The sequence below is a fragment of the Mesocricetus auratus genome, unplaced genomic scaffold (genome assembly GCF_017639785.1).
Source record: "Mesocricetus auratus isolate SY011 unplaced genomic scaffold, BCM_Maur_2.0 Super-Scaffold_100026, whole genome shotgun sequence".
NCBI lineage: Eukaryota > Metazoa > Chordata > Mammalia > Rodentia > Cricetidae > Mesocricetus > Mesocricetus auratus.
In genome coordinates, this window is record NW_024429207.1 from 24,223,855 (window position 1) to 24,365,421 (window position 141,567).

At 48.5% G+C, this 141,567-nt stretch overlaps 4 protein-coding genes and 1 pseudogene across 7 annotated transcripts in view; 3 read left to right on the top strand and 2 right to left on the bottom strand.

Moving 5' to 3' along the window:
* The first annotated feature begins 7,275 nt into the window (after positions 1-7,275).
* On the top strand, positions 7,276-45,835 carry Rab11fip1 (RAB11 family interacting protein 1). 3 transcript variants are annotated; one of them, XM_040731758.1, is made up of 6 exons: positions 7,276-7,726; positions 24,876-25,318; positions 26,446-27,211; positions 28,250-30,013; positions 30,863-30,971; positions 43,347-45,835. In XM_040731758.1, exons 1-6 carry the CDS (start codon positions 7,353-7,355, stop codon positions 43,563-43,565), a joined length of 3,675 nt encoding a protein of 1,224 aa, XP_040587692.1. In that variant the 5' UTR covers positions 7,276-7,352; the 3' UTR covers positions 43,566-45,835. The 3 variants fall into 3 exon arrangements, with proteins under 3 accessions (XP_040587692.1, XP_040587694.1, XP_040587693.1); XM_040731759.1 differs by lacking the exon at positions 7,276-7,726 and adding an exon at positions 7,816-7,968; XM_040731760.1 differs by lacking the exon at positions 28,250-30,013 and having other exon boundaries at positions 7,281-7,726.
* A 9,350-nt stretch (positions 45,836-55,185) lies between these two features.
* Brf2 (BRF2 RNA polymerase III transcription initiation factor subunit) lies at positions 55,186-60,825 on the top strand. The gene is made up of 4 exons (XM_005066584.4): positions 55,186-55,448; positions 56,282-56,341; positions 58,432-58,753; positions 60,020-60,825. The coding sequence occupies exons 1-4, from the start codon at positions 55,295-55,297 to the stop codon at positions 60,732-60,734; spliced, it is 1,251 nt and encodes a 416-aa protein (XP_005066641.1). The 5' UTR covers positions 55,186-55,294; the 3' UTR covers positions 60,735-60,825.
* A 372-nt stretch (positions 60,826-61,197) lies between these two features.
* Adgra2 (adhesion G protein-coupled receptor A2) lies at positions 61,198-103,432 on the bottom strand. Of its 2 annotated transcripts, XM_040731740.1 has the most exons (20): positions 103,064-103,201; positions 88,455-88,526; positions 83,900-83,945; positions 75,909-75,980; positions 75,551-75,622; positions 75,240-75,311; positions 74,673-74,836; positions 74,034-74,247; positions 73,088-73,252; positions 72,337-72,535; positions 71,469-71,618; positions 71,182-71,343; positions 70,184-70,411; positions 69,790-70,006; positions 67,883-68,082; positions 66,464-66,591; positions 65,219-65,342; positions 64,612-64,757; positions 64,095-64,184; positions 61,198-63,883 (listed from the first exon to the last, which is right to left on the bottom strand). In XM_040731740.1, the coding sequence occupies exons 2-20, from the start codon at positions 88,489-88,491 to the stop codon at positions 62,611-62,613; spliced, it is 3,759 nt and encodes a 1,252-aa protein (XP_040587674.1). In that variant the 5' UTR covers positions 88,492-88,526; positions 103,064-103,201; the 3' UTR covers positions 61,198-62,610. The 2 variants fall into 2 exon arrangements, with proteins under 2 accessions (XP_040587674.1, XP_005066640.1); XM_005066583.3 differs by lacking the exon at positions 83,900-83,945 and having other exon boundaries at positions 103,064-103,432.
* Positions 103,433-138,886: 35,454 nt separating this feature from the next.
* The window catches only part of Plpbp (pyridoxal phosphate binding protein), a 14,113-nt gene continuing 11,432 nt past the window's right edge, over positions 138,887-141,567 (bottom strand). The window contains exon 8 of the mRNA XM_005066582.4: positions 138,887-140,203. Coding sequence (XP_005066639.1) covers positions 140,072-140,203 — 132 coding nt within the window. The 3' untranslated portion in view covers positions 138,887-140,071. The remainder of the gene's footprint in view (positions 140,204-141,567) is intronic.
* On the top strand, positions 140,203-141,129 carry LOC106020841 (annotated as a pseudogene).

Genomic DNA, 141,567 nt, shown 5'->3' on the forward strand with positions numbered 1-141,567 from the left:
TAGCTCTTAGTGACAAACATATATTTAGCCCATGACCTAGCAATTCCAATTTTGGGTGTGAGTATTTACCTATATATATGCACCTAGTCATAGGAGGATGTACAGCAGTTTTATTTCTAAAAAAATCCTGTATTAGTTTCCTTTGGCTGCTACAAAAATATACTGTAAGCTCAGGAACTTAAAAACGAAGAAATGTATTCTCTCCCTGGTCTTCTGGGGGTTAGCACTCTAAAGTCAGGCAGGGTATCAGTAGTGCTGAGCTCACTCTAGGGACTCCGGACAAGGTTTCATTCCTTGTCTCTTTCAGTTTCCAGTTTGTAGATACATATGCCAGTTTTCTGTTACTGTAACAAAAGACCTGAGACTATTAACTTAAATGGAGGACAGGCTGGCTTATTTTGGCTCATAGTTTTAGATGTTTCTTAATTGGTTAGTCCATTGCTTTGGGACCAATAGTAAAGTAGCTCAGTATGGTGGGAATGTGAGGCAAAGGAAATCCTCATCTCAAAATGAGATGCAAAAGAGAGAAAGCAGGCCGGGCGTTGGTGGCGCATGCCTTTAATCCCAGCACTCGGGAGGCAGAGGCAGGCGGATCTCTGTGAGTTCGAGACCAGCCTGGACTACCAAGCGAGTTCCAGGACAGCCTCCAAAGCCACAGAGAAACCCTGTCTCGAAAAACCAAAAAAAAAAAAAAAAAAAGAGAGAGAGAGAGAGAGAGAAAGCAGAGGAGGGTGGGACCCTGGTGGTCCCTCCAGGGTCTGCCCTCCTACAATGTCCCATTAAACCTTACCTCTTAGAGGTAACACAACCTCCCACTAGCTACTGCGCTGGGGACTAAGATGTTAGCACATAAGCTTTGGGGGGATGTTATGAGGATAAGCCCGAGACAGAGCACCAAAGAAAGGACTCTGCCAAACCTAACTTTGGTGAAGTAATAAATGAGCTGATTGGTGTTTCACTATGGGAGCATGGCCAGGGGTCACTTAGAGGAGTAAGAATGACTCAAAGGCAACCGGCTCACAAAAATCCACTCTGCTCAGGACAGCTGCATCCCAGGAGCTCCACAGGACCCTCTCCTCTCCCCCAGCACCTAGTTACTGCTTTAATAACCTTGGCAACCGGCCTTGTGGATCTTGGAGCTTCTTGAGCCTCACAAGCCTTGCTGACTCTCATAAGCCTCCTTCCAGGAGAGAGTGCTTCAGTTGGGAGGAAATAAAATACACAACAGGAGACCTTCCAGATCCAAACCTCAGCAGTCGATTGCTGGCATCTCGGCCTCTTTCTCCTGGCCTCTCCTTTCTGTCTGTGCAGTCTCCCTCCTCTTCACTCCTGTGCTCCACCCTCCACCCTTCATGTTGGAGAAGGAAGATTCTACACATGCTAGGCAAGCCTCTACTATTGCATTACAGCCCCTGACCTACACCCTTCTCCCCAGTGTAAAGAGAAATTCTTCTCCAGAGATCTTGATTGTTCTAGAAGACTTTAACTGATAAGGGCTTGCTGCCACTTGAAGTTGGAGGTATTTGAAAGAATGTCATTCCAGGAATAATGCACATACATCCTAGCATGGTTAAGAGGGTAGGATTGCCCCAAAGTGGACTCATATAAAGGACTATTAGGCTGAGTGTAATCCTCAGGTTAAAAGTTACCATACTTGTCCAGGCAGAGGCAAGTGGATCTCTGTGAGTTCCAGGTCAGCCTAGTCTACAGAGTGAGTTCTAGAACAGCCAAGGCTACACAGAGAAACCCTGTCTCGAGAAAAAAAAAAGTTAACATACTTGTACCATGTATAGTGGAATCAAAATGGAAGCAGAGTCAACAGGAGATAAGACAATCCACACCTGACCCTTGGCCAGTTCTGCCTTGTAGAGGACTATGCCCAGGAGTTCTGCCTTGCAGAGGACTGTGCCTAGGGGTTCTGCCTTGCAGAGGACTATGCCCAGGGGTTCTGCTTGTAAAGGACTATGCCCAGGGGTTCCAGCAGTTGGAATAATAAATGCTAGTGGCTGATGTTGAAAGGCTGGAAAGGGAGTGAGCACCTGAAAGATGGCTTTTAATGGGACAATTCAAAGTTATCTGAAAAACTTCTGCCTTCCCTGTATGTCATAAATGGCCCTAGAAAAGTCAAGTGGGGCTTGCAGCCAGAAATACAGAATACTTTCTCATCTGCAACCCAATGCTTTATTTCTGATATATACACCACTTTAATTTTATAACAAGAACAAAAAACTAAAGATTGAATAAAAAAAAGTGTACAGGGCAATGCTGTGGTGGTTGCTGAGATACAATGGCTGACTTTGGAAGCATTCGAGCGTGCTGATATCTTTCTTGCACAAATAAAGCCTGTCTGGGGGTCAGAGAAAGGAGCTTGCTACTAGCTAACCATAGAGGTCTGGAGGTCTGTACAGACAGGCAGACAGGAAGTGACGTAGCTGGGCATTTATATCTTTTCTACTTAGCTGTCTTCAACTCACAAGAAATTGGAAGGCCTAGCTAGCTAGAAATGGTGATGCAGAGGGAGATTCCTACTTTCTGTGGAAAGAATAAAACGGTATTCAATCAAAGTGCCAAGAGAGACTAGGAGACAGGAGATGCAGGGACGTCTTTGCCATAATGGGTAGAAGTGGGGGCACATTTGTCCTATGGTCTTGGAGTTGTAGAGGGATCCAGAACTTTCTCTGAAAGGTCTTGACAGCAACCTTCATGTTATCTGTGCCATAGCCTTGTTAAACAAAGGCAACAGCATCAAGTTTGGAGAAAAAAAAAAAGACCTATGGGCACTATCTCTGTCTTGCCAGTTTTTTTTTTTTAACTTCAATTTTTTCAGGCGTTTGTTTCTTCTTGGCAGTACTGTGCAATACTTCATGAATATCACACAAGGGCTCTACCACTAAGCCACTCAGGGCAATGGAAAAAGACCCTGATGTTGGAGACTTATACTTCCTCATCCCTCAATGAGTCAGCCAGAGACTGTTGTTCCTTCCTTGTGGTAGTTTGCTTTCAATTGCTGTGATAAACACCATGCCTAAAAGCCACTGGGGGGCTGGAGGGTTGATTTCCATTTTACAGCTTATAGACAATCACCAAGGCCTTATACAACCCAGGCCTGCCTGCCCAGGGGTGGCACCATCCACAGCGGGCTGGGCCTCTTACATCAATCATTAATCAAGAAAATTCTTTACAGACGTGCCCATAGACCAGTCCCATGGAGGCGGTTTCTCAACTGAGAGTCCCTCTTCCCAGATATATCTAGGTTTTTGTCAACTTGACAAAAAACAAACCGGCTTCAATCCCAGAACTCAGGAGGCACAGGCAGGCAGATCTCTGTGAGTTTGAGGCTAGCCTGGTCTAAAGAGAGAGATCCAGGACAGCCAGGCAGTCAGGGCTACACAGTGAAACCCTGTCTCCAAAACCAAAATAAAAAAAACCAACCAGCACACTCCCCAAACCTTCACAACAGAAGGCAGGCAGTCACAGCCAACCTAGGGGGCAGGTGCCATGGCAGGTGGACACAAGAGGCCAGACAGCTATTTACCAAGAGCTGGGTGAATGAATCACTGTGTGTGGACGTTTGTCACCACCACGCCCTGGAATCTTCGGCAAAGAATGAGAACAGGCAGCCATTATTACCAGACTCTCCCGGCCCCTCCTCTGGACTGCCACGCCAGCCACCTAAACTTCCCAAGGATCTTTTTTTGTTTGTTTGTTTGTTTTTGTTAAACCTTCTTGAGGTAGCGACTGGCAATTGGGAGGGCCGTGACAGTGTCCCTTTGCTTGAATAGCTCTCCTCTCCTCCCCCAACACGGATGAGGAAGCTGCAGCTGGCCACTACAAACACTGCAAATCTACATTCCTGATCAGAACTACCTGCCCATCCTGGTCACTGCCTGTGGAGCAGCCCAGGAGCCTTCCTCCTGCTGGCTGTGCATCACTGCTATTTACTGCAGGAGGGCAGCTGCTGCCCTGCCTGTCCAGTCTAACCTGCCAGGCACCTTGTCTGTGTGCTCAGGGCTGACTGAAGTGCTCTTCCTCTTTCGGGGCAGAGTGGGAGGAAGAACAGTTCTCTCTGTCTCCACCCCAGCCGCGGCAGGTATTTACAAACATTCCCAGTGGCCCCGTAAGGTTGCTGGCCTGCCTTTAGGATAGCCAGCTGCCCAGGAGTGGTAGTGTACTTGATGGGCATCCAGAGCCCCCTCGTCTGTCAGCCTTGTTTGTCATAGCCCTTGTCACAGCACCTGGGTATCCCTAGTCAGGTTACAGTGCTGTCAAAATGGGAGCAGACATAGTCTCACTCAGTCACTGAGTCTTGGGGACAGTGTGCTGAGACCCCAAGAATGAGAAGAAAACAACCACCTCGTAGGTCCACAACTGGCTAAGAAACGCCCTATCCCCTCTTTATTGACAAATGTCAGATTCCCTCCCTGACTAAGCCTAGTCCCAGGCAATTCCATTGATGCCGGCTCTGGGAGTCCACTGTCAGAGAAAATGGGCCTTACTTACTGGGTGCTGGCGGTGAAGTGCCACCGCCCTCCCCCAACCTGCCATCCCTGCTTAGTCAGTCTCTGTGGGACAGAAACCCAGACACACAAGGTCACAAAAGCTCATGTTGTCAACTTTCCCACTCCACCGCCCTCTCTTTACCCCTTCCATGAGGGAAGAGATGCTGTCCCCTGCTCACGCCGAGAGACTGCCCAGCTCTGGCTTAATCCTTGCTCTGTTCCTTGTGGAAGCAGCACACACACACACACACACACACACACACACACACACACACACACACACACACGTCTGTAATCTCAGCCCTCAGGACAAAGAGAAGTTTGAGGTCAGCCTGCTGTATGTGCAGATACCCTGTTTTTCTTAATAAAAAAAAGTAAATAATATAGTAAAAATAAATATTTAAAATTATTTTTATTTTATGTGTGTGGGTGTTTTGCTTGCATGTATGTCTGTGTACCGCATACATGCCTGGTCCCTGTAGAGGCCAGAAGAGCCTATCAGATCCTCTTGAACTAGAGATAGTTTTGAGTCGCCGTGTAGGTGCTGGGACTCAAACCTGGGTCATCTGGAAGAAGCAAGAAATGCTCCTGGCCGGGCGGTGGTGGCGCACCCCTTTAATCCCAGCACTCCGAAGGCAGAGGCAGGCGGATCTCTGTGAGTTCGAGGCCAGGCTGGACCGACAGCCTCCAAACAATACAGAGAAACCCTGTCTTGTAAAGCCAAAAAAAAAAAAAAAAAAAAAAAAGAAGTACTCCCGACTGTTAAGCTATCTCTCTAGCCCCAGTAATTCTGGAGGATATCAGAGCTGAAAACTTCCTCCCAGAGCCAGTTTTGGATGGCAGATCTAGACTTTGTCCAGCTGGAGGACGCTGAAGAAGCAGGAGAGCCGACTGAGTGGAGACAGCAAGGATGGGCAAGATGCCAGCAGACGGCACAGGGCAAAGAGGGTCTCCAGGGGGACACGGATGCCGGAAAATAGCTGTCGCCTGCATGTTCTCCGTCACAGCTGTCTGGCAACTGGGCATGGTTTAAGGATGCTGCCACGGCTCACAGCCCTCCCCAGGCTGGCTCCCCGGGTCTTACAGTGGTTGTTGATAATCCGCATGTCCTGGCCACCTTGGCCATCTTCTTTTCTTTTTCTTTTTCTTTCTTTTTTTTTTTTTTTTTTTTTGGTTTTTCGAGACAGGGTTTCTCTGTAACTTTGGAGGCTGTCCTGGAACTCACTCTGTAGACCAGGCTGGCCTCGAACTCACAGAGATCCGCCTGCCTCTGCCTTCGGAGTGCTGGGATTAAAGGCGTGCGCCACCAACGCCCAGTTTGGCCATCTTATTTTCTAAGACACCACCACCATCACTCCCCCCCCCCCGCCCCCGCCACGCCTAAAGACTGAGAAACAGGGCAGCTGAATAATCCACTTGCATCAAGTCAAACTTTGGAGAAATCTTTGTGAAGCAGTGGGTAGTATTTAGATAGATGGGGGGGGAGGGGCAGCAAGGGCAGATAAAAGACTGTGGAAGCAGCCCTTGCCTGGAGGGAGAGAAACTGTCTGGGCTGCAGGTTCGTTTATCCGGAAGTCAAGGAAAGCATAGGGGTGGGACCCAAGGAGGCATGACTTCAAGTCTCTAAGTGAGAGAGCAATGCAGCACCGCAGGGCTTCCCGACGTAAGGGGAGCAATTGAAGGGTCACGCGACGGAATCCAGTGGAGGGGAGGGAAACCTGGAGACCTTGGTCGACCTGGTGTCCTGAGAATGTGGTAGGACGGAGGGAGGTGCAGTAAATTGTAGCATGGAAACCAAGACACCAGAGTTCAGTTCCCAGCTTTAATGCAGGACCTCGGATGTGCCGCATCTTTTTCCTGAACCTTTCCTTAATCGCTAAAACCTAAAAGCCTTCCAGTTTGAAGACTTGCCACAGGAGGCCCCTGCCTTTGAAGGATGATGTCCTGAATTACACAGGGAAGTCACCAATCTACTAGACACTGGGAACAAGACAGTAGATGGGTGGGAGGTCAGAGATGGAGCCCAGTGGCATCGCAAGAGGATCAGTGGGAAGAAATGGGGAACCGAAGGGATTAGTTTGGCAATCCCATTTCCAGTTCCCCTTCTTGCTCTTCCTAACCCAACCTCACCTTATTTGGTGAGGGCAGGTACCACCGGCCGGCTCATCACTTACCCTCCCGTTCTCTGTTCCCTTTTGCAGGCCCAAATAACATCCTTACACTGTCCCTGGTGTCTGCCTTCCCTTAGAGCAGTACCCAGGGGACCAGAGCAAGAGGAGCAGTGCTTGTGGTTGGTCTTGGTCGTCTTACTTATCCTGAGCAGTTACCAATTTCGGAACTCCCCCCCCCCCCCGCCCCGTGGACGCAACTGTGCTGAAAACTTCAATGTATCACTTTCTTTACAGCAGTTCAAGGGATGACTGTTGCCTTGTTTCACACAGGAGGAAACTGAGGCAAAGTTTTAAGTAATCTACACAAGGTCACACAGCTGTGGTTTGCCGGTGCAGGTTTAGAAATTACGCATGATTTCCAAGCCAGGGCTTCTGTCTAGCTCCTGTCGCCTCCTAGGGACTCAGGTAGCTGAGGACCTCTTGTTGCATCGTTAAGTCTCTGATCCAAAAGCTTCAGTAAGCGCGAGTCCACGTGACCTTTAGGTCCCCGCCTTCTCCTGGCCCCTCCCGGGTCTCTGTCTCCGAAAGGCCCGCCCCACAGGCAGGTGGCGCGCGGACTCGGGGGCGTGGCGGGGGCGTGGCCGGAAGCCTTAAAGCGGCCCGGGAGCCGGGTGGGCGGTCCAGATCGAGGGCAGCGGCTACCTTCTGAATCCCCAGCCAGCCGGGTACGGCGTCGGCCACCATGTCCCTGGCGGCCTCAGCGGGCCGGGGCCTGGGGACCATGTGGTCCCCCACACATGTCCAGGTGACGGTGCTACAGGCGCGGGGCCTGCGGGCCAAGGGTCCCGGGGGCACGAGCGACGCGTACGCGGTGATCCAGGTGGGCAAGGAGAAGTACGCCACGTCGGTGTCCGAGCGCAGTCTGGGCGCGCCCGTGTGGCGCGAGGAGGCCACCTTCGAGCTGCCGCCACTGCTGTCCTCGGGGGCCTCGCCCGCCGCCGCCACCCTGCAGCTCACCGTCCTGCACCGCGCTCTGCTCGGTCTCGATAAGTTCCTGGGCCGCGCCGAGGTGGACCTGCGGGAGCTGCACCGGGACCAGAACCGCAGGAAGAAGCAGTGAGTGGGCGCGGGGCGTCTAGGGGAGGAAGGGCTCTCGGGCAGCGCTGCTCCTGGGGTGCGAGCGTAACAGTCACCGCGCGATGGCTTCGTTCTAACCCAGCGTCTCGTCCGGCTGTCACGTCCCAGCTCGGTGTAGGGGCTTTTGGGAGGCGGGAGAGGTTTTGAATCCTCGGGGCGCCTCGGAACGCACGGCACACACAGCACTAGATGAATATTTGATGAATGGAAACAATATGCGGGTAAGAGAATTCCTATTAGGTTGGGTACTGTGTGCTTGATGTGCGCTTTAACTTGGGTGGAAGGGCCCTCTGGGTATTTTGTTAAGCTTGACGCTTTGAGCTGAGAACCCTTGGGGCAGGGAGCAGAGAAAACTAATTGGAGTGAAAGCCCCAACACCCCAGAACTGGAGGATTGCTGGGCGGAAAAAGACTCCAACCTGGTGATTGCTGATTCAAATTCCCACCTGAAGACGCCCCCTCAGAAGTTTGGTGTTTTGCCCCGAATTAATGTCAGGCGATGGTTCCAAGATCAGTAGAAGTGAGCATTGTGACTCTTTGGAGTTTGGTAAATTCTCTCTGGTCCTAATTCCTGGTGGTGGCTACTCACTAGCCCACCTGTTGCTCCTCAGTCGAAAGTTCTGACAGGGCACCCCAATTCTGCAGGGAAAGCTGTGCAAACGCCAGTTCACCTTAAAGTCATAACAGATTCCTTTGTTCTTGTTCACCGGTTCTGGAAAGGGCCGCTTAACCAATAGAACACATTTGATTGTGTTCATCTCAAAGAAAGCTTAGACTTGCTTAGCTGGTTACTTTGCTTGACCTTAGAGATGCCAGTCATGCTACCATGTAAACCCCAGTTTATGAAACATGCCGGTTCGGTCCCTGTACTTTAGATATACAGAGTGTTTTAACTTTTCCCTGGGGTGGGGCAGGAGGAGCCAGAACAACTGTAGTTCCCAGGCTAGGGTGGTTCAGTTTCAGCCTGCACGTGTGCAATTGAGTGAGACACCTGATTCGCTTTTGTGGCCACAGGTGAATAGGCGTTTCTGAACTCAAATAAAAAAGGAGGCCCTTGATGTGAGGTTGGATGGGGTAGCCTGAAACAGCCACTTACCAGCCAAGCCATACCTACGTAGCAGAAACCAAAGCCCTCCTTTTTTCCATCTTGATTAAATAAATGGCACTTGAGGGGCTTGGGTTGTTGGCTCTCGGGTCTTCTTCATATTGTCCCATTCCAAGATGAATGTTCACGTCTCTGTTCAGTATCTGTTTCTTAAGTGACTATTTCATATCCTTGCAAGATAGAGTGTATCCCCTGCCAGAGTCCTGGGTCTGATGTCTACTCGATCCTGACTCCCAGGTGGGTTGCTGTAGCTCAGTTTCAACTATTTACAAAAGCAGCTTGCTGCTGCCCTTAATTGATGTTTGCAAAGGGTTCTGCTTCCTGCTTGAGGGCAGCCAGTGAGAGGTTCAAAAGGTCCTGCACTGCAGTGTGAGAGATGACAACCTCCTTGAGCTCCCTTTCATTGTCTCTATCATTTTTCCTCATTTTCTTGAAGGTAATCCTAAACTTAAAGGCTGTTCCTGTTTCTGTCACATGAGCGGGTTACCACTTAGTCACAATATTGACTATCAGGGAAATTGTGCTTACTTAGTGGGTTTTTATAACTGCCATAGACTGTCTTTGACTCTTCAATTAGGTGATATTGCAAAGTTTCCATCTACCTCTTTCTGGGACTTTCCTAGCTTCTGGGGGAACCCCGTTAACATAAGCCTGTCTGATGCCCTGATGTAACTCCAAGGTGCCCCAGGTAGCAGAGAATTGAAGATTAAGATTTAGCCTGAGAGTTGTCAGTTTTAACAGAAAGAAAGAGGTTTGGCTAGAAAATCTATTTGAACTAGTTATTAATGGTTTGATTATACCTTATATGTTAAAAATCAGAAATAAAACCAACAACTAAAATCTTGGTCTGCTCGATCTCTGGTGTGTGTGTGTGTGTGTGTGTGTGTGTGTGGCAAAACAGTTATTGAATAGAAGGTGGTTTCTTTGTTTGGTTTCAGACACTGAGATTTGAGGTCCATTATGTTAAGAGCCAACTTACTAATTGCTCTCTTGATAGACCCCTTTATAGCAATTTTGGAGTCAAGAGAATATGCTCTTTTTCCCCCAAAACAGGGTTTCTCTGTAGCTTTGGAGTCTGTCCTGGAACTAGCTCTTGTAGACCAGGCTGGCCTCGAACTCACAGAGATCCGCCTGCCTCTGCCTCCCAAGTGCTGGGATTAAAGGCGTGTGCCACCAACGCCCGGCGATAACACACACCTTTAAAGTACCAAGTAGTCTACTATATAGGGCAGCCTAATATGCAGGCAGGATGCATTTTAGTAGCAAGGAATGTATGGCCTTCAGTTGGGAAAAGCAGAAAGGAATTGATTTTACTCTTGCATCTGTTAAGGACCTGAGGCTTCAGTGGGTGTTGGTTAAATAGGAGCCAGATAAGTGTTGTGACAATAGCAGACCCCAGTCAGAAGAACATCAGGCAAACAGCATACAGGACCCTCCTCCCAGCTTCTAGTCTCCTGTGGTTGATTGGTTTAAAACAAAAACAGACAAACAAACCTTCCTGAGGCGCTACAAGCAACAAAATTTGGGAAATAGTCTCTTAGAGTAGATTTATTCCACCTGGGAGCTGGATAGGCAAGTAGGAGGGCCATTATGCAAGTAAACACCATAAAATTTGGGAAATAATCTCTTAGAGTAGATTTATTCCACCTGGGAGCTGGGTAGGCAAGTAGGGGGGCCATTATGCGAGTAAACACCATAAAATTTAGTATTGCAGTAATCTTCAAGGTGTTAAAAGCCAGGGAAGGAATGGTGGAGACTCCGCTTCCTGTATCAGTTGAGACTCCAATGGCTGCCTATGAAAGCATTTGGATAGCTTTGTAGAGGTTAGATGGTTTGAAAAGTTCTAAAAGATAGGAGGATGGTAAAATAAGTTACCCATGGAAAGTTTTGGACTATTAAAAATGAGAGTTGAGGAGTTGTTTTTCTGAGAGACTTACATGTAGAGAAATGGCTTAGCTGACCATCGGGGTCTTGAACTCACAAGTAAGCAGTTGGTGGTGTGCTTTAGGCTTCTTATGCACGTTTAAATTGTTTTATAGCAGGGTGGAAAATTTAAGCAATATTGTTACTGGTTACACGCCCCCCCCCCTTCTTTCTTGTAATTTCCCTTACAGATAACGTAGGGCCTTCCTGGCATCTCTCAGGCAGTGTGGGGCCCCTCCCTCTCCAGTGTAGAAACCAGAGCTCCTGGCTCTCTGAACATCTTGGGATAAGCACCCCTCCCTCTTCTTGGCTTTGGGATGAGATGACCACAGGAGAGGAGTATATCAAAGGTGTCACTAGGTGATGATGGCATTACTTATGATTTCACTTGTCAGACGTTCAGTAAGAATAGAGGAGGCTCTACCTGTTCCCCGCCGCTTCTCATCTCTAAAGTATATCTGTTCTTTTAATAGATGCCTTTTCCCCCCTGGCACTAGGAATTGAACCCAGGGCCTGATGTATGCCGAGCAGGCGCTCTGAGCCACTGAACTCTATTCCCAACCCTCCAAAGTACTTTGTGTGTGTTGTGCTTGTGTGCACAGCACATGTATGTGAGTGTGCATGTGTGTGCGTAAGGGTCCATGTAGAGGCCAGAGGCTGACATCAGGTGATCTCCTCAGCATTGCCCTCTACCTCATGTATAAGGCAGGCTCTCCCACTTGAACACAGTGTCTAGCTAGCCAACTTGCTCTGGGGATCACCTGTGCCTGTCTCAGATTGTGGGCCACCACACCTACCTGACATTAATGTGGATGTTTACTTGGATCCTCAGGGTTGTGAGGCAAGTGTTTTTACCTGTTAAGTCAAATCCCCATCCCCCTCCACCTTAGTATTTGAGGCGAGGTTTCTGGATCTCATTGATTTGCCTGAACTGGCTAGCCAATAAGCAGCAAGGTTCTACCTCTCTGTAGTTGGCCCAATGCTGGGGTTGTAGACGCTAGCTGCTGTGCCTGGCTTTTACGTCGTGTGGGTATCCAAACTTGGGCCCTTATGCTTGCCTGAAGGCCCTTTACCAACTGAGCCATAAGCACTTTTTAGGACTGCTGTATGCCGGATGTTGGGTTTAAAGTGCTAGAGAGGATGGTGCTTGCTTTCTGGAAGTTCGGAGCCTTGTTGGGAAGTAGATCGTAAACAGGAACACAAGAAAGAAATAACATATTGTGCTCAGTTGTGGAGAAGAACAAGCTATCAGAAAAAAAAAAAAAAAGATTGGTTCTGGAGAGATGCCTGGAGGTTGAGAGCATTGGCTGCTCTTTCAGAGAACTTGGGTTTGATTCCCTGCACGCATATGGTGGCTCACAACTGCCAGTAACTCCAGTTCCAGGGTTTCTGACACCCTCTTCCAGCCTCTAGGGACCCTGCCTGCAGATGATGAGCAGGTGTTTGTGCAAGCAAAAAACAAAACAAAAAACCCCGCACACATAAAATCAAAATAAAAAATATGTCTTAGAAAAAATATGTATTAAAAAATGACCAGTGCTCGAGAGATGGTTCAGCAGGACCTGAGTTCCATTCCCAGCACCCACGTGGCAGCTCACAACTTCTGTAACTCGAGTTACAGAAGGGATCTGATGCCCTCTGTCTTCCCCTCCAAGGACACTGCATGGACATAGCGCATGGACATGCACACAGGCAAAACACCCATACACATAAAATAAATAAGAGGAAATTATCTTTTTTTTTTTTTGGTTTTTCGAGACAGGGTTTCTCTGTGGCTTTGGAGGCTGTCCTGGAACTCGCTTGGTAGTCCAGGCTGGTCTCGAACTTACAGAGATTCGCCTGCCTCTGCCTCCCGAGTGCTGGGATTAAAGGCGTGCGCCACCAACGCCAGGCTGAGGAAATTATCTTTTAAAAAAAAGATCGATAAGAGGATGCTATAAAGGAGACTGGGAAGCAGGACGTGATGGCACCTGTCATCTCAGTTACCAGGGAGGGAGAGCCAGGAATATTGCCTGAGCCCGAGAACTCAAGGCTGTATGGCAAGAGCGTATCTCATAAAATAATAATAGTGAGAACTCAAGGATAGCCTGGGCTGTATGGCAAGAGCCTATCTCATAATAAGTAAGCTTTTGTTTTATGCATATGGTGCTGGGCATGTGCTGCACTACTTAACTATATCCCTAACTATGCATGTCAATGAGTCAGCTGGCCTCTGAGACAGGCATCTGAAGAATAAAGAGAGATTCCAGGGGCCTGTGCAAAGGCCCTGAGGCAGGAGCACCCAGGAAGCTGGAGGATTGGTTTTGTAGGGTAAGACCGAAAGAGAAAGGAATAGCTTAATTTGAGCAGGAAGCCACCAAGTGTTCAAAGCAGGATGGTGTGATCCAATTTGAACATGGCCTAGTCTGGAATCCCACAGATGAAATGGGAGGCCTTTGCAGTAATTAAAGCGGTGTGATGGTGATCGTTATGGAGACAGGAAGTAGTGGGTCCTTTGAGAAATATTTTATAGGTTTAATTGCTCTGCCTCCTGGTAGGGGCTGTGGGGGAGGAAGTGATAAGATTGAACAAGCAGTAAAATAAAGGGAGCTACGTGTTGAAAGTGAACCAGGAAATAGTTCTGCTTTCTTACCCCAGCAATCACCCCGAGACCAGGGTGAGGTCACCATGACAAAGACAACTTTGGGCAGTGCCCCTTGTGAGTTGAGTCTTCTGTTGAAACGAATGACTCGGGCATGCCACTGAAAGCAGGGTGTGGATGTGTGTGTACAAATGCCGACTGTTTCAGTGCAGACCGAGTACTCGGCTGGTAATTGTGGATGGTGTAACCTCATTGGTGTGCTCTGTGCAGTTGATGATGTCACAGTTTCAAGGAAAGCCTAATGTAACATGACAACAGAGAGAGAGCAGCCTGGTACCAAAACCTAAGACTCGAGTAAGCCAATCATCTACTTCACATCCGAGACGGCGAGTGTTGAAAAGCCTTGGGTCTTTCCATTTTGCTAAATTCCATTCTATTCAAAGACCTTTACGGTGTCTCTGTAGCTACCATCCGAGGAAGGGTTTTATAGGTAGTATTTGATAGGTCATTTGAATTGCAGCTATTAACTTTGAAATGTAATAATTACATTATAAGCAGTACGTGTACTCGTTAAAATGCTATCGACTCCAACATGTAGCTGCTGAGCTATCCATTAAAACACTCTGTCCTGGGAAATGCTGCATCTCCCTTTCTCCTCTTCTAGGAGGGACAGCTAGCTCTGGGTTTGCTCCATGGGGATTAGGGTGCTCAGGACTGAGGAGTCATTTGATCTTTACGTCTCAGAGCAATTCCCAGCCAGACCTTTGGTTCTGGGTCTAGTGCAGGCCTCTAAACACCAGGACCTTTGAACTTCAGCAAAACCAATACCCAAGCCTTGTACTGGCAACTGGGTCTTTGTCCTCACAAGGTGCCCTGAGTCAGACGGGGTAGGGAGGGGCATAGGAAACCATGCCTGAGGTGCCTGCTTTCACCTGACCGCTCCTGTCATGTTTATTGTGTGATCAGGGACTTGGTCATTGTTGAGAGTCAGTGAGTGGCTCTCTGAGTGAATAGCTGAGATTCCTGCATGGTAATGGTAGTTGGCATTCAAGGTTTTGATTTGTTTGGCTAGTTGGTTGGCTTGTTTGAACCACGCAGTCCAGTCTGGCCTCCAGCCTCCAGCCTCCAGCCTCCAGCCTCTGCCTCCTAAGCACTAGAATTACCGGAGTGCACTTTCACACCGGGCCCAGGGAGCCTCCTTTCCTGAAGGGATATGTTGATGATGAGGTAAAGAAAAACCCAGGGTCTGAGTGTCCAGTGTATCCCTGGGGGACCTGAGGAATGCGCCCTGGGAAGAAGAAAGGCAGCTGTAATGGTCTTCCCCGAATGCTGGCCTTTGAGCTACCCGAAGGAAAGGCATTTACAAGTGACACCACAGAAGTATTGCTGGAGCGGCTACTACACACTCATTTTTTTTTCATATGTGATCAAGGACATAGCTAACCTCCAGAAGACTCAGAGCTTCCAGAAAGCCTGGTGTAAAACGTCCTGGTGTTATGACCGAGAACGCTTGAGGTGAAGGGCAGCCGCAGCAGACTGAGTCCTGGGGTGTTTGTTCACGGCTGTGACTGCTCAGAGCACGGGTCTCTCGTGGTCAGTGAGTGTGACCTGTGCCCTTCACCAGCACGGAGCTTTCCACTTTTACTAATCATTTGTTATTAAGATGCGGTTTTAGAATAAAATGCTTTGGGTATGTTTTCTTCCTGCTTTGAACCGACGGTGATTACAAGATAAATCACAGGTTCTCTGCTCCCTTGCCAGGAGCTCATAGAGGGGTGTACATTCATCTGTGTACGGGGCGGGGGCAGTGGACGGAATGTTCTTTGATGTTAGTCACTGAAGTTTGTTTTCTTTTGTCTTGGCCAAGGCATGGGGGGGAGCATCAGGCTATGCACTTTCTTTTCCCATCCTTAAGCTCTCTTTTTGGGGAGGGATATCACTCACTGTCGTGATAAATTCCTTTGGCAGGCCACGGGTGATTCATTCATTGGTCACGGTTATGTAGTCTAGGCAAGAGCTGAGGTTCTAGGTCCCATCACACAGTAGTACCGTTTGTGGCATTCTTAGGTAGGATCAACTTTATAAGTAGATCACTTAGGCTTATGTGTTGAAAAATGAGGTTTTTTTTTTTTCCAAGACGGGGTCTCTCTGTGTCCCCTGGCTGTCCTTGAACTGGCTCTGTAGACCAGGCTGGCCTCAAACTAGGAGGTCCGCCTGCCTCTGCCTCCCTAGTGCTGGGATTAAAGGTGTGTGCCACCACTACCTGACTGAGTTAAATTTTGTAATCCTTAGAAAATATTTTCATAAGGGTACTTAGATAAGGGTGCCCAGTGGCATTGCTAACTTACCTCAGGAGCCTCTGTCTGCTTCCCATACACCCGCTGGTGTAAAAGCCATAAAGCCCTCCATGATGATTTTTACATTTCCCCAACAAGTTCCAGAACATTTACTTTGATCATGACATTTTAAAAGTCATCCATTAAAAGAACAGCTCTTGGAAATTATATAATATCAATTGTGTAGGCGAATGTTTTCCTACATCTTAAAATGCAAATTCATTGATACTTAGTAACGTTAGGTGGGCGTGTTTGAGTATTTGCTAACATAGTTAGAACGGTTTGTCCTCCATTTCCATGTCGGGAACCTTGTGACTCGGTCAACTGTAGGGTACTCAGGTGGTGGGATGTCATGTAGCCATCAGAATTGGTGGTATGATGATTATAAGGCGTGTGCCATGTGCTACAAATGGCCTGTGTGTTCTGATTCCGGCTAAGTAGTAATTATAGCTACAACTTACAGCAGGCCTTGTTCTAGAGACTTAACATGTATTAAGTCCTCTAAAGTTTATGACATCCTTCTGAGACAGGTACCCTCAACCTTGTCTCAGAGGGGGAGCTGGAGTCAGAGAAGGCTTAGGCAGGTTGCCCCAGATCTCTGTTTGGAGCTGTTACCTGGACAGGAAAAAAACATAAAGGGGGTGTATGATATGGTGGTCGTTGGGTCAGCATGGGATTGGGTGCACCTTTAAAAACATACTTGCTTTTTCTTTTTCTTGTAACATGTCTTACTTCTGTATGGGAGTGACTTTTGATTTTGTTTCTGTTTGTTTGTTTGTTTGTTTGAGACAGGATTTTGCTTTGTAGCTCAGGCTGACCTAAAACTCAAATCCTCCTGCCTCAAGCCTAAGTGCTGGATTCCAAGTGAACTCCACCATGCCCTGTTGTCTTGATGACTTTCTTAAAGAATTTCTAAAGACCAGACAATATAACTAAGTACCGAAAGCATTTTTCCACCCTTCCCCTGTGTGTGTGTGTGTGTGTGTGTGTGTGTGTGTGTGTGTGTGTGTGTGTGTGTGTATGTGCCAGTGCATATATGAAGTTCAGAAGACAACGTGAGTCATTTTGCTTCTCTCCTTCTATCACGTGAGTCCCAGGGACCTAACTCTGGTCGTCAGGGCCAGCCAGAGTCTCTTATCTGCTAAGCCATCTCCATCCAGATAGTTCTTCACCTGCCGCCCATGTGTTTTTTCTTCATGTGTCTCTTACCAGCTCTTAGGTCTGTTTTCGTGGCTCCGAATAAAGAGGTGGGAGTTAGAGCAATAGCAGGAACCGTCCTCCTCTCTCAGGATGCACTGGTTCTGCCAGCGACTGCCAGTGGGCAGAAGGAAGGGTTTGGGAGTGGAAGGTTAGCCAATGGCTACTTCTGCAATCAGAGTTAGGCCCTGTTGTCACCTACCCACCTCATTCCACAGCAAAACTTGCTGAACTGCATAGCTGCTGTAGAGTGCACACCGACAGCATGATGTGATACAGATCATCTCTGTCCCTGCTGCTCCGCACTGATACCATGTTCTCCAGGGCAGCAGTGCTTTGAACCTCAGCAGCCCACTGTGTGGCATTCTGCCCTATTCCCAGTGCCCAGGGAAGACAATTCTTGAGTTGCTTCATAAGCACTCTCCATCTGGGAAAAGACTGTCCTGTTTCCAGATACTCTTAGGATGCTCTTCTGGTCCTCCCTCCTCCCCGATGCTGGGTTTCCATGGGGATGGTGATGGTTTGTGTGCTACAGCCCGTAACTGAGATTTAGCCTGGAAAGGGGAGTGTGTAGTTCTGCTGACCCTGAAGTCTAACCTAGACCCAGAGACCTTGAAATGAACTCTGACGTCTAGAGTGGTAGAGCTGCTGGTGTTTCCCTCCACTGGACCCTTCTAGGGTAAAAAGTAGATGCTGCATCTATTAGTTTTCCAGGACAGATGCTTGTTTGAGATGAGTTTGAACTTTAGTAGGAGAGTCTTTTTATGTGGAATATTTTTGCATGCTTCACAGTGAGGAAGTTTCCAGCAGTGGCCCCCATGTTTAAAGTTAGGAATTGGCAGCAGGAGCAGTAGTGAGGTTCAGTGGGTAAAGGGACTTACTTGCTGTCAAACCCTTCCGTACTTGGGAGCCACTCCTGACCCCTGCTAGGTGTCACCATGGCACGGTTGCTACCGTACATACAGTGTGTGCACACATCCAAATAAACAAGTAACAAATGTCATTTTCAGATTAAAAACAAAAGGAAATAGAAGGCAGGCAGTCCCTGTCCCCGTAGCTGATGCTTTGTGGTGTGTGGTGCCCGTTCTCCTCCCCGACGGAGAGGCAAGCCGTGGGCCTCTTCACCACTGTAACTGCAGTGCAAAGCTGACAGATGTGTTTGCATAGGACCTCGAAGAGCGTGAATTCTCTACGTGTGGCCGCCTTCTGCAATGTGAAAAGCATGTTCGCTCCGCCGGCCACATAATGTTGCTTCTGAGGTGTTCCTGGCAGTTCTGAACCCACCAGTGGGAGCTGTAGGGATGTGATGGGAGGAGCCGCGTTTCCCTCATCTGTGGAGGAAGATCCTGTCTTCCTCAGCATTCCCTAGTTCACCCTCCCTTCTCCCTCCTCCCTGTCCCCCAACAAGAACAGGCTTTGTCTCACTGTGTACCCAAGACTGGTCTCTCATGATCCTCCTGCCTCCGTCTCCCAAGTGCCAGGATTATCAGTATTATCTCCTTTAAGACACCTCTGTATATATCTAGGAAACATAAACAATATTTGATAGATTTTTTAGCTGTTACATTATCTGGGAGCCCTCACACACTCCACCCCAACCCCAGAAAAGAAGCCCTACCTAAACACCACAAGGTAGATTATTTGGATAACACTTTTTTTTTTTCCACTTGGGAGAATACAGAACTGGTCATTGTTTCTAGGAGAGCATGGGGAAGGATTGGCACAAGTAAGGGACCAAGTTTCTTGTTCTCTGGCATCTCATGTGATCAGAATGCTTATGCTAACCTGTTGTCACTAGAAAATGTTACCTACAAGGGCACCCAGCCCAGGATGGAGCCCCTGCCTCTTATACACAAGACCCTAGGGTTTCATTTTTTGGTAGGTGAAAGAACTTTTCATATCGTGGACTTTAAAATAAAACTTGTTGCGTGGGATTATGGCTTTCCTGCTGCACTCTGCCCTTTGGACAGAAAAAAAGAGCCCAGCCCTGATGGAAAGATAATGGAAGCTCCCTGGCTCCGTGTGAAAGGTAATGCCGATCACCTACGCTGCAACCCTGCAACTGTAGGCTGGGTGGCCATGCTGGGTCACAGATTATTTACCAACTGCTTCTCTGGGTGGGCAGGAATGAAGTGAACTAAAGGCAAAAAACAACAGACAAAACCACCGAAAAATGGTGTTGAAGCCCACAGCCATAATCCGATTTGGGATTCCAGAGGGTGAGTCATTCGTGAGCTTTGTTAATGGAGTTTTCAGGCTCAAAGCCTGGGCTCTGGCAGATCAAAGGCTTGCTTGCCCACCTGCCCCAGTGAGCCACGGAAGAGACAAGTAATACTGGGAAAGGGGGGTTATTCAACACGGCCGGCCGCGGCCCCGAGTCTGACTGGGCTTAAATACAGCGCTAACGGTCCGCATAATTAAGCAGTCCTATCTTGGTGTGACTCCCCCGCCTCCCATCGTCCAGCAACATTACCTGACTCCGATGTATCCTGTTAAGTAGTCATATGATAAGTTGCCAGAACTGTGTGAAATCTCTTCCTGCGAGAGAGTTTCCTCCTCTAGCCAGCAGTGCGACTCTCCTGAGGAAATTTTAGTATTTGGGACACAGTATCTCTTTAGAATATCTTGTCTGACCACGAGAACGCAACCCGCAGAGTCAACTAAACAGGGCCCATAGGGGCTCACAGAGACTGAACCAGCAGCAATCAGGGCGCCTGCATGTGTCTGACCTGGGTCCTCCGCATGTGGGCTGTGGTTTCTGTGGTCTTTGAAACTCCTAACTGTGTGTTGGTAGGGGCGAGGCAGGGGGGTGGGGGTATCTCTCACTCTTTTGTGTGCCCCTTAGGACCATTTCCTCATTGGGTTGCCTTGTCCGACTTTGGTATGAGGATTTGTGCCTGGCTTATTGTGATTTATTATGCTGTGTTCAGCTGATGTCGCTGGGATGCCTGCAGTCTCTCTCCCCACTCCCTCTCCCCCCTCCCTCCGTCTTTAAATGGAAAAGGATGAGTGGATCTAGAGGAGCGGGAAAGTTGGGGGGGGGCGACTGGAAGGAATAGAGGAAGCGAAACTGTGATCAGGCTGTAATGTATATAAAGAGTTTTTTAAAAACAATAAAAAGAATGTCTTCTCTGCTGTCAGGCGATTTCACTGTGGCTTCTGCTTGGGCTGATGACAAGCATGTCGGGATTGTATTGGCAGAAGCATTTCTTTCCCTGCCGTAGTCGGAACATTCTAGATGGCATTTGTTGGGAGCTTGCTCTGCCTGTGATTCCGACCCTGCTTCTCATGCTCCCTCGAGACTCTGGAGCTTCCTCAGTTGCCGGCTGGTTGAATTCAGGTTTGCTTATGAAAACAAAGCAGCAAGAACAGTTGGTGTTGCTCACACGGGTGCAGAGGTTTGGAAAGGCAGTCCCACTCCAGTGCTTGGGCGGCGGGTAATAATAGGTGGGAGCATCCTGGGGTTGGCTACAAGGTTGCTTAGAATAAACACTTTGGCCGGTATAACCTTTAGGAAGGCAAGCCGGCCGCCGGGAATGGTCAGGTGGCATGCTCTGAAGGTCTTGAACGCGTTTGCCTGCCTCGGAAGACTGGTGGAGAAGCCCTAGCCCCAACCCCTTCTCCCTGCATGGCCCTGATGCCTGCAGCCCCTGCTATGGTCAGCAGTCAGCTGTACTTTACGTTCAGCTTTCAGCCACTTCTCCTTTTCAGGTGCCTACGAGTAATATTACAAAAGCCAGACACCTTTCATCACCAAGGCAACCACGCTTACCACGTGACTATCAGGGAAGGAAAAACACAACTAATCCTCTCAACCTCTTGACAAATATGCAAAGTATTCCAGGCCAGGCCCTGCCCTAGACGATGTAGGAGGCTTGCTGGGAGAATCAAGTTAGACCCGCATCTTCCAGCTACGGCTGTGCTCCCCCTGACCGCTGCTTCACATTTGTAGCTCTAAAACTGTGAAAGAGTTCTCTTTGCCAGTCCTGGCTGGCATCTGGCTTCACCTTGCTGGGTCTTGGCTGTGTTTCTTGATGCCGCTCAAGTCCTTCCTGGCAGTTTTGTGGATTGGATCTTCGGTGGTCATCTTACAGGTTCTGACAGATGGCAGATCGTGTTGGAGTTTTCCCCTCTCCTTTTATTTTAGGATATCTAGGTTGAAGGTGTATGGACTGGGCTTAGCACACACACACACACACACACACACACACACACACACACACTACAAAGGGGAGGGGATGTTTTAAACCCCCCTCAGAAAGAATTTGAAAATGAATCAGGACAATCATCTTAAAGTGAGCCTCAGGAAGAGGAACTTGGAATACGGGGAATCCTTCCTAAGGTCTGCAACGGCCCTGGAATCGGAGCAGTTTCTAAGCGTCGTCTCCTTCACCTGTAAAGTGCCCACCGTGCCCTCCTGTGGGGCTCCAGTGAGGCTCCGGCACACGTGATGAAGGCAGGGCATGCTGCAAATGCAGTTGGAGGGTTAGGGTTCAGCTTTCCTGTGTACAGAGTGAGCCAAAGATGGAGGGTGGGTCGCCTTTGCTGGGGGAGGGGAATTGACCTTTGCTGAGCTGCTGTTGGAGGTGAGAGGAAGTTATGCTCATTTGGACAAAACCATCATTTCCTTAAAGTCTAGGCCCTAGGCTTTTAAGTAGGTCACTGAAAAAAAAAAAAAGGAAGTTAGTTCTTCATTTGCGAGATGGCCTGTGGGTGACTCTCTGGAGGCTGGGTATTTGGAATTGGTTGTCCCATAATGCACCTGCAATGAATTGGGCTCCCAGTTCACCAGAGATCAGGTTTCCAGATGAAACATGAATGCCAAGGAGATCCCCCTTTCTGAAGTTTGCAGTCTAAGTCTGGTACCCCATTGTTTGCCATATCTTGAAGTAGCTTGCAAAGGGCCATGTAGAACACTTGAGGGATGTTTGAAATATTCTTTTCTGATGGCTAAGTCACATGTTAATGCTTCCTGGCCAGGTTTTCATTATTTCAAATTGTGACAAAGTGCAGAATTGAGCAATTTCTTAATGAACCAGGGGATTGAACCCAAGGCATCTCATAATGCCAGGCAAGTATTCCACCATTGACTACATTCCCAGACTAAAATGTACCATTTTAACCACCTCAAGTGTGCAGCTGTGTATCCATTCACATCCATCTCCAGAAACTTTTCATTTTTTCCAGGTTAAACCAGAGTTTAGTGCTCGTCAGGCATTGCTTCCCTGTTCTGCCTATTCCCAGCCCCCTCAACCACCATTCTGCTTTCTATCTCAATGAATTTCCCAGCTCTGGGTCCCTCATGTGAATGGAATCATAATTTAGTGTTTGTCATTTGTAGCTTTTTTGAAAATCCTCTTTTTCTTCTTGAAACAGAATTTTGTATGTTCTTTTTCTCCCTGTCAGGCTTTATTCCTTTCTATAAGCGTAAATTAAAAAAAAAAAAAAACGTTTGTTGGTGTTTTGCCTGCATGTGTATCTGTGTACCATGTGCGTGCAATTCCTGTGGAGGCAGAAGAGGGTGCTGAATCTCCTGGAACTGGAGTTATAGATGGTTGTGAGCCACCATATGGATGCTGGGAATTGAACCAGGATTCTCGGGAAGAGCAGCCAGTGCGCTTAACTGCTGTGCCGTCTGATATTTATATGTAAATTTGTACAATAACTTAACTGTCCTTACTGAAGGAAAATATGACATTGGAACTAATTTTGATATAATTCTTTTCTTTATTTTGAGGTGGGGTCTTGCTTTTTTTGAGGAGAGATTTGAGTATTATTCTGTCTTTTTCTTATTGGAAATAATTTTTTCATGCTATATATTCTGATAAAGGTTTCCCTTCCCCCAACTTCTCCCAGATCTTCCTACCCACCCAACTCCTTGCCTTCTTTCTCTCTTTAGAAAACAAACAGGCAAATAAAACAAACATACCAGACTTTTTTTTTTGTTTCATTTCTTTTGTTTTTCAAGACAGGGTCTCTCTTTGTGGATAAGGCTGGTTTTGAACTCAAGAGATCCACCTGCCTCTGCCTCCCAAATGCTGGCATTAGAGGAGTGTACCACCACTGACTGGCTTAACATATCAGAATTTTTAAAAAAAGAAAAGAAAAAGAAACACAGAAAGCAAAATCCATAGACACACAAAATCCAAAATCATAATATACAAGCAAAAGATCAATAAGGTTAAAAATGTCTGAACAAAGCAATATGAGACAAAAAAAATCTGCAAATGTATTGAATTCATTTGATTTGGCTATCTACTGCTGGGCCTGCCCTTAAGTGTGGTTTGTCTACCCATGGAAACTCCATTGCAGAAAATTAATTTTCATTTGCCAGTGTTTGTCAGCTGGAGGCTTTTGGGTTAGGGATGGGGGCACGTGTCCACTTCTCCCTTTCATCCGTGGGAGCCATCTGGCTTGAACCTCTGCATGCCCTGTGCACGCTGCTACAGTCCCTGTGGCTCATATGTGCCCCAGTCCCATTGTGTCTAGAAAGTCTACCGTCCTTGGTGTCCTCCATTCCCTCTGGCTCCTACAGTCTCTCCACTTCCTCTTCCACCGAATTCCCTGAGCCCAGGGTGGGGGGTGGGGGTGGAGAGGGATTTGATGGCGATATCCCACTTAAGACTTAATGTCCCAAGGTCTCTCACTCTCTGCATATTGTCCAGTTGTGGGTCTCTGTTAGTCCCTGTCTTTTTTATTTTCTGAGATAGGGTCTCATTATGTAGCCCTGGTAGCCTCAAACTCACAGAGATCTGTCTACCTTTGCCTCCCAGCTTCTGGGATTAAAGGCATGCGCCACCACACCTGACTAAGGTAGTGTTGTTAAAACGTTTAGGTTTATCCAGTAAGGAGACACAGACCGCGACTCAACGATCCCACGTGGAGTTTATTGGTGGACGGGGAGGGAAAAGGGGAGCAGAGAGAGAGAGATGAGAGAGAGAGAGAGAGAGAGAGAGAGAGAGAGAGAGAGAGAGAGAGAGAGAGAGAGAGAGAGAGAGAGAGAGAGAGAGAGTAAGAGCAAGAGCAAAAGAGTAAGAGAGAGTAAGAGAGGAAGAGGAGTAAGAGAGAGTAAACGGGCAGGGGTCAGTCCCTTAAAGGGGTCCTTTGCACCTGCCTGGTTCTCACGGAACTCTGGGCTGGCCAGAGTGTTGCCTGAGCGCATCCTGCCAAGTAACAGGGCAGGCCAGAGTAATGCCTGAACCTTTCATTCCCACCTTTATTTATGATTAAAAAGAGATGGGGGTGTTAGACGTGGCAGGTTCGGGATCAAGGACGTTGAGTTCTTAAGACTGCTTCCTGCTGACCTTGGGGCGTCGATCATCTTTGGGGGAACCTGAGAAAGTTGGGGTGTTGCCATGCTGGTTGTTCTATTGTAGTCCAGGGCGTATGGGACTCTCTGTAGTCCAGGCTGTAAGGGACTGTCTGGCGCCTCTGTAGATCTGGCAAGATGTTAGCAGAGTAGAGAACAAAGTTAGGTTTAAAATTTTCTTTTTTAGGTCCTGGCATTTGTAGGGAAGATTGTAAGATGAGGGAGGGGTTCCCGAGGGGTCCCAAGATGAGGGAAGGGAGTTCCAGGACCAGGGAGAGGTTGAATAATATTTGGAGTGAATCTGACCTGTTTGGATGGGTTCAATTTGGCTTTCTGGAACTGACAAGAATCCTTTGAGTTTGTGAAAACATAAGTATTAGACATACCCTTGTCTAGCATATGGACCAAAAAAAAAAAGTTCAGGGCTAGGCTAGGGATATAGCTTGAGGTAAGAACACTTGCCTGTTCGATGGCATGGTTCCATCCCTTGCACTACAAAACCGAATAAATAAAAGCAAAGTTCTGTATTGTTCCCCACCCGCTCACTCCTCATTGAGACAGTGTAGAAGAGCGTTCGTGTGAGAGCTGAGAGCAGCAGAGAGGAAATCACTGGTGACGTCAGGAGCCCCTTGGAGCTGCTTCCATGCAAAGGTAACCTCTCATCTTTTCCTCCTCTAGATGGTACACCTTGAAGTCCAAACCAGGAAAGAAGGACAAAGAGCGGGGAGAGATTGAGGTCGACATCCAGTTCATGAGAAACAACATGACCGCCAGCATGTTTGACCTCTCCATGAAAGATAAGTCTCGGAATCCATTTGGAAAACTGAAAGACAAGATCAAAGGGAAGAATAAGGATGGCGAGTCGGACACCGCTTCAGCCATTGTCCCCAGCACGACACCCTCAGTGGACAGCGACGAGGAGTCTTTCTCAAAAGACAAGAAAAAGAAATCAAAGATCAAGACTTTGTTTTCCAAGTCGAATTTGCAGAAGACGCCGCTCTCCCAGTCCATGTCTGTCCTGCCTACTTCCAAGCTGGACAAAGTGCTGCTTCGTCCCGGCGACTTGCAGTCCCGGTGGGACGATGATGACAACGAGGATGAGTCCTCCTCCGCCTCGGATGGTGAGTTCCTGTCTGCTAACTCATCTGCTTCCCTAACCTTCGCTCTGAGAAGGAAGAGGCGGGTCTTTGGGTTTTAGTTACCACAGCGATGCTGGTGACGACGTTCAGTGAGGCTTTGTTTCTCAAGAGAATACAAATGTCTTCTCCAAGGGTTTTGGAGCTCACAGAATAAGTGGGTTTGAGGGGGTTTTGCGGCTGTTTGGTTTTTTTCACAGTCCTGGGATCTGGCCCAGGGCCTTGAGTATGCTGGGCAAATGCTCTCACACTGGCCATACCCCTAGCACCTGCTGTATGTAATAGAGTGAGACTATAGGACCGTGTTGTAATAGGCCCATGTCGTATGTCTGACACTTCATTAATTCTTCAGACGTCAGCTGAGTTTCTATCACGTGCCTAACTTCCCATGTGGTACATCCCTGGCAGAAGCTAAGTAGTCCAGTCTCCTCGACTCAAATTTTGTATTTTGAACTTCAGCTTCAGTTACTGAATCCCTTTTACTAGCCAGATTTTGTTACTCTGTGGAGAACATAGCCTTTTCCACTGGTTTAACACAGAATTGCTTAACTTCGGCATCGATGACTGTTTGGATTGATAATTCTTCTTGTGGGGAACCATCTTGTGTGCAGGAGGATGCTTAGGCAACAGTAGCACCTTCCTATCGGTTACCACGATTGAAGATGTATGCAGATGCTGATAGATTGACAGATGCCCCTGCCCATTGCAACTACTTATTATACCAACCCCACCTCTGCGCCTCCCCTCTTCCTGTCTTTGTGATGCTGAGGATGAAAATGACGGCATCGTACGTGCTAATCAAGAACTACGTCACTGAGCTTTGCCTCAGATCCCTCACTCATGTAATTTCTCTTTTTATTTGTTTGATTTTGTTCCTAGAGATTGCACCCCAGTGCCTGGAGTACGAAAGACAAACGCTTTAACTCGGAGTTGTATCCTCAGCTTCATTTTTTAATTTAGTGTGTCTGAAGGTCAGAGGCTAGCTGGTGGGCGTGGGTTCTCTTTTGACCATGTGGGGATTTAACTGAGGTCACCAGCTTTGCAGTAAACACCTCTACTCCCTGAACCATCTCTCCAGAACTTATCCCTTGTGTTGTTTATTTTCTTCCCAGTCATGTCCCACAAGCGAACACCCAGCGCAGACCATACACAACTGAACCAGACCAAGAAAGAGGGGCTGTCCTTCCTCGGGGGCCTCCGGTCCAAGACTGACTCCCTTTCGAGATCTAACTTGTGCATCAACGGGAACCATGTTTACATGGAGCAGCCAGAGGCCAAGAGTGAGATCAAGGACAGCAGCCCTTCGAATTCCCCGTCCCCGCAGGCCTTCAGGAGGAAGCATGTGTTCTCTTCCACGGAGAACCTGGCTGCCCGATCTCCTAAGGAGCCAGGGGAAGGAGGTAGCGTGACCGCTGACAGGCGACTGTCCGACTCTTCCAGCAAGGATTCTGTGAAGTCCATGTCTTTGCCGTCCTACCGACCCCTGACCAGTGGGGACAGTAGAGAGAGCATGTCTCCAGCAAACACGGAGGCTACAAAAGACAGCAAGAAGCAGGAGAACAAGAAATCCTCTTTGCTCTCTCTGGTGACAGGAAAGAAAGATGTGGCGAAAGGCGGTGAAGGCGAGCCTCTTCCCACTGTCTCAGAGAAAGAGAAGGAGAGGCAAAGCGAGGGCACGGAAACCCAGCTGAGGGAGGAAGACCTTGGCCGCAGGTCTGAGAGAGATGTTGCACCTGTTACCTCACAGTGGGGCAACTCCCTGAATCCCTTTGAAGATGTTCAGATCTCAAACCCAGAAGCAGACCTGGAGTCTAAGTCTGAGCCGAAGCCACCAGTTCCCGCTCCAAGGGCTCCCCAGACCAAAGCTGTAAAACCTCGGTAAGTCCTAGTCTTTTTCATGTGGGGCCTTTCTCTGCCACTACCTGGTATTGAGCAGTTTCCACTAGAGCAAATCTGGTCAGTTTCAGGATGTGTGTGCAAAGGTCTGCTAGTCTTAAGTCTTCTGAACCAGTCACCTCTGCTGGCCTGGCTTGCCTGGCGCTGAGGACAGAGGTGTTTCCCAGCCTAAAGCCACACACAGCTCAGCCGTGCGTGGGTGGGGGTTGTTTTTCTCAGTGAGCTAACCAGAGACTCCAGTGAAAGGAGACAGTCTGTGGCCAATTCTGAGCATATGACCTGGTTGTGTCGGGTACATGGGCAGAACCGTGTCTAAGTTTTCAGGGCGCTGCCAGTGGAGACGGTTGCCTCTCCTGGCACTTGGCGTCAGCTTACTGATGTGAGAGACCCTTGGTCTACCCTTTAGTGTACCCGTGACCATTCTGTGTTTCCTCTGTGCCTGATCACGAGAGCCTGCCTCAACCTGAAGGAGCTGCTTTTCTGAGCGACTCCCACGTTGACATTTCTCTGGTGTGGGGCGGAAAGACAAACTTTTGGAGATTGTGCACACAGGTTTTTTTTTTTTTCCCTCCAAAATCCATACTTGTTGTTGCCTTTTGTTATGCCTTTTTTATTTTCCGTTCTGAACTTTTTAGGTGCATTTTGCCCAGTCAGTGCTCGTGACTTTCAGTATATCACTGAAAGGAACTGTAGGCTGTTTCTTGCTCCCACTGAAACTTTCCATTCGCATTGCAACAAATGTGTAACAGGTGTGCTTAGTGCCCGACAGTGTGTCCTTCAGTGGGGAGAGCACACATCAGCGGTGTAGTATTTAATTAGCATGTATGAGGCCCTGGCTTTGAGTCCCCAGCACTAAAGAAACAAAAGTGATCCATTTGTATGTCAAGAATTGCTGTTCCCTTGACTTTGTAGATCCTGTCCCCAGGTGTAAAAAAAACTGTCCCTCTTTGATGACAATTTTTATGTTTCTTGTAATGCATCTGCAACTGACCTGCAGATTTTATTTTGTCCTTTTTGCAGACTGGAAGTACCTCCAAAGGCCCAGCCCAAAGCCAGGCTTCCCTTCCCTGACTCTGCTCTGGCTCCTACTCTTCCTCCTATCTTTTCTGATGTGATGGGTGACTCCGAGACACAATCCTCTGAAAGTCCTTCTGCCTCCTCCTCTTTCTCCTCTCCCCTGGCAGCTCCCATCTCCACATCTACTCCAGTTGAACACTGGCCCCCCACAGGCAGAGGGGAGGCCGATCCTGAAGAGCCGCCTCTGCTCCTCAGAGCGGACTCTCAGAGGGAGAGCTTAACACCAGCTCCAAACACTGGTTCTTCTGCCTTGGGTTCACCTTACAAACACCTTACCATCCCAGCACCGAAAGGGGCTGAAGAGTCTTCAGGGGGCGAGACCAGGGAGACAGGCGCAGGGAAGGAAGCCGGCAGGGATGAGTCAGGGCAGCCTGAAGAACTTGTGACAGTTCCTTTCCCCCAGCAACACCATGTCCCCTCACCTGAAGAGGCCCAGGAAGAACCCCCTGTGCTTTCCCTCAGCAGTGGCAGAATTGCAAACCCCGCTGAGAAGTCCCCCACAGGGGGAAACACAGACTCTGAGCATCCGTCTAGGTCTTTTGTGGAGAATGATCACAACGGTGGAGTGACTTCTACAGCCAGAGAAGCAGCGCCCCTTGTTCAAGAGGAAGAGGCAGCCTCCCTGTTTGACAGCGCAGCCCAGAAACACAAAGGGATGAATCCGAATGCCAGTGGAGGTCAAAAGAGAGTCAGGAAGCGTGTGTCCTTTTCTGAACAGCTCGTTGTAGAAGAAGAAACAGAAAAACCCACTGGGCTTGAGGAAGAGCAGCAGCTGACACGGGAAGGACCTGTTGCTGCAAGCATGCCCGATGAAGAGTCTCCAGAGTGTCCCCACACAGAAGGCACAGGAGAGGATCCTGTGACAACAGCAGCTCAGTCCATCCCTTCTGAAAGTGACAGTTTCTCTGAAGACCCCACAAGTGAAGTCAGCCCAGGAAGAGGTGGTGCCAGGCTCTGGATGGTTGAGGAGAATGATGGCCTCGTGACACGGTATCAGAGCAAGGCCAGTGATCACGAAGGCCTGCTGTCTGACCCCCTGAGTGACCTTCCTTCTGCCTCTGATGGGAAACCTCCTGTCATGGCTGATCTGAGCTTTTCTCTTCCTTCCATTCCCGAAGTGGCTTCGGACGACGAAAGAGTAGATGAATCTGGAGATGGAGGGAAGGCAGCCGAGCCAGAAGCGGGAATTCCTCCTAGGAATGTGTCGCCTTCTGGTGTGGAGAAAGCAGAGGGACCCAGTGGCAGGGCACATGGGTCAGTGCTCGTGGAGAATCTTCACGACTTCAGGCCAGAGGTTCCCGCAGTGGCTCCTTCCCAGCACACGGCAGCATCGGGAACTCCTAAGTCACACGCTGGCAAGAGCTCAAGAGTGAATAAACGGTCCCCTGGCCCTGGTAGTGTCGAGGAAGAGGAACGGAAGGGAGGTGGGAGGCCAGGTTCGCCTCTCCACACGTCCCAGGGCTCCCCGGGGCCCAGCCCCTCACCCTCTGCAACCTTTTCTGCTGCACACTCTTTGCCTGGCTCTCCACATTCCGACACTCCCCATACCAGTGTAGCAGACTCTCCAAAAAAAACAACAGAAGGCTCAGCCGCTAAAGTTGAAAATTTTGGCAAGAAGAAGCCACTTCTACAAGCCTGGGTCACGCCCTCAGAGATACATCCAGCCTCAGCTCAGCCAAATGCTGGAGTTGGGGCGGCCAAGCACAGGTGAGAGATGATGGGGAAACGTGTCTTTGTGCATGGGAAAGATGTCCTCTCTTTGCTTTCACCTGCAGAGACTATGCCTCCAAACTGAATGGATGTCCCAGTGTCAGAATTGGCCCGCTTCGCTCGCTGGCCAGGCTTGGCAGGGACTCAAGATCCAGCCGTGTCCGTAGCAAAGACATAGGAGTCTCCAAAGATAGCTTAGGAATGCTTCTACAGTGTGACAAAGCTCTAGCTATGGAAATATGGGACACTTGGGTCTCCAGAGTCTCAGAAGCCAGATGAGACCACATGGTAGAACAAAGCAATATTGAAAACTTCCTCTGAGAACTGCTCCAAGAGCAGATCGCGTGATGTGCACCCTCCCTTACTGTAGGAGCCAGAAGGTTCTGCAGAGCCCCTTAGTGGAGTCCTAGTCTGTAGCTGCCCACACAGATGAGAAACTTTCTTTCTTCCTTTCTTCTTTATTCATTTTAATAAATTGAAAACTTTTTTTTTTTTGCAGTGCTGGGGATGGAACCTGAGGCCTTGTACATCCTGAGCGAGGACTATGTCACAGAGCTATGTCCCGTCCTGAGACACTGTCTGTCCTTGTGTCTATAAGCAGACTGGGGGACTTAACGTCTGGTGGGGCCCTCCTCACCCCCCAAGCCAGGGATGAGCTTTGCTGGTTGTGTGTGGCTCTCTGATCCATTTTACTTTGAATTCCACAGGCGCTAAGGCATAAGCTGGATGTTGGGCCAGAGATTATATCCTTCCCTTGGCTCGTCTTGCCAGCAGCCATCTTTGAGATGGGTAGTTCTCAGCTTCGTGGTTACTGAAAGTTTAAAGATCCATCTCTTGTCTTTCTAGGCTTCATCCCGTGAAGCCAATGAACACAACAGCCACCAAGATTGCAAACCCTAGCTTGGGAACTGCTGCCATCATCAGTGAGAACCTGATCAACGAAGCCATAATAAAGGTACGTGATCTGAGGATTTTTGTGTGTTAGGATCTGCGGGAGCTTGCACATATAGAGGCACCATGACAGCTGGCCTCAGTCATTGCAACCTCACTGGGGACTGATGGGAGGAGGACTTGAGCTCATTTAGTTAGGAGACCAGCCTGGGCAAGATGGCCAGATGCTGTCTCAGAATAAGCAACAGCAAAAGTTAAAGGCCTTAGGCAGGCAGTTCTGGGAATTACGTATGCAGACCTCTGATGTGTTTGGAGTCTGGATAAACTCTGCGGGCCCCCAGACTTTTCTCTAAATGGATAATTACATTTGCTTACAGTTACTTATTTCTCACTGAATTCTTTCTTGTCTCTAGCCACACGATTATCACTGGCACTGTTGAGTATGGTGGTACTTTTTTGCTTATTCATTTTGTTATGTTTTTCTTAAAGACAAGGTTTCTGTAGCTCAGGTTGGCCTAGAACTCACTGTGTAGCTCAGGCTGCCCTAAACTCATGGCAGTCCTCATGACTCAGCCTCTTGAGTACTGGGATTGTGGGCAGGTGCCACCACCATGTTTTTTTTGTTTGTTTGTTTTTTGTTTCTTCAAGACAGGGTTTCTCTGGGTAGCCTTAGCTGTCCTGGAACTCACTCTGTAGACCAAGCTGTTCTTGAACTCACAGAGATCCACCTGCTTCTGCTTCCTGAGTGCTGTCATTAAAGGCGTGCCCCCCTACCACTGCCCGGCTCCTTTTCTGTTTTTTTGTTTTTTGTTTTTTTTTGGTTTTACGAGGCAGGGTTTCTCTGTTTTGTTTTGGAGGCTGTCGGTCCAGCCCGGCCTGGCTTCTTTTCTATCTTTAGGCAAGAGTGTAAAATTCTTGATAACAGATGTACCGAGTTTTATCACTGTACTTCAACATATTTTCCGATATTTAACAAAGTTGCAGAAATAGTACAAAGAGCGCCTGTGGGCCATCATCCGCATTGGTCAGTTCTTCACATCTGGCCCAGTTTGCTCTATCTCCTCCCGCCCCCCCCCCCCTCTTTCTCTGTGCACCACTGCATGCGTAGCTTTTGCTTTGCTTTCTAATCTGAACCACGGAAAAGTAACTTGTGTGCATCATGTCCTCTTTTACTTCTAATTTTCTTGGGTGTGAATCATATGTGCGTCTCCAGGTGTTTGTGTAGGTGTGTGCGCACGCGTGTAGGAGCCAGGAGTTTAAGTCTGCTGAAGTCCAATGTCTTCATCTATGGCTTTTCACCTTTCTTCTTTCTTTCTTTCTTTTTTTTTTTTTTTTTTTGGTTTTTCAAGATAGGGTTTCTCTGTAGCTTTGGAGGCTGCCCTGGAACTCACTTTGTAGACCAGGCTGGCCTCGAACTCACAGAGATCCGCCTGCCTCTGTCTCCCGAGTGCTGGGATTAAAGGCGTGTGCCACCAATGCTCGGCCAACCTTTTTTTCTTGTAAATCATTTTTTTCAAATAATATATTCTCATACATTTAATATAATATATCATGGTTTTCCCTCCCTCATCTCCTCCCAGATCCTTCCCACCCATTTAAATCCATGTCTTCTTTCTCCCTCTATATAAAACATACAGGCCAGTAAAAACAAAACTAAAACCAGAATAAAAAGAAAAAAGCATACACACAGACACAAAATCAAACCTATAAAAATACAAAATTGGAAACAATATGCAAGCAAAAGTTGAGTAAGGTTAAAAAAAAAATCCCCAAACAAAGCAATATGAGACACACACACACACACACACACACACACACACACACACACACACACACACAAATCTACAAAAATACCATTGAGTTCTTTTTGTGTTGGCCATCTATCTACTGCTGGGCATGGGGCTTGCCCTTAAGTGTGGTTTGTATACCCAGTGAGACAACCTTACAGAAACTAATTTTTCCTTTGCGATTGGTTATCAGTTGGGGATAGCTACTGATTAGGGATGGGGACTTAGGTCTACTTTTCTATCTCAGCACTGGGAGCCATCTGGCTTGAAGTTGTGCAGGCCCTGTGTGCCCTGCCACCGTCTCTGAGTTTATTATGTATATCGGTCCTGTTTTTTCTAGAAGGACTTGTTTCCTTGGTGTTCTCCATTCCCTCTTTCTGCCTCCTCTTCCACAGAGTTCCCTGAGCCCTGAGGGGAGAGATTTGACAGGGACATTCCACTTAGGACTGAGTGTTCTAAGATCTCTTAGTCTTCTGTATGTTGTCCAGTTGTGGGTCTCTTTCTTAGTTGCCATCTCCTGCAGGAGGAAGCTTCTCTGATGATTGCGGGGTGACATAGTTATCAATGGGTACAGCAGAATATGATTAGGAGTCATTGTGTTGCTATGTTCCTTTAGCAGTATTTGGTTTTCTCCTGGGTCCGTGGCCTATCTAGTCTAAGGTTCTTGGCTCCTGGAGCATTGTCAGTATGAGTTCCATCACCTGGAATGGCTTTTTAATCCCATCAGACAGGGATTGGTTATTCCCACAACTTCTGTGCCATTTTTTTTTTAAAGATGGGTCTCTTTACATTAGCTCTGGCTGGCCTGGAACTCACTATGTAGAGCAGGCTGGCTGGCCTCAAACTCAAGAGATCTACCTGCCTCTGCCTCCCAAGTGCTGGGATTAAAGATGTGTGCTATCACTCCTGGTTTTTATGCCTGTATTATACCAGGCAGACAGACCACCATTGTAGATTGAAGGATTTGTAGCTGGGTTGGTATTTTCTTTGTCCTCTGGTAGCATGTAGAGCAACTTCTAGTACCATGAACTCTAGTCTGTAGAGGGGAAGGCTCTAGTTAGGCATCAGTACAACTTTTCTGTGTTTATTGAGTTATATAGGTGTTATCTTTAGCAATAGTGCTTTACTATAAGCAATAGCCTGTATTTGGGGGTGTTTCTTTGCCCAATAATTAGATATAACTCATTTCTGGCACTTGGTGTCGAGAGATGTCTAGTTGAGGCTTTGTCTCCCTTGTTATTTGGTGACTCCATTTATTTCCTTCGTGTATGTATATATTTTAAGCTTATACTGTAGTAGGTTTCCCTATGACTCAAGGGGTCTTTAGTGGTAGTTATCTCTCCCTTAACTTCCTCTTCCTTCTCCTATCTATGTAACCTTCGCATTCCAATCTCCCCCATCCCCCATTCTCTGTAACTAGACATTCTATTTCCTCTCCCTTGGGAGATCCTCCCCTCCCTCCCAGCCCCTTATTGTATCTCTAACCTCTCTATATAGCCTGTGTAAAAGCTAATATCCACATATAAGATACTTACAGAATTTGCCTTTTTGAGTCTGGGTTACCTCACTCAGGATAATTTTTTCCTAGTGCCATCCATTTGCCTATTAATTTCATGATTTCAGTTTTTTAAACAGTTGAATAATATTCCATTGTATAAATGTGTCATGTGTTCTTTATCTTTTCATTCAATGATGGGCATCTAGGCTGTTTCCAATTTCTGGCTACTCTGAATAGTAAGGAATGGGCAAGTGTCTTGGGAGTAGGGTGTTGAGTCCTTTGTGGATATGCCCAAGAGTGGTATAGCTGGATCTTGAGGTCTATTCCAGCTTCCTGAGGAACTGCCGCACTGATTTCCAAAGTGGCTGTACAGCAGTGGAGGAGTGTTCCCCTTAGGGTGCATGCTCAATAGTCTGAGCTGTCATTTGTATTGTTGATTGTGTTCGTTCTGACTGGTCTAAGAGGAAGTCTCAAAGTCATTTTATTTCCATTTTCCTGATGACTAATGATGCTGAACATTTCTTTAAGTGTTGCTCAGCCATTGGTAGTTCATCTTCTGAGCTCATTTTTTAATTTAGTTGTTTTCTTTATGTCGTCTTTTTTTTTGTTCTTTTTTTGGGGGGTTCTAGACTGGGTTTCCCTGTATTATTTTTGGGGCTGTCCTAGAACTCGCTCTGTAGACCAGGCTGGCCTCAAACTCACAGAGATCCACCTGCCTCTGCCTCCCCAGTGCTGGGATTAAAGGCGTGAGCCACCACCGCCCAGCCTTTTTTTAGTTCTTTAGTATTTTAGATATTAACCCTCTGTTGGCTATGTAGCTGTTAAAGATCTTTCCTATCCTGTAACCTCTCACTTTGTCGGAATAGTGATTTCCTTTGTCATAAGAAGCTTTTCAGTTTCATCAGATCCCATTTATTTATTGTTGTTCTTAGTCCCTGTGCTATCAGGGTTGTGTTCAGAACAGCTTTTCCTGCCAGTGAGTTCAGAGCTAATCCCTACTTTCTCTTTTTTCAGATTCAGGGTGTCTAGCTTTATGTTGAGGTTCTGGATTCATTTGTAGCTGAGTTTTGTGCAAGGTGATGATAAGATGAATCTATAGTCTTCTACATGCAGACATCCAGTTTGATCAGCACCATTTGTTGAAGATGCTGGGTTTTGGGGTGTGTGTGTGTGTGTTTTCTGGCGTGTATTTCTGGCTTCTTTGTCAAAAACAGTTTAGGTGTGTGGATATTGGGTTTGGGTCTTGAATTTGATTCCAGTGATGAACATTTCTGTTTTTATGCCAATGCCATGGTGTTTCTGTTATTGTAGCTCTATAGTACAATTTGAGGTGAAGGTTGGTGATACCTCCAGCGGTTCTTTTATTATTCAGGGTTGTTTTAGATATCCTGGAATTTTTTTGTGTGTGTTGCCGTATAAAACTGATATTGCCCTTTCAGTTTTTGTGAAGGATTGTGTTGGGATTTTGATGAGAATTGCACTCAATCTGTAAATTATTTTTGGTAGAATGACCCTTTTCACTGTTAATCCTACCAGTCCATGAGCATGGGAGATCTTTCCATCCTCTGATGTCTTCTTTGGTTTCTTTCTTCGGTGTCTTGAAGTCACGCCTTTAATCTCAGCACTTGAGAGGCAGAGGCAGGTGGATCTCTGTGAGTTGGAGGCCTGCTCTGGTCTACAGAGCGTTCCAGGACAGCCTCCAAAACAATACAGAGAAACCCTGTCTTGAAAAACCAAAAAAAAAAAAAAAAATTAAGTTTTTATTATATAAGTGTTGATTAGAGTTATCCCAAGGTATATTTTTTTATATTATTTTGAGGGGTATTGTTTCCCTGATTTCTTTCTCAGTCTGTCATTTGTATATAGGAGGGCTACTTTTTGTTTTTAAAACCTTGTATTTTTGGCCGGGCGTTGGTGGTGCACACCTTTAATCCCAGCACTCGGGAGGCCGAGGCAGGCGGATCTCTGTGAGTTCGAGGCCAGCCTGGTCTACAGAGTGAGTTCCAGGACAGCCTCCAAAGCCACAAAGAAACCCTGTCTCGAAAAAACAAAAAAAAAAAACAAAAAACAAAAAACAAAACCTTGTATTTTTGAGATATGGCCTTTTACTAAACCTGGAGCTCACTAATCCAACCCAAGCCACCGGCCATCAAACCCCAGGGACCCTCCTGTCTCTGCCCCTCCAGGCCTGGGATCACAGGCAAGCACCCCTGGCTTTTTATGTGAGCTGGGAATCCAAGCTCAAGGCCTCATGGCAAGTATTTTTACTGACTGACCCAGCTTCCCAGCCCCTCCTAAATTCTTGAGTGTGTAACTCACTCCTAAGAACAAAGGAATTCCTCAAATTCCAGAAGCTTACTGTTGAATTCACGGCTTTCTCATCTCGTGTATTTCACGGTTGTCCCGAGAAGGGGACTGCTCAGTTGTTTGGGCCATAATCCAGGCACCAGTCCTGCCCTGTATATTTAGGTATATTGTTTGTGCATCTTATTTATTTCTTTGTTTGTTTATTATGTATGCAGTATTGTGTCTGCACTTGAATCTCATTATAGATGGTTGTGAGCCACCATGTGGGAATTGAACTCAGAACCTCTGGAAGAGCAGCCAGTGCTCCTAACTGCTGAGCCATCTCTCCAGCCCCTGTCTATGCATCCTTTTCATTCTGGGATGGCTTCTTGGCTTCAAATACTCTTTTTTGGTCCATTTTTGGGGGCTGCTGGGGATAAAATCCAAGGCTTTTTACTTGCTAAGCATACATTCTACTAATGATCTGTGTCCCAACCCCTTTATGGTTTTAAAATCAGATTTAGAATACTGCCTTGTTGCAAAGCCCAGGCCCTTGACTGTTGCCCTGTAATGGCCAGAGATGTGTTCTCTTCCAAATATTTGGAGAGGGAGTTTCAGACTGCTGATGAGAACTGCACTTACTTTTATTTTTTGATGCAAGATATGTAGCCCTGAGTATCCTGAAAGAGCAGGGTGACCTTGAACTCACAAAGATCTGTCGGAGTGCTGAGATTAAATGTGTGCACCAACAAACACCTTTATAAAACAAACAAACAAGCAAAATATATACATACATGTTTCTTAAGGGTTATTTTGTTTTTGTTTTTGAGATAGAGTCAAAGCATGTAGTCCTGGTAGACCAGACTGGCCTCAAACTCAAAGATCTACCTACACCTGCCTCCTGGTGCTAGGCAGGGGCAGGAGGATCTCTGAGTTTGAGAGGACTTTACAGGAAAACCCTGTCTTGAAAGAACAAAACACAAAAAATCAAAATCAAATGTTCTGCTTGTGTCCTGTCCCTTCTGAAAGATTTTCTTGTAGGTATGTATGATACTGGCTTTGGACATGCTAGGCCACACAGTCCCAGCCCCCAAAAGCATTTTTTTTTTAAAGATTGTATTTTTATTATTTTTAAGATATTTGAGTCTGGCATGGCCAGCACTGGGAGGCAGAGGCAGGTGGATCTCTGTGAGTTCGAGGCCAGCCTGGTCTACAGAGCGAGTTCCAGGACAGCCTTCAAGTTCCAGGACAGCCTCCAAAACAATACAGAGAAACACTGTCTCAAAAAACCAAAAAACCAAAAAAAAAAAAAAAAAAAAAAAAAAAGAACTAAAGATATTTGAGTCTGTGTGGCCCTAGGAAGCCATAACCATTGAAATCCCTGGAGCTAGAGTTATAGGCATTTGTGAGCCACCTCAAGTGATTGCCGGGAGTCAAACTCAAGTCCTTTGGAAGAGCAGTTCATGCTCTTCACTGAGCCATCTCTCCAGCCCCCTGCAAGTGTTTTTTATGACTGAGATTGCTGCTTTCCTTGCATCTCTGCCATCAGGAGCTGGGTTAAGCATTCATTGGATTTTGGAGATCAGAGTCTTGAGTAAAAGTGGCTCAGCAGTGATAATTATTGCCAAAAACAAGTTAGCATCACCTAGCTCCATTCTTGACCTCTTTCCTTGTAAAATGGGCCAACAAAGCAACATTGCTTTCAGAGCTACCTCGGTTGTAATTAAAAAGAAAAAAAAAGTAGCTTTAGAGAAAAAGACGCCATGCAACAAAGCTCAAGTGGAGTTTTTGTTTTTGTTGTTGTTATTGTTTTTTTTTTTTAATTAGAGGGAGTGGGGGGAGGGAGAGTGCCTCTGGGAACAGGAGCATCAGAAGAGAAAGGGGGGATCAGAGAGAGGGAGAGAGGGAGGGTGTAACACACAGAGAAGGATGGGAGGTGGGCAGGGTCCTTTTAAAAGGAACTTAGTGAGTATACACAGGTGGTGCTCTTAGTGGCTGCAGCTGAGGGCGTGTCCTGTCAGAACCCCAAGGGCAGGCCAGTACAGATGCCTGAATCCTAACAGCCACCATTGTCAGAACCATGTACCTACGGTGGTTTAGCCCCGACAGTTTGTGCCCACTGGGTTTGCTGGCTTCTGTGAGATAGTTGCCAGTAGAAACAGCAGCACTGTCTCCCAGGAGGTTGTTTGTTTGTTAGTTTTTCTACCAGGAAGGTTTTTTGTTTTTTGTTTGTTTATTTTCCTGACATTTACTAGGAAGTTGAGCCAGAGGACAACATAAAGATGACATAATGACATGTAGCCATCCTGCAGTTTCCCCTTCCCACTTCCTGTTAATGCAAGATGCTTTCTGACTCTGTATTTATTTTTATTTTGTGTATATGGGTGTTTTGCCTGTGTGTGTGTGTGTGTGTGTGTGTGTGTGTGTGTGTGTGTGTCTGTGTGTGTGTGTGTCTGTGTGTGTGTGTGTCTGTGTGTGTGTGTGTGTGTGTCTGTGTGTCTGTGTGTGTGTGTGTCTGTGTGTGTGTGTGTGTGTGTGTGTGTGTGTGTGTGTGTGTGTGTATAGGCACAGAAAGTGTGGGCCTGGTTGACATGGAGGCCAGTGGAGGGCTCTAGGCCCCCTGGAGCTGGAGTTAAAGATGGTTGTGAGCCACCTTGTGGGTGTTGGAAGCCAAACCTGGTCCCCTGTAAGAGCAACAGATTCTCTTAAACTGCTGAGCCAGAGCTGATGCTCCAGCCCCTTGTCTGTCTGTCTGTCTCTGTCTCTGTCTATCTGTTTTTGATTGGTTGGCTGATTGTCTTAACTGATGTACTACACATTGAGCCCAGAGAAAAGCAAATGCCTCTTTTTCAGAAAGTAGGCAAGGCCCTTGATTCCTGTTTTATTTCCTCTTCTAAGTTCTAAGTTCATTTAATCAAAGGTTTATCTCGCCAGACGTTGGTGATGCATGCCTTTAATCCCAGCACTTGGGAGGCAGAGGCAGGCGGATCTCTGTGAGTTCGAGACCAGCCTGGACTACCAAGCGAGTTCCAGGACAGCCTCCAAAGCCACAGAGAAACCTTGCCCCAAAAAAAACAAAACAAAACAAAAAAAAGGTTTATCTCCTGGAACTTGCAAGAGAATAACTTAGAACCAAAGAGAGGCACCCTTTCTCCCCTTACTTCATGACTTGTGTGCCCCCTGCTGCCCGTGGCCTGCCGTAAATCTCTTGGTCTTGGACCCTCCCAGGTAAATATTCTAGGTAAACATAAAAAGCTCTTTGGAGACTGCTGTTGACTTACTGGAGAATAGCAGCTTTGTACTAAGCATACAGCAGCATTTGTAAAAATAACTTCAAAATAAGAGAGGTTGGGAAGGGAAGTCACACAGCTAAAGTCAATGAAAAGCTAGCAGGGTCATTGCGTCAGTGTTTTCTGTTTGCTTTTTCCCCTTGGCTCTATATATATATATAGAGAGAGAGAGAGACAGACAGACAGACAGACAGACAGACAGACAGACAGACAGACAGACAGACAGAGACAGAGAGTGAGTCATTTTTGTGTGTTTGACAGTTTCACAATGTACTGAGATTATGTTCACCTCCTAGTACTCCTGCCCCACCCGGCTTCCGTGGGTGTCCTTTTTCTTCTAACTAGTACTTCTCCTACTTACGTCCTGCCTTCCTGTAAACTGCCGATGCTGTGTATTGTGTATGCAAGGCCATGCTTTCCTGTCCAGAAGACATTTTCACAAGGCTCCTTCTCCATCCTCCAGCCCTTCCAGGCTGGCCTCCCTGGGCACATACACTCGTGTACACAGATAATGCCCAGATACATATTTAAAATTATAGCAAATCTCTTTTAAAGAAATGTGTGTAATTGTGAAAGTTGAAAACAACACAAATATCGAGTAGTACTGTGATGGTTAAAATGTACTGGAATTGAGTTTTTCTATTAAATCTATCTCCAATGAAGCCCTGAGGTTGATCCTCCATACCACATAAACTGGGTGTAGTACCACATGCTTGTAATCCCACTGCCGGGGAAAGACAGGAAGATCAGCAGTTCAGGACCCTCCTTGTTTGAGGTCCGCCAGAACCACATGAGACCTTGTCCCAAAAAGAAAGAAGAGGAAGACAGCAAAGAGGAAAGAAAAAGGAAAGCCGAGTGTGGTGGCACATGCTCGTATTCCCCAGAACTGAGTGGTGGAGGCAGGAGGATCAGGAACTCCAGGCCAGCGTGGGCCAGCATGGACCCTGTCTCGTAGAGAAGAGATGGAGAGGGACTGAGTTGTTATGGATTTGATAACACCAGGCCTCACTCTTGCTAAACACATACTCTGCCACCAAGCTATACACTCAACCACTAATTAGTATTCCTTAGTAAAACGTTTATATTGTAGAGGTGTAATCTAAAAACCTCAAGGGTATGTTTCTTTATGTGAAACATCAATAGACACCTGTTTTGGGAGAGGGGACTTTTCAAGACAAGGTGTTGTCCTCTGTGTAATAAGCAGCCCTAGCTGTCCTGTAGACCAGGCTGACCTCGAATTCACAGAGATCCACCTGCCTCTGCCTTCCATATGAAGACTTCCATGATATTTTTTTTTTTTTTTTTTTTTTTTTGGAGACAGCTCTCACTCTGTAACCCTGACTGGCCTAGAACTCTTGATGTATACCAGGCTGACCTCAGACTTGCAGAGACCTGTCTACTTTTGTGTCCTGAGTGCAAAGATTAAAGATGTATGCCTCCACAGCCCAGCCTCATCATACCATTTTAAACATAATTCAGTAGTGCTAAATCATCGACATTGTTGTGTATCCAAGTCCAGAATACTTCTAGACATAAAAGTTTTTCACTGAATCTGATTTTTTAGCTGTTTTGTTTTGTGGTTTGGGAGCTGCTGTCTCACTGTAGACAAGGTCATCATGCCCAATTTGAATCTAGTTTTGGAAGTCGCACACAGAGTGACAGCATTTATGTGTCAGCTCCCCCCACACACACACAGATGTCCTCAACAAGTTCAAAGAAAGAAAGAAACGGGTGAGGAAGGGAGAAATAGCCCAGCATCTCCATTATTCGTGGGCCCCCAGACTTGGATTCAAGCTTGCTGTGTATGTGAAAACAGCACTTGTTTTTCTTGTTTCTAAGCCAGCCAATGAGAGTAGGATTCCTCTGGATTCTCCTTGGGCAGTTTGCTCTCTGGACGGGGCAGGGAGGGGCTTCTGTGCTGTTGTTGAACTATTACTGTTAGTTTAGGTAGGCCCCTGGCTCTGCTTGCAGATGGTAGGTTCTTGACTTATTGGTCTTCCTGGTACAAGATTAAAGTGACATACTGCCTTGGAGTTCTTGGGCAGAAATCACCCTGAGTTGCTCTGGAGTCTTGTTTCCTTGAATTTATAAATGTGCTAAAGCTGCAGATTGCCAGGCCCTTCCTCTTACTCCCTCCTAGGGCCTTGATGTGACTTGTTACTTCTTACTGAGTCTTTTGTCTCTGTTTCCTTTTGGCTCAGAACTCTTGGGCTTGCAGTTAGAGTCTCCTTGGCCCAGATGATATATGCTCATTAAAAGTAACTGTTCCGGATACTTGCTCCCTTCAGAAACAGGAATCAGTCAAGGTCAAAGTCCGTGGCGGGGTGGCGCTTGGCTTTAGCTATACGTGTTTTGAGAGTGGGGAGTAAGTTTTGGTAGTCTCAAAGGGTGCCTAGGGGTAGCAGACAGACTTCATTGGCTGGTACCCTACAGTGTTGGCAGGAGGGTGCCCCCCACATCTTTCTGCTCCAACTTGGGGCTTGTTCCAGATCTGCATGTTGTATGACTCCTGGAGTTTTAAGGGCTGGTTTCAAACGTGAGAGATCGAGTGATTCATCGACCTCAGCCTCCCAAGTGGCTGGGCTCCCGTGTGTGTGCATACCACACCTGAGCCTGGCTGATTATGTGACTCCTGCTGCCACCTAAAATTCCTTTCCCTCTTTTCCCTCCTCCCCACCAAGGCCTCATTGTGACCCTTCTTTTCTTTTTAATGTATATGGTTGTTTTGCTTGCATGTATCTCTCTCCTCTCTCTCTCTCTCTCTCTCTCTCTCTCTCTCTCTGTGTGTGTGTGTGTCTCTGTGTGTGAGAGAGAGAGAGACAGACAGACAGACAGACTGTGTGTATGTATGTGTGGTGCCAGAGGAGGCTAAGAAGAGAGTCGTAGGTTCCTGGGAACTGGAGTTACAAATGGTTAGGAGTTACCATATGGATTCTGGGAATCGAACCCCGATTCTCTGAAAGAGCAGCCAGTGCTCTTAACCACTGAGCCATCTCTCCAGCCCCCTTATTACATTTCTTGAAAACATGTACCCAGGTCAAGGCCAGAGGTCTGAGAATTAGAAGCCAAGGATGGTTCCTGCTTCTTAAATGCTGTGATGCTGGTGATCAAACCAGGGTCTTTACATATGCTAGCAAGTGCTCAACTGCTGAGCTACACCCAGGCCCCTGGTTTTTACATTTTTCAAAGGATCATAAAGAAAAAGGAAATAAATAAAAAGTAAATAAAAATGCATGTAACCAACCTATACACAGTCTACAAAATCCATGGTACTTTTCTTAGGCACCTGTTTTCAACCTGTGTTGAAAGTGGATTTCCAAGCCAGCTGTGATTGCACGAACCTTTAATCCCAACACCTGGGAGGCAGAGACAGGCAGATCTCCATGAGTTCATGGCCAGCCTGTTCTGTCTACACAGTGAGTTTCAGGTCAGCCAGGGCTACATAGTGAGACATTGAAGAATAACAAAATGAGCGTTCCAGAAACTCCAATGACTGCTAATATTTCTTTGCATTCCTTTCAGAAGTCTGCTTTCTCTGCTGACTTGTAACCGTTTCCCTCTTCCTCCCCTCTCCAAAGAAATACCAGCCCTCAGATCCTGCCTTCGCCTACGCGCAGCTGACCCACGACGAGCTGATCCAGCTGGTCCTCAAACAGAAGGAAACCATCAGCAAGAAGGAGTTTCAGGTGCGGGAGCTGGAAGACTACATTGACAACCTGCTAGTCAGAGTCATGGAGGAGACCCCCAACATCCTCCGAGTGCCGACCCAGCTTGGCAAAAAGGCTGGAAAGATGTGAACCACAGGAAGGAACTGGAGATGCTTTGTGAGCTTGTTTCCACCGACTCTCAAGGTCAAGGGCAAGGTCTTCGTAGTAACCAGCACACAAGCTCTCATCACCGGGTGGGTGCCTTGTCTACCAAGAGTTTATTCTCCTAGTTCAAACCAGGTTAATCATTACAATGAGTCTTTTCTATACATTCCCAGCGGTTTGTTTTTAAATGCCACTGTGCCTTTAACTAACTTGTAAGATTTGATCCTGAGCCATCGACTCGGGAGGCATCATCGGAACCTAATGGATTTTAACTCTGGGGTTTTCGCCCTTTGGATACCGAGATCTTCAAGTATGTATCCTCCCTGAAGCCAGGCTTAGGGTGAGATCAGAAAGGAACTGTACAATGGATACAGCCCCCCATTTCTTGGCCTTCAGGCAGCTCAGGTGTGGGAGATGCTAAATTTTTATGTTTTGTGAACTTCTCAGACTCAAGGATTGTCTTGGTAGGGTTTTTGTTGAGGGGGCATTGTTCTGTTTTTCAAATAGGCTGTGGGATAGCCTGGGCTGCTCTTGACCTCACTGTATAGCTGAGGCTAGCCTTCTTCTGATCTCCTGCCTCCACTTCCCAAGCGTCGGGAATGCCGTCATGTTGATGCCTCTTGCCTGGAGCACAGCTGTTTACGGAAGCCTCTGAGCATGCTTCTTAGACTTGGAACAAATTGCCCTTCAGGTCTGCCTCTTAACCTTAAAACTACAATTTGTGGGCGGGGAGATTCAGCTTAGGGGGTGAAGGACTTGCACTGCAAACATGAGAATCTGTATTTGCATTCTTGGCACCCACGCAAAAGAGCCAACAGTGGTGGCAGGTGCCTGGGTGGGGGTGGGGGTGGGTGGGTGAGAGGGGCAGAGACAGGCAGATCCCAGGGACTCACTGGCCAGCCGTTCTAGCCGAGACAGGGGACTCTGGATTCAGTGAGGGGCCCTGTCTTAATAAGACGAAAAGCTACCTTAAATCTCTGCCCTTCATATGATCCCACATAGGTGAACACACCCCACACGTGTACATATGCACACACACACACACACACACACACACACACACACAGACACACAGACATGCCACCCACACCCACAGGCACGTATACACACTGTGCTTTTTAGGTTCATAGGGCCATCTCCTGGAGCCATGAAGGAATTAAGGAGGCACTTTTCAGGCTGGCTCAGCGGTTAAAAGCACTGGCTGCTTTTCTAGAGGGACCTAGGTTCAATTCCCAGCACCCACATGGTAGCTCACAACTCTCTGTAACTCCAGTTCCAGGGGATCCAACACCCTCACAGATGTCTGTGCAGGTAAAACACCAATGCACATTTTTTTTAAAAAGTCACTTTTCATTTAACTGGGAAAAATGGTCAGAGTCCCTCCTCTCATGCTGACAGGGTTCCTGTTGCTGGAGAGAGGACTAAGCGATGCAGACAATACTCCAGCCGTCCTGTGAGTTAGAGAATGACTTCAGGAAGGCTCCCTTGGCCATGTCCGTGCTTCTGTCTGCTTGATTTGTGTTGGCTTTCCTGGCAGCGCTCATAGAAGGGAGTAGCCAGAGCCCACCAGTTCCTAGGGGCCTTGGGCAAGGGGCTCAGTGGTAGCGAGCACCTGCCACTCCCACCCCCCACCCCCACCCCCACACTTGCTTTTTGATTGCCGCTTCCTGATTTGGGGGGGTTTTGTTGTTGCTGCTACGTTGAGACAGGATCTCACTGGCTTCAAACTTTTGTCCCTCTTGCCTTGTCTTTCCAAACACTGGGGTCATGGGTATGTGTCACCATGCCTGGTACATTGCTGTAGTTTTTAAACTAGAATATATATATATATATATGTATATGTAGTTTTAAAATGTAGATATATATCAATCCCATTTCATTGCTGGTCACTTCATGCTAGAATTAAAAGTGTTTCATGTTGTTCCTTTTTTTTTTTCCTGGTTGTAGTGATCTTAACATCTCTGCTAGGGGTAATCACAGGCCAATGAAATGGACAGGGTGGAGGTGGTGGTCGTTATCAATGAAGAATCTCTCTGTGTATGTCCTTGTCGTCGGAAGATGAGGACCATTGGTTACACTGAAGCACTTTAAGCTGATGGGCAGGACTCTAACTTGATTTATCTAATGATCCACACCTATTCTTATTTAATCTCTCCTACAATATTAGGGACCACTGCAAATTTCTGAGATAATTTGTAAATTTTTTAGTGTTGTAAAATTCATTAACATGCCTATAAAAAGCATATTCACTTGAATTCTGAAAATGTACATGTATATGTCTGTTCTGGGTCATGTTGTTTTACTTGATAAAAATGCATTTTTTACTGTGATAACCTAAGTGCATGGGGCAGGCACGGGTTCTCCAAAGAGCTGGCCTTGTTAGTGGCCAGTCTGGAGGTCTCTGCTGCAATCGGGACCTTCGGCATGTTGCTGAGTCAGCATTAGAGAGGACCATCAAGGTGGAGTGAATTCCTGTGCTCTGAAATGCCACTTGGGAACTCTGGAGAATGAAGGACAATTGACTGCAAGGGCTTCTAACTGCTGTAACTCACAGAGTACATAGAGGCCACGCCTACTTAGTAGCTGGTCTTGAATATGTAGTTGGGGCTGAGGGAAGATACCAAGGAAAGCTGAGCCCTGCAGTGAGAGGTTGGTGACTTGGATTGCCCTGGAGCTACTGAGGCTGGCCACTGGCTTGTGCCTGTAGCTACTACCAATGCCAACAGGAGGCGCCCTGGAAGGGCCTGCACTCCAGGAAAAAGGGGGCTTTTTCCTTGCGCTTGCCTGGCTGCCTCCAGAGAGCCCAGCCAGGGTATGACGGGGCATTGGATTAAATCCAGCAGACTCCGATTGGAGGCCAGCTTCCTAAAAATCTTTGTCCAGTTGTTTCTTAACTTACTCTTGGCTTCGCCACGTGGCCTGGCCTCCCTGTTTTATTCCAGTACGTTAGTTCCCCTTCAGCACCAGAAGGAAGGAGCGAGCAGCCCCGCTGAGCGCCATGCTCCACAGCTGTGCACAGACATGGCAGATGAGCTGCTTGCCTCCAGCTAATCAGTCCACGGACATCGAGAGAGGCCGGTCCGTGACGCTTTGTCATGCTCTCTCTTTATCCCTGGGTTCTCTCCTTTTAGTTTATTGGTGTTGGGGACTAAATCTGGTGCATGGCAATCCTGTGCCTTACCACAGAGTTACACCCTCAGGTAGACCCCCACCCTGCTTTGTGATGTTTTTGTCTTTGTTTTGTTTTGGTTTTTCGAAACAGAGTTTCTCTGTATTGTGTTGGAGCCTGTCCTAGAACTCACTCGGTAGACCAGGCTGGTCTCGAACTCACAGAGATCCACCTGCCTCTGCCTCCCAGTCTTTGTTTTTTTTAGTCGGGTTCTCATGTAGCCCCGGTTAACCCTGCACTGACTTTATGGCTACTGCTGACGTTTAACCCCTGATCCTCCTGCCTCCACCTTCCAAGTGCTGAGAATACCAGCATGCTACCATCCCAGGCTTTTGGTGTTTTTTTGTTTTGGTTTATTTTTGGCTGTGGGGGTGGGGGAGACGATCCTGATTAAGGATCCTAAAAGACTGAAAATCAGTCAGCTGCCTTAGACGGGAAACAGGAACGCACGCCAGCCCCAAGTCTGGATTCTCCTACCTACTTTGTGAACTACAAAATTGGCTCCCCTCCCTCTACCTGAAGGCTCAATGGTGTTTGTTTGTTTCAATTACAGAATTACCGTACCCTGCATGTTGCTTTGGTCTTTTGAACCTGCTTGGTATTGCTTCTAAGAAATACCTGAGGGATTAGGCGTGTAGCTCAGTTAGTACGGTGCCTGCCTTACATGCACAAAGCACTAAGTGTGACCATTTTTCCCCCAACCCTCTCTCCTCCAGCCCCCCACACCCCTCTCTCCTCCAGCCCCCCACCCCGGTACTACATAAGCTGAGCATCACAATGCACACCTGTAATTCCAGCCAGCACTGGGGGGCAGAAACAAGGTGACCAAAAGTTCAACTTCATCCTCAGCAGTGTAGGGAGGCTTTAAGTCAAACTGGAATACATGAGACCTTGTCTCAAAAAAAAAAAAAACAAAAAAAAAACACCACTGAAATTTCCTAACACTAAATAAAATGATGCTACCTTTTGAAGATTTGTGTCTGTATTTCACTTGGGGTGTGATAGAAGTTCCTTCTGTTGTGTTGGAAAACTTAAGGTGGTCATATCCCACAATGGTCTCTCATGTGAAGCCCTGCAACTACCTCCACAATCGTGCCAAAGGGTGCCTGAGCCCCTTGTGGAGAGGACAAACATGTCCATCCTGGCTTTCCATAGTCCTCATCTTATCCTGAGGGACCATGGCTTTGACACCCTGTGAATGTCTACCCCACAGTTTCCAGTGGGAAGTCTTCACCCGGGGCTTAGAAGTACCCCCATCAGAGAGGCCGATCCCGGGTCAGTCAGCTTGGATAACCTGATAGAAGCTACTAGGACAGATGAAGGTGTCTCCTCCTGACTTAACTTCCTCATCTTGCCTTTCCATCCAGGCTAAGTCTGTGTGAGCAGGGAGAGCTTCTGCTGGCCACAGGTGTGGAATGTGGTCCATAAGCCTTGCTCCATCCACTGTGGGGAGGGGCAGATACTGTTCCTCTTAGAGATGAGATCACATTGCAGAGCCCATGGTGCTCTAGTTTGGGGCCAGGGGTTTCCATAGGACACTGATAGTGAGCATCTGCATTAAGGAATTTGAAAATAGATTCATATTCATACTCTCATTTTGGTTTTTTGTGGTACTAGGAATTTTGTTTCTTTTTCCAAAGTTTTCATAAATGACTAGCATTGTGAGATTTGATTCTCTTCATCCCTCATTTGGGATTGTTTCAGTTTTGTTCCTGCTACTGCTACCCAGCCAAGCGCTTATAGTTGGTCAGCCTAGTGTTTTCAAATTCCAGTTCAACGAAGGACACTTGTCTTGTCCTTGACTATTACTAACAGAAAGCTTGATATGGATGGGTGGGTGGGTCAATGGATGGATGGGTGGGTGGGTGGGTGGATGGATGGATAGATGGATAGATCTAAAGCAAGGGAAATGGCAATAGAGTAGATGAAGAGCGTAGAAAGGAAACTTTCCAGTGCTGGATTTCTGAGCTGGAAGAAGTTGACTCCCAAGGCCTAAGGGCTCAGCAAGTGACTGCCGTGACAGCAAGGTAGCCTTGAGTAGTCCCCTGTACTGTTACTGTGACCTATGCCAGGGTTTTTCCTCTTACACAGCAGATACCCTTTAACAGAAAGATCACTGTTTTGTTTCCAGTCTCAACTCTTCCAGTGCCTCATTAAATGCTGGGTGAGCAGTACGATGGCTTTGTACTAATAGAGGTGCTTTCCACACAAGCCTGGAGACCTGAGTTGGATACTGGAACCCACTGTGGAAGAAGAGAAGTAGTCCCTATACGTTGTTCTCTGGTCTCCGCATATGTACTGTGGCACTATTATAGGGAGATGTTTTAAGTGCTAGCAGGGAGATGGAGTGAAATTAACTTAGGTCATTGGGGATGTCGGGAACTCTGCCCCTCTTATGTCTCTTTCCTGCCCACCATGAAGGATCAGCAAAGCTCTAACGTGTCCCAGCCATGATACACTGCTGTGATACAACCCAGAAGAGCCAACCAGCCTTGCAAGAAAACCTGAAATGGGAAACCCAAATAACCCTGCCTTTGTTGGTCACACCAGGCTCTTTTCTCCTATGGTGGGAATCTAACACAACCACACAGTACCTGTTCTGCAGCTACCTCATGAACATGACCGTAATTGCAACTACCTATACTTTTGCAACATGGACTGATAAGGATTCAGACACACACACCTCACTGACCCCCAGGTAACAACCACTCAAGACTGAGGTCCTTTCTGATGCAGCTTATGACTGCCACCTAGGGCCAAAAGGGGGACATGTCTTTTAGTCTTGGATGTGCCAAGAAGTTGGGCATATTCAACAGAGAGACACAGAGACAGAGAGAGTAAACAAAATGGAAAGGTGACTAAGACCCAGGAGAGTCGTGCCCATACTCTTCACTGTGTCTTTCTTGTCAGTGAGTATTGGAGAGTGAGAAATTCAGTCAGAGCGGCTCCAAGACCTGATGGAACGGTGAGAGTCCTTAGAGTGAAACTGGTCACCAAGTTGCAGTCAAGAGAGCTGAGAGGAGCCTGCCTGGGCTGAGTTACTCACTGGTGACTCACGATAGATTAGAAGGGTCTAAAAGTGATATAATCTGAGGAATTCCATCTATTTAGTGCTTCTCCCAGGCCCACCCAGGACAGCTATTCACAGCTCCCGGAACCTTCATACCCAGTACTAGCCCTTCCCAAGATGATCGAGTCTCAGAAATTTGCCACCAAGGGGAGGTCAGCAAGACTAACAATGTGCTAGAATGGATGTCTCTCGTCTAGGGTGGGGTGGGGGTGCAGGGGATTCCTTGTCTCCAGACCAGCCCCTCCATGAGCAGTTTCCTCTTCGGTCTCTCTCCTAGAAAAAGCCCAAAGTCAAAATTGGCATTGCACACATGGACCGTGCCTGGACTGTCTTTTCAGTGGTCTCTCTGGGCTGTGTGTGCAGCTGCCTCTCAACTCCCCGGGAGCTCTAAACCATTGTAGCATTAGCGCCTCAAATAAAACAGTCGTGGCAATGGGGGACCAGTAACTCTCAGGAGAGTAGTGTGCGCTGGGCTCTTAGGATGTAAATAGTCCCAAATACATTATGGAGAACCACTAGGCATACTCCACTCGGCAGAGTATGGCCTGGGTCTATCTGAGGAGTCCGTCCTGTCGCATAGGTGTCCTTTATCTGTGTCCATTCTTCTGACTCTTACAGTAGTAGGTGAGAGGGTTCAATATAAGGCTGTGCTTCCTCCTTGCATGATGGAGAAAATGGGACAACATCCAGGTTCTGTAAAGCTCTCTCTTCTCTTTAAGTGCACTTAAGTTCAGGAACTGCATACACTAAAGGATGCAGCAATCTGATAGCGGTCTCAATAGTCACACTGAGGACACAGCAATTTGATAGGGTTCTTTATAGGCACACTAAAGAACGTAGCAATCTGAGCGTTCTGTATAGTCACACTAAAGGACACAGCAATTTGATAGCGTTCTGTATAGTCACACTAAAGAACGTAGCAATCCCACAGGGTTCTGTACAGGAATGGAAGAATGACGTCTTAGCAGAAGCAGTGGCACAAGTCTATAACCTAGCACTCTGGAAACTGAGGCAGGAGGATTAAGAGTTGGAAGTCAACCTGGGCTACACAATAAGACTCTGTCTCAAAATTAAAAAAACAAAACAAAACTGGGGGCTGAAGAGATGACTTAGTGGTTGAGAGCACTGGATACTCTCCCAGAGGACCCAGGTTCAATTCCCAGCACCCGCATGGCAGCTCACAACTGTCTGTAACTCCAGTTCCAAGGGATCCAACACGCTCATACAGGCGAACCAACGTACATAAATAAATCATTAAAAATTTAGAAACCATTCTTTTGCTGGGTGGTGGTGGCATACACCTTTAATCCCAGCACACAAGAGGAGGAGGAAGGTAGATCTCTATGAATTTGAGGCCAGCCTGGTCTACAGAGTGAGTTCCAGAACAGCCAGGGTTACACAGAGAAACCCTGTCTTAAAAAACAACAACAACAACAATAACCCCACCCTCCCAATACTGTTTCAATGGAGACTAAGTTCCCAGGATTTAGGTATCTGTACCGGCCTGTCCTTGGATATATGCTCTCAGAGAGCACTACCTGTGCACATTCACTTTAAAAGGCCCTGCCCACCTCCTCTCTCTCTCTCTCTCTCTCTCTCTCTCTCTCTCTCTCTCTCTCTCTCTCTCTCTCTCTCTCTCTCTCTCTCTCTCTGTCTCTCCCCCCCCCTTGCTCTACCGTGTCATAATAAACTATGACTAAAGTACTCTCCCGTCCTGGTTCCATCTAATTTTAAATTTAAACAAAAGAACAACACGCTGGAAGCAATATCTTACTCAGAAATCTTTGATCTACATGAAACTCAAAAGTTTGGAGTCAGAATCTTAGGGGATCTTAAAGCTCAAAGTTTCAGCTGGGTGGTGGTGGCACACTCCCAGCACTCGGGAGGCAGAGGCAGGCAGATCTCTGTGAGTTCGAGGCCGGGCTGGACCGACAGCCTCCAAAACAATACAGAGAAACCCTGTCTTGTAAAACCAAAAAAAAAAAAAAAGTTCAAAGTTTCATTTTGTTTATATTTTTATTTGTTTATTTTGGTTGGTTTATTTTTTTAAACAAACTTTCATGTAGGCCAGGCTTGTTTCTGACCCTAGAGCTTCCAGTCTCCATTTCCTAAGCACTGGGATTACAGGCATGTAATCTTAGCTTAAAGTTCGATTGTTTTTACCTTTACTTTCTTTAAAAAAAATTTAGAAGCCGGGCGTTGGTGGCGCACGCCTTTAATCCCAGCACTTGGGAGGCAGAGACAGGCGGATCTCTGTGAGTTCGAGGCCAGCCTGGTCTACAAAGCGAGTTCCAGGACAGCCTCCAAAACAATACAGAGAAACCCTGTCTCGAAAAAAAACAACAAAAAAAAAATTTAGAGAGGGAGCAGGGCTTTGGTGACACACGCCTTTAATCCCAGCACTTGGGAGGCAGAGGCAGGCAGATCTCTATGAGTTCGTGACCAGCCTGGCCTACAAAGTGAGTTCCAGGACAGCCTCCAAAGGTACAGAGAAACCCTGTCTCAAAAAACAAAACAAAAAATTAGAGAGGGTATATGTAGCCCTAGCTGGCCTGAAACTCACTATGTACATCAAATCAAGTTGCCCTTGGACTCACAGAGGTCTGCCTGCCTTTGACTCCTGGGTGCTAGATTAAAGCTGTGTGCTACCAGGACAGCTCAAAGTTCAAGGTTTAAAACAGATCTAAACCTGCCTGTATCCTCCAGTTTGCCAAAAGTCTCCATATAACTTCTTCCAAAGATGTGCACTGAAGTTGAAAGAAGAGAGGATCAGGGGAGAGGAAGAGAGAAAGCATGCCTAGCAGCGAATGTATTTTCTTTTCTTAAAACAAAATGTAGAACAAATGTGGTGGCACGTGCCTTCAACCAACACTCAGGAGATAGAGAGAGGTAAGCAGTTTCTGTGAGTTTGAGGCCACCCTAGCCTATATAGTGAGTTCCAGGACAGCCAGAGTTAAATAGTGAGCCTCGTTTTAACAAACAAAAACAACCCAAACAAAACCAAAACACCAATAACTTGAGATGTATTCTTAGCCAACTGCTAGGTCTACCAGTCCAGAAACTAAAATGTCATCAGACAGATCTGAGATCCATAGGAAAGTTCTACCCACTATTGTCTAAAATGTCATCAGACAGATCTGAGATCCATAGGAAAGGTCTACCCACTATTGTCTAAAATGTCTCAGACAGATTTGAGATCCAGAGGAAAGCTCTACCCACTATTGTCTAGCATGCCTTCCTGTGGCCCCCACCATTGCATTTACTGGATATTTTGATATGTGGCTCTCTTTGTCCTGTAACTAATACAATCTCATTCAAGCACTTATGTGGTGTACTGTTATTGGATAAACTTGAATGTGTTCCTGGGTGTTAGTACTTTTGTCTCTAGCAAAAACTTTTGCTTACTTCTTTGAGGTGAGAACTATGTTTTTTTGTTTTTGTTTTTGTTTTTACCAGACAGAGTTTCTCTGTATTGTTTGGACCTGATGTAGCCCTGACGGGCCTCCAACTTGTTATATAGAGGAAGATGACCTTGAATTCCTGATCCTCCTGCCTCCATCTCCCAAGCACTAGGACTATAGGTGTGTACTGTCATGCCAGGCTCAATTCCCTTTTTTTTGTTTTAGATTTATTTATTTTATTTTTTAATGTTGATTTTTTAAATTTCATTTTCCAGTTTAAATTTAGATAAGAAACAAGGTTGCTTCACAAGTCAGTTCCAGGTCCCTCTCCCTTTCCCTCCCCTACTCCCGTGCCCTCCCCTCAACCCCCCCTCGTTATCCCCTCATTCCCCCAGGGAGGGTGAGGCCCTCCATGGGGGTGTCCATAGTCTGTCATTTCATATAGGGCAGGGCCTAGACCCTTCCCCAAGAGTTCAGGGTGAGAGTGCACCTCACATTGTTCTATGGGAGTCCAAAGTCCGTGTGCATACTTGGGATGGGTACTGATCTACTGCCCAAGGCTCAATAGATTCCCTAGGCCTCCTCACTGACACCCAGATTCAGGGGGTCTTGATCAGTCCTGGATTCCCAGGCTGATGCCTGGGATTCAAGAGTTAACCTTTGTCTGGTCAGCTGTTTCTGGGGGTTAAACCAGCCCAGTCTTAATCCCTTTGATCATCAGTCCTCCCTCTCTGTTACTGGCTTTCTGAGTTCAGCTCAGTACTTAACCAAGGGAGTCTGCCTCTTCTTCGATCAGCCACTAAATGAAGTTTCTGTTTCCCAGACTTTCTGGCCATAGGATTGTAGGCTGGCACTCCCCAGATCAATTCCCTTATTTTATAGTTTTTTTTTTTTTTTTTTTTTTTTTTTTTTGGTTTTACGAGACAGGGTTTCTCTGTATTGTTTTGGAGGCTGTCAGTCCAGCCCGGTCTCGAATTCACAGAGATCCGCCTGCCTCTGCCTCCCGAGTGCTGAGATTAAAGGCGTGTGCCACCACCGCCCGGCCTATTTTATAGTTGAAAACAAACAAAAACAAAATAGACTTTGAGAGAGAGAAAGCAAGCTGTCTCGGGAGGCAGTTCCTTAAAACAGGACACAATTGCTGGCCCCTCAGTGCACAGTGATCTAGTTTCTACTATGGTCACATGTAACATGCCTTACTACAGAGGAAGGCAGAAACTCATTCCACTGATTCCACTTGGTTTTCCAAAAGGAATCAGGCTGGCCGGGTGATGGTGGCACACACCTTTAATTGCAGCACTTGGGAGGCAGAGATAAGCGGATCTCTGTGAGTTCAAGGCCAGCCTGGTCTACAGAGCGAGTTCCAGGACAGGCTCCAAAGCTACACAGACAAACCCTGTCTAGAAAAACAAACAAAAACGGGGGGGGGGGGGCAGGGTCAGACGTGGTGGTGCAAGCCTGTAATCCCAGTAAGTAGTAGGTGGAGGCAGAAGTATCAGTATTCTAGGTCAGCCTGGGCTACATAAGCAGGACAGTCTTAAAATAAATTAAATGATACTAAAAAAAAAAAAAGATTTCTGGGTGCTGGAGAAATGGCTCAGAGACTGGTCTTCTAGAGGTCTTGAGTTCAATTCCCACACGATGGCTCACATTCGTCTGTAATGAGATCTGGTGCCCTCTTCTGGCCTGCAGGGATACATGCAAACAGAACACTGTATGCATAATAAATACATAAATCTTTAAAGAGAAATAGTGTTTCGTAGACAGCAATTCCTTATCTCTGGCATGTGCCATCTCCCAACGGGTCCCAATCTCAAGACACCAGAGGCCCTGAGACACAGTTAAACGCAGGAACCTTCCTTTCTACCTCACGTTTCCACCCGAGTCCACAGACGAGGTCGGAAGTGGCGTGCAGCCACCGGGCGGAGCAAACCACTAACCGGGTGTCCAGCTGACCGGAAGAGGAAGGTGCAGCCGGAATAAGGTCCCCTCCACTTTACTGCCGCGGGACCGCTAGTTTTATGTTATTAGAAGTGGGTGTCGCCATGGTACCGCGGCACTGACAAATGGTGAGATGCCGAGCGGAAGCCGCTGCCCGGACTGCGGCTCCTCTGAGCTCGTGGAAGACTCGCATTATTCTCAGAGCCAGCTGGTGTGCTCCGACTGCGGCTGTGTGGTCACCGAAGGGACCCTTACTACCACCTTCAACGACGAGGGCAACCTCAGAGGTACTGGTACCTGTCCTCGGGCCCTGGGGATAGCCTGCGGCGGTGGGGTGCTTAAGCCCAGACTCCTAGCGCCCCCTTTTCATGTGGGAGAAGCTCGCTTAAAGTAAATTAGCTGGAGAAGGGTGTTAGTCATCTATTTTCCCCAGTACCGCCTATGGTGTCTGACATTCAGTGGGCATACTGAATGGTGAATGAATGAAACGGAAAAGGTTTCACTCATCTGGTCAATGTCGAAGGCTTGTCGGTAAAATTATTTGAGGATACAACACGAACCATTACCCCCATAGTGGTTTTTAGCATTAACTGGCAAAATGCTCCTCCCTTCCTTCCACGCCGTCGTTTAGTCCAGCCGTTCTCAACCTGTGGGTCCTTGGCCCTTTTGGGGGATCGAGCGACCCTCTCACCAGAGTCGCCTAAGACCATCCTGCATATCAGCTATTTACATTCTAATTCATAACACTAGCAAAATTAGTTACGAAGTAGCAACGAAGCTAATTTTATGACGGGGGGGGGTCACCACAACTGTTTTAAAGGGTGACAGCACTAGAAGATTGAGAACCACTGTGCTAGTCCTTGGAATGTATCAGAGAACTAGCTGGAAAATTGGAATCACCAGTGCTGCTTTATACAGTTCTATACTGTCTGTCTTTAGTGCTATTTGACGACTTAAAAAGCCAGGTGAGCCTTTACTTTTACGCGGATGGGTATCTTCTCTGAGATGGGAAGTAGATAAGCAATAATTTGAAATCTTCCTGGTCTTATGTGGTCAGGGGGCAAGGAGATGTTGGGTGAATAGAGGCCAGCTGTGCTATTTGTTGTTCATTATTTTACAGAAGTGACATATTCTCGAAGCACAGGGGAAAATGAACAAGTTAGTCGCAGCCAGCAACGAGGTGAGAATCAACCTTTTGCCCTTAAATTTCAGCTTTGCTTTATTTACGAGACTCTTTGATGTTTTGTTTTAATATCTGTATGAGTGTTCTAATTGCATGTATGTATGTGCTCCATGTGTATGCCTGTTGCCCCTGGAGTCAGAAGAGGTGTTGGATTGCATGGAACTGGAGTTATAGGTGGTTGTGAGCTGCCATGTGGGTGCTGGGAACCCAACCCCAGGTCCCCTGCCAGAGCAGGTGCTCTTAACTGCTGAGCCATCGCTCCAGCCCAGAGAATCAACTGTTTATGATACAGTGGCTTTAAAGAAAATTGTCTTGATGTCCTAGTCCATCTGTGTGTGTCCTTGTTGTCAGCATTACCAATGTAAGACATAGACTAGAAGAGAACAGTTACTGACGGGGTGCATGCCCACAGTCCCAGCACTCGGGAGATGAGGCAGAGGGATAGGCTTTGAAGTCAACCAGTTTTCATAGCGTGTGTGTCCTAAAAACCAAAAGGAATAGAGGTAGGTGAAGGTTTGGGTCTGCTCGGGGCTTACAGTAGCCTCAAGGAACCTGGGTAAAAGCTTGGCTTTGGAGCTAGGGGGTAGGTTGGTGACAGAGTATGCACCTATCATGTGTAAGGCTTGGGGTTCAGTCCCTGGTACCAAAAAATAAGAAACTTTGCGCTGTCCATAAGTTACAATAGCTCATATGAAGGTTGTGGATTGAATGTGACTTTCCCACAAAATGTTCTGTACCTTTGGAAGGACTATGTTTCTTTTTTTAATCATTTTTTATTTTAATTTTAAATAGCTTGTTTTACATGTCAATCCCAGTTCCCTCTCCCTCCCCTCTTCCCGCACTCCCCTTCCCCCCCCCCCACCCTATTGCCAAATCCTTCCACATAGGGGATATCTAGAGTCTGTCATTTTACTCTTGGTAGGGTCAAGGCACTCCCCTAAGAGTCCAGGCTGAGAGAGCATCTCTCTTTGTGCTATAGGCACATGAAGACAGTTTGTATACCAGGGATAGACACTGATCCACAGCTCAGGGCCCCATAGGTTGCCCAGGCCTTCTCACTGACACTCACATTTGGGGGGTCCAGATCAGTCCCATGCTGGCCTCCCCACTGTCGGTCTGGGGTCCAAGAGCACTCCCCTGTTCAGATCAGCTGTCTCTGCTGGTTTTGCCAGCCCATTCTTTGCCAATTTGCTCATCACTCCTCTCTCTCTGTCACTGGGTTCCTTGGGTTCAGTTCAGTGATTAGTTGTGTGTTTGCCTCTGCTTCCATCAGTCACAGGATGAAGGCTCCCGGATGGTTATAGACATCAAGTTCATTATCAGGAATGGGCATTCGAGGTGGTCCCTCCACTATTGCTTAGCTTGCCAATTGGTGTTATCCCTTTAGATCACTCGAGGTCACTCTGGTGCCTGATCTGTCTTCGATCCTATGATCCCCTCTTCCCCCTATTCTACCCCCACCCACTCAACTTCCTGTTCCCCCATGACCAACTCCCTTCCTCTTTACCCCCTCTATTCTTCCCAGGACCCACTCCCCCCCACCCCTCGCCGTGTTCCCCATCCATTCAGAGGATCTTGTCTCCATCCTCTTCTCTTGGGTACTATGCATATATGCATATCTTTTAGGTTCTTTCCTGTTTCCCAGACTATCTGTGGAAGTGCAGACTGGCACTATCCTGATCCATATCTAAAATCCATATATGAGTGAGTACATACCATGTTTGTCTTTTTGCGACTGGGTTACCTCACTCAGGATGGTTTCTTCCAGTGCTATCCATTTCCCTGCGAATTTCAAGATTCCATTGTTTTTTTCTGCTGAGTAATACTCCATTGTGTAAAGGACTATGTTTCTAAGGGGCTAAGACTACAACTCATGGATAATGAGCTTGCCCAACATGCTTGAGGATCTCGGGTCTGGCTCCAGCACCACAAAACACATCAAATATCCCATTAGGACAGAAGGGCTTGTTATTTGCACATCTGCTATATATGGCAAGTTTAACAGAACTAAACTAAGCCCTAGGCGAACTTGCTAGTAGGTATATATAACTTCCTTTGGCCTCTCTGCTTGCGATGTGTTTTCCTAGATCTCCGTCGAGTGAGAGACCTGTGTCGAATTCTGAAGTTGCCCACCACGTTCGAGGATACAGCAATCTCCTACTATCAAAGGGCCTATCAGCTGTCTGGCATCCGAGCTGCTAGACTCCAGAAGAAGGAAGTGTTAGTTGGATGCTGTGTTCTAATCACCTGCCGGCAACATAACTGGCCCCTCACCATGGGTGCCATCTGCACCCTGTTGTATGCGGATCTGGATGTGTTCTCTGGCACCTACATGCAACTAGTGAAGCTTCTGGGGCTGGATGTGCCAGCTCTGTGCCTGGCAGACCTGGTGAAGTCCTACTGCAGCAGGTACTTGTGTGGGAGGAAACCCTGGGTGGGGAGGTGTCTGGCAGATGCATGCTGTTACCAGAGCCTATCTCAAAGGGTGTGAGGGTCTTTCCTTCCCATTCCGTGCTTACCATTGAGGTTAATGTCATTTGTACATTTCCAGAGCGCTGTAATCTTCAAATCCCTTTTCCATCACAGGACTGTGATAATGTTAAAAAAAATCCCTACCCAGCTGAGTTGCCCGACTCCCACTTTATGAATGGCGATCATGGGAATTATGTGGCAGGGGCCATGTGTCGCTATATGCAGTGTCCCTGCTCCAGCAGGGTTGCCTCTGTGTGGAGTCCAAAGATACTAGTTACTGGTAGAACTGGGTTCGAAGCTAAGGTCTTAGTGAGATTTTTAGTTGTTTGGTTTTAGACAGTCTCATACAGCCCAGGGTGTGTTGTACTTCTGATCATCTTACCTCATCTTCCTAGTGCCGGGATTACAGGTGTGGACCACTGTCCTTGGCTTGCCTTTCTTTCTTTCTATCTTTCTTCCTTCCTTCCTTCCTTTCTTTCTTTCTTTCTTTCTTTCTTTCTTTCTTCCTTCCTTCCTTCCTTCCTTCCTTCCTTCCTTCCTTCCTTTCTTTCTTTTCTGACAAGTATACTTTAAAACCAAACCAGACCACAAAATGACTGATAAGGTTTGGTAGCACACACCTTTAATCCCAGCACTTGGGAGGCTGAAGCAAGAGGCTCTGGAGTTCTAGATTAGCCTGGACTTCATGATGAGACTCTATGTTAAAAGAAGCAAAAAACAAAACAAAACAAAACTCAAACAGTAATGGTTGAAACTTGGTCGTGTCCTGGGCTGGAGAGGTGGCTCAGAGGTTAAGAGCACTGCCTGCTCTTCCAGAGGCCCTAAGTTCAAGTCCCAGAAACCACATGTAGTTCACAGCCATCTATAATGAGATCTGGTGCCCTCTTCTGGTATGCAGGGATACATGGAGGCAGAATGCTGTACACATAATAAATAAATAAATCTTAAGAAAAGAAACTTGCGTAATAGTACACTCTCTGTAGAGTAAATGAGGACATTGGAATTGTGCCAATAGGAAGGTGCTCAACTATGTTAGTGCCTTCGTCTGGCACATGCCTGTCCCCTTTTCTCAGCCCTCGCTTGCCAATGATCTTAAGTGTCTCTGGGACAAAACAGCTTCCCCATCCATCTTGGGTAGACTATCCTCTCACCCTGGAAGACCACTCTTACCATCATTCACTTGACTTCGTTTGGTTGTTTCAGCTTCAGACTGTTCCAGGCTTCCCCATCCATACCAGCCAAGTATGTGGAAGACAAGGACAAGATGCTGTCCCGCACCTTGCTGCTGGTGGAGCTGGCAAATGAGACTTGGCTAGTGACTGGGCGGCATCCCTTGCCTGTCATCACTGCGGCCACCTTCCTGGCATGGCAGTCTCTGCGCCCTTCAGCCCGACTGACGTGCTCTCTTGCCCAGTTTTGTAAACTGGCCAACGTGGACCTGCCCTACCCGGCTGCCTCTCGTCTGCAGGAGCTCCTGGCTGTGCTGCTTCGGATGGCCAGCCAGCTGGCCTGGCTGCGAGTGCTGAAACTTGATAAGCGGACTGTGGTGAAGCACATTGCTGACCTCCTCCAGCACCGCCACATGCTGGTCCGCATGGCCTTTAGAGACGGAACAGCAGAAGGGGAGACCCAGAAGCAACAGCAGGGAGAGCAAGGACAGCGCGAGGAGGCGGAGGACAGCACCTTCGATGTGCTCGAGAGGAAACGCCCTGCTAGCCCTGCACCCCTTCTCCCACCCTGCATGTTGAAGCCTCCCAAGCGGAGCCATCCCACGCCCTCCGTTTCTGCAGTGACTGGGGATGAGAACATTTCTGACAGTGAAATTGAGCAATATTTGCGCACCCCTCAGGAAGTTAGGGACTTTCAGAGAGCCCAAGCTGCTAGCCAGGCAGCCAAGAGTGTCCCTAACCCTCCCTGATGCACGTTCTTCAAGGTATATTCAATAATTCGGACCACAGTTTGTTCATAGACTCCTGTTGTGTTGCAAGAAGTAAATGTATATGACCCTTGGGTATTCCTTTCTTATTTAAAGGAACCAAGAGTAGCAGTTAATTGGATCCAGTGTCCTAGAGAAGGTTGGGGGTGAGTGTGGAATGTCTGTGGGTGAGAAAGTCCTGTCCCTTGGTGCGGGTCAGCAACTTGGCTGTCTAGGGTCTGGGATGGATTCCTCCTAAGACTGCTGAAGATCCGCCCAGCCCTCTTCTGCATGTGAAGTAAATGCATTGCTGTTGTGAAAGAGCTAGCATTCCTCATGGTATCGCTGTTACATGAGTAGGAGCAGAAATCCCTGGCCTGTGTTTGGTCTAGGCTCTAGGGGTCTTACCTTAAGCTTTCATAAGCTTCTTTACATCACCAACAAAAAGACCATAGGTGGACTACAGTTGTCGCTCAAAGGGCTTTGCAAGATTTTAATATATTAAAACAAAGAGGCATCTGCTAGAAAACATTCTATTGTATAAAACCAGAATTTTGAAACGTGTTTTCTTTGGCACTTACTTCCCTCCCTCCCTCCCCTTTCCCCGGCATATTGCAAAAAGCTCTCCAGTGCTAAGGCATTGGCAGGGTATGTAAACAGCAGCCAGCATACGTGGAAAGTAATACAAAGCTTTTCCTCTAATATCGACTGTGCAGCAAGCATAAATAACGAGACCCGCCTCAAGGAGTATGGGTTCCCCCTACTCTGTTCTCCCACCCGACCAGACCTGGCTTCCCTGCTGCTTCACAAGGCCCAAGGGTCCCTCCACTTCCATGTGGTTCGGTTGTAAAAGGCATTGTAAATTCGGAAAAGCAGTGGCTGGAGTTTTTAGCAAGTGGTGAAAGCACAGACTCTCGAGCAACCTGGACGAGGGTACTGCCTCAGAGTCTGGTTGGGTTTCAGTGAGTCGGGAGATGGTTTGGCATTTTAAGTTTCTAACTGGAGTTCGGAATCAGATTATTGCTATGGCTTTGCCCCAGAAGCCTCATGGAGGCATTTTCCCTCAGTCCCTTGGAGGTGGACAGCTGAGAGCAGGCAGTGGGTATTGGAACTGAGCAGCTAAGTGGAACAGCTCTTTAGACCACTGTACAGGTGGTGCCCAGATCCAGACATCAGCCCCTCCCTTTGAGGCACCTGGCAGCGTCGCTTTGTCAGGTGTGTAGGGCTCAGGCTTTGTTCTGAACCCTGCTGGAAGAGTATGTGCCACTCTCTAGGGATTATGTCTCCCTAATTGTGCCCCTCTCCCACCTGTCCCTCTCCCTCGGGACTAGCTGATCTCTGGCGTTGCCTACACGCTGACCCCTCTCCCTTGCATAGTTATCTGAAAAGGCAGCACCTGTTACTCCCCCTGGCAGGGCACGGGCTCACCTGCGAGGATACCTTCCCAAGCAAGAGGCCTGGGATGTTGGCAGTCACATGGTGGTGCCTCGTGAGGCTGGTGAGGGAAAGGCAGTTCCCAGGTTTCCTGAGCCTACCTGGGCTGGGCTCTTCCACTTGGTTTATGGGTCACCTACAGACCAACGGAACTTTTACACCTACCTGGAAAGGCACACCAAGAACTTGACCATCAAAAGTGGTCTAAACTGATGCCTGGGATTGTCTGTCGCTACTGCTGAGGGCTAGTCCACCAGACAAATGGCAAGCTTCTTTCTGTCTCTCCCTTCCCCAGCCTGGCTAACGAAATGTGGTGAGCCCAGGGACAGCCATCAGCACGACCACCTCAAACCTACATATCGGTAGACAGCTTGGACCACCCAGGAGGATCTGGAAGTAACCAGCCAGTACGGTCAGCCCATCCTAAATCTGGCCCACCTCTGCACTAGACAGTGGTCTCGCTTTTCCAGAGGCCGGTCTTCATGCAGCCTCCTGCTATGGCCTCTGCACTGGTCACGCTGGGATCCTCATACTTGGCCCCTTTGGGGGCGCCGTTAAGACTGCTGGTGTTGAGCGGGTATGAGCGGCGCTTGCTCTCCCTCTCCAGTGCACTGCCGCTGCCCTTGAGGTTGTCACGGCTGGCGCAGCGGCGCTGCCCGGGGCGCCCGGTCTCAGGGATCTGTGCTACGCTAGTGTCACTGCCCTCCGACGGCGTAAGCATGGGCTCACCCTCGAGGGGAAGGCCGTCGCCAGGGCTATTGCGGCTGCTGCCCGGGTAACTGTCAGAAGGGCTGTTGTGCAAGCTGCCACTCTCACTGGACAGCAGCTCGGGAGCTCCTGGGGACGTGCCCGCACGCAGCGCCTTGAGCCGGCTCTTGCCGCTAGTCTCTCCGGCTCGGTGCCCCTTGGCCCGACTCTTGTGTACTCGGCGCCCGTGATGCAGGTTGTTATGGTGCCGGGGAGCTAGGCTGCCACGGGAGCCCGCGGCCTCTGGCTCTCCATCCCCGCGGACAGCCACGCCAGCCTCGCACACCTGACTCTGGGCCACCTGCAGATTGGTGAGTTTGCAGGGAGGCGGCGGCGCGAGGCCACTGCTGCCACTTGGGGAGGACTTGAGGGAGGCCGGCCCCTCCCCCAACACTGGGGATCCATCTTCCGCAGCAGAAGGCAGGGCCCGGGGTGGGGCGTGGGGGGCCGAGGGTGAAGCAGGAGGACAGCAGGCGCGCCAGGAAGCCCGAACATCCCTACGCCTGGCACAGTGGTGTGTGAAGACAAACAGGCCCAGGGCTGAAGCTGCCACACCATAGAGACAGCTGCACACCACTCCGGGCAGCCAGCGCTGAGACACCGCCAGGGCGCCACAGGCCCACATAGCCAGGTACAGGAAATGTGTGGTCATCAGTGCCCCCAGCTGGACTCCCGGAGAATATACGCCATCACCATCCTCTGGGAGCGCAGGTGTCCCTACCCCTGCGCTAACTGTAGCCAAAAGGGAACCAGAGTCACTCAGGAGGACGCCACTGCTCCTGAGCCTGGTGGAGCCCCTCAGGTCTTCCCCGGGCTCCAGAGAGAACCTGCTGTTACCCTGCTTTGAATTCTGGGCCACATGACCCCGTAAGCGCAGGCCCGCACACAAGAAGTAGATCCAGGTGATGGGCAGAATCAATGCCACCGGTATGTAGAAGGCGCCAAGGCTTGGACGCCACACCAGCCAGCAACTAGGGGGAGACAGAGCGAGCGAATGAAGAAGCGTTGCAGAAGCCCGGTGCTGGGCACAGGCTGGGTGGTTGATGAGGTAGGATGTGGGAAGAGGAGGAGAGGCAGGACCTGGCTTAGCATGCAGGGGCTCTCTGGCTGGGTGGAAGAGCGGGCATGGGGTGGTGAGAAGGTGGGGGCAGGGTGATGATGAGGCAGGGGGGAGGTGCTCACTAGGGACTGTGGTCCCGGTAGTTGTGGATGTTGACCGCAGCGGTGATACCGCAGATTATGAGAGGGATCCCTCCAGCAATCAGATAGAACCTGGGGGCAGGGTTTGAAGGTCAGAGAGATGGAGCACTCGAAAGGAACCAGGTGCTTGGACCCCTCAAACTGATATCCCTGTCTTTTCCTCTGTCCCCTTGAAATCTTTGTGACTTGGGGAGATTAGGGAGGGCTGGGATGTAAGGCCCCCTAAGGGCAGGGCAGCTTCTTCAGAAGTTGGCCAAGAACTGTTCTAAGGGACAAGGGCCAAAATTGTTCTCTGCAGTCCTAAGCAGTCTGAGTGAGGGATGTCATGGAGGTTTTTAGGATCCCTACCCAAGTCCCTTGGTGTCACCTCCTTCCCTGTCCCCCGCCTCTTGCCTTTGAGGAGGGTCTTATACTCACCCCCATCCACCCCAGCCTCGCTACACCTGTCTTGGTCTTGAGGCCCCTTCCCATAGCCAGCTGAGAGCTGAAAAGTACTTACCGGAGCATGGGGCGAGGACCAGGGGGGGCTGCATCCCCTTCTTCTGGAGGGGGCGCCCTCCAAGTGAGCTCCTTGTGGAGGACTCGGGCCTTTACCCCCATCCAGAGCAGCGTGGACAAGGACGAGTAGTGCAGAGTCATGCCCACCTACAAGGTCAAGGCACTGAGGCTTGGGACCTGAGCTGCTGACTGGGCTACACCCTGGAACGTCAATGGCCGAGTATGTTCCCACTATTCCCATGTTTCCAGCACCCACCCAGGTACTCATTAATACTGGTCCTCGTTGGTGTCCTCTCTGCTTCTAGCCAGGGCTTGCTAGCTCTCTCTCTCACACCCCGGGGAGTCTCCAGGACCCAGGCACAGCAGTCTGGCTGACACATGACCTCTCCTCCACTGTGATCCCCACTCTTCACTTTGAAGCCCCATCTCCAGTGACCTTGGAGCTAGTCCGGCCATCCCTGTTATTTCACACATCGCCCCTTCCCAACCCTACAAGGCTAGCACAGACAACTGCAGAACTGAGAGCTATTTCCAGAAGCCTTCTCTCTCTTGCTCTGCCCCTTCTTCCCCGGGAGTCACTCATTTTAGAGCCCCCCTCCCCTTCTTACCGCTTGGCAAACTATCTGGTAGTTGGTGAGAGTGATGCCCCCTGCAAACACAGCGGAGGTCATGGCCATGTGGAAACACAGGTTCAACAGCATGTGCCAGCCCTTCCGGGTCACGTGGATGGAGCTGCCCCAGAAAGAGTCTTTTATTAGTGAGCTGTCCAACCCACTGCAGCAGTAGTTCTCAGTCTGTGAGTCAAGAACCCTTTGGGGGACTGAATGACACTGTCACGGGGTCACCTATCAGATACCTGGCATATCAGATATTTTTTGTTTTGTTTTGTTTGAGACAGGGTTTCTCTGTGACTTTGGAGGCTGTCCTGGAACTAACTCTTGTAGACCAGGTTGGTCTCGAACTCACAGAGATCCGCCTGCCTCTGCCTCCCGAGTGCTGGGATTAAAGGTGTGCGCTACCACCACCTGGCTAATATCACATATTTTATATTACGATTCCTAACAGTTGTAAAATTACAGTTATGAAGTAGCAACGAAATAATGTTATGGTTGGGGGTCACCACAACATGAGGAACTGTATTAAAGACTTGCAGCATTAGGAAGGGTGAGAACCACTGCCCTACAGGGTCTCAAGACCACTGGGAGAGCCAAACGGAGGAAGACAAATTATCTGTGAGCATGTGTATAAATGTGCTCCATGCAATAGGAAAGAAGTCCTTAATCTCCCTACCCCCAACCTTCACGATGTGTTCTCCAACCCCACTAAAGAAGCAGCATCTGAGCCGGGCGTTGGTGGCGCACGCCTTTAATCCCAGCACTCAGGAGGCAGAGGCAGGCGGATCTCTGTGAGTTCGAGACCAGCCTGGACTACCAAGCGAGTTCCAGGACAGGCTCCAAAGCCACAGAGAAACCCTGTCTCGAAAAACCAAAAAAAAAAAAAAAAAAAAAAAAAAAAAAAGAAGCAGCATCTGGCTAGGCAGTGGTGTTGCACGCCTTTAATCCCAGCACTTGGGAGGCAGAGGCAGGCGGATCTCTGTGAGTCTGAGACAAACCTGGTCTACAAGAGCGAGTTCCAGGACAGCCTCCAAAGCCACAGAGAAACCCTGTCTCGAAAACAAAAACAAAGAAGCAGCATCTGCCAGCCTGTGATGAGCCCCCCCACTCCCTCCTCCCTGGAGTACTGCTCACCTGCCCCCCTCCCTCCTCCCTGGAGTACTGCTCACCTGCCCCCCTCCCTCCTCCCTGGAGTACTGCTCACCTGCCCCCCTCCCTCCTCCCTGGAGTACTGCTCACCTGTGGTTGAGGATGTAGGTGATTATGGTGGAGAAAAGACAGAGTAGCAGCAGAGCCGTGCAGGGGTACACAACGGGATGCAACCCAGCTCCAGGACCTCCTACCTCCCGGGGGAATGCACTCAGCTCCTGGGAAGGGGGGTGGTGAGAGCACTGAGCAGACCCTGTCTTTCCCTGAGCCGCTTTCCCTTGCCTTGACCCCTGCCGGCCTTGGACCTGCACACCTGGATGCTTTAGTTTATTTGCTAGGTAAACTGCCAAGTGTGAGGTCAGCCACTCAAGAGGCTGTCGTCAGGAAGCACTGGCGGCCTCCCGCCTGCCTCACCCCGCCTGCCTCACCCCTTCTAGTATTCTGCTTTTCAGGGGACTTCCCAGATGGCCAATTGAAAACTCAGAGATAGGGTGGAGAGATGACTCAGTGGGTAAGAACACTGGCTGTGCTGGGTGGTGGTGACTCACACCTTTAATCCCAGCACTGGGGAGGCAGAGACAGGCGGATCTCTGTGAGTTCGAGGCCAGCCTGGTCTACAGAGCAAGTTCCAGGACAGGCTCCAAAGCAACACAGGGAAACCCTGTCTTAAAAACAAAAACAAAAACAAAAAAAGTTAACACTGGCTGCTCTTCCAGAGGACCCAGATTCAATTCCTAGCATCCACATGGCAGCTCACAACTGCCTGTAACTGCAGTTCCAGGGGATATAACACCCTCACACCAATGCACATAAAAGAAAAAGAAAAATAATTTTTTAAAAATAGGAAGAAGGCTGTGTGTCTGAATCAGCAGAAGCTGGGTGAGGAATGGGATAAGGAATGAATATACCCAGGTTGCTTTTACTGTTTGGAGGGGAGGGTATTATTAAAGACAGGGTTTCTCTGTGTAGCCCTGGATGTCCTGGAACTCACTTTGTAGACCAGGCTTGCCTCAAACTCAGAGATCTGACTGCCTCTACCTCCTAAGTGCTGGGATTAAAGGCATGTGTTATCATCTCCAGGCTCCAGTTTGCCTTTTAAATAGAATAATTCAGGCTAAACTAGGCATTTCCTATTATCCCAGCACTTGGGTTGTGGAGGCAGGAAGATACGCAATTCAAGGTCATTCTCAACTATATAATGGACTGGGCAACAAGAAATTTTATCTCAAAAGCCAAACCAACCAACCAACCAAAAACACAGGACCTGAAGACCAAGCTAGATGGTTTCAGATCCCTCTTGAAAGATGGAAGGGCGTGGAAGAGGCCAGACGGTCATTTCCCACGGACTTTGATGCCAACAAAGCACAAGGCTGCTGTCCTTTCTGTATTTTCTTCTGGTTCCAAGTGATCAAAGTACTACAGTCCCTATCTCCCACATGTTCCCTCGCCTCCCCGCATCGCTGCACACCTCCCCGCCCCCGCCCCCGCCCCCGCCCCCACTATACACACCATGAGCACAGCCACGTTGCCCAAGTGCTGACAAGACAGGGAGCTGACGTTGGGCTGACTGAGGCGGAGCTTGCAGCCTTCCGAACTCCAGCCCCCGGGCCCCTCCTGGTTCCACCAAGCCGCCATGGGATCCGCTCCTTCAGTCCAGTGCCGCAGTGAAACAGCCACTGGCTCGGTCAAGTTTCCTACGCCACAGCCACCTGTAGGGACAGGGCAGTCCACATAGACCCTCGGGACTATGAGGAAGACTGCCGCCCGCGAGAGCAGCAAAGTGGAGCAACTGTTGCATGCAGGGGTCCTGCCGACCTGGGGATAGAGCTAGACACCATGAAAGTGTCAGTCTACCAGGGAGACTCAGCCGGGGAGTGGGGAAGAGACCGGTGAAACCACAGGAGGCCTCCCCACCCTCGGTGTCCAGTGAAAAGTGACACTGGTTGCAGTGCTAACTCAGAGGGGCAAGCCAAGTGTGGAGGAATCCCTGGGGGGAACAGCTGGCGTCCGAAAAGAGGGATGGATGGGGACAGGGGAGAACCCTGAGAAAGGAATTAAGACAGTACCCTACCTCCACAGTTCTCCATTAATAGCTATTAACCCATGTGGTTGACAACACAGAGTGACCCTTCCTCTGGTGGCTTATCAATCGGGTCTCAGAGAAACCTGAGTTTTCAAGGAAGGCCTCTGTGGCCCCTAACTAGGTTCAGATGAACATCATGACTTCATAGTCCAGGCACCGTGCACTGCCGCTCACTTCTAATGACTCATTCAGGGCCTGTCGGCCAAAGTGTGCACTCTTAAGGGCGAGCACCCAAAAGTCTGTGGTCAAGCATCTCTCAGCCCAGCAGAAACTGGCACATTCGAGGTACTTAACAAGCCTGGAAAGCGCCCGTTTTAGGAACAGGAAGGGATGCCAGGGTAGTGACGGCAACACCTTCCTGGCACACAGGACCCTGCAGTGCATGTAAAATAAAAAGGTAGATATTATAAACCAATGATGCTTGAAGGGGCTCTGATGTGCACAGCGGTGTTTCCAGAAGGCAAAACTGATGCCCCGTGTCTGTCATACACAGCGTGAGTACTACTGTAGATGGAGGTTGTTGCCGGGTGAGCAAGCCCAGAGTTTGGAAGGTGGAAGGAAAGGGGGACTCAGACAGAAAGACACATGTGGGCAGGTGGTGTGGTGGGGTGTAGCTGCTCCTGATGGAACAGACCTACTAAGCACAGGGTTACAATAATCCACTCAGTTCCCGGGACCAGACCAAAAACAAGGCAGTGTATCCTTCCCCACTGGCTATCCCTCCTGCCCTAGTCTCTACCTTACATGCTGTGCCTGGAAGTCCTAACCACCCCTTGGGATTTAATGCTTTAGTCCCACCCCTAACCACAATGTCACAGCTGTCCTGCCTTTTAGGGCCCCGGGGCTGGGGGTCTAGAAGTCTGAGGAGCCTCTGGCTGGCACAGCGCTGGGGTGTTAGTCAAGTATTCCACTGCTTGGGAGGCAGCAGCAACTGTGGGGCAGCCCATGGCCTTTGTGTTTTTCTCCTTATAACAGTGAAAACAGTGCTAAGCTTCCAGGGTGTGTTCATGTAGTATTGCTTACCTGCCTGGGGCCCATGGGCGGCCGTGCAAGAAGTCTGGGGTTTGGTGTGGAGGGAAGGAACTGAGGCTTTGCTTACAAGCTTTATGATAAGTCATATGCTTAGGATATAAAATTGCCCAACGTCTGGGATGTAAAACCACGTCCCCCTAGTCCTGTTCGCCTCCAATCCCTTCCTTTACAGACCATCTCCACCCCCACCCTCCTTGAGAAATTCTAAGGTTTCTGCTACCCTCTGCCAACTGTACCAGGGCAGCAGGGAGTCATGAATGTGAAAGAGGCAAGACCAACATGCAGGAAGTTAGTCCCTTACTGGTTCCTGCAAATATGACTGGGGTGGCCACACCACGCCTCTTGCCAGGCCCAGCTGCTCCGGGACGGGAAGTGTTGCCGTGGCTGCGGAAAAGACGGCCATTTCTGAAGACCAGCAGTTGCAGGGTGCAATCTGGAGGGACTGGGGGAGCCAGGGCAGCCGGAAGGGTTGAGAACAGGCTGGGGGGCAGCTGGATGGAGGCCAGGGCCACGCTATTCTGAGGGGACATAGGAGGTCCTCAGAGATACTCGGCATCTCTGGCCTTTGACGTCTCCCAGCCCCTTCCTGTCTCCTGCCTTGTCCTCCCAGCTTCTGCTTCCCCCCACGCCCACCTGCACCATGGCGCACCCTCCCCAGCTGCCCCTACACACCCTGGCTCCCCCCCGGTGCCCACCTTGATGTGGAACGAGGACAGAGAGATGTTGGGCCTCCCAGTGGTGCAGCGGAAGCGGAGCTGCTGGTCAGCCAGGGGCTCCGGCTCAAGGGGGACACTCTGGCCAGGGCCACCCGGCTGTTGCGCAGCCAACACTCCTACCTCCCTCCTCTGGAAGGCTGTACAGGTCAGGCCCACGTAGCTGTGAGGCTTGATGAGGTAGGCCTCCAGTGCCACATTCCTTGAGTTCTGGGGACAGAGAGCTTGTCACCCAATAGCTGAGATCTAGCCGTCTCCTCTGCCCACGACCACAGTGACCTCATTCAGACCTGCTTCAGCCACGCCCCTTACCCCTGACTGCTCAAAGCATGGAGAGTCTTACAGATGCCATGGAGCACCCACATGGGCCCCCACCCCCAACACACCTCCCAGACTCAGGCCTTCCCCCTCCCTTGGAGGTATTGTCCTCACACACTTCCTTCTTCCACCTGCTCGTTCCGTTGCCCCACCCCAGCTGTCTGTCAAGTAGGATCCATGTCTATCCCCACCCCCACCATATGTCCCCGAGTATCTAGCACAGTTACACTTCGGTTGTACATTCTACCACTTTAAAAGTGTCCCCGTCCTCTTGTTGAACTTTCCAGCACTCCTCATTCCACTGAAAGTGCCGTCCACCCTGAGACAAAGCCTCCCTCTTCCCTGCCCCCATTCCCAGCATGCACCCCCCCCCCCGTTTACTTCCACCCGCCAGACCCCCAACTCGGCTCCCAACCAGAAAGGCTCACACCACAGTGTCGCCATCACAGCTACCTTCGCACCTCCCTGGCGGTGCACAGTGGAGCTGAGCTTGCCGCCACGTTACCAGAGCCCCGATGTGTGTCCGGGAGAGAGGCAAACACTTCCCGTCTAAGACTAACAAAAACTGACTCCGGTCCACAATCAGCCGCCCCCACACACACATACACTCCCCCCCCCGGCACCTGCCCCGGAAAAGCCCCTCCCACGCCAAGCTACAGTACCACAGAGATGTGCTGGGCATGGGGGCTGAGGGCAGCGCCTGCAATGCGCTCCAGCGCACCCACAATGCCGCTGCAGGCTTTGTCTTCTTGCTGTGCCAGCCACAGAAGGTGCTCGTCCACCAGCATCAGGTTGCTGGCCATGTCCACCATCACCTCCACCAGCTGGGGGAGGGAAAGCGGGGCAGTCACTGAGGGCAGGAGCGGTATTTGGGACCCAGGGCTGGCGTGTGTGAGGTCTGAGCTGACGGATGGCTTCCAGGGGGCCCAGAGGATACGCTGAACCTCACCTCTTTGATCTGGTCAACATAGCCCAAAAATTTCTGGATCATCTGAGCCACATAGACGACGTCCATCATGTCTGAAAAGCTGGCAGCCTCTGCAGTGTACACTCGCAGCTGGTGGGCCAAGGTCAATGCATTGGAGGCATTGATGGGCATCTGGGGATATTGGGGGAAAGGAAGGTCAGACTGGCTTCTTCTTTCCGTCCCAGAACCTAGGGCCACGGGGCAGGAGCGGAACCGAGACCATCTACTGGGACCATCATGATCTGAAGGGCACATCAGTCCCTGTAATCACAGCTCTAGGCTACGCAAGCTAAGCATCACTATCCCAAGGATGATGAAGGTGTCAATCACTGTGATGGGGAATAGAGTTTGGTACAGGCCTGACCCCCGGAAAAGACAAGCTGGAGGACAGCACCAGGGGAAAGGCCCATGGCCCTTGCTGTACCCATTTTTTGTTTGTTTGAGAGAGGGTCTCACTGTGTAGCTCTGGCTGTCCTGGAACTCACTACATAGACCATACAGGCCTTGAACTCAGAGACCCACCTGCCTGAGTGCTGGGATTAAAGGCGTGCAGCACTATGCCTGGCACCTGTACCCACTTTCTTTCCTTTTTTTGGTTTTTCGAGACAGGATTTCCCTGTGCTGCTTTGGAGGCTGTCCTGGAACTCACTCTGTAGACCAGCCTGGCCCCGAACTTACAGAGCTCCGCCTGCCTCTGCCTCCTGAGTGCTGGGATTAAAGGTGTGCGCCCCGCTGTACCCACTTTCAATGCACACCGGAGGACAGAGGTACAGCCTCCCCCATGAGGCATTAGGCTCCATCCCAGCCAATTGCAGCAATCAAAGTTGGGGGGGGGGTGCCCCAGCCTCACCAGCACAAAGGTGTAGAGCACCCGGGTGATGTCATTGGTGTACAGACAGTGGGAGTAGTCCCCTGGCTCCCAGCGGCCAGCTCGGTCACACCGGCGTGAGGCTCGGGTACCTGGGGCTCCCCCACTCAAGGGCACAGAGGTGAAGGGGTACTGTAAGCAGGACTGGTAAGCCGTGATGCCAGCCAGGGTTCGTGGCCACCTAGAGGTAGATGTACAAAGCTGCCATGACCAGGACTCCCTGACCCTCCCAACCCCAACCCAGGAGTACGGAACCAGACCCCCGAGGCTTGGTGAAGGGTTCAGGAAAGACTATCCTGGCAGCCATCAAGGGGTTAAATTCTGCTTTCTCTGCTTGTTCTGACAATGCTATTGCAGGCAACGCATGGGGGGGGTGCTACCCAGAGATCTGGGTTCGAATACAAGCTCTGCCATTTACTGGAAGAGCTGCTGCTCTTTTCTGGGCTTTAGTAATTCTCAGTTCTACAGTATGGAGAATAATGCCTGCCTTTCATATGGAGAGGGCCTCTGGAACAATAAAATGGGGGCACTGTTTCTAGAAAGCGTCTGCATACGAAAGTGGGAGGAGGCAATTAAAAGATGTTCATCTTGAGGTGTGACAGCCAGACTGTGGGCTAAATGACAAAGGGGGTCCTTGGGACTGGAGGAAGAAGGCAAAAGATCTAGTCTCTTGAGAGGGTGCAGATGCCCGGGCGGGGGCGGGGACAGCCATTTATAAAGCGTAGCAGCCAACCTGAAGTCCCCGCGGTTATTGGTCACACGCTCGGCAGTGCAGTAGGAGGCAGAGGTCTCCAGCACTACTATCTCCACCTTCTTGCTGGTGTTGCCTTGGACCGTGGACACGGAGCACTCCCACTCACCGGAGGCCCACACGCCGATGTGAGACAGGGTCAGCTCACTGCAGGGGAGGGGTGGGGTGGGGGAACTGGCTTGGTGCACCGGTTGGTTAGTTTTCTTGTCACCTCGACACAAGCTAGGGTCGACTGAGAAAATGCCTCCATCACAGTGGCCTGTAGGCAAGTCTGTGGGTACACTGTCTTGATTTATGTTTGGCGTGAGAGAGCCCGGCCCACTGTGGGCGGGGCCACTCCTGGGCAAGTGGTCCCAGCGTGGTTTAAGAAAGCAGGCTGAGCATAGGCATGTGTGTCAGTAAACCGTGTTCCTCTCTGCTTCAGTTCCTGCCTCCGGGTTCCCACCCTGCTTGAGTTCCTGCCCTGACTCCCCTTCCTTCCCCACAGCCAAGCTGCTTTTGGACATGAAGTTTATCACAGCAAAAGGAAGCAAACGAAGGCTCGAGGTGAGCACTCTCAGGCCCCGCCTCCTCTCCATGCTCCTCCCCCACAGCCCATCTACCTATGCCCTGTTCTGGTAGGAGATACTTACATGCTCTTTTCCTTCTGATTGGAATGCACTGCAGGCATTGTAGAAGCACTAACAAATGTCAAACACTACCTAGCCTCGTTTAAACAAGCATCTACTATCTTTTTTTGAGGGGGGCCTTTAATTCTAATCTCTGTTCAAGCCATTTATGATTGTATCTTAGCTGTCTACAATCTCTCTCTCTCTCTGTCTCTGTCTCTGTCTCTCTCCCATCTCCCAGGAGCATGTCTGGAGGGGAATGAGAACCGTAGCTACCCCCCTCCATGCCCTAGACTATAAAGGGCCAGCAGAGCCTGTACCTGGTGATGAAGGTGCAGTCATGGATGAGGTTTTCTGCAAGGACGATGCCTGCCTGCTCATCACTCTCCATCGGGGCCCCGTTGTGGTACCAGTGGATGCGGGTATCATTGCCCAAGTAGCTGGCAGAGCACTGGAAGGGCAGACGGTCCCCCTGGAACACCACTTGGCGCAGGGATGGGATGAGGTAGTGTGTATGAAGTTCCAGAGCCCCTTCTGAGGATGAGACATGGGTGATGAGACCCGAGCGCGTGCACATGCGAGCCTGTGTCTGAGTGACGCCAGTGGTGCGGTCCCTTAGCTCGCTGCACTTAAAGGGTAGCACATGGCGAGAGTGGAATCCCACAGGGTAGGTCCAGGCCCTCTTGTCTCTTAGTGACCTCAGGTTAGGACCGAAAGGGGTCAGAAAGAATCCACCCACCTAAGGATACAGAGGAATACACAAGGGGAGACCAGAGGAAAATATAAACAGGCAAGCAGTCACACAAGAGGTTTAGGCATGCTGGTGGAGGGCCACCCCATGGAACTCGGAGAGAGAGGTGGGCTGGAAAACATGTCCATCATATAACACACGTGACCCAGAGAGATTTGACCTAGCAAGTGAGGGGCTGGCTCATTGGGACCTGGGACAGGTTTCTCACCACAGCGGAGCTGGGGCTCCTGGAGACTGCTAAGGGCCTGCGCATGCAGGGCACTGGGGTAGGCACAGAGTGTGCGCTCTGACAGCTGCAGGGAGTGGTTCCGGGCCCAGGGCAGCAGCCAGCGCAGGTGACAGTCACAGGTCAGAAACTCAGTGCCAAAGTCCCTGCAGGGTAGGCACAAGGAACTGTGTGGGCTCATGGGGTGGGGTGAAACCAAGTAGGACAGGGGCAGAGAAGACAACCTCAGGCACATGTGTGCCCTGCTACTTAGGACATGATTAATTTGGGGGCACAGTCTGCCTACTCAGCAGGCATGATGAATGCCCTCAGGGCTAGAAATGGCCACACATTTGCCCCCAGTCAATGTGCTGAGTGGAGAAGGGGAGTTTGAACAGGGACTGGTTGGGGGTGGCAGGTAGGGAAGGAGGTTGCTCATAGGATCTGGAAGTTTCTTTAGGGTGAGGGGAGGGCTGAGGTTTGAGCTTCAGAGTCTCCCGGGTCTAGGTGTCTCTCTCCTGTGCAGAGGAAGGGACCAGGGGACTGTTCCTGTGCTGGGATGATACTCACACAACCTTAAGGGCTGGCAACTCATCAAAGACCCCAGGTTGCAGGCTGGAGAAGATATTCCCAGATATGTTTCTGCAGAGGGCAAGGAAGAGGGAGATGAGATCTTAGGGTCTCCCTGGGCCAGGACAGGAGGGCCCTGGAAGGAGAAAATGCAGATACCGAAAGGGTCGGACTCAGCCTTCTCTCTCCCAAGACCTCCCTGGCCCCTCCCCCCACTCTCTCTCTCTCTCTCTCTCTCTCTCTCTCTCTCTCTCTCTCTCTCTCTCTCTCTCTCTCTCTCTCTCTCTCTCAGAGACCTATCTATTACTCACAGTCTCAGAAGTCTGGGGAGACCTTGAAACGTCTCAGAGGTGAGACAGCCAATCCGGTTGTTGGAGAGATCTCTAGAGAGAGACACACACTCAGCAAGTCCACTACAACAGGGGGAAGACTCACTTCCGAGAGAGACATTCAGTTGGGGATGATGTGGGCAGTAGGCTTGGGCCCAATGCCATAGCAAGCTGGAAACACCCCCACACCTGGCCCCAGGCAATGTACTAGGTAGAGACTTGGTGTCTGAGAAGGGACAGGGCAGGATGGGTACTAGGGGTAGTTGATCATGGTATCTGGGAAAGTTGGGGGAGGGGTGGATAGAGAGCTGGGGACGGGGTGGGCAGGCAGGCCACTCACAAGCGTTTCAACTCTCCCAGACCCAGGAAGGCTCCAGGCTGCACAGTGCTGATGACATTGTTCCTCAGGTCCCTGTGGGAAGCAGTGGGAAGACCTTCACACTCCGGTCTGAGGGCCACCCTGCTCCTTGGGTGGGGCATCCTGTCACCACAGGTGCTGGCTTTCTGTGGAGCTTGATTTCCTCTTAAGTTGGCTTTCCTACTCACCCACCCAACTGGTCTCTTTAGCTTCTCTGGCCACTACTAAGGAGTACTGGTCAGAGAAATATGTGTAAGCTAAAGTCCCATGAAAAAGAACAGGTCTGGGGTTGAAGAGTCTGTGGGCTAACTCATGATTCACTCCCCTAATGACAGTGGAGAGCTGCTGTGTTCCAAATGAAAAGCCACAGTTATCTCGGGCTATCTTTCGTTAGCCACTTGGCCTCTATCTTTGTATCTGGCCTAACATCCTCTTGATTATCAGCTAAGACCTTTGTAACTTAGCAGATAACCAGCTTCCCCAAGCCCAAAGCTAAGGATGTCATCAGATAGCCTCGGAGACCGGGAACAGCTGACTTCTCCATGGTGCTGTAATGCCTACCTACGCTTTTCACTAATTTGGTGAATGCACTGATTTGTGGATTTCTTTGTTCTGGGACTATAAAGTTTATGCCGCCTCTTCCGTGGTGGAACATGTAATTCGGAGCAAGCTGAACCAATTCCTAGGTCACAGTCACTCATCTGTGGCTCAGAATGAACTACCTCCCCTTTGGGACAAGACTTGTGTTTTATGTCAACTTATCTAAGACAGTGCAGGAGGCAAGACATGTGATAGGAAGGGTTTTGGGTGGCGAAACAGGGACAAGGAGTGGAGAAAGATTCCCATCAGGAGTTAGGAGACTTGGTTTCCCACATTCCTTCACCAGAGCCGCTCTAGGACCTTACAGGATTTTTCAGGGAGGCTTTGAAAGTAGCTGTACCTAGCCACCAGAGGGAATTTTACTGTTATCGTAGTCCTACAAGCCTCTCTCTCTCTGGAGCCTGTGAGGAAACCGGCAGGGAAGCTGGTGGGCGAGCATGCCCTCTGTCGTTGTACAGCTCCAAGTTAAGGTGCCAATCATGGGTACAGATGAGGCGCAGGGCCAATAAAACCTGTGTAACATTTTTAGCCCTGCCTCCGTAAGAGGATATATGATCTACCCACTGCAGTCAGGGGGTGGCAAGGAAGCTGCCTCCAGGCTGAGCAGGTGACAGTAGGATGGACGATGGCTTCTGGGGGGGCCACATGGAGGAGCACGCCACTGGTGAGTCTTACAGCAGCCTCTGACCGCCCCCCCCCAGCTCAGTGGCTCAAACACCACTGAGGCAGCAGCTCAACTCTTGGCCCTGCCTCTTCTCCCCAGAGACTGAAGGTGACCCCCACCCCCAAGCAAGGGGACATGCTGGTGCTTATCTATTTGCAGCAGCCCCAATACCAACCATACAGGCCTCTGCTCTAAGGGCCAAACTGGATACTGGCCCGCTCATCTTCAGCGTTATCCTCTATGCTGTGCATGGCTAGGGAGGGCTTCAGATCCTGACCCACCTACCCAAGGCTCCACCAAACCCCGTCTTGTGTAAGCCAACACAGACTGGAACAGAGGTTGTGTCAAAGCCCGAGTCATCTTGTTTGGTCCTACCTAAAAGAGCTCCGAGGAGGAATCAGGGAACGAAGGGGAACCACCCCTGGGGAAGAAGACAGAACTCTTAACAAAGGTATCTGGGAGTCAAACTGGTTTCCAATGCTCCCTCGTCCCAGCTAGTTTCAAAGACAGGCAAGGCAACTTGGCTCTGCATACTAAAAGCCTTGGAGATAGCTCTGAATTATGGACAGGAGAGGGTTAACTGTGCTGGGTAAGAGGAAATGGGTGTTCAGGATGGGGAGGTGCTGTCCTATCCCACCAGGGGGCCTGTTTGTGCAGTCCCTGTTGGGGACAGAAACAGAGACAGGAGGCAGAGATGCAACTTTTCTTTAGCCAGGCTGGATCTCACACCAGACACGGGTGATGGCGAGTCCCTTGAGGAAGAAAGGAAAGCCAGCACCAGGCCTTGGCTTCTGAGGGAGAGCCAGAGTCCTGGGAAGGTGCTCCAGTGCTGGGCACATACAGAGAATGTAGACGGGCCTGGCCTAGCCCTGGATTCCCTGCATGCCAAGTCAAGAAGACAGAGTAAGCCCCCTGCCCAGGACTGCCCTTTCTGTGTCTCCCCCTTTCATCCCACCCTCCTCTGTTGATCCAGCATGTGCCCCCTGGCCTCTGCTGGGGTCTGGCCGTTCTCAGGGCTCTGCCTCCCACCCCCATGCGCAGGGGCGGGCAGAGGGAAACACATTCCTCATTGTGTCATTTCCCTTCATGGGCTGCCAAGGGGCTGAGGCAGCAGCCCCCCGCCCCTCCCTCTCTGCTCACTTGTGTTTATTCTCATTTCCTCCCTACCCCCCCCCACGTGAACCCCACCCGCCTGCCCCACTGATGCTCTGCAGATGCGAGCAAGGCAGCCCTGGGGCCCAGCCCCTGTCTCTGCCCTGTTTCCTGTAGCTGAGGCACTCGAGGCCCTTTCTACAGGGTAGCTTCCACAGGGATGGGCGTTCTTCCCCCTTTCCTCAAGTGTGGCTCAGGGGTGACCAAGATGCTCTCTTGAAGTGAGTTTTCTAGGAGATGAGCCAGCCCTGGGACACCACGTCTTGGGGGAACAGCCCAGTGTTCCTATGGACAGCCCAGGTCTCCTGGTCCCTGAGTAAGGGAAGTAGCTCAGGGCTGGACCTCCCCAGGGACAGGAGGAAATGCCACCCTAGGACCTGCATATTTAGAAATCCAAGGTTTTTATCAACTAACTGTTTTGAATCCTTCCTGTTTAGCATATTCCTGGGAAAAGCTGATGAAGCCTGAACTCCAGCCCCAGAAAATTGTTTGACACCTAACATTGGGCACACAGTCTTGGTGGGCTGTAGAATCCAGGCTGAGAACCCTTGCTCCAAAGAGTTGGGGCTTGGGCTTTAGTGGGAGAGCACTTGCCTCATGTGTACAAGCCCAGAGTTCCATTCCACAACGGGGAGCAGGGGAACGAGATACAGACAGACCACTCCAGGTATGGTGGTGCATATCTTTAACCCCAGCACTGAGGAAGTAAAGACAAGTGAGTTCAAGGCTAGCCTGGTCTACATAGGGAAACCCTCTTTAAAAAACAGGGAGGGAGGGAGACAGGCAGGGAGTGAGGGAGGGAGGGAGGAAGGGAGGGAGGGAGGGAGGGAGGAAGGGAGGGAGGGAGGGAGGGAGGGAGGGAAGGAAGGAAGGAAGGAAGGGAGGAAGGAAGGAAGGAAGGAAGGAAGGAAGGAAGGAAGAGAAAGAGCTGGCCAATGGCGGCATCCATCTTTAGTCCCAGCACTCAGGAGGCAGAGGCAGGTGGATCTCTGTGAGTTCCACCAGCCTGGTCTACAAAGCAAGTTCCAGGGCAGGGTCCAAAGCTACAGAGAAATTCTGCCTTGAAAAACCAACCAACCAACCAACCAACCAAATAAATAAATAAATAAAATAAGTAAATAAAAAAATAAAAGACCCTTGTTCCAGATTAATCTAAACTGTGTCTCCATTAATTAGCCGAGGTCACAAAGCTGTTTCTAGGATATGGATTCTCTGACCCCTTTGCTTCCACAGAGCTGTGCATGGAACCTGGATAAAGAGGACTGCATTGATGGGGTATCCGCACCCCACTGCCTCCTGCCCAGCCGCGCTCCTGCTCCAGTTCCCCTGGCTCTAGGTGCTCCACTCCTCTCCCCCTATGGCTGCCAGCATGCAGGAAGGGACACCTGAGGGTCTAGCTGGAGGAGACGTCCTAGGGCAGCCCTGCCCGGCCCCCTTCTTGGGAACACAGAACTGAGGGCTTGAGTACAGGGGGAAGGAAGACCAAGGCTGGCTGTGGCCTTGACGCACTGAGGAGGCTGAAGCAGGGGGTTGGGAGTTTGAGACCAGCCTAGGTTATATATCCTGAGCCCATTTCAAAGAGACGAGCAGAAGCAGAAGCCAAAGCAAAACAAAAATCCCACTAGGTGCAGGTTCCCAAAAGAATCCAATCATAGTAAAAAAAGAGCCTAAAAGAGAAAAAAGTATCTAAATACCCATCAATGTACACACAGCTAAAAGACTTAAAATATGGTACATTCAGTCAGTGAAGTGCTAATACATGTTAAAGCATGGATGAACCTGGAAAATGTTATACTGGCTGACAGAATCTAGTTACAAAAGATTACATACTATATTCTATATATGAAATGTTCATAACAGGCAAATCCTTAAAGTCAGGAAGCAGATTAGTGGTTGCTTAGGACTGGGGAGTTACAGCTAATGATTCAAGGTTTCTTTTGTGGATGACGAGAATGTTCTAAAATTAAAGTGATGATTACACAACTTTCTGAAACGTATCACGGCCCTTTAAATGGGTGACATAAATTACATCATGCTAGAGTTGCTAAGAGTGTGAGTTGACGTGACTGCGTGTGCAAGCGCTCACACACATTCAGGCAGGGTAGGCTTGCACAGAATTGGCTCCTCCTAGCCCCCACAGACCTCCCTGCTTGTAGGTCTGAACACCAAATTATAGGTTTGCTGGCCACACAGCAACTTGCCCTCAGCCCTGCAAGGTCTCCAGAGTTCAACTAGAAAGTGCAGGCTGGCTGCAAAGCTGGCCAGGTACAGAGGCCACTGGGGGGAGGAAAAAAGGGGTCCTGTGTCCAAGGAAATCCACTATGGTCCCAAGCTCCTACCTTCCCACCTCCTAGGACTTCTGCCCCTGACACCATTCTACAGACATTTATTGAGCACATACACTGTGCCAGGCAAACAGACGGCTTGTAAGCCACCCCCCTCCCCCGGGGCTTCAGCTGTATTGGAGTCTAAGTGTCATTCCTCCCCAGTGTTAGAGGGAACAAGAATTGGAAAGGAGAGGCAGAGAGCCCCAGGCCTCACCCTTGGCCCCGCCCACAGATTAATAGAAACCACCTGGCCAGCGAACAGCCCATTCCCATAAGCATCTGCTTCTAATGAGTGCCCCAGCACCCGCTGCATACCAGCCCCCAGGGCTCATTAATCTCATTAGGCAATGACAAATCATCCCAGGCCAAGCAAGCTCCTCCTTGCGCCCTTGCTTCACACAGGCCATGGAGGGCCCATATCCACACGGAGCCTCACATCCCCATGCCTACCAAGTCCCTCTCCCCTGACCTCGGCTGTCCAGTGGTCTCGTGGGTTGGCATGGAGGCATCTCACAGAGCCCCGAAGAATTTTCTACCAACCTGTTCTCCTCCTGGCATGTGATTGGTGGGGGATCGGGACAAACAAATAGGGCACCCGAGGAATGAATCCTCCACACGGGTGGGGGTAGCTCTGTGGTGCGCTGCTTGTCTAGAATGTTCTGGGCCCTAAGCATCATCACTGGTACCACGCACAACAAGAGCTGGGTCTAGTGACACACGGCTGATTGTGTCTGCAATCTCAGCCCTCCACAGGACAAGGCAAGGGCACACTGGAGTTCTAGGCTCTCATAAAACAAACAAAACCAAACCAGGCCGGCAAAATGGCTCTGCTGGTGAGAATAACTTGCCACTGCTTAGCTTGCCAACTTGCATTTTTGCCCTCAAAACCTATGTGGTGGAAAGAAAGGGCAGACTCCAGTAAGATGTCTTCTAATCTTCATACATGTGCCACAGAATAAACGCAAAACAATAAGACACTTCGAGTACTTAATGGCCTGAGAAAGCCTGGGAAGTCTGCACAGCTACAAATAACAGCGGGCCAGGCTAAGACCTTACGTAGACTCTTCAGGAGGGAAGGCGCTGTCTTTACCGGAACCTATGCTCTGTAGTGATCTATAGATAATCTCGTCTATCCCCATAACAATGTCTCAGAGAAGATATTCCTAACCCCATTCTCCACATGCAAGACCTGTAGAAACACCCGGAAACAAATGAAAGGAACACGATTCGATCCCAGGCCTCTTTACATCACAGTAAGGTCATGCTTTATTTCTGTTTGTTTTGAGAGGGTCTGGTGTAGAGCTTGGTAGCCCTGGCCTTGAACTTGCAACCTGCCTCTGCCTCCCCAGTGCCGGGATTACAAGGGTCCCCCCATGTCTAGATACCATACCTGGCCCTGGCTCATGCTGTCGCCAGTTTCTCCCACCCACCTACTCTGCCTCAAATGACTTTCTTTCTCCTTCGGGTCACAAACATGCTTGGTCAGGCTGAGGGACCTTAGGGAAAGAGCACATTAGGCACATCTGGGCCCTTCTGCACACTCCCTGGGCTGGCCATGAACTACCTGTGGCAGACTGGATTTCTGGTTCATCATGGCCAGCTGATAGAGACAGGTCCCCCTAGATTGTAGGTCTGCCGCTAAGGTCCTCTTCAACACAAGCTCTTCTCCATCCATTCTGCTTCCTTCCCTCTGCCCTGACTACCTGCTTGTACCCTTGCCAGCTCCACTCTGTCAGGGCCCTGAATTCCAAAGCAGATGGCACACATCTCTACTGCTCTCAGCACTGGGGTCCCTGCCTTACCACTGCAGCTACTAGGCCAGATCCCAACCCTCCCATTTGACTTGCTGACTACAGACCGTGAGATATGGAGCTGACATGGTCTCAGCTGCCCATGCCTAGACATCTGAGTCCCAGTGGACAGAGAGACCAGTGTTTCCTGGGCACCAGCTACACACCAGGCTACAATGTCACAGTTGTGATGAATAGGCCCACAGTCTAGGGGTCATCTGGTATGTGGGCTCCCAACCTCAGATGAGCATGAGAATTGCCTTCCTACTGGGTAAAAATTCCCAGGCCCTATCTGACCCAGTGACTTACCATCTCCAGGAATGGGACACAGGGCTTACATTACTTTTGGGCCCTCTCCCCACCCTAGCACAATGGTTAGTCATCCCTTCATGCAGCTGGATGTCATGGCTTGCACTTATAGGCCTATCTACTTATGGGGAGACTTATTTGGACTTGGCATTTCAAGGCCATCCTGGGCCACACACTGAGACTCCCATATCAGAACAACAAGCAAATCACTCATGTTAGTGTCTGCTGTGGAGGTGTTCTGCAGATGTGAATGGAGGTTTTCTGCAGATATGGAGGTGTTCTGCAGATGTGGATAGAGGTGCTCTGCAGATGTGGATGAGGTGCTCTGCAAATGTGGATGGGGGTGTTCTGCAGATGTGGATGGAGGTGCTCTGCAGATGTGGATGGAGGTGCTCTGTAGATGTGGATGAGGTGTTCTGCAGATGTGGATGAGGTGTTCTGCAGATGTGGATGGAGTTGCTCTGCAGATGTGGATGAGGTGTTCTGCAGATGTAGATGGAGGTGCTCTGCAAATGTGGATGGGGGTGTTCTGCAGATGTGGATGGAGGTGCTCTGCAGATGTGGATGGAGGTGCTCTGTAGATGTGGATGAGGTGTTCTGCAGATGTGGATGAGGTGTTCTGCAGATGTGGATGGAGTTGCTCTGCAGATGTGGATGAGGTGTTCTGCAGATGTAGATGGAGGTGCTCTGCAGATGTGGATGAGGTGTTCTGCAGATGTGGATGAGGTGCTCTGCAGATGTGGAGGTGCTCTGCAGATGTGGATGGAGGTGCTCTGCAGATGTGGATGAGGTGTTCTGCAGATGTGGAGGTGCTCTGCAGATGTGGATGGAGGTGTTCTGCAGATGTGGATGAGGTGTTCTGCAGATGTGGATGGAGGTGTTCTGCAGATGTGGATGAGGTGTTCTGCAGATGTGGATGGAGGTGTTCTGCAGATGTGGATGGAGGTGTTCTGCAGATGTGGATGGAGGTGTTCTGCAGATGTGGATGGAGGTGTTCTGCAGATGTGGATGGAGGTGCTCTGCAGATGTGGATGGAGGTGCTCTGCAAATGTGGAGGTGCTCCGCAGATGTGGATGGAGGTGTTCTGCAGACGTGGAGGCGTTCTGCAGATGTGATATATAATCAACTGACCTTAAGGAGATATCTTCAACAATGCAGTTGGATATCCTGTTATCAGCTGAAGGCTCAGGAGGAAAAACAAATTATGGAGAGGAAATTCTGTCTCAAGATAGCAGCGTCTTTTCCTGTCTGACTTCCCAGTCTGCCGAGAAGTGGACTTGACAGTCCCCATGATCATGCAAACCTGATTTCTTAGAACACACACTCATCTACCAGCAAGTAGTGATCAGCAGGCCAGAAAGCCTGATTTCCCCAGCCCCACCAGCTCCCTACCCTGCTGTGCATGGCATAGCCCTTTGCCCCCAAGGCCCCTCCTCCACTTCACTGAAGTTCTGATATCTTTGGCCAACACTGCAGACACCACACAGATCCCAGGAGAACAGGATGTTAAATCTATGACTAGCCTCACTCTATCCCCTCCCTATTTTCACAGTGGGTACCACCCCATACTTGGCAGCCATTATTAGTCAGTTCAGTCTACACACACACACACACACACACACACACACACACACACACACACACACACACACTCCATTACACCCCCCTGTTCTCTAACTACTCTGTAGTCATTTGCCTCTTCTCTTTTGAAGTGATGCAACCAAACATCACAACCTTCTAGGGCAGTGGTTCTCTACCTTCCTAATGCTGCAACCCTTTAACACAGTTCTTCATCTTGTGTTGACCCCTAAACACAAAATTATGCCATTACTACTTTATAACTTTAGGAATTGCAATGTAAATATTTGTGCTTTCCGATGCTCTTAGGTGACCCTGTGACAAGGTTATTTAATCCTCACAGGGGTCTCAACCCGCAAGTTGAGAATCACTGTTCTAGTGGCATTTTATATATATATACTTCGTTTTTTTCAGACAGAGTTGAATATGTCCTAGACTGGCCTTAAACTCAGTATATATCCACAGAAAGCTAGAACTTCTGATCTTCCTGCCTCCACCTCCCCAGTGCTGGATATTTTGGATATACACTATCATGCCAGTTTTATGGGGGACAGGAGATTCCAGGGTTTCCTGCATGCTGGGCAAGCAACCTACCAACTGAGCTGCGCGCGTGTGCGTGTGCCTGTGCGTGTGTGTGTGTGTGTGCGTGTGCCTGTGCGTGTGTGCGTGTGTGCGTGTGTGTGTGTGCCTGTGTGCCTGTGTGTGTGTGTGTGTGTGTGTGTGTGTGTGTGTGTGTGTGTGTGTGTGTGTGTATGTTGAGATGAGGGCTTACTTAGTTGCTCATACTGCCTGGAACTTCTGATCTCAAAGAATTTCTTTGCATATATGTCTCCCAACACATAACACATCCATTTGCTATTTCCTGGTCCTGTCAGGAGAGAGAAGGTAAATGACATGAAGGCAGACACTAGGTCTGCTGGGTACAATCCCATCACTGGGATCAGGGCCCAGCATATAGAGAGGCTCTATAAATAGCTGTCACATGAATAGAGTGATTCATACCAAAAGAGATCCCAGCTAAGACTTGGAATTTTATTTAATTTTTATTTTTATTAGTTTTTAAACAGGGTTTCACTGTTTGTCCTCACTGGCCCAGAGTTTACGATATGTACCAGGCTGGCCTCAAACTCACAGAGATTGAATTCTCCTGAGATTTAAAGGCATGTGCCACCATGCACAGATTTTTTTTTTAAAGATAAGGTTTCCTATAATCCATACAATCCAGAATGGCCTCAAATTCATTTATCGGCATTTATCACCACACCCAGTTCATAGATACTGAGGACTGAATTTAAGGGTTTGTGGTTTTTTGTTTGTTTTTTGTTTTTTTGAGACAGAGTTTCTTTATATAGTCTTGGAACTATCTCTGTAGAGCAGGTTGGCCTTAAACTCACAGAGATCTACCTAATTCTGCCTTCCTAGTGCTGGGACTAAAGGCGTGCGCCACCACCGTCCAGCTGTGTGTATTCTTCTCGACCAACTGGGCCACACTTGAGGCCTCAGAGGTGGGAACTCTTGTCTTTAGATTCTTTCTCATGGCACACTCCTCCAAGACCTAACTGGCAATGAAGATGTCGTCCCCCGTCCCCCGTCCCCGTCCCCCCCCCCCCTCTGAAGGACCCACTCACTGTGCAAGTTCCCTGTCTGCAGTGCTGGGGAGAGGAGCCCTGTTGGGTACTTTGTGTGGGTAGGAGGGAGAGAAGTTCCTGTACCTCTGAAGGAAAAGGAAGCAAACTAAAGCAAGAAGACAGATGGAAGATGTCAGAAGGGCCACTTGAGATTCAGAGAAGTGTTCAACTACGGGTGCCAGGAAGGAAAATATGTAGGTTTGCCTTTCTCCCAAGACTCCTGAAGAGACAAGACGTTTGGTTTCCTGCACTCTTAAGATCAAGACACAAAGCCGGGCAGTAGTGGCACAGGCCTTTAATCCTAGCACTTGGGGTAAACAGAGGCAGGTGGATCTCTGTGAGTTCAAGACCAACATGGTCTACAGAGTGAGTTCCAGGACATTCAAGACTACACAGAGAAACCCTGTCTGAAACAAACAAACAAAAATCAAGATACAATGGCTCCTGGGTTTAGTTCCCAACACCCACAAGGCAGCTCACAACTTCCTGTTAACTCCAGTTCCAGAGGACCTGATACCCTCACATAGACTTACAAGCAGGCATAACACCAATGCACACACAAAATAAAATAAATCTTTTTTAAAAAGGTCCATTCCCAAATGCTCAGTCACTTATGGAAGAATAAACATGTTTCTTCACTTGTAATCCCATCAGTTAGTGAAACTGGAGACCTGAGAGCTGAGACCAGCCTGGGCTACATAACAAGACACACACACACACACACACACACACACACACACACCTTTCTCTGTTTGATTTTTTGAGACAAGGTTTCTCAGTATAGACCTGGATGTATTGGAACTCACTCAGTATAGACCAGGCTGGTTTCAAACTCAGAGATCTGCCTGCCTCTGCCTCCCAAGTGCTGGGACTAAAGGTGTGTGCCACCACGCCTGGTCATAAGACTATCTTTAAAAAAAATTAAAGAAAGGAGGGAGTGATGGAGGGAGAAAGGGAGGGAGGGAGAGATCCTAACAGAAGATGCTATTAGAAGCCCAAAGGCACAGACTTCAGATGGAATGAGGACCCGGGTTCCCTCTAGGACACTGCTGTGTTCTATATAAATGCAGCATCTCAGGAGACAATTTGAGCTCAGGCATGACGATGGCCTTTGTCATGGTCACAAGGATGAGCTGCAGAGTCAGAGGACCCTGAGCTGTGGCCCTATACCCTAACACCCTTACCTTTTACCCAGGACCCTCATTTGTCCCCAGCTTGTCCCAGACCATAGTTTTCGGACCCCCACATGAACTTGGCCACTTCTGTCTCCCACCAAGGCCACTGAGTCTCCCTCTTCACCTCGGTGGATCTGACAAACTCCTTCACTTCCGCTGTGAAGCGGGCGGAGGGAGGATGCCTCACAAGAGAGCCCAACACCGTTAAGTGGCCATTTGATCTCTGCTGCCCTTCACCTCTCTAGTCCTGATGATGCCTCCTTTTGAACATGTCTGAAAGAAGCCCCCAAACTCCTTTGTGGTCACATGTACAGAGATGTCCGTGGTCTCCACGACACTGAAGCCACACCTCTTTCACTTATGTTGTCCCTCACGCTGATCCAAGGCTTGGGAATGCAATAGTACAAGAGGGTGCAAGGGTCCTGTTGCATGAATCGGGGATGCCTCGCACGGGGAGACTAGATGTTGTGGAGGTGGGTATGGGTGGGAAGAAAGCAAGACTCAGTCCCCAAGAGAGAAGACAGCTCAAGACGACAGTCCAAGATGACGGCCCGGGCTGGGTTCCCGAAGCATGGCAGTGGGTTGATGCAAGCCCTCATCTGGCAGGCTAAGTGACTTAGTGAGTCAGGTGTCCTCTCAGGGCCTTATCTCTCCTTCCCCAGGCCCTCTGACAGAGCTGAGACCTCAGCCTTTGTATTCTCACTTTCCTAATGCCTGTGGCCCCTAGCTCCTGCTCAGCAACTCTGTCCCACAAATTGCCCCCAACTAGCCCCAGAGGTCATCAGCAAGGGATGAGGGTGTCCAGGAGAGAGTAAGGACACTGCCCCAAATGCAGCTTTAAACTGGCAGGGGTGGGGGCAGAGAGTCAGAAATGACTGAGCTCCTGCCCTCAGTCCAGAACTCCACAGCCTCCAGGCTTTGTTTGTTGATTTGTTTTTCTGGAAGAAGGAAAGAGGGCTCAGTCATATTAAGCCTCCCTCAGCCATTTCATGCTGGGCCCCCAGCTGGGAGGAGGAGGCTGACTAAAGGGCTCTCTCAGCTAATTGCTCATTAAAGAGCATTAATGAGCTTCCCTTTGCCCCACCTCTGCCTAGAACAGTGAAGAGTCCCTACTTTGCCTAGTTCACCAGGCAGTCCCTACTGAAAAGCCAGGTGCTCCCTCTACCCGATCAGCAGGCTCTATCTCCACCAGGTCCTATACTGGACCTGGCTCTGCAGGTTCTAGCCTGGTTCTTCCCAGAGTGACACTCCTGCCCATTGCTGTCACGGGCACACACCCCCACCCCCCACCTTCTGGGTACTTACAACTTCTCCAGCAGGTAGAGTCCCAAGAAGGATCCATTTCGGAGCCCAGTAATCTTGTTGTTGCTCAAGAGCCTGAAGAGACAGGAAGAACGTAGATACACCACGTTAGAAGGTAGACTGTTTAAAGGGCTGATGGAGTGGGCCCCAGGTTCCCAAGATGGCCATGCTGCGCCGTGTAAACGCCACCGTCTGCAGTTACACAGCTGGCATCCCACCTGCCACTCTAGAGGGTGGCAGGGAGAAGCTGATGGACAGTCCAGCCACGGAGAGAGCCTCAAGTCCTGTGTTTCGGCCAAAGACGCAGTGAAGGATACACACTGGATGTGACTTGAGACGGGGCTGGGGAGATGCTAACTCATGATGGCCGCTTTCCACTCTGGAAAGTGATGACCATGCCTGCCGCAGCTCTGTCCTTGCAGAGAAGCCCTCCCTCAATCCAAAACCGAGAGAGAGTGATGGGGAAGAATGACCTCATCTGGGCCAGGCGTGGAAGAGGAGCCCTGAAGCCCTTCGTGGAGGCACACTCCTTTAATCCCAATGCTTGGGGAGTAGAGGCAAAAACAGCAAGAGCCTCAGGTCATCCTCGGCTACATAATCAGTTTGAGGCCAGCCTGGGCTACCTGGGACCCAGTCTCAAAAACAAAACACAGAGTTGGTGGTGCACACCTTTAATCGCAGCACTCGGGAGGCAGAGACGGGCAGATCTCTGTGAGTTCAAGGCCAGCCTGGTCTACAGAGTGAGTTCCAGGACAGCCTCCAAAGCTACAGAGAAACCCTGTCTTGAAAAACAAACAAACCATGGAGGAGAAGACCCTGGTGGAAGAGAACTTTCCAACACTCTCCTTGGGGTCAAGGACTCCACAGGAAGGTGACCATTCTGGGCCATCAAGGTCTCCAGTTCAGAGGGGTGTACTGTCACTGAGTCCTTGCCTCCCCAACCCGTAGAGACTGACGGAGCCTTGGATCAGACAGAAGGCTAGGCCTCCCCTTCGCAGTGTCTGCTCTGACTTTTGTTTAGTTTCTGTTCTGGGGGAGGCTCCAGTCTCATCTTTGCCCACTCAACCTCTCTCTCCCAGACTTCTTATAGGGAGGATGGAGTTCCAGACCAGTTAAAGGGCTCAACCCTCCAGTTAACTGCTTAGTAGAAAGTTTTAATGAGGCCTCTCAACCCGAACTCCTGGCATCCCTGGGCTGAAGCAAAGGGCTTCCCTTTCTTTGCTCTACTCTTAGTAATGGAAAACTCACTGCAAGGCCCAAAGTACAAACCTCAAGATGTCTCGGGAGCAGACAGCCTCTGTGCTCTATGGTATACAGAGGAAAGGGGCCAGGAACCAAATGCAGAAGAGCTGTCAAGGAGACCCACCACCCCACAAGCCTCATGGGAGGGAGAGAGGGAGGGAGGGAGGGAGGGAGGGAGGGAGAGAGGGAAGGAGGGAGGGAGGGAGGGAGAGAGGGAAGGAGGGAGGGAGGGAGAGAGGGAAGGAGGGAGGGAGGGAGGGAGAGAGGGAGGGAGGGAAGGAGGGAGGAAGGGAGTGAGGGACCCCAGGTCCAGACTGACTGTCCAGGGCCTTTGGAATTCTAGGTAAGTACTCCACCACTGGGCTACAGTGCAGACCGTACACTGGCGAGGGTAGAGGCAAGAGTGTCGGGGGTGGGGGGTGGGGGGCATCTCCGGGTTAGTGGAAAGGGGTAGACACCTCATCTCTTTCTTCTCCCTCCAGATAGAGTGCTCCCAACTTCCAGTACAGTCCAATAGTCCTCCCAAGGGTGACAAGGGGATGTTTTCCAGCAGAAGAATGACTTAGGGGAAATTACTGGGTTTCCAACATCACACACACACACACACACACACACACACACACACACACACACACACACATTCCATCTTGATATTTCAAAAAACCACATCATAGTTAGCAGCTGTGAACTGCAAAGCTGTAACTGGCATGGGAAAGCTGAGACAGGAGGCTCCAGAACAGAAGGAGAGCATCCAGTACGGGGCACACCATCTCAAAACATCCAGTACGGGGCACACCATCTCAAAACATCCAGTACAGAGCACACCATCTCAAAACATCCACTACGGAGCACACCATCTCAAAACATCCACTGCAGAGCACACCATCTCAAAACAAAACAGACAGAACCCCAAAAACATTTCACTACAGAACTGAGCTGCAGCTCGGAGGAAGAACACAGAGAACGTATGTACTCATCGTGCTCCAGGAGCCGAAGTCAATCCTAACACACATGGCAAAACCAAAACAAAATCCGAAGGGCTCCTCAAACAGGAACAATTCAGAGCTTCTTAGCAAGCTCCCCTTCTTTATTCTATGGATAAGGGTGTCAGCACAGGGCTCCTATTCACAGAGAGCAGTAAGGCTCAAGCTTGGAAAATGGATGTTACCTTGGAGTGGGAAGCAGGTCTGAGTTCTGCAGAATGTCTGAGGATTGAGGATTCCAGTTGAAAAAACATTGACATTAAAAATCCTACACTAGGCAACATGGTGGTGCATGCCTTAAATCCCAGCACTCAAGAGGGACGGGCAAAGGCAGGCAGATCTCTGTGAGTTTCCAGGCCTTGGGTCATTGAAGGCATACACAGTGGGGCACTCTCTCAAGATAGATGGATAGATAGATAGATGATAGATAGATAGATAGATTGATTGACAGAAAGATGTTAGATGATTGATAGATTGATAGAGATAGATGATAGATAGATAGATAGATAGATAGATAGATAGATAGATAGATAGATATAGACAGACAGACAGACAGATAGATAGAAGTAGATCTTGGACTGGAGAGATGGCTCAGCAGTTAAGAGCACTTCCTGCTTTTACAGTGTAGCTGGGTTGAGTTCCCAGCACCCAGCAGCTCACAGCCATGCATAATTCTAGTTCCAAGGGGATCCAATGCCTTCTTGTGGCTTCTGTGGGTAGCAGGCACCCAAGTGGTACGTATACATACACACATGTAGGCAAAACACAACACAAAATAAAGCATATTTTTTAGTCTTAAAAAAAGGCGCATCTTTAGACCAGGTATGGTAGTGCACACCTTTAACCCCAGCACTTGGGAGGCAGAGGCAGGTGGATCTCTGAATTCCAAGCCATCCAGGGTTACTACTAAGACTACCTCAAAATAAGTAAGTAAATAAATAAATCTGAAAAACAAACTGATTTTCTTAGCCCTCACTCAGGGCTAGTAAGATGGCTCAGTGGCTAGAGGTACTTGCTGCCAAGCCAGATGACCTGAGTTTGATCCCTAGTTTCAACCTAGGCGGGGGAGAGGATGACTCCTGCAAGTTGCCCTCTGACCTCCGCATGCACACCACACCCACATACATAAATGTAGGGGAAGTCCTGGACAAACAAAGTGGTCGCTCGCCCCTTTTCCTGTTTTCCTCCCTCTCCCTCTTCTTCCCTCCGCTCCTTGCATTCTCCTCTAAAAAAATAAAAAGTATTGTGTGTGCACAAGGAACACGCCATGTCAGAGGTCAACTTGCAGAAGTTGGGTTTTCTCCTACCACGTGGGCTCTGGGACCAGGCGTGGTGGTAAGTGCCCTGACCCTTTGGGCGGTCTTGCCAGCCCTGTTTCCTCCTCTTTTCTTATTTTATTATCCTTAATTATGTGTATGTGTATCTGTTGTGTGGGTGTGCGCAGGTGTGTGCAGGCCAGAAGAGTTGGATCTATCTCCTGGAGTCGGAGTTACAGGGCATGTAAGCCACCTGGTATGGGTGCCAGGAATTGAACTCTGGTCCTCTGGAAGAGCAGACTTAGTCCCTCCAGCCTCTGTGTTTCCTTCTCTTTTGAGACAGGCAGGGTCTTGCTTCATAGTCTGCTGTCCTGGAACTCATGATCTTTGTGACTCTATCACATGCTAGGATTAAGACATGAGACACCTCACCAGGCTAAACATGCTTTCTAATAAACAATTATCTTACATACTCCCAGATATATATATTCATACTCCCAAATTCCCAAAATGAGCACCTGAGGTCCCAAGTAAAGAATCCTGTTCAGAGGGGCTCATAAGTGATAATGGGGTCTTCACATTTCCATCAGTCCTAACCTCTCTCATATATCCCAAACATTTAATGGAGCCGGCCCATAGAAATGCAATGTGAACCACATGTGTAAATTTAAATTTTCTATCAGTCACATTTTAAAGCTTAAAGCTAATTTTAATAGAATCTGATTTAATCCAACATACCCAGACCCTTTTCACTTCAATAAATAATCTATTTTCATGGCTAATTGGGTATTTTATTTCTTTGTGCGTAACAAAGCTTTGTAATCTGGAGTGTATCGTATTCCACTAGCATATCTCAGTTCAGAGCAACCACACTCTAAATGTGTGCGACTAACATTGCAGGGTTCAGGAGCACTGCAAAAGATGGGGGCCAGCCAGTGAAACAGACCAGGATGGAACTCAGGACCACAAAGACTCATCTCTTAGCCTGGCCAGCTCCCGACCACATCCCACCAATTCTGCAAAGACAAAGACTTCTGCAAAGAGGAGTTGGCCTCTTCTCTATATTCCTCTGTGCTGGAGACAGCTGCGATCCAGATTCTGGCTTGACCAGTACACATGTCATCCCCTGCAATCTTAAAACTCACATTTTCTTTTTTTAGATGCAGACAGCACGATCCCGATCTCCACGCACACAAAGGCGGGCATCAGACAAACCGCTCTCATCCTTCCCAATGCCCCGACCCAGGTGGCAGTACCCACTTCCAACAGACTCAGGCAGATGCCCATGTGGTTTGAGCCCTCAAATACCCAGAACTGGACTTTTTGCTTTAACTCCCCTGAGCAGGTCAAGGAATTTTAGTTTAAACCCGCATCATCCAGAGAGTGTTTGTGGGTTTGTTTTGTTTTGTTTTGTTTTGTTTTTTCTCTCAAGTGTGTGGATATAGGAATTTATTTTTTTGCTGGTGCAGGAGATGGAACCTAGGATTTTGTGTACACTGTGCTCTCAGGTCTGGAGATGTCACAGGCACGTGAAAATCTGGGAGTCGCAGAGCTGGTGGTGGGGTGGGTGAACACAGACACACGCACAGCTCCATCCAGTGGGAAGAAAAATGTTCCCACCATTGTTGACTGTGTCGTGGCAAGAAAACCGGGAAGCAGCCCCGGTGGAGGAGGGAGCTATGTCCCCCATAGCTCCATCCAGCTGTTCTAGATCCAGTGCCAACCTGGGCTTTCTTTAAACTCCCCAGTCACATCGCTCCTCAGGCTATACTGCTCTCACACTACTGCGAGCCAGGCTGGCAAATCCCTTCCAACCGCACTAACCCTACAGGTCCCACAGAGACCTGGCTAAGCAGCTTTAACTCTGGCCCCACCCACCCCTCCTGCCCTCAGCTCATACTTTCAATGGGAAAGACGGCCAATCCCTGGGGTCCCTTCTTCTCTACTCCAGGGTTTGAAATCTGGCCAAACATCGGTTACACCAAGGCCATTCCAGAATCCTCTCCGGGTTGGGGTCCTATTTTCGGGAGGGCAGTGAACAGAGGAAGTGCCAATGAGGAGACCAATGGAGCAAGTGGCTGGCGTCCCAGAGAGCCCTTGTGGCCTCTGGGTAGCCACAGGAACTCACCAGATACCACTCCCACATCAGAAGTGACCTTGAAGGACTCGTGTGGACCCTGCTCTATGGGACGTGGAAGCAACATGTGCCGACACCGAAAGGTTCTCACGTGCCCGAGAAAGTCAATGTATGTTCAGTCTCCCTTCTCAGGTCCAACAGACTGGACAGTGAGGACCCACGCTCCCTAGGGTTCAGAGAGCCAGTGGTTTAGGCCTTCGCCGGCTTTGTGAGGTATGGGAAAGCCCTGTCACCAATGCCTGCTGCTGGTGTGTGGTAAGGTAGCTGAGCAGTGACTGGGAGGGAGGTTGTTTTCCTACCGATAAACTATGCTGCACCATCTGGGTCTAACCTGAGCTCCCAGGTTGTCCTATAGGATGGAGTTCAGGGCCTCTGGGTATTTCTAGGGTCTAATAAAGTACCTGAAACCTAAAACCAGCACCTCTAGGGCACAAATGCTATGCTGGTGTGTAACTGGGTGTTAAAGCAGTTGTCTAGTATGTTCGAGGTCCTGCATCTGATTCCCCAGCATAAATGAATACATGAATAAATAAATAAATGCTACGGATTGGACATTCGCAAATGCTTAATTTGCATGACTATCAAATGTCATACTTTATCAGTGAATAATGAGTATTGCATTTAAAGAAGGATACAGGCAAGGGACTGGAGAGATGGCTCAGCAGTTGGGCACACTGGCAGCTCTGCCGGAGGATGAAGGTTCAATTCCCAGCACCCATAGGGCAGCTCACAACTGTCTATAACTCCAGTTCCAGGGGACCTGACAGCTTCACACCAATGCACATAAAATAAAGTTAAATAAATTATTATTTTTTAAATGAAGGCTATAGGCCAACGCCTGCCCTTCCACGGCTTCCTTTCTCTTTCTCTTGGACAGGCAAGGTGCCCTGCCCGTTCCTGGGTTTCTTTACCACCTCTGTGCTTGACTGCAAGCCTGAACTCAGGTCACAGAAGAGTCAGGTGGATCTTCTTTTTCCAGCCCTGTCCAGACCAACCGAGACACGGAGCAAGCCAAAGACAGCCATGGATCAAGGCCAAAGAGTCGCTGTCTCATCCTGACTCCTGCCTACTGGCTTTCCTCTAAGTGAACTTTTCTTGTAGGTCTTGTCTCCTTCCTCTAATTATCTCTTCAAGGCACACGACTTGCTAAGGGGTGAGCAAAACCAAGGTGTTTAGGCTTAGATGGGAAAGGAATGGGTTTGGGCTTTAAAACTGAAGCTACAGGCAGAAACCTCAGACAGAGTGCTACAGGTGTTAGCGGAAGGTGATGAGGGGGACTTGGTGGGGATTTTGTGGTTCCAAACTCTTGCTGGAACACAAGAAACAGTGTCTGCTATAACTATCCACACCTAGACTTTCAGAGAAGCAGTCTACGGGGGAAGGGGTGGGGGTGGGGAGGTGGTGAAGGGAGGAGGAGAAGAAGGTAATTCCTTCCTTCCTCCCTCCCTTCCTCCCTCCCTCCCTCCCTTCCTCCCTCCCTCCCTCCCTCCCTTTCTTCCTTCCTCCCTTCCTTCCTTCCTTCCTTCCTTTCTTCCCTCCCTCCCTTCTTTCTTTCTCTCTCTCCTTCCTTCCTTCCTTCTTTCTTTCTTTTTTCTGAGACAGGGTTTCTCTGTAGCTTTGGAAGCTGTCCTGAACTCACTCTGTAGACCAGACTGGCCTCAAACTCACCGAGATCCACCTGCCTCTGCAGTGCTACGATCAAAGGTGTGCGCCACCATCTCCTGGTTTGGGAGGGACTTTCAATCTACTTTAAGGACTACGAGTTACCACCATGATATAAAATCCTATCAGTGAGATTCAAGCTCGTGGAGGTGGAAAGTTCTCCTCCTTCAAAATGCAAACAGAGCAGGTGACATAAAGGGTCTTGCATTTGATACTCAAACAGTCAATACATACATAAATCCCAATGGGCTAATTTTCCATTCCCTTTTCATTGATTTCGGAGACGGGGTTTCCCTGTGCAGCCCAGGCTGTACTTGATCCTCCTGCCTCAGAGGGAGCAGCACCACACTTACTTACTTACTTGCTTACATAGAAGTTAGTCCCCCAGGCTCTCCTCCCTGATGTTAATTTGGAGCCCACATCTGCCCAGCACTGGGCAGCTGAATCTTCTCAGTATCCAAAGCTGTAAGTACCCTGGGACAAAGAGCATGTCTGTCACCTCTTTCAGGGGACTGGATGAGAGTAGACACTGGCTGAGTGACAAGGGGGCAAGAGGGGCTCCCAGGAAGGGGGAGCTCCATGGGGAGGAGCTCAACACAGAGCCAGCTGCCCCAAGCCAGATTCCTTCCCCCTCCCATTCCTGTTCCACTATGCTACCCCGCCCTATCTTTAGGACAGAACATCCCTCCTCTCCCCAGGTACGTGGAACCACTTCTCCCCATCCGCAAGTGCAGCAGACTGTTGGCAGATGGTTCGGGAAAGGTAATGAAGACCTGGAGAATTGATTTACAGACCAAGGGTTTATACTTCCTGGACCAGGGTGTCTTCAAATGCTCTGTGGGGTACTTTACACAGTTGTCCCCCAACTCACTTGCACTAGTTTAGTCATTACTAGGGGAAGCGAGCCCCTTTCCCTGAATGATGAAAGACAGAGTGGATGGATATGTCTTGTCCCCAGGACACCTAACTGCAGTGCATGCCCAATCTGTCTGCCTGTCCTTGGACCTGTCCATCCCAGAGTGGGAGTGGGCTGAGGATGCTTGCTGGGTGGGCAATTCTGACTCTAAATAAGGGTGGGAGGGGTGGGGAGCTGGGGGTGCTTCTTATCTATCTTTTCTCTTGTTACAGATTGGCTTGGAGATTGTTCATTGTTTTGTTTTTAAAGACACACACCTTTAATTCCAGAACTCTGTAGGCAGAGGGATTTAGAAGCCAACTTGGGTCTATACCCTTGGAAGCCAGAAGAGAGTGTGCTGTCCCCTGGAGTAAACTCAGGTCCTCTGCAAGAGCAGCAAGGGCTCTTTTCCTCCAGCCAGCTCTCCTTCGCTCTGCTTTGATTTTTTTTTTTTGAGATTAAAGTCTTACTCTGTAGCCCAGGTTGGCCTTAAACTGGCGATCCTCCTACCTCAGCCTCTGGGGTTCTGGTGTTTCAAGTGTGGCACACCATATCCAGGTACTATCATAGCTATTGGCAATGATAAAACACTTCCATTGGGTGTGGTGGCACACAGATTTAATCTCAATACTGGAGAGGTAGAAGCAGAGGCAGAGGCAAGTTTAAGGCCAACCCGATCTACATAGACAGTTTAGGCCACCAGGGCTATGCCAGCCAGTGCTACGTAGTGAGCCCCTGTCTCAAAAAACAAAAACAAAACAAAAGTTGTTTTTTAAGTTTCCTTCTGTCTACCATCTTTTTCTATCTCAGCAACCCAACTCAAGTGCAGAAAGGGAGAGCTACGTTTTGGAGCACCTTCAATCACTCAAATTCTAGTGTTCCCTGCTTCTTCATGCTACCTGGGGACCTGAGAGATCAGGAACGCTCCCAGAGGCCTGGGAGGCTTCACAGTTCTCTCTGTCCTGATTGCTCTGAAGTCACCTGCAGAGGCCGCAGGGAGCCCTAGGGTCTGGAGGACCCTTTGTGATCTGGGGAGGGACAGAGTTCTGCACAGGGGACCCTGGCCCTTATCAGCCTTTCCCACCCTGGAGCTGGAGTTTCCTCCAGCCTAAAGCACATGATTGGACCTCCCCACACAATTCCCAGCAAGGCAGGAGGCCTGGCAGCTGTGAGGGCTGCGGGAGAGGGGCGCCCATTCCTCCCCTTTCCTTTCCAGCTGGGAGACGTCTGGCTTCTCTACTCGGGGCTACAACTCCCTCCTCAGGTCACTCCATAGCTTGCCCTCACCTGGGCCCATCCATCTTGCATACCCCGTTGTGCCCCCATCCTGTCTTCCCTGACTCCCAGGGGGAGAGGGAGCAAGGGCTGGGGGAGTAGGACCTCAGGGTCAGCTCACTCCAGTTTCTCTCTCCACTTTGCCCTCCCCCTCCGTGGTCCAGTCCTGAAAGCAAAGGAATGTTCTGGAGTTTGGGAAGGATGGGGGCCCCTCGGAGGAGGGAGGAAGGGGAGGAGGCAACTCGGTCCTGTCAGTGTCTGAGCCCTAAATAGAACAGAGCAGCCAGGCTAGGGGAATGAAAATAAACAGCCCCTCTCAGAGGCCTTCCTGATGGTCTCCCAGCCCAGCCATTTCCCTTCTCTTTTTCCCCTCTCCTCCCTATGCGGCCTCTCCCTAAGGGGGAATGGGAGAGTTACTGCTTCTGGGCAAGCTGTGTGGCAATGGGGAGCTCCCCTACCCTCTCTGGGCTTTGGTGAGGAAGCCCACCAGAGGCTAAATGGAGTGGAAAGACCTGGATCAACTTAAAAGCAGAAGAGGGTCTTATCCCAATGACACATGCGTGGGATACACTTAGAAACAGTTTTAAAAATCTGACCCCAAATATAAGAGTCAACCTACAGAGGGTTCACATTACAACTAGTTTGCCTGCACTTTAGGGGGAGATTCTCAGGCTCACCATCAAGGACTAGGTTGTCACACCCTTCACCAATTCCACAGAGTCCAGAGAGAGTCCATGCACATGTCCTGATTAATCCAGGCAAATGACCCATTCCAGTGACCCCCCCTAACCATGCCCTGGTACCATTTGGGGCTGAAGTGTATGTATGTCTTTGAGAGCCGGCCTAAGGGGTCCCAATCTCTTCAATGCAGTAAATAATGCAATCCAAATCCTGGGGGTTCTGCTCTCTTCACAGGGCTCCCCTGAAACAGGACCACGCATTGCACCCTAATGTCTGGCACCAGGAGTCTGAAGGATAGGGGTTCTCAAGGCCACAGAGTAGGGGCAGTCAAAATCTCTGGCACCTAGGCTGCCACCTACCGCCCCTCATGATGATGCATGGGAGGAGTCAGGGGAGGAGGCCCTGGGATTCCTCCTGGCTCCTCACTTGGGATAGGCAAAGGGTCCAGGGGCTTCTGAGGTGAGAATAAGACATTCACCCTGGAGGGCTTGGGAGTGTGCTAGACTCAAACCTCCCTCATCTCCTCATCTCTGGCCTCTTCCCTCCTTTCTTTCCTTCTTTCTCTCCACTCTCCCCCTCCCCCTCCCCTGCTCACAAAAGCTCTCTGTACACAGCCACTTCCTCTGGCCGCTGTCTCAGAGCCCAGACCTTATGAGAACCATATGGGGGAAGAGAGGGTAGAAGAGAAGGGGGTGGGGAGGCAGGCTGGGCCCGCCCCTCTCGCCAGCATCTTTCCACTGCCCTCAGGCTGTGTGCCTGGTGGTTGGCACACTTTGCCCCACACTCTGCTAACCAGATCCTGGTGCTTGCACTGCCTGAATCCCAGGCCAGAGCTGAGAGTTCCAAGGGTAATCTTTGCAAAAGAGCCACCTCCCTGAGGCAGGGGCATCGACAGAGTCCATCCCTAAGGGGCTTCCCCCACCTCTCCCTACCTTGGACCATCAGACTCCCGGCATGATCACTCAGCTAGTGCTGGGCACATCTGTGCAGACAGCCCCGTCTGCCCTGCACAGGGGCATCTGTGGTAGGCTGAGCAGGTTGCTATTCTGAGGGAATGAGCAGTGACACAGCCCATGCCTGTCCCTGCCTTACTTGGCCTGAAATGTTTCCAGGTTAAAAGGGCTTTGGTCCTGCTGGAGGGAGAAAAATGGATTTTTAAATGTAGAGTCTGTGTCTACTGGATCCCAAGTATGACAGGTCATACTTGGTATGATACCAGGTCATACCAAGACCCTCATCTGGTAAAAACATTGAGACTCTACTAGTTAATCCCACACTGATCCACCTAGGGATCCCTCTAATCTCTCCAGCATCAGCTACAAAGCCTTAAGAGGTGAGCCCTGGCTTGTTGATCTCTAAGACCCTTTTCAGTGCAGATGAAGTAGGAATTTATGGCACCGGCTCTTGTCCTCTGAGGTCCTCCTGGGGAAGATTTCCTTTTGCAGTTATCTTTTATCTGTCCTTCCTGGAATCCCTTATTCTCAGGCCTCCTCCCCCATCTACCTCTCAGAGCTAAGGACCAGAAAGCAGGCCTTTAGCCACTGCCCAGGTTGGAGAGGTTCCCATTCACAGCAAAATCCTCCCCACCATAAGCCTCCTACCCTAGGACCTTTCCCCTCAGAGAGCGGGCTCAGAAAGGCCCCAGCTCTGGGCATCTGTGCCCACAGCTGCCCCGCAGACTGGACTGTGAGGCTGGGGGTGGGGTGAGAAACGGATCAGGAAGGAAGCCAAGGGCTCTGCTTTCCTGGAAAACTGCAAATGAAAGTCCACCATGGGGGACACAAAGCAAGGGGTGGGGGAGGGGACCTGCAGTCCACCAGAACAGAAGGCAGGAGTGGAGCTAACAGGGCGGGGGAAGGATTTTTCAATGAGGTAAACAGGACTGTTCAGGGGAGCCTCCCCCCCCAGCAGACAGGGACCTTATCTGGCACTTGGAGTCCTAGCCCTAAGTGTCTGCCAGGCTTCTATCTTGAGGGCTCCTGTGACTGGAAGCTGGGGACCCATTCTGGAGGGGAGAAGGTCCTCAGTGGGAATGTAGCAAATGTCTCGGAGGGAGGACACAGCCACAATGCAAAAACAGCTGGATCAAGTCCTGCTGCTCAACCCGGTGACAAGCTAAAAAAAAAAAAAAAGAAAAAAAGGAAAATCTGTGTGGAAAAAAGAACAGAGGAGTTAGGGTGAAATGAACACTCTGCATTGTTTGAGACAGGGTCTCCCTATGTAGCCCAGGATGGCTTGGAACTTACCGTCCTCTGGATCACAAGCATCACCCTGCATTCGGCACTTATAAGGGGGTCTCCACGCTCTTGGCATGGAATGGAGGAAGCAGCAACCCCTTGCCAGCCCTTCTCTCTCATCTCAAGATGCATTTTGGGGTGCGACAGTATGCTTGGACTGACTCTCAAGGAAGGCTTGCCTACCTTCTACAGAGAAGGCCCTGGGTCTTTTCCCTTCAGAGACTGCTGGCCCGGGGTGAGGGACCATCAGGATCATAAACGTGAAAAGCTAAGAAAAACATCTGGAGGGAGATTCAGATTCCATCCCACTCCAGACTGATGGATGAGTGGGCTTCCCTGTTCTGTCCTTAGCACTGTTCTGCCGGGTGGGGACCAGTCTCTTTGGAAGGCACTGCAAGCCAGCTAGGTGATGGCCTGAGAGGAGAGGGGAACCGTTCCTCAAGGGAGGGCTTGAGGCTGGCTGGGGCAGGAGAGTAAGTTGAGTCTGCTGCTACTCTGTCATAATATATTCTCACCAAGAACTGGTCTCACTCCTTTGAGTGGCGTCCATGGGAATTAGCCATGGCTGGAAAGCATTAGTTGCCAAATCATTCTAAGATGTACTGCAAAACCACTTTTCTATGCCCCCCTTTCCTTCTGCCTTGACCATGTTAGGATTCCCTAATCCCCACCAGCAGACATACAAGAGACAGCTCCCACACACGTGAGTGTGCAGAGACGCAGGAGCGTGTGCGATTACACAAATCACCCCCACCCCCAGCTGAACCATCGCTGTGCAGCTGTGTGACATAAACGTCGAAGCAGCTATTCCTCACGGCAAAGCCTTTTTCTCCTCCAGAACTAAGTAGGCTGGGAATGCCCAAGCCTTCTAGGACCCTTAAGCGTTACTGGACACTCAAACCCACTGGGAAAAATCTTAGCAGTCACTGCCACCTCCCTACCTCCCCCCCTCCCCGTCCCCCCGATCCCCGCCCCCCCACCTCCCGCCAGCTTGCCTCCAGGCAGGAGAAGGGAGAAATGCCACCTCCACTACAAGGCACACAGGCGTGTGCATGCACACACCCCAGCTGGAGAAAATGCAGGCCAGCTGGCTAACATCACAGGCTGACCAGTTGTGTCCTGTCAGGAAGCCGGCAGCCTCTGAACCCACCAGAGGACTTACTGTATTGTTCTGGGGACAATCGAATAGATGAGGACAGCCTCATTTCTGGGCGAGGGGTGGTTGGAGAAACAGTTGCCTCCGGGGTCAGGATGACAGGGAAGGGGAGGCGGTTTTTAGGCGGGAGCCTGAACAGGAAAGCAGGGAGCCACCGCTAGGGCGCGACCCTCAACTCCACGTCGTGCGTGGAGCTTGGAGCACATGGCGGGCACAGGAAACCGCTGGGGTGCGGGAGGCTGATCTCGTGCGGTTGCCGGAACTTGAGACTCCGAGTCAAGGAGCACAGGCGCTCGTGGCCAGTAAGCAAGGGCTGAACCGGCCCCAGATAAAGGAGAACCATGGCAGGAGGCCGGGAGGCACGTGTCTCCCTTCAGTTAGATTTCTGGACCAAATCTTTGAGCAACCGAGTCAACCGATAAAGAGTCAAGGCCTGTTTTATTTCCAGGGGCAGTAAAGGAATAGGCCGGGACCCGTTACCCAAGTTCACTTCCCAAATGTGCACAGTAAGAGAGAGCCCAAGAGGCAACTGGGACGCCCGGGCGTGCGGGTGTTGTTCATTCAGACCAGAAGCGCCCGCATTCCAAGGACAGGCTTAGTTAGGGGAGCTCACTCTCCTCCTGCCCAACGAAGCCCCCGCAGGGAAGCAGAGTCCCGCAGGCCCGGGGCGGGGCACCGCAGACTCAGTTATCCTACTCAGAGGCCCCGCTCACCAGCTGAGCCCAGGAGGACCCCCTTCGTGCGGGTTCTGAAGTCTCAGTAAGAACCACAGCCATCTAGGGGGCCCCTGGCCCCGATCAGCCGTCCCATTCCCACCCAGCTCGGGGCACTGAGGACTGCATGCAATGCCAGCCCACTTGGGACGAGGAACACGGATGTCCCTTCAGCGTCCACTCACACCTCACCTATGCAGGTGAGCGGACTTCCACGGTGTCTATCTAGGGCACACCCTGGCTCCCGAAGCTCCTATCCTTCCCCTACTTCAAGGTTCCCGGCTGATGCCTGGATTCAGACTTTATCCAGTCTCTCAAGTGGCAAGATCGCTCCCCTACTTTTAGGTCCCACTCGTCACAGGGCAGGGTACTCACAGGGTGATGGTGCCGTTTGGCAGAAGGCCAGGGTCCGGAGGTTCGGGAAGGTCCCCACTGCCGCACACCACCCTCCTTCGAGCCGAGTTGTGGGCGCCGCCACTTAGTCCCTTGGACCGCTCCCCAGAGCACTTGCAGCCGCGGATGGGGACCGGGCAGCCAGGCGCACCCCGAGTTCCGGGAGCCAGGAGCAGAAGACACAGCAGCAGCGGCAGCAGCAGCAGGCGCACGGGCGGCACCGGCATCCTGCGTCCCCCGGCGCCCATCAACCCATCGCCCCGCGGGGACCTACAGCGCAGGGGCCAGACGGCGCGCCGGCCGGAGGGACCGGGGCGTGAGGGAGGCGTGCTCAGCGGGAGCCCGGGGCGCCCGAGGGCGGGGCGGGGGGGCCCTGGGCGGAGGCAAGCCTCGGGGTCCCCGCTGCGGCGCCCCGGGGGCATGGCTTGCGTGCACCGGGGCCCGGCGGGACGCGGGCGCCACTGACAGCGCAGCGCGGGTGGCCCCCCCGGCGGCGCCGCCCGAGTCTCAGCGCAGCGCTCCGAGTTGATAGAGTTGATAGGAGCCTGGCCCCCGCGCGTCGCCGGCTCGCTCTGCGCGCGGCTGGGACCTAGCGGATCGCGCCGGGCTCCTGCTGCTGCCGCCACCGCCGCCGCAGCTTCGTGCCATGGATGGGGGCAGCTCGGCGCCGCGCCGCTCCAGCCGCCAGCCCCCGCCCGCCTCCCTCACCGCCTCATCACTCTGCGAGGCCCTAGCGCCGCCAGATGCGCAGCCAGGCGGCTGCTCTCCTTCAAGTACAAGCCTAGAAGCCAACTTGAACAGCCACCCACTCCCAGTCCCCCTGCACCAAGACTATGTTTCCATCTCTACTCTTTCTACTGGCTAGGGCCCTTTCTCTCCACAACCCAACTCAGATCTGTAAGCCAACCATCGCTTTTCACAAAACCCTCTCATCCGCCTGCTCCCTCGTTGCTAGAACTTTTGTTGAAGTTCAGGCTTGACCTGGGATGTCTAGTCCTCCGTGTCAAGGGCTGAGTTTTGCTCGGGGATCTAAGGTTTTTCTTTGCCCCTGACACGATGAGCCGATCTAAAGTTGACTGTACTGTTCCCACCCCCAAATTTCGATTTGAGGCTGCAGCAGGAGGACACAAGCCCGAGACAAGGAGGCCATAGACCTTACCCTGTGAGCAGTGACCTTGCCCAGCAGGAGGTGCATGTCATTAGGCCAAGGAGAGGTCAAAGGCTAAAGCAGACACTGCCAGAGTTAGCCTCCTGTTAATGCATGCACGTTTGTGGTGTGTGTGTGTGTGTGTGTGTGTGTGTGTGTGGTGTATTTGGGGGGGTGGGAAACACTAAATGAAAAGAGGGAAAAATAAGAGAAGGCCCAGGGATCTGGGTGTGGGCGGAGTCAGGGCATCCCAGTGTAGGTTTCCAGGCCCAACGATGCCTTTCCTCAGTTGTTTGACTTCGGACACAGCACGTGACAGTTAGGGGTGTGTAACCCATTGGGTCCCGCCTGTCCCGTTGTATATGAATGTACCCTGTGGCATGAGGAGGAAGAAGACGGTCCAGTCGTGGGCAGGATCTGGTGTTGACAACTGGGGAGGAGAATGAAAGAGCCTGTGGACACGGCATCAGAAAGCAGCCGTTACAGCAGTCCATCAGCAGCTGGTGACAGAGGACTGCAATGTCAGCTGTCAAGAAGGCTGTGGTCAGAGGACCGGTGGTGACACATTCCCAGTTTCCCCACAAAAGATAACGTTTTTGTCTCTTAACAGAGCCCCCACTGCTAGGTAGCAGGCCAGCTTCAGAGCTGGGGCAGAACTGCTTCCCACCCTCTGTACCGGGAAGTGGCCCCACCTTGGACCTGTTGGGGAGCCCAGTGCCTTTTGCCACTGTGGTAAGTGAGCTAAGTCTCCCATCTCCATTGCTGGGAAGCAACTTCTCTCCTTGGCCTGAAGGCAGCAGACATTAGTTTTCTTTCCCAGCTTCCCTCACTAGATTCCTGGTCAACCCCTGTGGCAGGCTCTGTTTCCTTAAACTTCCAAAGATAAATAAATAGTGATTGCAAATGGAGGAAATGAGAAGGGGAATGGACGTCCCAGCAGGAGCCTCAGGCAGGCCTAATGGAGACTGTGTCCTCAGGAAAGGGGCCAGAGATGAGCAGAGACCAGGCACTTATAACAAGCTGCCTATCCAACCCACGCAGGTCTGATATACTCAGAGAAAAGCTGAGAGGCCTCTGACAGTGTCACAGCTTGTCCGTGACTTCTCTTTGCTAAAAGACAAAGTCTCAGAAGGAAGCCTCTCGTCCCATGAACCCTCCAAGGCTCACAAATTACAGATAACCCTGGCAGGCTATGGAGGGGAGGCACATTGCGGTAGACATGAGGTGCCTTGTGGGGACATTTACACAGCACTCACGTTCTGATGGGCATCATTTTGACTTCTGCACAATGCACAGAGTGTGGGGTGCATCCCTATTTGTATATCTGGAGCCAGAAACCCAAGTCTCGAAGAGCAGGGATGGGCACTTCCTTTTGAAATTCTTTCTAAACGCCCACTTGGCTGCTCAATGCTTTCCCACATAGGTTGCACTCTCCTGCCTGTACTTGGGTACAAGTATGGTGTGTGTGTGTGTGTGTGTGTGTGTGTGTGTGTGTGTGTGTGTGTGTTAGAGGGCTGCTACCTGATACTCACCTGTAGTCCCACTACTTGGGAAGCTGAGGCATGACATTCACCATAACTCAGGAGTTAACCGCCAACATTATGGGACTGCGCCTTAAAAGGAAAACAACACAACACAACCAATGGCTCATGCATCCCAGGCTGGCCTGTAACTCACTGCATAGCCAAGGACGGTTTTGAACTCCCAGTTTTCCTAGCCGTGTCTCCCAGGTGCTAGGATCACAGAAGGATGCTTCCTTGCCCAGTTATGCAGTTCTAGGGATAGACAGTACCGGGGCTTCGTGTGTGGGAGGCAGGCACTGTATCAACTGAGTCACACACACATACATCGCCCCCCCCCCCCGCAAAAAGTATTGTTTTGAGGCTTCCTTTTTAAAAACTTATTTAACTTCATTTTATGTGCCTTGGTATGAAGGTGTCAGATCTCCTGGAACTGGAGATACACATAGTTGTAAGTCACCATATGGATGCTGGGACTTGAATCCAGGTTCTCTGGAAGAACAGCCAGTGCTCTTAACCACTGAACCATCTCTCTTGAGAGTGAAGGGAAACTCGCATTTCATTCCCATTCTCAGGCAATCTGGTTAAGGAGCCTGACCAATTAAATATATGTTATTGGCAAGAGGCTTGAGACTTGGCCTTGACTGGCTTTGGCTACATATCAAGTTTGAGACCAGCATGGGATACCTGAATTCTTATCGCAAGGAATGTAAATAAATAAAAATTACATATATAATTATATATAATGAAATTAAATATATACAATCTGTATATATCTATGGGTATGTATGCATGCACATATGTACTCAATGTATAAAATTATATATATGTGTGTGTATATATATGTACATATATATATATATGTATGTATATATATGCTAAATGCAGACCATGGTGCATCTCCTCTCAACATCGAACCAATACTATTTATATTCTAGTCAGCCTCAGATGTTTTGTGGACTTCTTACACAGACTTTGTCTGCATCTACACACACAGAGAGGGAGAGAGAGGGAGAGAGAGACACACACACACAGAGAGAGAGATTGGGAGAGAGAGAGACACACACACAGAGAGAGAGATTGGGAGAGAGAGAGAGAGAGAGAGAGAGAGAGAGAGAGAGAGAGAGAGAGAGAGAGAGAGACATTCTAGGGTTGAACCTAGGGCCTCACAGATTCTATACAAGTGCTCTACGGAATCATACACCATTCCTTAACTATACTCAACAGACCTTTCAGCGAAAGTTAGAATTAAGTACAAGATAATAGAGTAGAGGGGATTACCAAGAGCAGAAGTGTAACTGACCTATTTCTAGAAAAGTGAATTCCACAAATGTCTGGGAGTTCACAAACTCCACCTCCCTCCCCCCACCCTCGTTCTTCTTTCTCCTCTTTTCTTTTTTGATAGTCTCTTGTTGGATAGCCCCAGCTAGACAGATACTCTATATGTAGCCTAGGCTGGCCTTGAAACTCAAAACCCTTCCATCTCCACATCTTGAGGGCTTGTATTACAGGTGTGTGTCGCCATGCCTCACCTCCGGTCTTACTCTTTTTTTTTTTTAAGATTTATTTATTTATTATGTATACAGTGTTCTGTCTGCACATTCATTACCTGCAGGCCAGAAGAGGGCACCAGTTCTCATTACAGATGGTTGTGAGCCACCATGTGGTTGCTGGGAATTAAACTCAGGTCCTCTTGCTCTTAACCTTTGAGCCATCTCTCCAGTCCCGTGTCCTTCTGTCCCCATCACCGTATCCATCCCCCCATCACTAACATAATGACCATGCTGCTGCAAGTGATGTAATTTTGTTTTTAAGGACCAATTGATATTCATATATATATCATATATTTATCACATTTATCCATTGATAGGCACCTTGGGTCTGGTTTTCTGTAGCACAGCAGGATAACTGCAGTTTATAATAATTTATGGTATAGTTCTGTCTTTTCTTTCTTTGAGGTGCTTGGGATCAAACCCAAGGCCTGAATATGATGGGCAAGAACACTTCCATTGAGCTACATGCTCAGACTCTGTGACATATTTCAGAATAGCTGTAAAAGTACCAGTACAAGCCGGGCGTTGGTGGCGCACGCCTTTAATTCCAGCACTCGGAGGCAGAGACAGGCAGATCTCTGTGAGTTCGAGGCCAGCCTGGTCTACAGAGCGAGTTCCAGGACAGCCTCCAAAGCCACAGAGAAACCCTGTCTCAAAAAAACAAAAAACAAAAAACAAAAAAAAGTACCAGTACATAGGAATAATTAATATTAATGTGTAAGGGGAACAGAAGTACTTTTAGTTTTCTGAAACAGTATCCTATGTAGCCCAGGCTGGCCTCAAATGACCTCAAATGCCCGATCCTCCTGCCTCCATCTCCTATGTGCTGAGATTATAGGCATGCATTATACCCAGCTTGGGAACTGCCTATTATACTAATTTGACAATTACATACTGAATACATAAACTACATTGTTGCATTGTTCTGCATACCCATGTACAAACACTGTATCTAAAAAGTTCTGAGTGTAGTATGATGGCACATGACTGTAACCCCAGCACTCAGATGACCCAGGCAGGAGGACCATCAGTTATAGACCAACCCAGAGTGTGTACTAGGAGCTTGTCTTGAAGGAAGAAGAGGAAATAAGATTTGTTTCTTTAGTTCTCACAGCAGAGGGAGGTCTCTCTCTCTCTCTCTCTCTCTCTCTCTCTCTCTCTCTCTCTCTGTGTGTGTGTGTGTGTGTGTGTATGTGTGTGTGTGTGTGAGTGTGCTTGTAGGGTCCAGAAGAGGGTTTGTACATTGTCCTGGTTAGTTTGTCAACTTGACACAAACTAGACTCATCTGGGAAGAGAAACTTCAATTGAGAAAATACCTTTAATCCCAGCACTTTGAGGCAGAGGCACAAGGGTCTCTTGAATTCAAGGCCAGCTTGGCGTACAGAGTGAATTCTAGGACAGTCAGGGGGAGAGAGAGAGAGAGAGAGAGAGAGAGAGAGAGAGAGAGAGAGAGAGAGAGAGAGAGAGAGAGAGAGAACACCTTCATCACATTTTCTCTGTAGGGTTTTCTAGACCCCTTCTGTGTTTCGTCATCTTTCAGAGGCAGGATCCTAGCAACACCATGGTGAGTTATTGGCAGGTCATTGGCTTGATTTGTAATGTGGCACTGAACTGTTGCTTCCGATTAGCCTGAGTCACTGTGAGGCATGGGGCTGATGCTGCCCAGACCTTTTCCAGAAGGCTTTAGAGCAGTGGCCCTCAAGCTTCCTAATACTGCGACCCCTTAATACAGTTCCTTGTGTTGTGGTGACCCCCAACATAAAACTAAGTTTCATTGCTACTTCATAACTGTAATTTTGCTATTGTAATGAATCGTAATATAAATATCTGATATGCCGATGGTCTTAGGCAATCCCTGTGAAACGGTTGTTTGACCCCCAAAGGGGTCATGACCCAAGGGTTGATTGAGAACTGCTGCTCTTGAGGGCAGTTGTCTGAGTCCACTGCACTGCCCTGTACCTGTCTTGTTAGAACACTCATATTGAGAGTTTGTGATGTGACTTTTGACTTAACAGGAAGAACCCAGGCTGTTGGGAGCTACCCAGGTAGTTACCGGTCAGGGAGTGCTTCTCATTGGCATTCAGATCCTGCCACACATGAAACACCCACTTGTGACTCACACCTTTACCAGGGAAAACTTACACTCTGCCTCTATTCAAACCAGACTCACTCAAGGTAGCGCCGGTGGAAGGAAAGGATGAAACCCCCCTGCACACAAGCGGACGTTGAAGCTGGATTCTAGTCTTGCGTCTCTGCTGTACTTTCTCCTCTCTGAACAAAGGTAAAATTAAGCGTCAAAAGGCTGGGGATGCAGGTCAGATGGTAGGGTGCTTGCTTAGCATGCACAAAGCCTTGGGGGTGGATCTACAAAAACTCTTTACAAACTCTTATTTCCAATACCCCAGAGACAGAGGCCAGAGGGTCAGGAGTTCAAGTCACCCTTGGGTAGATGGCCATTCTGGCAGACAAGAGATGCTGTCTCAAAACAAACAGTTGAAAAGAGAAAATTACAACACATTCAATTGAAGGAGTTGATTTGGCTTTTGTTTGTTGTTCTCTTTTTTCTATTTCTGTTCTCTTTAATGTGTGTTTATTGTTCTTGAACCCGGCAATACTTTATTCTGTAAAATGAGTGCGCCAGTGAGCCCAGCAGAGGTCTGATTTTACAGACCAAAAAAGGGCTGAGGGAAGCAGAAGAAGGAAAGAAAAGTGATTGGTGGTTTCAAAGTTATTTTTCTTGGCTCAAAAACAAGCATATAGACTAATGGGTTAGAATAAAACAACAAAGTCCAGAAACAAACCCGTATACCAATACTCATTTGAGTTGAGCCAAAGGAGTCAACTTTAAATATTGGGAGAAAGATAAAGCTTTAACAATGGTACTAGGAAAACTGGATACTATGTGCAGAGAAACAAAAGTAGATCTTGTTTCTCACCTTATGTAAAAATAAAGTCAAAATGAAGCAAAGACTTTCTGATACAAGACCCAAATAGATTAATATCCAGCATATATGAGGAACTCAAAAAAATTAAACACACAAATCAAAAGATCAAATAATCCAATTAACACAGAGGCAAAGGACTGGGCAGTGATCTTAAAAAGTACAAATGGTGATCTGGAGTCTGCCCACATCGAAGTTTTGGGCCCCTATGCCCTCTGCTTAAGCTTGAGCTTGAGTCTTGGCTCCCTATGCCCTCTGCGTGAGGAGAACACCAGGAAAGGTTGGACCATCCAGAGCTGTCAACATCGAAGTCTTGGCCCACCTACACTCACTGGGAGACAAGAGGAGAGGGACAGGCCCCACCTGTACCCACTGGAAGAAAGGATGGGAAGACGACAGTATAAGAACACATTCAATAACAGAAAGACCAATATGACACTACCAGAATCTAGGGACTCTACACCAGCAAGACCCGAACATCCCAATGCATATAAAGCAGAAGAGAATGACCTTAAAAACAACTTTATGAAGATGTCAGAAATGCTCAAAGAAGAAAGAAGAAAATCCCTTAAGAAATGGAAGAGAAAACATACAAAAAATACAGGAAATGGAGGAAAAGATAAACAAAAAATCCAAGAAATAAACAAATCTCTTAAAGAAAGCAAGGAAACCCAAGGAAAAACAACCAAATAAGTGAAGGAAACAATTAAAATAGTCTAAGGCTTGAAAGCTGACATAGAGACAAAAAAATGAGGGAATGCTGGAAATAGAAAAGCTGAATAAACAATCAGGAACTACAGATGGGAGCATAACTAACAGAATACAAGAGATAGAAGACAGAATCTCAGGCATTAAAGATACAGTAGAAATAGATTCAGTGACTAAAGAAAATCTTAAGTCCAACAAATTCCTAACACAAAATATCCAGGAAATATGGGACACCAAGAAAAGGTCAAACCTAAGAATAATAGGTATAGGAGAAATCTACCTCAAAGGTAGAGAAAACATATTCAACAAAATCATAGAAGAAAACATTCCTGACCTAAAAAAGAACATGCCAATGAAAGCACAAGAAGCCTACAGAACACCAAATAGAGAGGACCACAGAAAAAAGTCCCCTCACCACATTAATAATAAAAACCCCAAACATACAGAATAAAGAAAAAAAATTAAGAGTAGCAAAGAAAAATGCCAAGTAACATATAAAGACAGACCTATCAGAATTACACCTGATTTCTCAATGGAAACTCTGAAAGCCAGAAGGTCCTGGATAGATGTTCTACAGACACTAAGAGATCATGGATGCCAGCCTAGACTACTATACCCAGCAAAACTTTCAATCACTATAGATGAAGAAAGCAAGATATTCCATAACAAAACCAGATTTAAACAATACCATGTCCACTAATCCAGCCCTCAGAAAGTACTGGAAGGAAAACTCCAACCCAATGAAGTTAACTACACTCACAAAAACATAGACATTAGATAATCCCACCTTACCAAACACCAAAAAAGGGGGCGGGGAATCCACACACAACACCTCCACCACCACCAAATCCAAAACAAACAAGAATTAATAATCAATGGTTATTAATATCCCTCAATATCAGTGATCTTAACTTGCCTATAAAAAAACCCAGGCTAACAGAATGGACATGAAGACAGAATTCATCCTTCTGCCGCATACAAGAAACATGCCTCAACTTCAAAGACAGAGGTTACCTCAGAGTAAAGGGTTAGGAAAAGATTTGCCAATCAAATGGACCCAAGAAGCAAGCTGCTGTAGCAATCCTAATATCTAAAAAATTAGACTTCAAACTAAAATCAATCAAAAGAGATGAAGATGGTCATTTTATATACATCACAGGAAAAGTCCATCAAGATGAAGTCTTAATTCTAAACATCTATGCCCCAATACAAAGTCACCCACATTTGTAAAAGAAACATTATTAAAACTTAAATCACACATAAAATCCCACACAGATATAGTGGGAGGCTTCAACACTCCACTCTCACCACTAGACAGGGACCACCAGACAGAAACTTAACAAAGAAACAAAGGAACTAACAGAAGTTACGGCCCAATTGGATTTAGCAGACATCTATAGAACATTCTGTCCAAACACAAAATAATATACCTTCTTCTCAGGGTCACATGGAACCTTCTCTAAAATGGACCACATATTTGGCAACATAGCAAACCTCAACAGATACAAAAAAAAAATAAGAATAACCCCTTGTATTTTATCGGACCACCATGCTTTAAAGTTAGAATTCAACAACACAAATTGCAGAAACCCTACGAATTCATGGAAATTGAACAATGTGCAATTGCACCATTTCTGAGTCAAGGAAGAAGTAAAAAAAATTAAAGACTTCCTAAAATTCAATGAAAATGAAGACACAACATACCCAAACTTATGTGACACTGAAAGCAGTGCTAAGAGGAAAGTTCATAGAACTAAGTGCCCACATGAAGAAACTGGAGAATAGTAACACTACAGAATTAACAGGACAACTGAAAGCTCTTGAACAACAACAACAACAGCAAAAAAGCAAACTCACCGTGGAGAAGTAGATGCCAGGAAATAATCAAATTGAGGGCTGAAATCAATAAAGTAGAAACAAAGAAAACAATACAAAGAATCAATGTAACAAACAGTTGATTCTTCCAGAAAATCAGCTAGACAAACAAACCTTCATCCAAACTAACCAAAAGGCAGAGAGAAAACATGCAAATTAACAAAATCAGAAATGAAAAGGGAGACATAGGCGCCTAGAGAGGACCCCCCCCCCCCGTCCAGAAGGATCACCCTGAGTCTGGCACACCTCAGTCTTCAGTCCCCTCCATCCTCTGCCCTGTGCTCAAGTCTTCAGTCCCCTCTGGTGCCCTTCCTGAGCTTGAGTCTTCATTCCCTCTCTGGTCTCTGCCCTGTGCTTGAGAGTGTCTCAGACTTGCCTGCACCCATTGTGAGACCCTTTGGAGTATTGGACCTGCTTGAATGCACTGGAAGAGATCCTTAGACCCAAACCCACCAGGAGGGGAAGAGACCCCATGAGCTCTCACTGAAAGAGGGGAAGGGAAGACGGCAATATAAAAACACAGCCAACAATAGAATAAACAGTATGACACCACCAGAGTCTAGAAAAACTCTACACCAGCAAGACCTTAACATACCAACAGATGAAACAGAAAAGAATGACCTTCAAAACAACCTCGTGAAAGTAATAGATGCCCTCAAAGAGGATATGAGAAAATCCCTTAAAGAAATGGAAGAAAACACAAACCAAAAAAAAATGCAAGAAACCAATAAATCTCTTAAAGAAAGCAAGGAAAGTGAAGAAAAAACAATCAAACAGATGAAGGAAACAATTCAAACAGTTCAACCTGAAAACCAAAATGGAGACAGTTAAAAAAAAATACAAACTAAGGTAATGCTGGAAATAGAAAAGCTGAATGAACAATCAGGAACTACAAATGCAAGCATAACTAACAGAATACAAGAGATGGGACACAGAATCTCATGCACTGAAGATAAACTAGAGGAAATAGATTCACCAGCAAAAGAAAGTCTTAAATCCAACAAATCCTTAACACAAAACATCCAGGAAATATGGGACACCATTAAAAGACTAAATCTAAGAATAATAGGTATAGAAGAAGGCAAAGAAAAAAAAACAGCTCAATGGTGCAGAAAACATATTCAACTAAATCAAAAAGAAAACTTTCCTAACTTGAAGAAGGAGATGCCTATGAAAGTACAAGAAGCTTACAGAACACCAAATAGACTGGATCAAAAACAAACAAACAAAAAACAGTCCCCTTGCCACATGATAGTCAAAACACTAAATATTCAAAATAAAGAAAGAATATTAAAAGCAGCAAAGGAAAAAGGCCAAGTAACATATAAAGGCAAACCTATCAGAATTACACCCGACTTCTCCATGGAAACTATAAAAGCCATAAAGTCCTGGATAGATGTTCTACAGACACTAAGAAACCACAGATTCCAGCCCAGACTACTATTCCCAGCAAAACTCTCAATCACTATATATAGAGAAAACAAGATATTCTATGAAAAAAAAACAGATTTATGCAATTAGTATTCACAAATCCAGCCCTACAGAAAGTTCCAGAAGAAAAACTCCAACTCAAGGAAATTAACTACACTCAAAATAACATGGACAATAGGTATTCTTACTTTACCAGAAGTCAGAAATAGGGGAAAAACTCACACACAAAACCACCACCAAAAACAGATCCAAAGCAAACAAGAATCAGCAATCGATGGTCATTAATATCCCTGAATATCAATGGTCTTAACTCACCTGTAAAAAGACACAGGCGGACAGAATGGATACGAAGACAGAATCCATCCTTCTGCTGCCTACAAGAAACACACCTCAATTTCAAAGACAGATGTTACCTCAAGGTTAAGGGTTGGGAAAAGATTTTCCAATCAAATGGACATAAGAAGCAAGTGAGTGCAGCTATCCTAATATCTAATAAAATGGACTTCAAACTAAAATCAATCAAAAGAGATGAAGATGGTCATTTCATATTCATCATAGGAAAAATCCATCAGAAAGAAGTCTCAATTCTGAACATATATGCCCCAAATATAAAGGCACCCACGTTCATAAAAGAAACATTACTAGAACTCAGATCACACAGTAAACCCCACACGCTTATAGTGGGAGACTTCAACACCCCACTCTCACCATTGGACAGGTCCACAAGACAGAAACTTGTCTCACTAGACACTGAAGACGCTGAAAAAGCCTTTGACAAAATCCAACACCCCTTCATAATAAAGGTCTTGGAGAGATCAGGGATAACAGGAACATATCTAAACATAATAAAAGCAATATACAGCAAACAGACAGCCAACATCAAACTAAATGGAGAGAAACTCAAGGCGATTCCTCTAAAATCAGGAATAAGACAAGGATGTCCACTCTCTCCATATCTCTTCAGTATTGTACTTGAAGTTCTTGCTAGAGCAATAAGGCAACAAAAGGAGATCAAGGGGATACAAATTGGAAAGGAAGAAGTCAAACTTTTGCTATTTGCAGAAGATATGATAGTCTACGTAAGTGACCCAAAGAATTCTATCAGGGAACTCCTACAGCTGATAAACACCTTCAGTAAAGTGGCAGGATACAAAATTAACTAAAAAAAATCAGTAGCCCTACTATATATAGACAGCAAAAGGAATGAGAAAGAAATCAGAGAAATATCACCCTTTACAATAGCCACAAACACCATAAAATATCTTAGGGGTAACTCTAACCAAACATGTGAAAGACCTGTATAACAAGAACTTTGAGTCTTTAAAGAAAGAGATTAAAGAAGATACCAGAAAATGGAAAGATCTCCCATGCTCTTGGATAGGTAGGATCAACATAATAAAAATGGCAATCTTATCAAAAACAATCTACAGATTCAATGCAATCTCTATAAAAATACCAGCACAGACCTCAAAAGGACAGTCCTCAACTTTATATGGAAAAACAAAAGACCCAGGATAGCCAAAACAACCTTGTACAATAAAGGAACTTCAGGAGGCATCACCATGCCTGACTTGATGCTCTATTATAGAGCTATAGTCCTGAAAGCAGCTTGATATTGGCACAAAAACAGACAGGTAGACCAATGGAATCAAATGGAAGACCCTAATATCAACTCACACGCCTTTGAACACCTGATCTTTGACAAAGAAGCTAAAACTATACAATGGAAAAAAGAAAGCATCTTCAACAAATGGTGCTGGAGTAACTGGATGCTGACATGTAAAAGACAGCAGACAGATCCATATCTATCACCGTGCACAAAATTTAAGTCCAAATGGATCAAAGACCTCAACATAAATCCAGCCACACTGAACCCAGGAGACTGCTTCATGAACATAACACCAGTAGCACAGATACTGAGAACGACAATTAACAAATGAGACCTCCTGAAACTGAGAAGCTTCTGTAAGGCAAAGGACATAGTCAACAAGACAAAACAGCAGCCCACAGGATGGGAAAAGATATTCACCAACCCCACATCTGACAGAGGGCTGATCTCCAAAATTTACAAAGAACTCAAGAAGCTAGTCTCCAAAACACCAAACAATTCAATTAAACAGTGGGGCACAGAACTAAACAGAGAATTCTCAATAGAGGAGTCTAAAATGACTGAAGGACACTTAAGAAAGTGCTCAACATCCTTAGCCATCAGGGAAATGCAAATCAAAACAACACTGAGATACCATCTTATCAGAATGGCTAAAATCAAAAACACCAATAACAGTCTATGCTGGAGAGGATGTGGAGAAAAGGGAACACTCCTCTACTGCTGGTGGCAGTGTGAACTTGTGCAGTCACTTTGGAAATCAGTACGGTGGTTTCTCAGGAAAATGGGAATCAGTCTACCTCATGATCCAGCAATTCCACTCTTGGGCATGCACCCAAAAGATGTCCTTTCATACAACAAAGACATTTGCTCAACTATATTCATAGCAGCATTGTTTGTAATAGCCAGAACCTGGAAGCAACCTAGATGCACCTCAATTGAAGAATGGATGGAAAATGTGGTACCTTTACACAATGGAGTAGTATTACTCAGAGGGGGGGAAATGAAAATCTTGAAATTCCCAAGCAAATGGATGGAACTAAAAGATATCATCCTGAGTGAGGTAAGCCAGTCACAGAAAGACAAGAATGGTATGTACTCAATCATATATGGATATTAGACATAGAGCAAAGGAGTACCAGCCTACAGTCCACACCGCCAGAGAAGTTAGGAAACAAGGAAGACCCTAAGAGAAAAATACATGGTCCCCCTGAAGAAAGGGAAAGAGACAATACCTGCTGAGCAAAATTGGGAGCACAGGGGGAGAGGGGAGGGAGGTAGTAAAAAGAGAAGGGGAGAAGAGGAGGGGGGAGAAAAACAAGAGGGATCTGTAGAGGAATAGAGGAGAGCAAGAAAATAGATACCTTAATAGAGGGAGCCAATATAGGTTTAAAGAGAAATCTGACACTAGGGAAATGTTCAGAGAGCCACAAAGATGACCTCAACTAAGAATCTAGGCAGTAGTGGAGAGGCCGCCTTTATGCCCTTCCCCTATAATGAGATTGATGACGACCTTAACTGCCATCCTAGAGCCTTCATCCAGCCGCTGATGGAAGCAGAAGCAGACACCCACAGCTAAGCACTGAGCCATACTCCTGGAATCCAGTTGTAGAGAGAGGAGAGTGATGAGCAAAGGAGTCAAGACCGTGCTGGAGAAACCTACAGAACCAGCTGACTTAACCTAGTGAGAGCACATGGACCCCAGTCGTAAAGATGGGGAACCAGCATCGGACTGAATGTAAGTGCCAGTTAGGAGGCCTGGGCTGTTTATGGGACCTCTAGTAGTGGAACCAGTCTGTATCCCTAGCGCACAAATGGACTTTGGGAGTCCATACTCTATGGAGGGATACTTTTTCAGCCCAGATACATGGAGGAGTGCCTAGGCCCTCCCCCAAATGATGTGACAGACTTTGATGATCCCCCATGGAAGGTCTCACCATCCTTGGGGAGCAAGTGGGGGTGGGTTGGAGAGGTTGGTAGGGGGCATGGGAGGATAGGAGGGAGAGGGAATGGGGAAGATTGATATGTAAAACGATTGTTTCTAAATAAAGGAAAGAAAGTATAAATGGTCATTAAATGGAATGGAAAATGTTCAACATCCTTAGGCATCAAGGGAATGTAAATTACAACTATACTGAGTTGAGGTTGAGCATCATGTTATACACTAGCAGTTTGGGAAGTTGAGGCATCCTGGGTTGCCTGAGACCTGCCTGGGCTATATAGTAAGACTGTTTCAAAAACAAAAGCAAGAAAACCCCAGTATATTGAGATTGCCCCATCCCCACTTCAGTCAGAATGGAATGACTACGGTCAAGAAAGAGGCAAAAAGATTGTACCATCCACAGGGCTAGGGATGTAGCTCAGTTGACAGACTGCTGGCCTAGCATGCATGACACCCTATACTCAGCTCCTAGCACCCCATAATGCAAGCATGGTGGTATACACCTGTAATCCCAGGACCCTGGAAGCTGAGGTAGGAATATTAGGGATCAAGAGTTCAAAGTCATCCTTGGCTATCCAGAGAGTTTACAGGTGTCTGGGCTACATGAGAGCTTGTTTTATAAAATAAAGACAGAAATGTTGCATGCTAATAATCCTAGCACAGGCAGAGGCAGAGGCAGAGGCAGAGGCAGGTGGATCTCTATGAATGTGAGACCAGACTGGTCTACATGAGTTCCAGGCCAGCCAGAGGTACATAATAAGACCCTGAAGAGAGGGAATGTGGTAGAAGGAGAGAGAGAGAGAGAGAGAGAGAGAGAGAGAGAGAGAGAGAGAGAGAGAGAGAGAGAGAGAGAGAGAGAGAGAGAGAGAGAAGTGTATAGATGAGGATAGGGCAACAAAACCCAAGCAGCATTTGCGAGAATGGAGACTGGCGCAAATCAGTATGGAGTTTCAAATAAATAAAAAGTAAAACCGGAACCAGCATTCACTACAGCTACGCTACTCTGGATACACAGCAAAACAAATCAAGGCATCCAGACTAACACTGCCTGCCCACCCAGGCTTATAGTAGCACCAGTCACAATAGCCATGGCATGGACCAGGCTAGGCGACTACCAATAGATCAGTGGATAAAGAAAATGTGGTAGGAGGTAAAAAGATCGTAAGAGCCAGAGGGACAAGGAGTTCACTGTGAGACCGTGTCTCTTAGAAAAGTCAGACGCTACACCCACGAAACCACACCAACATGGCTGCCTGAACTTGACCTGAACAAGGATAACACCAACGGACACGCTAATATGGAAGGAGGAAACCCATGGAGTCTTCACCCTAGACAAAGAACAGTAGGCAGCTAAGGAACGCGGAGAGCAGGGGAAACAGTCCAAACGGTCTTCCTCAGGGAAGAGCACAGCAGCTGGTTATCCAACACCACATGGTCAGACCTGAAAACACACATGTGAGTAACATTATGCATACTGAGCAGGTTTAGTCATGTATTTAGAAACACACACGTGTGCACACATTCACACACACACACACACACATCTAACAACTATTAAAGAAGGAGGACACTATGAATTTGAAAAAGAACAAGGGATGGTGGGATATGGAAGGGTTTGGAGAGAGGGACAGGAAAGGGGAAATGTTGTGATTATATTATAATCTTGAAAACTTAAAACTTAAAAGAAGATGTAGTATACATACACAAATTTAATCATAAAGAACCACAAAAAATAGAAGGGATTGGAGGATGTCACATAAAGCAAAGTAAGTCTGGCTTAGAAAGACAAATATAGCATGCTTTCTCTCCTATATGGAACTAAGTTTTTTAAAAAATGAAAAGGAGCCGATCGTGGTGGCGCACGCCTTTAATTCTAGCACTCGGGAGGTAGAGGCAGGCTGATCTCTGTGAGTTCAAGACCAGCCTGGTCTACAAGAGCTAGTTCCAGGACAGCCTCCAAAGCCACAGAGAAACCCTATCTCAACACGCCCCTAAAATAAATAAATAAATAAATAGAAAAAATAAATAAAAATAAAAAGACATGGCAAGATGGCTCAATGCGTAGTACAAGCCTGACAGGTGAGTTCCGTCCTTGCAACCCACAGAGGAAGCAGAGACCATGGAGGTCATCTTCTGACCTCCATATGTGTGCCATGACACACTCACTCACACCACACACTTGCACACATCTACACACAACAATAATAAGCAAATAAATAGAATGAAGCGATATGAGAAACTATGACTTGGGGGTGTGAGGCTCAGCAGGAGAGGACAGTGTGCGTGTGATAATGTCCGAAGCTGGCCTGCCCAGCTTTGTTGTTTCTAGCTCCTGCCTTCCCAGAAGGTTACATAAAAGAGCTTAATTGAGCTTTTGGACATGAAACACAGGTGAGTCCATTTTGTTTTGTTCTATTGAACCTATTGCAGGAGTTCAGTCTAAACCAATGGCTTCCAAAACCAACAAATTTCATTTGTGTCAAACCCAGGCCATTGTACATGTGAGACAACAAAATCCCCCGGGCTACAGTCCCAGCCCAGTCACTTCCCGATTTCACTTGACAATTATATCTACCCTGAGGAAATGTGGTGATGGTAAGCATCGGATGTGCGCAATAGGCTGCGTACCGTGTGTGCATGTGTGTGCATGTGTGTGCCATGGTCTCGCTATGTACAGTGGGCTGGTGTCAAATCAAACTCAGTTAGCCCAAGTTGGCTTCAAACTGGAGTTTCTTCCACTCCTGCCCTGCTCCCACCCCCTGCTGGGGCTGCTGGCATTACAGGTATGGAGAAGTACAGGCATGCCTGGTTCCCAACAGAGATTCTAAAATGCTTGGAATTTCTTGAGTGGGTGTTTGTTGTGGCATTTCCTCCTGGGTCCCATCGCCGCTTTAGCCCCCAAATAACACACAGGATACTATATTGATTATGAAGCTGTTGGCCGTTTGCTATGGTTTCTAATCGGCTAGCTCTGACTTAATCATTAACCCATAATCACCCATATATATTTTTATAAGGACTTATCTTTCCGAGAACTTGCCTTCTCTCCTCCAGGGATCACAGCTCGATGACTCTCCTTGACTACATTTCCCAGAATCCTCCTAGACTCCTAGTCCCACCTATCTTGTTTCCCGATTGCCAACAGTGTTTTATTTATACCAATCAAACATATACACAGAAGGACTTCCCCCATCGGGTGTTTGTTTTGAGACGAGGTCTTGCTGTGTGGACCATGCTGCCTCCGTCTTACGGCTGCCCTCCTGTTTCTAGCCTGGAGTTCTCAGTTTACAGGAATGCAGCACCTTAGTGGTGGGTTAGCTGATGTTCCCCCTCGGTTCTAGGGGTCCAGCCCAGGGCCCTGTGAGTGCTAGGCAAGCGCTCTACCGCTGAGCTGCTTCCCCAGGCCCCTTTTCACTCAATTTTGAAAAGAGGTCCCATTTAAGTTGCTCAGGCTGCCCTTGAACTAACTCTGTACCCTGGGCAGATTTTGAGCTTGGCAGTCTCCTTTGTAGTAGCTGGGATTCTAGGCCTATGCCACCAGGCCCTGAAAATTGTTTTGTTCTATTGATTCCTTGGTTGGCTGAATTTTGGCTTTAGTCTTGGTATGATTTCCCCCGGCCCCCAGATTTATACATTTTAGCCATTTCGTTGTTCCCTTTGAGCTGTGCTTCTTTTGTTGTTGCTTCCAGGTATGAAATCTAGGGCCTTGCACATGCTGAGTACAAGTCCTTACCAAAAAAAAAGTACACAACTTACAACTAAATTGACCTGTTGTGTGGCTGTTTCTTCAGAGAGTAAACCTTTCATCTGAAGGGAACACTCATTAAGACATAGGATGTTTACAGGGAGGTGAAACAGCAGAATATTCTAAGCAGAGGGGAGACACTCCATTCTGCAAGGAGACTTATTAAGCTCAGGAAGTAAATAGCTCAAGATAGCTTCAGGAAGTCCCTGAAACTGACCAGATTCACTAGGCCCTGCCCTCCCCAGGTGGACTACTGAGCGACACTCACAGACCAATTGAGTCACCTGCAGAGGACACTTCCTAGTGCTGTGACCCTTTAATATAGTTCACTGCGGTGTGGTGACCCCCCAACCATAAAATTACTTTGTTGCAACTTCATAACTATGGTTTTGCTACTATTAAGAGTTGTAGTGTATGTATCTGATATGGAGGATCTCTGGTATGTGACTCCTGTGAAAGAGTCGTTTAACCCCAAAGGGATCTCAACCCACAAGTTGAGAACCAATGCACCTGTTGAGTTGCCTGTAGGCTGTGCAGTATGCTCCTGGTTTTCAGATTTGTAAGCTGTCACTGGTGGTGGGGTGGGCTTCTGTGATGCACCTATCTTTGAGTCATTTTTGTTCCTATAAGTAACCCACACTCCTGTAAATAACCTCTGTAAAATTCATTTGGCAGTATCTATAATTTGATCTGTTGTTAGTTCCCTATTTGAGATATGTAGACTTTTGTTCATGTCTCCCCAGGAATAGTGTCACTTGAAATACTCCCACCTAGGGGTTCTTTCATTTATTTCTATGTTTTTCACACTATATTTTTTGTTGTTGTTTTTAAAACAGGGTTTGTCTGTGTAGCCCTGGCTGTCCTGGAACTCACTCTGTAGACCAGGCTGGCCTCAAACCCATAGATACAACTGCCTCTGCCTTCCAACTGCTGGAATTAAAGGTGTGTGCCACCACCACCTGGCTATTTCAGATTATGTTAATGCCCAATAAGCAATCATAGAAACTTCTTTTATATGATCAAAGCATTACTGAGACTATCATCATGAATCTAAACAATATTGATTAAGCATCTATGGTGTGCCAGATACAGTTGTAGGCACTGAAGACACAGCAATGAATTAACGAGTGTCTAGTTTCATACAGCTAACATTACAGAAGACAGAGAGAGACAACATGCAAACAACTAACTAGATACACATAGCCTAGTGGTCGAAGAAAAGACAAGTGGAATGAAATCAAGCAAGGTAAGGGATGGCGAAAACAGGAAAAGTGCCCTTGACCTAAGTTCTGGAGGAATGAAGGAGTAGACTAAGGATCTACGGGAACAGAGCATTGCCTGCAGAAGGAACAGCTAGTTCGGGGGTGGGGGGGCAGGCATGGGGTGTGTGCGTTCAAGGAAGAGTGGGGGTCGGTGTGGATGGAGGATGCAAGACAGAGAAACATGAAGAACAAGGAGAGAAGCAAGAGCTTGTCACAGTTACTTTGGGGATATATACAGACAAGGAAGACCTTAGATTCTGTTCTACATGAGAAGAGAGGACTGGAGAAAGAGAAATACATGTAGGGAGAGAGAGAGAGAGAGAGAGAGAGAGAGAGAGAGAGAGAGAGAGAGAGAGAGAGAGAGAGAGAGAGAGAACGAGAACAGTATTAGGGATTGAACTACATTCCAGGACACCCTACATTTTAGGCAGGCAGGTTCTCTACCACCAAGCTATGTCCGCAGCCCTGTTTATCTTGGAAGAGGTTTTACTATGGGCAATCTTACTGTGCAGCACAGGCTGGCCTCATACTCAGGGTCCTTCTGCTCTGTTTATACTTTAAAGTTATGCTCATGTGGGAGAGGTGTGTGCGTGCGTGCGTGCGTGCGTGCGTGCGTGCGTGCGTGCGTGCGTGCGTGCGTGCGTGTGTGTGTGTGTGTGTGTGTGTGTGTAGGTCAGAGACTGACCTTCGGGGTTCTCTGCTCATTCCAAGTTTGTTCTGGGCTTTGAGCTCTTCTACCCACGGAGCCATTTCCTGGCTCCACGCCACCTTCTTGAGTGATGGAATAACATTCATCCCACCACCACCCTGGGCTCTGAAGTAGATTTAAGTTGACCGTCTCTTGGGGATCCAACCGGAGTGGAAGAAGTGGGACTCAAAGGAGACAGTAAGGAAAGCTGACCTACAGTCTATCTGAGAAATGAGTCTTAGACACAGAAGGTGTCCAAGCCAGGCACGGTGAAGCCCTCGGGAGGCAGGAGCATCTCTGTGAGCTCAAGGCCAACCTGATCTACACAGGCTATCCAGGGCTACAGAAAGACCTGTCTGAGAGAAGAGAGAGAGAGAGAGACAGAGAGAGAGAGAGAGGCAGAGAGAGAGAGACAGAGAGAGAGAGAGAGAGAGAGAGAGAGAGAGAGAGAGAGAGAGAGAGAGGGAAAGATGGGGAGAAGGAGAGAGGGAGAGGGAGAGAGGGAGGGAGAGAAGGAACCAAGATGTTTGTAGTGAAACTGGAGCTTAGTGACACCATGAAATAAATATTTGGTCTTGTTCCCACTTCCTGGCATAGACTCTAAAATCCTTGGCGTCTCTGAAATAAGTATCTTTTGTATGCTAATGAGTTGAATGAGGGTAGACATCCCCTAAAGGGGGTTGGTTGGAAGAAAGACCAGGACAAGGATTAGTGGGCTGGAACGTTATGTCCCATCCACTGATCTCCTGGGAAGTAGTGGGAAGATTAACTTAATAGCCAATGACACGATCAGTCATGCCTATGTAACTGTGCCACTATAAAATCCAAAGGGGGACTGGAGAGATGACTCAGTAGTTAAGAGCACTGACTGCTCTTCCAGAGGACCTGGGTTCAATTCCCAGGACCCACATGGAGGTTCACAGCTGTCTATAACCCCAGTTCCAGGGTAGCCAACACCCATGGCAAGACACCAATGTATGCAAAAGAAAAAGAAAAAGTTTTGGGGCTGGAGAGGTGGCTCAGGGGTTAAGAGGTGGCTTAGGACCTCTGCTCCTCCAGAGGTCCTGAGTTCAATTCCCAGCAACCACATGGTGGCTCATAACCATCTGTGATGAGATCTGGTGCCCTCTTCTGGCCTGAAAGCATACATGCAGACAAGATACTACACACAATAAATAAATAAATCTTTTAAAAAAAAAGGGGGGGGGGATGGATTTGTCCAGCTTCTAAGTAGTTGAGCGACCACAGATCTTTGCCCTTCCCTGACACCTTGTCCACTGTATCTTTTCATCAAACAGCAAATGTGAGTAAGCATCTTCCTGAGGTTTCCGAGCAACTGCAACAAATACGTCAAACCCCAGCCGAGAACCCAGATTTATAGCCAGTTTTCAGAAGCACCCCTGGGACTTGGGTTGATATCCAAATGAGTTTGGAGCCAGACATGGCTGTGTCTGCCGGCCTTTAATCCAGCCTTTGGAAAGTGGAGGCAGGGAGGATCAGGAGTTCAAGGTTAGCCTGGGTTATTTGCAAACAAACAAGGAAAGAAGAAAGAAAGAAACAAACAAAAAGAACAACTCCCTACGGTCATTTGTTGTGGTGGGTTTTTGTTTGTTTTATTTTTTGTTGTTTTTTATTGTTTGTTTTCCAAGAGATCTGCCTGTCTCTGCCTCCCCAGTGCTAGGATTAAAGGCGTGCACTACCAGCGCCCAGTGTGGTTTATTTTTTTAATGACACTTCTTCTCCCTGTCACTCCCTCTGCTAACTTCTAACTAAAACAGTGACTCTGTGCTTATCTGTTTAGTTCTCTGTGTTAACAGAATGTTGTGGGAACAACCCCTTTCTACACTAGCTGGCTGCCCTCCCTTCCCTTTGGTCTTGGCCGTTCATGGGAGCAGGACCAATAAAGGATACTTGAATCCACAGTACATGGAGAGATCAAGCTGTGCTTACCCATGAGTTTCATTCCTACTCGTTACCTTCTGTGGTCCTGGAATGTGCCATGCTCATTGCCAATCACTGATGTTACCCAGCTTACCCTGAAAACTACAGTGGCTAGCCCGACAAGTTATGGCTACTGGTGCCACAGTGGCATAAATGTTATAGGAGTAACCATTTACTTTCTGGTTGGATCTAAGGCCCACTGCTTGTGATAGCAGGATCTCTCTGTATATGCCTGGCTGTCCTGTAACTCACAATGTAGACAAGACTGACATCAAACTCCGAGATCTACTTGTCTCTGCCTCCCAAGTGCTGGGATTAAAAGTGCATGCCTTTACACCTGACTTTCCCTGGCATTGTTAAAGGGGCCAAGAATCTGTGGCTGGATTGGTCATAGGCCCACGGGAGAACCCAATACTGTTATTCTGTTAAATGTACATAGTATTAAAGATTACTCCTACTGACATATTGCTATACCCATAGAGCAGAGCATCTCTCAACCCTCACCAGAGAAGCTTGTCCTTACAGTGGATGGAAATTAACATAGAGACCGTCGCTGGTCAATGTGTAGAGAGTAAGAGACTATGGAGAGCCCTAAAAGGGACATACACATTACACTCCTTCCCCCAAGGTTCAGTGACCTTCAAGGAAGAGGTCACAGAAAGATAAGTGGAAGATGATACCAAGGAAGCAGTGTTTTCTGAACACAACAGCACATATGAACTTACAGCATTTGTGACAGCATGCACAGGACCTGCCTACAAAGGCTGAGGCCGGATAAAATACCAGCATAGAGGAGGTGGGTTGGGCATGAAATCCCACATTAGCTGAGGTGCTACTGGCATTTGATAACTCCTGGGAGGGGGAGAATCAGTTGCCTTTATTGATATGACCACAGTAGGTCAATCGCATGCAGGGAAGGCTCACTTTTAAGATTATTTGGCCAGCCGGGCATTGGTGGTGCATGCCTTTAATCCCAGCACTTGGGAGGCAGAGGGAGGTGGATCTCTGTGAGTTCGAGGCCAGCCTGGTCTACAGAGCTAGTTCCAGGACAGCCTCCAAAGCCACAGAGAAACCCTGTCTCGAAAAACCAAAAAAAAAAAAAAAAAAAAAAAAAAAAAGATTAGTTGGCCAACATAAATTGGACTTGATGGGCAGAAAAAAAAGAAAATTCAAATTAGATGGGAAGGGGTCATGTCCCAAAGAAACCTGGGACATTCAATACCTACGACTCCTCCCAGCATTTCTCACCAGCCCTAACCCTCTCAGGCCAAGCGTGGGGCTTCCCTTCCCCCTTCTGATCCTATCCAATTCAACTATTCTGATCCTATCCAATTCAACTATTCTGATCCTATCCAATTCAACTATTCTGATCCTATCCAATTCAACTATTCTGATCCTATCCAATTCAACTATTCTGATCCTATCCAATTCAACTATTCTGATCCTATCCAATTCAACTATTCTGATCCTATCCAATTCAACTATTCTGATCCTATCCAATTCAACTATTCTGATCCTATCCAATTCAACTATTCTGATCCTATCCAATTCAACTATTCTGATCCTATCCAATTCAACTATTCTGATCCTATCCAATTCAACTATTCTGATCCTATCCAATTCAACTATTCCGGCTGTGTGTGCTCTTGACTCTCTGGCTTGCTCTTGGTTCTCTTAGTTCCATGTGCTCTTTTGGTCCTCTTGGTTTCTTCTCTTCTCTTTCTCTTCCTCTCCTGGTCTCCCCACCTGCCCCTCTCCTCTCGAGGCCCATTCCATTCTGCTGGCCATGTTCCGTCTGGACACTTCCAGAGCCTCTGGCTGTTCTCTTCCTCATATCCACAATAAAGCCCTTCTCTTCATACCAATGAGCGGCCATGTTCTCATTTTCATTTAGTGTGGATGAGAAAGTGGAGAGGGTCGTTATGGGAGGAGTTGAGGTTGGTGGTGTATATACTCAAAATTCTCAGAGTTGATAACGATGTTGTTTTTATAAGATACAATAAAAAGGCTAATTAAAAAACCACACTCTCGCCGGGTGTTGGTGGCGCATGCCTTTAATCCCAGCACTCGGGAGGCAGGGGCAGGCGGATCTCTGTGAGTTCAAGACCAGCCTGGACTACCAAGCGAGTTCCAGGACAGCCTCCAAAGCCACAGAGAAACCCTGTCTCGAAAAAAAAACCAAAAAAAAAAAATCACACTCAAGGCACTAATGGAGTACAGCATTACAGTTGTCTGTGAGGGTGTTCCCAGACAGTGTTAACTGAGGGGAGAAGATTCATCCTGAATGAGTGTTACCATCCCATAGTCTTTCTTTGCTTCCTGGTCTATGGACATGTGAGCAAGCAGCCACACCTTCCCAGCTTCCTGAACTGTGTGCCAAAATACACCCTCCTCCCTCAGTACTGCTTATCTCTCATTTGGTCACAGCAATAATAAAGTCACTTACAAGAGCAAAGTTACATACACAAGGTTTTATTGAACACTCACCACTACTGGGCGCTGTTGCTCAGTCGCTGAAACTTAAGTACTCAGTGTGTGTGTGTGTGTGTGTGTGTGTGTGTGTGTGCTGGTGTGGGGAGGCTCACCTTCCTTTGGGAATTGGTCTCTGCTTTAAACAGGGTTGAGCAGTGGTGAAGCCTGGACTTTATGCTGCCTTGTGCTTTGGTGTTGAGTGTCGGCAGGCATAAAGCCTGGTGTCCTTACCCCAGAGCTGAGGTTTCCCCAAACCGCTCACCACAGAGGGTCAAACTAAAAGAGAGAGCGTGACGATTGGCTCAGGATTAGACTGCTTACCTAGCACGTGAGGCCTTGAATTTTACACCTCCACACACACACCACAAACAAACAAACAAACACAAAACACTTAGGAGGTTGGGGCAGGAGGATCATGGTTTCTAGGCTAACCTACTCTATGTATAATGATTTTTTAAGAGGCTGTTCAGTAGGTTGTGCAACTACATCCTTGGAATTGAAACATTCCCTTTGAGGGGAGAAAGAAGACTTGGACGCTCAAAGAGAGTGGTACTATTAGGAGGTGTGGCCTTATTGGAGGATGTTTTCCACTGTGGGGATGGGTTTTGAGATCTCATGTATGCTGAAGCCATATTCAGTGTCTCAGACAACTTCTTGTTGCCTGCACATCAATATGTAGGACACTCGGTTATTTCTCTGGCACCATGTCTGCCTGCATGCCACCATGTCCCACCATGGTGACTACATCTCTGAAAATTAAATGTTTTCCTTTGTAAGAGTTACCGTGGTCATGGTGTCTCTTCACAGCAATAGAAACCCCAACTAAGACAGATCCAAAAAGCTCATGAAACACACAAGGCTCCAAAGTGTTAGAAAATTCCAAGACTTGTGGAGCCATTCCTTGAGATCACGAAAGTGGTAAATAATTGCCGGATCTCTCAGTTCCGATTTCCATTGCTGTGATGAAACACCATGACCAAGGCATCTTGGGGAAGAAAGGGCTTCTTTCATCTCACACTTCCAGGTAACCGTCCATCAGTGAGGCAATAAGGAACCTGGAGACAGGAGCTGAAACAGAGACCATGGAGGAGTGCTGCTCCCCACAGCTTGCTTTCTAATACTACCTGGGACCACCTGCTCAAGGGTGGCACCCCCACCACAATGGCATGAGCCATCCCTATCAATCACCAATTAAGGAAATACCTCCCCCACAGGCTTGCCTATAGGCCCGTCTTCCAATGCATTTTCTCAATTGTTTTCTCTTCTCAGATAACTGTGTTGAGTTGGCAAGAACCATCCAGGTCTGGAAGACAAGCAGAGCTGCCCAAAAGTTGGTTCGGGAACTCTAGATGTACAGATTTCATGAGTTATCACGCACACTGGGGCAGGCTGTTTGGTGATGTGGCTGCCCATGCTTCTCCAACAAACTCATTGGTTCACCAGGTTCAGTTTGGAATAAACTATCGGTGTCCAATCTGGGGTGAGTGGAGACTTGTTCAGTTTTCTAGGAAAAGTCACACAGCAGAGGAGAAAGCTCTAGGTTTTATCTCAGGTGGGAAGACCAGAAGCCTAGTGTCCAAAGGTGTCCTGGGAGGCTGGCTCAGGATGGGGCTGGGCAGAGTGAGGAGTGGATTTCTCTTTTTGAGATGTATGTGGAGAGTCGAGGTTGAAGAGTCTGTCTGTTGCTCAACCTGCTTCCTCGACCACCACCAGATTTGAACTGATGTAGTGTAGAAGAACTTAGAGTTGGAAGTAACAGTCTCCTCTCCGTCATGCTCCCCAGAGGCTGACACTTGGACCTGATTCTACTTTTCATTATTCTCTGATCTCTATTGAAACAGCCACTAAAGGGACGAGTGCTCAAGAGATTCAGATACCTGTCTGTCTTAGCTACTTTTCTATGACTGGGATGAAACGCTGTGACCAAAAGCAGCTTGGGGAGGAAAAGGTTAATTTGATTTATACTTCTACATCACTGTTCATCATTGAAAAAGTCAGGCCAGGAACCCAAAAGGGACAGGGACCTGGAGACAGGAGCTGATGCAGAGGCCAAGGAGGGGTGCTGATTACTGGCTTGCTCCTCATGGCTTTCTCAGCCTGACTTCTTATAGAAGCCAGGACCAGCATCCCAAGGGTGGCACCACTCACAATGGGCTAAGTCCTCTCCCATCAATCACTAATTAAGAAAATGCCTTACAGGCCTGCCTACAGCCCTATCTTATGGAGGAATTTTTTTCAATTGAGGTTCCCTTATCTCAGATGACTTTAGCTTGCGCTAAGTTGACATAAAACTAGCCAGGACACTGTTCGGTAGTTTGGTACTTTGTTTGTTTTCAAATCCAGCTTTCATGTCTCAGCACCCCACCAGGCTATACCTGTCTCCGAGGTGGTGTTCCCTCCATAACATGCAGACTGGTTTTCTTTGAGTCATTTATAGATGTTCGTCAACACCATGGCCCAACTAGGAGTGCAGAAACATTGGGGCTCAGACAAGCACCTCCATTAATACACAGTCCAAGTTGGTTGGCAGCCTGGGAACTTGAAATTTCCATTTGGTGTGAAAATCCATGTCCATGTGGAACCTGTTGTCACTTCTATCCCCATCCTGGGCATTGCTATGGAAAGGTTAGAGTGTTTGCCGGAGTCTAGAGGTCCAGATTGCATTTTGCTCCAGGCTGATTTTGCTGTTTATATGTCCAGGTTACAGTAAGGCTTTTTTGTTGCTTTTGTTTCTGAGCATGGGCAAATGCTGTGCACTGACCAAGTGACCTGTCACTGAGCTACACCGCCAGCCCCATGCCCCAGTACTTAGGTCTTTCTGCGTTAAGCTGGAGGGACCAGAGGGAAGGCTTGGATGCCCATATTTGGGCAGCAGCTAAGAGACTCAGAGCCGTCCCACCCCCCTCATCCCAGCTGGTTATGTCAGTGGTCATCCATGAGTGACCCACGCTGGGAGACTGTTCAGAAAGTGGGGCTTGGGTTGCCTTCTTGAGCGGCCGGCCTTACAGTGTCAGGTTTCAGTTGTGAAGGCAGGCAGGCAGCTATTCCAGAGGTCCTTATCTGCTCTGTCCATCGGGGCTCTCCTTCTGCTACTCCTTTGCAGATCCAAAGGAGGGAGGACAAAGCTGCTGAGGCAGCGGGGTGGGCTACACCCCGCCTTCCAATATGTGCCAGGATCTGGTCGTACGTCACCTTCACAGCAATGTCATGTTGCTTGGGACATCAGCCCCTACTTAGAGATAAGGCCACTGAGCTCCCCTTGTCAGTAAGAATTTGGTCTAAGGTTATCTGCTTGGCAAGGAACAGATTTGCTGTTTAAAGTCAAACATACTGACATCAGCCTCCGAGCAACCATTGCAACTTGTGTGTGACTGTGCTTGTACATGTGTGTGTGTGTAGCTATGTGCATATGTGTGTATGTGTGCATGCACATATATCCATGGCTGTAAGCGTGTATGTGTGTGTGTGCTATAGTGTGCTGGTGGTTGTATGCATATATAGTCTGACGTAGGCTTGGACTGTGTGTGCATGTGTGTATAGCAACTCTCCACTTGGCAAGGCTGTCTTTTCTATTCCTGCTCTTGGGGTATGTTCTCTAACTCACTGTACAAAGTCCTTTTGGTGACTGGGCTCCTTGAAGTGGACACAGTGAGAGCCCTGCTCCCCTTTTCCTCAACCCCCGCCCCGGGCTCTGGGCCTCAGCTTAGAGAGCTAAATGGCCCACTGGCTGCCAAGGTGGCCCTGGGCCTCACAGGTGAGTACTGGCATGCTACAGACAGCAAACACCAGAACAGAGCACTTACTTGTCTCCAAGGCCTTTGGAGGTACATAAGGAGGCACACAGAGATCCTGGAAGGACACCACACATATCCAAAGAGGGAAAGCACGGTTGTCTCCACAGACTTGTCCCTTCCAGTCAGAAGGAAGCGAGCCAGATGCAGGCAGAGCCATTGCTACTGTATGGTTCTCACAGGGCTGCCCACCATAATCTCATTCTGAGGCCCAGTATAGCTGCAGCAGCAGCCTCATGTGGTCAGCCATGGCCGCCTCACTCAGAAGTGCTGGTCAAAGTAGTGAAGCAAGCCTGTAATCCCAGCACTCGGGAGGCAGAGACAGGCCGATCTTTGTGAGTTCGAGGCCAGCCTGGTCTACAGATCTGAGTGCCAGGATAGGCTTCAAAGCTGCAAAAAAGAAACCCTGTCTTGAAAAACAAAAACAAAACAAAAAAACAAAAACAAAACAAAAACAAAAAACACCCCTCCCCCTGCCCGCGCAAAACAAAGCAGTGAAGTAATACCAGGGCTGTGTATGCTGTGGACATTCAGAATGCAGTTGTTTCCAGGGGGCTGTGGGAGAAGAGAGACAGCGGGCATTAGAGAAAAATGGAGACGGAGAGAGCATACAAGGAGGGGGAAATAAGACCGGAGAGATGGCTAGGTTCTTCCAAGGACCCCAAAGTGATGAGGCACTTTCCATTTTCCTCCAATGTGGGCAATGTCTCCTATGAGACTTAGGAAACCAGATGGCGATACAGGACTAGGATGAGCTAGGGATGTCTGGTGCTGCAGACCCTGCAGCTCAGCTCTCTATAGACTGGGGAGTTTGTGGGCCAACAGCAAACCTCCCTCCCCTGAACCCTAGCCCGTTCTAGTTGGGGAGTGCAGTTGGCAGAGGCTGTCTCCAATCTCTGGCTTTATCTTTCCAACACATTGAAACCATCAGGCCCAGGCTGGACTACAGAGGCCTCACCGTTGGGTTGGGTAGTCTCTGAACACTGTGACTTCAGCCAACCAAGACAGGCCTCCTGCATTACCCCCCCCCCCCCCCCCCCATCCCGCTCAACAGGGAAGAGGGGCAGGCCTTCACCGCATTCCAGACGCAGGCCTTGTGAACTATTGTCTCTGACGCTTTAGAGGCCAGCTTCCCTTTCAGACCCTCTCTCAACACTCATCTTCCATAGGGAACTTTCGCTGATGCTGTTTGCAACAGTGAGAGGCTAGTCCCCGCCGCCCCCAACCAAGCTGTCCCATCAAAGCAGGACCCTTCAGTGCTTTGGGTTCAGGGGGGAAGCCAAATCAAAAGCAAACCCTGGATCCCTCTTGCTCATGGCCAATAAAAACCTTGCTTTGGAGCTGGCTTCCTTTGCTGAAATCAGATAGCCTGCTAATAAACAAGTCCTCAAGGCACAGGCAGAGCCTCGCTTCTTTCTACTGATTAGTTTTTCTTCCTTTAAAGAGGGCCTCTCCTATAACAGGATGCCTGGCCTAGAAACTTGAGCACAGAAGGTGGCCTGATTTGGCCCTGCCCTGCCCAGCCCCGTATCACCCCCTCCCCCCCAGAACCTTCCCCTGGGTTCCTATGGGTGGGGTGGGCCCTGCTTCCTGAATGCTAGGCCGTTTAAATCAAAGTCAAAGGGGCTTGGGGAGAAGAGGGCCTTAGCTGCCGGGGAACTGGCAGCGGTTTCCAGGGCAAGCTCAGTTCTTAGCTTTTGGCCGCTGGCACTGTTGGAAAATGGAAAGGGATGCTATCACAGGTGGGGGTCCCTTTCTTGTTGGTTTTTGTTTTTTGTTTGTTTGTTTGGTTTTTTTCAAGACAGGGTTTCTCTGTAGTATTTGGAGGCTGTCCTGGAACTTTCTTTGAAGACCAGGTTGACCTCGAACTCACAGAGATCCACCTGCGTCTGCCTCCCGAGTGCTGGGATTAAAAGCATGCACCACCACTGCCCAGCATTCTTCCAAATACTCTTGAGCTCTCCATGTTTCAGGCATGTGAAAAAGCCTGGCTCCGTGGTCTTTTACTCTTTTAGTTTGCTTTGCATCGCTAGGGATGGAACCTTGAGCCTTGTGTATGTCAGGTAAAGTAGTCTGTCACTGAGCTACAGTCTCAGCCATCATAGGAATTCAGTGTTGACTTCAGACCTAGAGAAGCCACACAAGGCAGCTTCTGGGGCATCAGAGTGGATAGCAGGGTAAAAACCACTTGGGGGCTAGCTTCCTGGGGGCAGCCTTAGCCTTGCTCATCTGCTGTCCCTGGGCCCCTCTTCCTGTCCTGCCTAGTCAACATGTAGTCAGTTGTGGAGAGTGCCCTCTCCTGATATGTTGACATCTCCTCTCTTCTCCCTTCCCCCCCAAATAGGTTTTTAAACGACTTTGCTGTCAGAAGATGTTTTTCCTTCCGACACTATCTCTCCGGAGAGTTTCTGGTCAAGAGAATTATGTTGAGGCTGCAGATTGTGAGAGAATTGCTCCTAATGGGGAACAGACGGACAAGACACCTTTCATGTCCAGCCAAGTTTCTCTCCCCTCCTCTTTCTCTCTCTCTCTCCCTCTTCTCATCTTCCCTTTTTGGCTTCAGAATTGGCCCTGGTCTTCGCTTGTTTCTTTGGTACATCTGCTGAATAAGGTCACACATTGATTTTATTTTGGAAATTGGCAGCCCCCAGTCAAGCCGAGCTCCGAGGCTGCAGAACCAGGCCACTGTTGGATGCCGATGGGGACAAACCTAGCATGCATCTGGCACAGGGCAGCCTAACTCATTAACAGCTGAGAAGCACTCCAGTACCCAGATTGAGCCATCTGCTGCTGAAGCATCTCAGAGTCAGGCTCGTAGAAATTAAATATAAGGAAGGCGCTGCGTCATCGATCTGGTCCCCTTCCAAACGCTCCTTCCGTTGACCTGTCCAGACCTTTATAGGGAAGAAAGTGTTAACTCTGAGGCCCGTGGGGACGCTTAGGTCGTTAAAGGGGGACTTAAGTGTAAGCACCTTGTAAATGCCCACTCAAGTGCTGGTGAAACAGCTCAGCGGGAAGAAGTGTTTGCTTTGCAAACACGAGGACCCGAGTTCGATCCCTGGATCAGGGTGGAAGGAGAGCACTGATTACAGCAAGTTGTCCTCTGATCTCCATATGCACACCTGTGCTCAAGCATGCCATGCACACACGGTGTAATTATAAATATTTAAAAAAACAAATGTCTACGCAAACAAACAAAACCATGGTATGCACAAGTTGATACAAAACAGTTGGGAAAGTATCATTTTCTTGGGCTGGGAATGTAGTTCAGTGGTAGTATACTGGCTTAGCATGTGTTAGGGTCTGGGTTAGATTCTAGAACAAAGGCAAAAACAAAACAAACAAACAAACAAAAAACCTTCCTTTCTTTGTGCTTCTCCAGAGAAGGCAGACTAGCAAAACATTTGGGAGGATGGTGGTGGTTTGGATTCCTTGGCCCTTAGTCATGAGGATGATGTAAGAGCATCCAACTGATTTCATGGTAAGGACAGTCACAGTTCTCACAGTAAACAGTTTCCAACTGCACCCTGGCAACACCCCCACCCAACCCCCTTTCAGGAACTGTCCTCCTCCTGAAGCTTTGTCGGGAAGCATATGAGTTACTTGCTTTCCATATACAAAGAGGATGCAAACCTCATTCCTTCCCCGTCTAGCCTTGGGTAACAGGAGTCACGGCCGCTCCAGCCCAGGGCTTGGGTGGGGGCAGTCTTGTACACTTGGAACCCTGTAGCCTGTGTGAGAACGGATCTGGAGGAGGAATGTGCAAGCCAGGGAAATGGGATGATGGGAGGCTGATTCTCCTTGTGTCTGGGCTTAATTCTCCTTCCTTCTCACCCCCTCTGCTTGTGGTTTCAGAGTTTGTTCTGTATTTAGATACACCAGCTCTCAACCAGCACAATGGGCTGAAAAATGTGCATTTATTTCATAGCAATATGGCTTTCTGAAGTTCAAGCTGCAAATCTAATACACCACGTATCACCGGTTAAAGCAATGGAGGCCAAGTGTAGCTTGGTAGACTGCCTGCAGGAAACCCCCCAGGTGCCAGTCTTAGCATTGCCAGCTTAATATCAACAACAACAATAATAATAGCAGCCAATGATAGTCATAACAGTCTTGCGTTTACTTCTTCCTCTACCTCCAGTTTTTTTCTGACCTTAAACAAGGTTACGTGAGTGTCCCTACTTCCAAAAGAGGGATACTTACACAGAGCCTGAATATCTGATGAGGTGTCATGAGAGAATACAGGGCTGGGGAGACGGCTTAGTGGATAAATGAAGACTATGCAAGCATGAAAACCTGAGTTCCAATCCCCAGAACCCATGTAAAGCCAGGCACAGTAGCATGCGTTTGTAACCCCGGTGCTTCTATTGCAAGATGGAACGCAGAGACTAGAAAATCCCTGAAAGTTTATGGGTCAGGCAGTTTGGCATACAGAGTCATGAATGACAAAGTGACCCGGTCTCAAACAGTGTGAGGCTTGGATGTCACACATCTGAGGCTGTCCTCTTTATCTCCACACGTGTGCAGTGGCAAGGGCATGCCCCCACTTACTCACACGCATGTGCACGTACACACACAGATTAAAAAGAGGAGGGAGACCTGGAGAGCTGGTTCAGCGGTTAAGAACGCTGGCTGTTCTTGCAGAGGTCCTGGCTTTGAATTCCAGCACCTGCTAACATAACTCCAGTTCAAGGGGATCTGACGACCTCTTCTGGCCTCTGTGGGAACTGCACAAATGCAGCACATGGACACACACGCAGGCAAGACACCCGTACTCATAAAGGAAATATTTTTAAAAGGGGTAGGGGCTGGAGAGATGGCATAGCAGTTAAGAGCATTTGTTGCCTCTTCAAAGGACCCAGGTTCATTTCTCAGCACCCACATGGTGACTTACAACCATCCACCCAACCAACACCCTCTTCTGAACTCCATGAACTCCAGGCATACATGTGGTGCATACCCACATTCAAGCAAACACCCATACAGATAAAAAATTGGATGTTTTCTTTTTAAAGAGAAAGAATACAGGGGGAGAGGATTCAAAGACCATGAAGGTTTAGGAAAGTGAGTGGGGGAGGTTGGAGAGATAGCTCAGTGATTAAGAGCACTGGTTGCTCTTCCAGAGGACCCAGGTTCAACTCCCAGCACCCACATGACAGCTCACAAGTATCTGTAACTCTAGTTCCAGGGGATCTGATGTCCCACACAATATGCACAGGCAAACGCCAATGCACATAAAATAGAAATTTAAAAATGGGGAGTAGGGTGGGGTACAGAGTTTGCATTATTAAGATATGTGGTGAGGGGGGAAAAGGTTGGGAAGAGTAAGAGGACCATCAGGGTGGGAGGGGTCAAGAGAGGGTGATGGGTGGTGATTATGATCAAGATACATTCTGTACATGAGAGTCACAATGAAGTCTGTTACTGTGTATAATTAGTGCACATAAACATGATGTAAAGCGGTAAAGGTCAGGGCACAGCCTCACGGCACTGCACGTGCCAGGACGTTCCATCTCCAGTGCCATAGCTGTGTCTCTGTGTGTGGACTCTTTCCAAGAGACCAAATCCCATAGCTATGTCTCTGTCTGTGAGTGGACTCTTCCCAAGAGACCAAATCCTTGGTACATCGCCCCGGGCCTCCTGAGCCTCTCAAACCCCATGCTGCCTTCTGGGATATGGGATGGCTAATCTGGGTTGTCAACTCGACAACATTCGTAAGTAACTAAAACCCAAGCGGCTGGGCACACCTGTGAGGGGTTTTTCTTGGTTGGCTATTTGAAGTGGGAAGACCCGCTTAAGTCGGGATCTTTTGAGGTCAGAAGACCCACCCTAAATCTGGGCCACACCTTCTGGTGGCTACCGCATAAAGACTCGGAAGAAGGAAGTTTGTTACTTCTGTCTGCCTGTCCCACCCTCACTGGCAAGCTTATCTATCACGAGCCATTCCTTCGAGGGTGTTAAAATCTTCCTTTTGGGGTTCCAATGCGGTTTGAAAATTGGCAGCTCCTAGGACCTCCTTGGACTCCAGCGCCTGGACTGCTGGGATATCCAGTCTTGTGGATGGAGCGACTACCGCATCCTTGGCCTTTCTAGCAGGAGACATCTGTTGTTGGACTACTTGGACCTCAGCCTGTAAGTCACTCTAATAAATCCCATATATATGTATTTTCATTCTATCTGTTCTGTTCCTTAAAGAACCCTAACATGATAGGGGATGTATGAGCTCCTGTACACACATACACACACACACACACACACACACACACACACACACACGCCCCAGAACAAAACCCAGGGCATGGATTGTCAGGGAGAGATGGCTAATTCTGCATTGGGTGGATGGGTGGGTCAGACTCTAAACTTGCCCTGATGCTGTCACTGCTGCTATAAAAACATGGGAGTAACCAGACCAGCTGTCTCACATTGAAACAAAGACAGTTTCATAGCCTGGCCGAAGTTTCTCAAGAGAGCCACCCTGCTGTGGGAGCACTGGTTATAGTCTGGCTTCCTTCGACTGGACTAAAGCCTCTCCTGGCTTCTCCTCTGCTTCATCTAAATCTCTAGGTATAAGCCAGGGGGACCTTTTATTGCTTAACTATTTCACTTTCCCCAAAGCTCCCGGAATCACCCTCAGATCCTTAATCAAGTCAGCACAGATGTGAGATTGCCAGAAGCACCCGAGAGTCTGAGAGTCCATGTGTCACCCAGAACATGTCCTCTCTGGCCTCCATTTCTACTCACAACACAAGTAAGACTAAGTGCCCAGGGAGCCAAGTATGTGTGCTCTTCAGGTTGGCCAATGTCGCCATCTAGAGGCAATCGAAAGAGCTTCATGCAGGGAGTGGGGGCAGGCTCCTTTCTGATTCCTGACATGCATTTTCTTTATTGAGGCAGCGTCTCAATATACAGACAGCCCAGGTGGCGTGAAACTTGCTATGTAGCCCTGGCTGGTCCAGAGCTTGTCACCATCCAAGTGTTGTGTTTACAGGAACGTCACTAGGCATTACAAAGACTGTTAGAGGTTCAGGACCCTTCTTGTATATGTGGCATGGCCTTGGTGGCATCCCTGACCCAAGGAAAGGCCTCTGCAGAACCAGGCTGGCATGATGCCAGACAGGGAACACAGTGCTTCCCATCAGCCCCAATGTCCCCTTGGTTACATTCACTCATTACACCAGGCCATAAAAATAAACCTTTAATTTCTTGGTAGTTGGCACAGATGGTATAATTCAAGCTCATGTTCGTTTGTATTTAGCAGACTCTGGAATACCACGTGAGCTTCGACTGAAACAGAACAAGGACCGCAGTGGTTTAAGTTTATGAAATTACATTCAGCAGTAGCAGCAGCAGCAGCAGCAGCAGCAGCAGATTCTGAAGTTACTGGGTAAAGGAGGGACAGGGCGAGGCAGGAGTGATCAAGAGAAAAGGCAATCAGGAGACAAACAGCCTGCACGGAGGCTCTTCTCTGAGGGCCGGAGACTTGAGCGTCCTAGTTTGTTTTGTTATTTACTTATCTGGTTTTTAAACAGGGTCTCATTGAGCCTTTGTCTGGTGTCTAATTCTCGTTCTTTCTGCCTGCACCTCCTGAAAGCCAGAGTTACAGGTAGGCGATACCACACACAGCTGCTTCCTGGTTCTTGAAGATCTTCCTGCATTATGAGCAATCAAGAGCTACAAGACCCAGTGCTTACAAACTTCCCCGGGAAAAGAAAAAGCAAGTGAAGCCTTGTTGAAACCATGTGCCGGAACTGATCCTGAAGGACCATGTCTCCGAGTGGGAGATGGTCTTTGCTGAAGCCACAAAAGAGTTATGATCGAGAAGAAATCCTGTCACTCTCTTTCCATCATTATAGTCCTCAAGTCCCTCAGCAGGATGACGTCAGAAAGGCCCAAGTGCTCTTTACAAGTTATCCTGGACTTTCAGGTCAGCGCCACAGAGGAGCTGTGACTAGAGACATCTACTGGTCAGGGTAGAAACTGGGAGCAAAGATCACTCATCCCAGAGTAGCGAGGAGTGTTCGGTGAGGACTTGTAGGGTGTTCTATTAAGAGGGGGATGGCAAATGGGGATTCGTCTGATTTTCAGGGTTATGGGCACCAGCAACAGGGCTGGGTCCTTCTAGCAGAGTTCAGTTGATTTCAGTTCCTGGCTACTGATTCGGTGTTGGTTCTGAAGTCTCAGAACTCCTCAAATTCAAGCCTGAGCCACTGCTTAACCCAGCTTTCCAGAGCAGAGGCGAAGCACGGGTGGTTTCCATCAAGACATGGCTCCTCATGGCTCTATACAGGCCACAGAAGAGTGTGATTGGGAACATGCGGACCACCATGAAAACCTAGGCTGGTGCATAGTTGATCTTTCTAGCTGGCCTCACTGTTCTTGCACCAACGGCACTGACGCCTTCAGGTCTGTCGGAGTCTTGTCTAGGGCGGGTTTCTTGGAGTAATCCCGCTCTCCAAAAATGGTGCTTCCTACCCGGACGTTTGTAGATCCCACCTCAATCTGCGGGAGAGAAGAAAGCACAAACACACACTGACGTAGCTGGTGCTGAGGCTGTACGTAGTTTTGGATGCCCTGAGACCGTGTAAGGAACAAGCAAGCTGCAGCAGGAGACGGCCAGGTGCTCTGGTGCCCTGGAGCAGGGCCACCGTTCAGGCAGTGATCTCCGCTTGCACAGTGGTTGGGCAGTTTATCCATGTGGCAGCAAAGGATGGTAGAGACTGAGGTGTGGGGGACAGAGCAGCTTATGACCAAAGGGCCATGGTTGGCTAAGTGGAAAAACCCGAAATTACCCAAATGTAGGTTCAAACTCCAGTTTAGAATTTTTATACTGTTTTCATATATACAATTTCATACTTTGATTTTTTTTTTAGAACTTTGCATCTGTCTATTTATCTATGCATGGTTTCACTATGTAGCGGTGGCTTGCATGGAATTATGGGGTAGACCATGCTGGCTGGAAGCTCAACAGCAATCCTCTTGATTCTGTTTTCCAAATGCTGGGACTACAGGAGTGTGCCACAGCACCCAGCTATTATTTACTGTCTTAGAAATTCATGTATGTGAGTTGAGCTTCCGGCACGAAGGTCACGGACAAGATGGTACCCCCAGTTCAGGTCTCTCTGCTCATCAAGCTTGGCCGATACCCAGCCCTGGTCCTCGGCATGGTGTCAAATGCTACAGTTACCTAAAGCCCCGGGCAGAGGAGGAGAGGAGGGGGCAGCGGAGGAGGAGAAGAGACTAGATGAGCTGAAACGGACTGAGAGAGAACTGGCAGAAGGTGACACCAAGTGAGGCACCCGCGAGCTTGCCTTTCTTTAGTTTCTGAGGATGAATAAAGCTTTGTCATGTTATGGACATTCACGTATGTGAGGTGCTAACACAGTACTTTGCTTCAGTTTATTTATTTATTTTTTTTGGTTTTTCGAGACAGGGTTTCTCTGTGGCTTTGGAGGCTGTCCTGGAACTCACTTTGTAGACCAGGCTGGCCTCGAACTCACAGAGATCCGCCTGCCTCTGCCTCCCAAGTGCTGGGATTAAAGGCGTGTGCCACCAACGCCCAGCTTTGCTTCAGTATATACTCACTGTCATATAGCTAATGCCCGAGGACTTATGTATGAAAACAACTTTAAAAAATCAGTTTTAAATTTCTTTTTTGGTGCTGGGGGACCAAACCCATGGTATAACACATTCATTAAACCCTAAATTATACTTCAGCCTTTCCCCACATTACATGGAGTGGATTACGTTGAGTTTTAAGTGTTTGGCTGTAATTTTTTATAAATGTTAGAACAATTGAATCACTGTTACTAGGATGAGGCATTTAAAAGACCCCCCCCCCACCTATTCCAGGGCCTACCCTGCCC

Coding starts and splice junctions, on each gene's coding strand:
- Adgra2 (XM_005066583.3), bottom strand. CDS start 103,329: ATGGGCGCCGGGGGACGCAGGATGCCGGTGCCGCCCGTGCGCCTGCTG. Junction 75,981..88,454: donor CTCTACCTGCTGGAGAAGTT/GTAAGTACCCAG, acceptor TGCTTCCCACAG/GGACCTGAGGAACAATGTCA. Junction 73,253..74,033: donor GACTGCACCTTCATCACCAG/GTACAGGCTCTG, acceptor CCTCCCCTGCAG/TGAGCTGACCCTGTCTCACA.
- Rab11fip1 (XM_040731758.1), top strand. CDS start 7,353: ATGTCCCTGGCGGCCTCAGCGGGCCGGGGCCTGGGGACCATGTGGTCC. Junction 27,212..28,249: donor ACCAAAGCTGTAAAACCTCG/GTAAGTCCTAGT, acceptor TCCTTTTTGCAG/ACTGGAAGTACCTCCAAAGG. Junction 30,972..43,346: donor TCAACGAAGCCATAATAAAG/GTACGTGATCTG, acceptor CCCTCTCCAAAG/AAATACCAGCCCTCAGATCC.
- Brf2 (XM_005066584.4), top strand. CDS start 55,295: ATGCCGAGCGGAAGCCGCTGCCCGGACTGCGGCTCCTCTGAGCTCGTG. Junction 55,449..56,281: donor CGACGAGGGCAACCTCAGAG/GTACTGGTACCT, acceptor ATTATTTTACAG/AAGTGACATATTCTCGAAGC. Junction 58,754..60,019: donor GTGAAGTCCTACTGCAGCAG/GTACTTGTGTGG, acceptor TGGTTGTTTCAG/CTTCAGACTGTTCCAGGCTT.